Genomic DNA, 143,763 nt, shown 5'->3' on the forward strand with positions numbered 1-143,763 from the left:
TAAGAATGCTTTTAGATATTATTTTTCCTAGATTTGGAGTACCTAGATATATTATGACTGATGGAGGTTCTCATTTCATTCATGGAGGTTTTAGAAGAACTCTTGCTAAGTATGGTATTAATCATAGAATTGCTTCCGCTTATCATCCTCAAACTAGTGGTCAAGTAGAATTATCAAATAGAGAGATTAAATCTATTTTGGGAAAGACCGTTAATAAAACTAGAAAGAATTGGGCTAGTAAATTGAAGGATGCACTATGGGCTTATAGAACTGCTTATAAAAATCCCATGGGAATGTCACCTTATAAAATGGTTTATGGGAAAGCTTGTCATTTACCTTTAGAACTAGAGCACAAAGCTTATTGGGCTGTTAGAGAATTAAATAAAGATCCTAAACTTGCTGGTGATAAGAGGTTGCTGCAATTAAGTTCTCTAGATGAATGGAGAAGTGAAGCTTATGAAAATGCTAAACTCTTTAAAGAGAAAGTTAAAAAATGGCATGATAGGAGGATTATCAAAAGAGAATTTAATATTGGGGATAAAGTCCTATTGTATCGGTCTCGTCTCAGATTCTTTGCAGGGAAATTACTCTCGAAATGGGAAGGACCGTATGTTGTCGAGGAGGTGTATCGTTCAGGAGCAATCAAAATTAGCTCTCTCCAAGGCAATGCTACGCAAGTGGTGAATGGACAAAGACTCAAGCATTATATCTCAGGTGATTCCTATAATGTTGATGTTGATATTATTCAAGTGGAAACACCGGAAGCTTTCATCAAAGGGCAAATTGACAGTCACGTAACTCGACTTTGAATAGGTAACGATGCGGTAATGAAAAGTACGCAATTTACTTTCCGAACAATATATTCGCTGTTTTTGGAAAATATGAAAAATTACGAGTTCGAAAAGGAGTGGAAAGGACGCACGAGGGCGTGGCACCATAGGCCGGCGCGGCCTGACCAGGGCCCGCGCCGCCCTATGGTTTGGCCGCCCCGTCGCCCCTTTCCGACTCTGGTTCGATCTGGTACTTTCCGTTTGTCGTGAAAAAATTTGCTATATAATCCCCCGGACCCCTGGAGGTCCGTATATCGTTTTCTCGACGTGTTTTGTTTCGAGCTGTTTCTGCCAGGATCTGTTTTCAGTTTAGAAGCACCATGGTCTCCAAGAACAAGGGCAAGGAGTTTCCGGATGAAGATGATCGAGATCTTGGGTGGAAAGAGAAAGACAAGGACGTCAAGGAAGAGGATGAAGAAGAGGTGGAGGAAGATTCGCGCGCACACCCGCGCGCTACTATCGCAAGCATCAAGGTGGTGGACAACCCTTTTAGTGCAAACAAGAGCGCAAGAATTCGCACTGGAGGAGGGGTTCCACGTCATTACCTAGCTCCGAAAACATCTCCATCAGGCACTTATCACCCCTTCCACAATCTAATTTTCAATAATCAAATTGAAGGGACTCCCAAGGCAGCATTGCCTAGCCAGTGGGATATAGATCGCTCTAACACTGCAGGAGAGAAGGAGCCTGAGGCTGAAGAGTGGGGAAATAACTCCAAGAGCTGGGACTCGCCGTCAGACAGACTCTTTAACCGCGTCGAGCACAATTCAGAGATGATTCGCAATCTCATATACAGGATTGACGAGCTTCAGGAGCTTATTGAGAAGCTTGTCAGGAATTCATCACCACCATCACCAAAGGAGTAATTCATCATCGGTATTGGCATCCCCTTGGTTTGTTCCAAGCTTGGGGGAGTGCCGCGGTATCACATTATCACTACCTTTTACTTTTATTGTCAAGTAGTGTCATATCATGAGTAGGGAAGTTATCATATAAGATGGGTTGCAGTTGGAAGTATCTCTCTTTAGTTGGTTGTCTATGTATCCCTTGGTGTGAGTTATCGTTATGGAATATTAATGAGAAGTCTTATCATTTACATATTGCACATTTTATTCTAGTTTGCAATTTCTATCATATGATTCACCTTGTTGTTAGTATTGGCATCACTTTGGGAGCATGGAATAAATCTATTTGGTTTTGGCAAACTTAGCATTGGTCAATAGCAACAACACTTTGAGGTTTAAGTAGAAAAGAGAAATACATGTAGATGTTTCATTGTCTTTCTTGTTAGCTCATAGCTTACTATTCTGAAGTTAAGATTGTTTGTGCTTACAAGGAAGATGCATGATTGTTTCTATCATATGTATATTTGTTTGTTTCCCTCGACTCTTATGCTTGCTAATTAACCTTGCTAGCCAAAGACCAGATCGAGAGGGAATACTTCTCGTGCATCCAAACCTTAACCCAAACCTATGTCATTTGTGTCCACCATACCTACCTACTACATGGTATTTTCTGCCATCCCAAGTAAATACTTCATGTGCTACCTTTAAACAATTCAAAACTTAGTATCTCTTATTTGTGTCAATGTTTCATAGCTCATGAGGAAGTATGTGGTGTTTTATCTTTCAATCTTGTTGGGCAACTTCCACCAATGGACTAGTGGCTTCATCCGCTTATCCAATAATTTTGCAAAAAGAGCTGGCAATGGGATTCCCAGTCCCAAATTAATTAAACTAAATAGACACTCCTCCATGGTATGTGATTGATGGACGGCACCCGAAGGATTCGGTTAGCCATGGCTTGTGTAAGCAAAGGTTGGGGGGAGTGTCATCATCATCATAAAGCTAAAATAAAAAGGCACTCCTTCATGGTATGAGATTGTTGGCAGGCACCCGAGGATTCGGTTAGCCATGGTTTGTGAAAGAAAGGTTGGAAGGAGTGCCACACAAAATGAAAATAATATGGGAGCCGCTCTTAGGAGGTTGTCTGGCAAGGGGGTTAGAGTACCCGCTACCAGTCGTTGACAACAACAAACACCTCTTAAAATGTTACTTTTATTCTCTTTATATGATTGCAAAACTGAAAAAGCTCTAGCACATGATTTAATCCCTGCTTCCCTCTGCGAAGGGCCTGTCTTTTACTTTATGTTGAGTCAAGAACCTATTTCCCTCCAACTCAAGCAAGCATTTGAGTAGTTGTGATCAAACCATTATATTGTGATTTGCTTCATCATGTCTCTTATTCTTCCTTGTTTAGTACAAGTTTTATCTGAATGAATATAGCTTTGCACGTTATCAATGATTATGAAGAGACCATTATGATTGAGTATGCAAGTTGTGCCTTATAAACTTTAACATGAGAGCGCTGCTCAATGAGATAAATATAATCTGTTAATTGTTCTCTGACCAAGAACGAAGTTTGCCATCACCAATTATGATTTCTTATGCACCTTTACTTGTGATTACCTTATACTTGTTTCAAGTTGAGTTATGAGAGGTTGTTTACTATAATGTCCTGTGTGAATGGATATGATGCTTCTTGTCCATATTTTATTTATCGACTCTTCACTCCATAAACATGTGGTCCTGTCTATCGAGTTCAGTTTCGCTTGGGGACAAGCGAAGTCTAAGCTTGGGGGGAGTTGATACGTCCAATTTGCATCACTATTTTATATCATAATTTGCTGTTATTCATTGATATATTTCATATTGGGACACAATAATTATGTTATTTCATCTATTTTGCATGTTTCATCATTATTGGAGGATCAAGCACCGGAGCCAGGATTCTGCTGGAAAAAGCACCGTCAGAACGCAATATTTCGGAAGATCAACTGTGGAAGGAAGGTATACCAAAAATCCTATTTTTCAAGATGACGAAGGAAGCCAGAAGGAGGGGCCAGAGGACCTGTGGTGGGCCCACACCCTAGGCGGCGCGGCCCATGCCCTGGCCGCGCCGCCATGTGGTTTGGGGGGCCCACGACCCCTTTCGCCTCCTTTTCTTCGCGAAATCCTTCGTCCCGAAAACCTAAGCCACAGAGGGTACCTCGCGAAGAGTTACAGCCGCCTCTGCGGGGCGGAGAACACCAGAGAGAAAAGAGCTCTCCGGCGGGCAGGAATCCGCCGGGGAAATTCCCTCCGGGAGGGGAAATCGACGCCATCGTCACCGTCATCGAGCTGGACATCATCGCCATCACCATCATCATCATCTCCACCATCATCACCGCCGTCATCACCGCTGGACACCGTCACCGCCGTAGCAATTTGGGTTTGATCTTGATTGTTTGATAGGGAAACTCTCCCGGTATCGATCTCTACTTGTTGTTGATGCTATTGAGTGAAACCGTTGAACCAAGTTTATGTTCAGATTGTTATTCATCATCATATCACCTCTGATCATGTTCCATATGATGTCTCGTGAGTAGTTCGTTTAGTTCTTGAGGACATGGGTGAAGTCTAAATGTTAGTAGTGAACTATGGATGAGTAATATTCAATGGTGTGATATTTAAGTTGTGGTGTTATTCTTCTAGTGGTGTCATGTGAACGTCGACTACATGACACTTCACCATTTATGGGCCTAGGGGAATGCATCTTGTATTCGTTTGCTAATTGCGGGGTTGCCGGAGTGACAGAAACCTAAACCCCCGTTGGTATATCGATGCAGGAGGGATCGCAGGATCTCAGAGTTTAAGGCTGTGGTTAGATTTATTCTTAATTACTTTCTTGTAGTTGCGGATGCTTGCAAGGGGTATAATCACAAGTATGTATTAGTCCTAGGAAGGGCGGTACATTAGCATAGGTTCACCCACACAACACTTATCATAACAATGAAGATTATTTAGCCGTATGTAGCGAAAGCACTAGACTAAAATCCCGTGTGTCCTCGAGAACGTTTGGTCATTATAAGTAAACAAACCGGCTTGTCCTTTGTGCTAAAAAGGATTGGGCCACTCGCTGCAATTGTTACTCTCGCACTTTACTTACTCGTACTTTATTCAACTGTTACATCAAAACCCCCTGAATACTTGTCTGTGAGCATTTACAGTGAATCATTCATCGAAACTGCTTGTCAACACCTTCTGCTCCTCGTTGGGATCGACATTCTTACTTATCGAAGATACTACGATACACCCCCTATACTTGTGGGTCATCACCCAGCAGGCAGAGCCGCAGCAGCCGCGGGCGGAGCCGACCCCGGCAAGGATGACGTAGAACCAGGAGTCGGCACCGACCCCCCAGGCGGCGCGGACGGCCGCGACGGACCGGCCATCTCCGCAACGGCGGAAGCACCGACAACCACCTGCAGGAAAGAACGTCTTTGCAGCACACTTGTCGAGGAAGCTTGGGGGAACGGCAGCACGGCGACGGGCGGATAGGGCGGAGCACGATCGCAGACGGCGGTAGAACCAGGGGAAGGAAGGATCGAGGCAGGGCGATCGGTCCGTGATCGCATGCGTGCCATGTACGCACGCTGCATAGCCGACACGGCCCGCCCCAATCCGGCCCAACGCCCAACCGGCCCAGCACCAGAGGCCGACAATCCCGCCTCGCCCTCCGCCAACATTCGAACTGGCGACGAAGGAAGGGCCGAGCTCGCCGCTGCGGCCACCGGCGCCACCCGATCCGCCGACCGAAGACCTACCCCCACCGCCCCTGCCGACTGCCCGGTTTCCCCGAAGGGAAGAAGTCAGCGAGCACGGCCGGCGGCGTGATCCGCCTGGGAGGGAGCGGTCCCTTCCATGCCTTCATCTTCACCGCTTGCTTAGGTATACGAAATCCCGGCGGAACTGACGTCGTCCTACCACCCGCCGCCGTCAAAGGGCACTTGGTAGGTGATGACGATCTCGCTCGCTGCCCAACGGCGCCGACGGTCCGCTTCTTCTCCCAAGTTGGCGTGCATGCTTCGGCTACTTCCTCAGGATACGGGCCTAACAGTGTCATGTTTATGGGTTGGAATTTCTCAAAGAAAAAAGTATATAGTCTGCCCATATTCCAATGGGCTGGATCCACTCGCAAGGAAAAGTTTCCAATGGGCTATTATTGCCGTATGGACCTAGCTGTAGTTGGTGACCGAGTCTTGGGCCCAGTTCTTTTCAGCTTAGGCTTGTGCAGAAACGGCTTAAGCTTAGCTGTTTCAGATAAACTGTGGTGAAAATAAGTCTCAGAGAAACTGTAGTCCAGTTCTTTTTGGCTTCTGTCTGAGCTTACTTTTTCGGTTATTCGTTGAAAAGTCTATAATAGATCTGAACTTATTTGGACAGTTTTAGATGAAAAAAAGTTCACGGAACATATTACATATTTAAAAAATCTCACTGTTTTTCAAGCATAAATTTACCATATTCAACTTTTTTTGAACATATACATGGCACATATCACCGTCTTACAATCAAGGTGCCCTAAATCAAGAGTCCAAAATAGATTACTCGCGCATGTAAATTCTACTTTGCAAGAAGAATAGGGAGTATAGGAAAGGTCATCTTACTTCGTGCCGAGATCAGTCCACTAATTACGAGCATGTATACAAGTTAGCAACATGGGTGATCGGAGAAAAGAAAAGGAGGGGAAATAGCATCATGCGCGATGGGGAAGCTCCTGGCAACACGGGCTAGCTACTGCCGGGAGGCGCTAGCTCCTGGGCGAGGCGGGCGACCTGCTGCACAACCTGGAGACCCCGTGGCTGCTGGGCGCGAGGCTGGCGACCTGCGGCGAGGCAACCGAGCTCCATGTCGAGGCGGTGAGATTGGCAAGCATCTGGGCATGGCGCAGAAATGGAGGTCGGGGATTGTCCATCCGTTGGAGAGCCGATCTGGAGGCGCGTCCGGCGAACGGCACAGCCGGGGAGTGGCGGCTGTGACTGCGCCTGTATGAACCCTAGCTGCTCCTCCGTTGGGTGAATGAAAGGTCGAATCGTTCCAGCAAAGGGAGATATGAGATGGTGGGAGGGCAATTTGTCTGTAATACCGTTCTGTCTGAGGGGTATTTCGGGAAAGACGGATTTTGCATAAAAGGAGAAGCTCGGCAACATTGGCCTCATCCTCGACATTACCGTCTCGTGAACCTTGCCTCATGTGCTTCCAACGCAGCCCTACTAAGAAGTTAGCATCGAATACATCACGGTCAACTAGCGACATCACATGAGACCCCCTCCCTTCCCCAACCGTATACGCGCACAAGACATCGACCGCGCTGCGCGTTTGCCGATTTTCCCTCCTCACATGAGCACGTGATACTTCTTCACTCCCGTAAATCTGCGCCTTCGGCCATGTCGCTGCGACGACGAGATGTCAACACCCCTTGACCCACTCCCATTTGTGTTTCTGTCATTGGCCCTAACGCTCTGAGATTTATCATGGGCGCCAACCATGGCTAGGTGAGAAGCTATGGAGGGAGAGGATGTTCACCTTTTACTTGCATGCATGCATCATCTATGACGAACTTATTTAACTGATTTTCCGTCCAATCTATATTAGTTGTCGCTAATTCGTTGGCCCGTATCGTGAGGAAGTAGCCCAAACAAGCACGGAGCCGCCCCCGGCATCCATGGCGATTTCGTAAGAGAAAAAACAACAGATCAAAAAGAAAAAAAGATACTTTTTTCGATCCATATTATTTGTCGATGGCGTGCATGCTTCGGCTACTTCCTCAGGATACGGGCCTAACAGTGCCATGTTTATGGGTTGGAATTTCTCAAAGAAAAAAGTATATAGTCTGCCCATATTCCAATGGGCTGGATCCACTCGCAAGGAAAAGTTTCCAATGGGCTATTATTGCCGTATGGACCTAGCTGTAGTTGGTGACCGAGTCTTGGTCGTGATCCGAGGGCGACAGGCTCGTACGCAGGGACAAAGCATATGTGAATTCGAGAGGAGAAGCATGTAGAGAAAGTTGCGGCAGCAGTTGATCGAATCATTTGGCCGGCGTAGTATCGCCGTGTCGGTACGCGAAAACAACGTACATCACCTGGTACTCCATTTTTCAACTGCGGATCGCATGATGCAAATCCAGCTGCTGCTCCTTCAGCAATCAGGCTGCGCCGGAACGACGCGACGACGCGTACGAGCACCATATGCCCACTATTAACAGTAACGCAGCTACACTGCCTTTTTGCTTCGAGTTTCGAGGGTTTTCCGCAAAACGCGCAGCACCGTCCACGCCAACTCCAGCGTATATTCCTGCTGTGCCACGAGACGTCGCCGTTGCCGTCAACACCGTGGGGCGACGCGGGCGAGACCACCACGGTTTAGCAGGAACAAATACTTTGGCCGACGCGCATTTCGTCAACTTCGGCACATCCCACAGCATCTTACCCAGGCACCTCATACCGGAAAGTACAAGCGATGCACCGCCATCTATAAATAGCCGCGAACACCTCTGCCCATTTTCTCAAACCAATCGACATAGCACACTAAAACAAAGCTACTAGCAAGATCAGCTACAGCTACTTCCAAGATGAGCGTGGAGATCCTGGACGGGAGGACGGTGCAGAGCTTCGTGGAGGACGAGGGCGCCTTCAACGCCTCCGTCGACGGCCGTTTCGCCGCCCTCGACGCCAACCACGACGGCCTGCTCTCTTACACCGAGATGGCCGGGGAGCTCATGAGCCTCCGGGTCCTCGAGAAGCACTTCGGTATCGACGAGACCGGCGTGATAAGCCCGGACGAGCTCGCCACGCTCTACCGCGGGCTGTTTGCGCGCTTCGACCGCGACGGAGATGGTGCCGTGGACAGGGAGGAGTTCCGGGCGGAGATGAAGGAGGTGATGCTGGCCGTGGCCAGCGGGCTCGGGTTCCTGCCCGTGCAGATGGTCGTCGAGGAAGGGAGCTTCCTCAAGGTGGCCGTCGACAGGGAGCTGGCCAGAGCGGCTTGACGGAATTTTGTTTGTGCTTACGAGTATACTACTTTGCAGAGTCTGCACTAGGCTCAATGCTTTCTTTAATTTAATTCTTCCTGACAAGACAAAAGAGATGAGTAATGCTGAATGACATATCAGCTATGTAAGCGTGATTCTGTATTCGCAGAGGCCGTTATGATTTTCATTCTATGAAATACTACCAGCTTGACATTCAGAATTGAAAGTAGTACGAAAGCCAGGAACCGTACCCTCTACCAAGGCCTACTTTATATGGGGGTTTGGAGGCAGAGCTACATGCAGCTATTTATTTTGAACCCTCAATTTGTATTTTAAAATTTCAAACAAATCACGAAACAAAATTCTAGAGATAGTCAATGATGTATGTTACAGTTGTGTAAAAATCTCAATGCAAACTAATTTGTATTCTAAGTTACACAGAATTCACAAAATATGACAAATTTTATAGTCTTGAAATATGCACTATTCACTATCAAATTTGGCAGAATTTGTTATTTTTGTGTAGCCTAAAATAAGAAGTAGTTTGTATTGAGATTTTACACCATAGTAGTATACATCATTAGCTATCCGTAGAATTTTGATTAAGACTTTTTGAATCTTCGAAACATTAATTCTAACTGTTTGAAAATAAAAGGCTATGTATAGCTCGGCCTCCGTTTGAACTTTCACAGCGCAAGTACTAGGTAGTAGTTCTTATACGGGTAGCACATAGTTGATAGTTTAACAACCCCTCATCTACATCCTTAATACATAAAGTTTAGTGAACCCGTCTTCAACTTGATCTTTGGTGAAAATGAAATGACATCAAAGAGATTTTTGGCAACTTGTTCTCGCACAAAATGATAGTAAATCTCTAATACTTTGTGCTAGCATGGAAAATAGAATTTATAGAAAAATATGTAGCACCAAGATTATCACACTAAAAACATGAACATTATCGAAGAGACAGTTCTCGAATTAATGCTTCAACCAAATCAACTCACCTGGGGCATTGACCAATGCGTTGTATTGTGCCTCATTACTAGAGCAAGCAGATACCTTAGTATACGTTTAATTGTTGTCCAATAAGTAGTGGTAGGTGCATGTAGATTGACATAATTTTTTCACTGAGAAAGACAGATTAGACCATGTTAGGGTCAAATACTATAATGCATCTGCAATATTTCTATAGTTTGTACTATCCTCTGGACCAAGAGCAGTTCCATCTATCAATGATAAATTATTTTGTAGTGCGCACAAAGGAGTGATACAAGTAGTGCAATGCATGTATCATGCCAACCTTATATAGAAAATCTACAACATATTTCTCTTGTGCAAAATAAGTCCAGTAGAACATTCCGTTACCTCAATACCCAAAAAATTGCAGGTCACCAATATCCTTGAGTAGTGCAAAGTAAGTGCTCAGATTATGAAAAAAAACGATGTTTCTTTATTTGAAGAACTAGCCACACTGATATTATCAACATATATCATAATAAAAATACTGATACCTGACTTGTTGTAGATAAGTAATCATGTATCAGCCTTGAACGTTATGAAACATAGCTCTTGCAATTTTAACTCGGCCGAGAATGCCATGGAGATTTATCTAGTACGCAAATGTGATGCGGAAAAGCTAGGATCTTTAAACCTATGAGGTTGCTTCATATAAATCTTTTCTTCCAGAACGTCATGGTGGAACGCGTTCTTGACGTCTAGATGTCTTTGGCTCAACCCTTGAAACACAGAAATAGCAAGAATAAGTCTAACAGTAGCTAATTTGACAACATGACCAAAAGTATCTTCATAATCAACGACATACCGCCGCTAGACCCCCTTGGCAACAAGGTGTGATTTACAGTTTTACACCTTTCAATTGTACAATATGCATGTTTCTTGATGCGTAAACTCATTTGTAGTTAATCAAATTTGTGTTGAAACTGGAGGGCACTAGGTGTCATGTTTTATTTTCCGTTAGTGCTTCATACTCTTCATCCATTGCTTTCTTCCAATGCTCATTTTCAAGTGCCTCGGCCAGACTACTAGGTTCTCCTGTAGAGGTAAACATGATATAACGAAAAGTACCATCAGTATATTGCTTCGGATTTTGTAGAGCTTTCTGAATACATGCTCCCGGTTCAGGTGGTTCTGGCACACGAGAGGGCACAAGGTTGTTTCCCATGGTAGATCCAGCTGATCGACAAGTTGTATGGATTGGAGGAAGTATCATTTTTTTCTTTTGACCCGTTGTTCTTTCTCTTTTGAAATCACCATTGAAGTCATATGCCCTGATTAGGCGGTTATGACGTGCCACACATCCTAGGTGTTGGTGTTATGCCGGCCCGGTTTTCTTATTTTGTTTTTTTCTTTAATTTTCTTTTCTAGTTTTTTCGGGAAACTACCATTTTTTAGTCTGATCATTTTCTAAATTTTATTTTTTTTCAAAATTAAACATTTGTAAATTTTAACAAATCTGAAAATTATTAAACATTTTTAAATTAAATCAATTTACAAAATTGATTTTTTAATTTTAAACATTATTAATATCAACATTTTTCAAATTTGGACTATTTGAATTTAAGCATTTTGAAATTTAATATTTTTTGAATCTGAAAATAAAAAGAAAATGAAAAAATAAAAATAAAGAAAATAGAAAATGAAAATGAAAAAAGAAAGATGGGCTAGGCCCACCACTCGTGTGTGGACTGAGTGGGGTAGGGGGTGGTGGTGGTACGGCGCTTTGCAGCCGCCGACTAGTGCTGCAGAAAGGATTTGCCCATGGACGCTCCCTGCCATTCCATGCTTGCTTTTTTATACGGGCTCTGTGCCCCGTATCTAGGTAGAAATTATAGGTTGCCCATAATCCGCGGCAATTCCTATACACCGACTAGGTCGCTGAAACTGCGTGCACACCCACCGCCGCGTGGTATGGGCCGGCCTGGTCGGCCTAGTTTTCCGTTTATTTGGCTTTTGTTTTTGTTTGTTTTTCCTTTTTTTATGTTTCATTTTTTGGTTTATTTTTATTTTTATTTTATTTTTTTATTTCCCTTTTTCCTTTTTGTTCAAAGTTGAAAAGTTAAAATCTAAAAATTGTTCAATTTTGAAAAATGTTCAAATATGAAAATCGTTCAAATTTGAAATTTGTTCGTATTAAAAAAGGTTCAATTTTAAAAATTGTTCGAGTTAAAAAATTGTTCATATATGAAAAAATTTAAAATTGGGAAATGTTCATGCGGAAAAAATAATATTTTTGGATTTTTTTTCAATTTTTTGAAAAAATATAAATTTAAAATATGTTCAAATTCGAAACTATTCACATTTTTAAAAAGTATTGTTATTCTTTCAGATTTTTTTTAAAAATTTTGAAAACGCAAAAAAGAGAACAAAAACAGCAGACAAAACACAAAAACCAAAAAAAGAATGAAAATAAAGAAAGATAAGATACCGGCTCTTGTTGGGCCGCGGCCCAACTAAGCGACGCGGGGGAGCGGCGCCCAGTTGATCCACCGACCAGTTCTGCATAGAGGAGCTCCCCGGATCCAGTCCCAAGAAAAAGTTTTCAATGGGCTATTGTCGTGGACCTGAAGCTTTAGTTGGCGACCATATGTCCCGTTGATCTTGATCCGACGGCAACAGGCAAGGACGGATCACTGGCAATTAGGGATGGCAATGGGGCCCCGTTCCCCGCAAACCCGTGGGGAATTCATCTAATAGGGGACGAGTATGGGCAACTTTTATCCCCGGAAGTCAAAATGGGGATTGGGATTAAAAGGTCTCCCCATCCCCGCTCCCCGCTACCCCCCGTTATAAATTTATATACATGTAAATTGATATATTTTATATGAAAAATATTATAATATTGTGTGTGATGTAGTATATTTTAATATTATTAAACATGTGACACTAATATGTTGTCATTTTATCTCGTACATATTACAAAGTTGTTTATTTCTATGTGCAAAATATGCAAGATCATACAATTACGAGAAGATCATTTCAATTTTGCTTCTTAACGGGGAACCCGGTCCACGCCCCAAACCCAGTGGGGATGGGGATGGGAAAAAAGTATCCCTGATTACTAAATGGGGATGGGGATGAGATGGCACTCTCCGGTGGGGAGCATGCCATCCCTACTGGCAATGTAGGAGAAGCTTCTCGAAAAGCTTGAAAGTTGTGGCCACAGTTGATCGAATCGTGAGCACTCGAAATTTTAGGACCATTTTTCAACTGTGGAATCCAGCTGCTGCTCCAACAAGCAAACTTGCAAAACCGTATGAGAAAAGACAAACAGGGGCCTTCAGCAACAGTCAAGGTAGCAAGACGGCACTTTGCGTCGAGTTTCCAGGATCCAGAATGACCGTTCACACGCCATCGCATCGTATATTCCCCGCGTAAAAATTCCGCGGCACTAGATGCCGCCGCTTCCGTCAACACCGTGGTGCGGCGCGGGCCGAGACCACCACAGTTTAAGCTGCAGCCTGGAGGAACCCAACACGTCCTTAGCTTACATTTCAAGCACATCCCACAGCATCTTACCCAAGCAATTAAAACCGGAAAACCCCAACTGACGCAACACTATAAATATAGCCGCAAGCAATTCTTGCCATTTCCTCAAACCAATCGACATAGCACACTAAGAAAGCTGCACAGATCAGGCACAGTTTTTTCCAAGATGAGCGTGGAGATCCTGGACGGGAGGACGGTGCAGAGTTTCGTGGAGGACGAGGGCGCCTTCAACGCCTCCGTGGACGGCCGGTTCGCCGCCCTCGATACCAACCACGACGGCCTCCTCTCGTACCCGGAGATGGCCTCGGAGCTTATGAGCCTCCGGGTCCTGGACAAGCACTTCGGCGTCGACGAGGCCGGCGTCCTAGGGCCCGACGAGCTCACGGGGCTCTACCGCGGCATGTTCGCGCGCTTCGACCGAGACGGCGACGGTGCCGTGGACAAGGAGGAGTTCCGTGCGGAGATGAAGGAGGTCATGCTCGCCGTGGCCAGCGGGCTCGGGTTTCTGCCTGTGCAGATGGTCGTCGAGGAAGGGAGCTTCCTCAAGGTGGCCGTGGACAGGGAGCTGGCGAAAGCTGCTTGACGGAATTTTGTTTGTACTTGTACGAGTATACGTTGCAGAGTCTGCACTAGGCGTAATGCTTTATTTCTTCTTCTTCCAGACAAGAGATGCGTAATGCTGAATGACATTTCAGCCATGTAAGGATGATTCTGTATTCGCACTTTCGCAGAACCGTTACGATTTTCATTCTATGAAATACAGTAGTTGCCTACCTGCTTGACATTCAGAATTGACATTCCCCATTCAGAATTGAAAGTGGCATCAGAGAAACCCTGCATATGGGCCTATGCACAGAAGGCAGCATATGGTCCGGCCCCAGTTGCCTGCCATGAATCAGTCACCATCAAGAAAAGTTCCTGATGTTTCTAAAAAAAAGAGTTCCTGATTTTCCGTTTGAGAACGCAATCTATTTATTCCGTTTAAGAATAAGATATAATCCATATTTTTAGTTAAAAGAAGCAAATCAAGATTTTTCTCTTAAACATGTTGAGCAATATCGATGATTAATTTGAACGAGCGGTTAACGTCGTATACGTGGGGGAGACGTTAATTACCTTATGATGCAGTTACGATCATGCAAAGGGTTTGGGAAACGCTGCCGAACCCCCGGGGGATCAGCTCTCCGTTCCTCCGTCTTCTCCATCCAACACGTGTCCCGCAGGCCCACCTTATCTTCTCCCTCACCGCACCTTATCTTCCCATCTCCATCGCTCTCCCACGCGAGCTGCTCCTGCTCCTGGCCGCGCCCAGCGACCTGCTCGCGCTCCTGGCTGCCGGCGGTCATCCTCCTCTGCTCCGGCACCTTCATCCCTCACGCCTGCTTCGTTCTCCTCCGCGGCGGCGGCCGCGCGCCTGCGGCAGCTCTTCACGCACTGGTGCTGCGAGGACATGGGCGGCGGTCAGGCCGGCCACGTTGCTACAAGCGGCGGCGGCAACTGCTACGCCCGGCAGGTGGCGCTGCTACAAGCGGCGGAGTCCTCTGCTACATCCGGCCGGCGGCGATGCTACCGACGGTGGCGGCGGAGCTGCAAGTAGGGCGATGGGTCCTGCCGGCCGGCGGCGCTGCTATAAGCGGCGGCGTCATCTGCTACGTCTGGCCAGCGACGATGCTACAGAAGACGGCGGCGGCGCAGCAAGTGGCGGTGGCGTCTGATTCGCCCCGCTGGCGGCGCTGCAACGTCCGACCGGCGGTTCTGCTGCAAACCGCGGCGGCGGCTGCTACGCTCGACCGCCACGCCGCTACCAAAGCCGGCGGCAAGACTCGCTACGTCCGGCCGGCGCGTCGCTGTATGGCGCGCGCACGCTACCATAGGCAGCGGCTCACGCAGCGGCGGCGACGCCTGCGACGTCCAGCCAGCGATGCTGCTACAAGCGGTGGTGGCGTCTGCTACGTTCATCTGGCGACGGTGCTACCAGCGACACCGGTGAGGTTTCTGACCGGAGCCGGCCGATAGGGGCGTTGCTGCCTTGGACGGCCGGAATTTCTGCTAAAACCTGGTGTCGCTGCTGCCGGCAGCAGGCGTGTTGCTGCTAGCCATGGTAGGGGTGCTGACGGCGGCGGTTGGCCGCGCTGGTCGACGGGACGGTGGTGCTACCGGCGAGCGCTGCTGCCTACGAGGACGGCGGTGCTGCGGGTGAGAACGGCGGTGCTGCCGATGAAGACGGCGGAGCTGTCGGTGCGGGTGAGGACGCGTTGATCGATCCCATCGCGGTTGCCTTTTTTTCGTTTTTCCTGTGTGAGCGTTGACCCGGACGATCCGTTGATGGTGTCCATCGTGTGGCTGGCGACCCGGGGGATTAGTGATTAGATCCCCCGGGGGACGCTCAGCGCCTCCCAAAGGGTTTTCGTAGCGCCTGCGTTTTCCTCCTCTCCGTTGCCCTATATAAGGACACACCCTCGATTTCTTAACTCTGCATTCCCATCACGACCACCGTCGGGCTAAGCGAACCCTACCTCGAGCGAGAGCTAGCGGACGTGCGGTTGGTCGTTCCGGCAAGATGCAGATCTTCGTGAAGACCCTGACGGGGAAGACCATCACCCTCGAGGTCGAGAGCAGCGACACCATTGATAACGTCAAAGCTAAGATCCAAGACAAGGAAGGTAGGATCTATATGTGAACTGCTCGTATATATATGATCGTAGCTGCTAACTGCTCCTTAATTTTGCTGAGCCTGCACGATGTATGTTGTGTGTAGGAATCCCGCCGGACCAGCAGCGTCTGATCTTCGCCGGGAAGCAGCTGGAGGACGGCCGCACGCTGGCCGACTACAACATCCAGAAGGAGTCGACGCTCCACCTGGTGCTCCGCCTCCGTGGTGGCACCCGCGGCGGCCGTCCAAAGGGCATCCCGCCCAACCTCTTGCAGCTCGCTCTCAAGTTCAACGAGAGTAAGATGGTCTGCCGCAAGTATGTGTACAATTATCTATCGACCCATCCACACCCGTCAGATCGTCTCAGATTTCCTTCGATTGATCGGTTGATTTTGTATCTCTGTTCACCGTTGCTTTTCTCGCTGCAGGTGCTACGCGCGCCTGCCCCCCAGGGCTACCAACTGCCGCAAGAAGAAGTGCGGCCACACCAACGAGGTGATCATATATAGCTTTTGTTTTTCGATTAGCGGCTGAGAACAGGATTTAAGATGTTAAGATCCAGTTTGAGCGTGTCTTGCTGATAGATGGTTTGATCTCATGTGTTTTCAGCTGAGGCCCAAGAAGAAGTTTGTTTGAGTGAGCAAGCCTTAGGTCGTCCAATTGGAAAGCTCGGCATGGATCACTTGAATAAGTAGTCTTAGCATCCTGTCCGTCTCAGAGTTATAAGTTGAGTCTTAGTACTACTTCTGTCCACAGAAAGATGTTGAAAGTTTATCTGAATTCAGAGATCTCTACACCTTTTAGTTACACCTTTTAGTGTATAGATACATCTAAATTTGGACAAACCTTCAACATCCTTTTTTGAATGGAGGGAACCAAATTTCTTTACGGTGTCAATATATGATTAGTGAACACATGTTTTTATCCTTAGCTATCGAAGTGGTCTGTACCCGCTCTATTTCTTTTTTGATGTTCTCTGCCTAGAGATACCTTTTATATATGTATGTCTGCTGTTCCTTCTGTTGGATGGGCAAAGTGTTTAGATTTCAAGTGTGCCGATCTGCTCTTCTTTTCTTATCTGTTCAGCCAACTATTACTGTTCTCTGCTGCCGCCTGCCTGTTTTTAGGTCCCCAATGTCACAAACTCATGATTATCTTAGAAAAGACCAATTGGGATGAGATCACTGGTTTGATATACAGCTAAGATTTATGTAAATTTTGCACTTTGATACTCAGTCCGCAACAATGCTCAAGTATCATGCCGCAATTTTCCAGAAGATAGAAACTGATCTATAGCCATCAATTTGGAGGAACCATTTACGTCTTAAATTAAGTGTTTTGGATGACAGTTCATGTCAATTTTGGACTTTAATACTCAGTCCGCAACAATGCTCAAGGATCATGCCGCAATTTTCCAGAAGATAGAAATTGATCTATAGCCATCAATTTGGAGGAACGATTTATGTCTTAAATTAAGTGTTTTCGATGACAGTTCCATGTCAATTTCCTCTTCGCATTTCTCCGAACCACTCCCCCCCCCCCCCCCCCACCCCACCCCCACCCACACACACATTTCTCTTTTGCATTTTTTTAGGGAAACCGCGAGCTTTAGTTTATTGATCATAAAACAAAGTTCTTATAATCAATAATGCTGACACACTCGTTGCTGAACTGACAAACAATATGCACCTGATTACTACTATGGTTGATCTTCCTCAACTACAACATAGGATTTATACGCAGCAAATCTTTGATCTCCAGGTAGATGCTCCAGGAGGATTTGATAGAGTTTGGGAATTGATTGATAATCTGTTTCACAATGCCTGGCAGAGATTTTTTTCCGAAATGGGAGCATCGCCCCAGCCTCTGCATCCAAAGGATGCACACAGCTTTTTTTTATTACTATAATATTTGCAAAGCCTTGCAAGGGAGATACAAAGTCAACTCGAAGCCACCTTTCCAGCGACAACTCGCTATGCCTACAAGAGCGATGAAGGGGTTGACCATGAACAGGGCCATTACCCTGACAATACACCAACGCACTTCATCTAAAACTGAATGCCTTCCCGAGCCGCCCATTGGCGGGTGAGAAGCACAACCAGTGAAACGGACCCTGAGCGCACACCAGTACACACGCCACAGAAATCTCTACCGCCGTACGTGCCCGTCTTCGATACCCTGCCTCCACACCACCGAGAATCATCGACGTCAACATGGTAGATGAAAACTACTCCACCAAGATCCACCTTCATCCAGCAGCTGCTCCAAAAATGATGCCTCAAGAGGTAGAACGACGCAGGAAGCGCCGTCATCATCTGATCCGGGAGACCCGGATCTAGGGTTTCCCCCAGAGCAACACGAGTGAGAAGACATAGACTGCAACGGCGATGCCTTCAAGAAGGATACGACGCGTGACGTCGTCATCGTCCGTCGTGACTAGGATCGGAGCACGATTTTCACCGGCAGCCGTGCATCTCCAACTCGCTGCTAGGACTAGATGTGAGATCAGGAGATCGCCACAACCAGCCCCAATCTGGTCGACCACTTCCGGCGAAGGAAGGGACCACCACCTCCAAGCCCTGGATTGTCACCCCGGGCATCCTCGTGGTCTAGAGCCAAAGCCAAATCCTCCTCCACAAATCGCCACCGCCGGCCGAGTAGAGCAAGAGGCCGATCGTCTCATGCCGATCCACTGAACGACCGCGATCAGACGGAGGAGAACCCACCGCCGGCGAGATCCAGATCAAGCCGCCGCCGCCATGGACCTCCCGTCGCTTGAGGAGAAGCCGCCGCCACCGTGCCGCCGGGTTTTGCCTGGGCGTCGTCCTCGGCGACGGCGGAGGGGAGAGGAAGGCGGGGGGAGAGGGGAGAGGGCGGCTGGGGGCGCCCCGGTGCGGGCGCGGCGGCGCCGCACGAAGACAGGAGAGATGATGCAGCCCTTCCAATAATGCTTTAGCCTAGGCTTTTTCGGGGCTGTATGCGCTATATTTCCAAGCCAATCAAATTACCTTGCCCTTTTCATCTCTGACTATAACACCATAGCCAGCTTTTTTGATCTGAGCACCCCGGCCCGCATTTACACTCAGCCTTCAGACAACCTATAGGCGGTGGTACCCGTTTTGATACCTCATCAGCTTGGGGGCAATGGCTTTGGCTTGGGAACGGTAAGATTTTCCCCTTTGAATCTTACACCTTTGTGTTTGCTAATGCATAGGAGGCAACGTAACTCTTCTGCAGATAAGGAACCAAAGCTGTTATGGACCAGTTAACATCACCATGTCATTTCTGTGGTGCGACATCACCATGCACTTTTTTCTGCATTTCTCTGTTCCTCTCCATTTCCATTTTGCATATTTTTCCCTTAACCTACGGGAAAACTGATAGTGCTGTGGAGCACTTTTTTGTTTGTTTGACTTGATTACACCCCCAAAAGAATTTTAAAATGCCATTATATAACCTATTGCGGAATTGGACAGATTTTTTATCTATAAATTCAATACTAACACACAATTAAATCATTACTACTCCCACCGATCCATAATCAGTGCCATGGTTTAATTTATTTTTAATTAAATTTGAAATAAAACAAAGATACTACCTCCATCCCAAGGCTTAAGGCCTATATTTTTTTCAGAAAGCCAAACGAAGAAAAGTTTGACTAAACTTTTAGAAAAATTTATGAACAAATATGATATTTTGTAGGTACCATATGAAAATATATTTTATTATCTATCTAATGATATTGATTTTATACTTTTCATGTTAATGATTTTTGATTGATAAAAACTTAGTCAAACTTAACATAGTTTGACTTTCTGAAAAAAATATAGGCCTTAACCCTTGGGATGGAGGTAGTACTTATTATGGATATGAGAGAGTAGTAAAAAACAATATTTTTTGTTTGGCAATTATTTAACTACATGTTAATTTTGCGTCTTGAACTAAAAAATGCCCTTAATTTCATTTATTATATCTTGGATTAATATTGAGGATCTACAAGGAAGGCACACGAAATGGTCAATATTTGGCATTCACATAAATATAAAAAGTAAGTAAACATTTCTGAAATTTGTGGAGAAGGAATTTGAAAGTTGAATTGGTTTAACAACAGATACAATTGGCATTATTTAGGTTGTGACTTCACCAAAGTTATATGGCTGCACGCAGGCGCCGACTTGGTACCATGCTCTTCGTTGAAGGCACCAGGCGGAGCACGATACTTACCACCGGCTCCTCCTCCATCTTGACTATCACTGCAGTCATCAAGCAGGCTGGAAAAAATTATAGTATTGTTACATATGCATTTTCTAGTATACTGAGTCAATGCTAACATATCCCCATCCATGTATGGAGTTAGTTGATGTGTGGACTCTAATTTTTAAATCTCATAATCTGAGATATAATTCAAAAACAACTTCAACATGTTAAGATGTCTGCACGAATACTCAGATCTTTTCGTTATTCATACACAGCATCATGCCATAGGATATGTTGGAGTATCTTAGTTCCGCACCTAACCGTATCATCTGGTCCTAATAAATTACCAAAATGATGATCCACAAATTGTAATTCAACAACAGTTTGTTTTTTCAAATCCATTCAGCATTTAGTTTATTGATATAGCATGCCTCCATTATTATTCTGCAACAATACTTTGTTATATTACTTCTAAACAAATTTTGACTATTTCTAAAGCATCTATATTATTAGAAAAGCCTACCAAAATATATTTTCATCGCCTCTCATGGGATTGTAGATATTTTCGAATTCGGTGTGTATTAAATATCTTGGGAGGTTTCTAGTACAAGAATGTACTCGAGTTGTTGTTTATAACACATTTATAGTGTTCTAAGGTAACCTGTTTTGTTTGTCAGTAGCTTTTTTGTTAGTCAAGATCATATAGCTTAAGTCTCCACGAATCCGGATGAGCAATGTGAAGCACATCATGTGTGATATGGAAGCCTTGGTGGCTGAAGTGGGGAAGAGGGCCAAGAAGTGGCACGAAAACTGCCATCGATGAATCCCAGTAGGAGGTGACTACGAAATATGGTCGAACCCTTAGCCCTCCGATAGAGGTAGTTGTTAGGGTCGATGCGGATGATGATGGGAGGGGCGTAGTTGAATGACGCCAAGGATAATGACGATGAAAACTCGGTGGTGAAGTTGACCATGGAGTTCGTCATCTTCGAAGTTGTGCTGACCTTGGAGTCGGAAGATGCCTCGCTGATGGCCTAGGAAGTCTCCATCCATGGGATAGAGTATTAGCAAGATTGGATCTAGTAGATGAAAACCCATGGCTTTGATAGCATGAAAACCTATGAGGATTGGTATGGTATATGGATCATGCATCACAATGATGTCGTCCCTCACGAAGCATTTTCTAGGGTTCTCAAGTGGCTACTAGGAGGCGTCATGTTTTCCCCTCGGCTCACCGACGCCACTGCAGGTTCCTTTCCCTCCATGGGTTGCTATAGCGGAAGGAGGGTGGGGGTACCTCCGATATTTGTGTCCGATCATGTAGGGTCTTCGAGTTGTTCTTCTCCGGTGAAGGGATATCGACATCGATGAGTATAAAGGTCCTTAAGGCCGCCCCATATTGATGTCCTTCCTCGGGGGCATCAGTGAGTTGGAGGTTGGTATCGATCATTGGTAATTAGGTATGAAGTAATTAGCGTTTGCATATGGCAGCGACATCATGTGTAGGGGACCGTGTTACAGCGTATTGGTGTCCTCTAATTCTATCGCTGCATGATGAAACTCAGCTAGGTACGACTTCATCGGCGAACTTGCATGTTTTGTGTCCGCCGTCTCTATCTACCGGAGTTGGGGATAAACTCCTAACCCACTTTGGTACTATTTTCTCGGGGACGATATTCCCTGAAGATCGTGGTTGCTGGCATCTTTGGGTACATCGATGACTTCACTACCATTGAATGTGCAAGCATCTAAGTTTTTTTCAAGATTTCTCCGATGCGAGCTTTAACAAACCGGAAGCCCAGAGGTGGCAACGAGCTTGAGGGATGCAAAATGAAAATTGTGCTGAACTTTTCGAGGACTTGTGTGTAGTTTGTTGTTCTTGGAAGGATGTTCTTGTAAGGCTTAATTCAGATAATATACCGCCTTAGGCCTTTTCCAGAAAAAAATGATTAGGGGAACTAGAAGTGTACACCGCAAGACTAAGGTTTTCTAACCTTCTAGTATACGCAACGACCTAAATCAAAGGGACTAGATTCAAAAAAAATCATAGGGATTAGAAATGAGGTGGACATGGCTGTCCCTCTTGTTTCCTTGTGGGGACGAACAAGTGGCGCCTGGTCGATGTTGAGGATGAGAAGCCCCAGGGACACTCAGCGCGCCCTTTTTTTCTGAACAGGGGAGGGGTCTAGAAGGCCCCATCAATTCATTCAGAAGAACAAACGGGGCGGGTACATTTTACAAATAGGACCTTTACCATCTCTCGCACTGAGAAACCTAAAATTTGAAGAAAGGGCGTGAAGAAAAGTAGAAATGACCCTAGAACAAAAGATCAAACACGATCAAGTCCTTGGGTGCCGCCGCCACCTCCCACCTGTGATCTCAAGACGTGCCCGTCGAAATCCGATGCCAAAGCGCTCGATATCATACTTCCGGCGATGCACCATAGAAGCCGGCCGCTCATCCTCCTTCGGGGAAAAACCACTTAGTGGTGGAGGGGCGTCGAGCTCCAACGAAGGATGCAAAGAAATACCTCTATCCTAGAGGTAGTGTAGGAGCCGCCATGTCGGCCAAGGATCAAAGCATCGAAGGAGCCCTGGAAGAGCAGCTCCATAGCACCTCGAAGGCACTCGTCGATGCAGAGCTTGAGGAATAGCCGCTCCCCTACCGCTTCCCTCCTCGCCACCATGGTAGGCCAGGGGAAGTTTCAGCCGAGCTCTCCACCTCGAGTAGCACTGACGAAGAGGACGGGATATGCCTCCCAGATCCAAAACCAGCGCACCTCGCCTCGTCTCCCCCTTGCCACCAATGCCGGCCAAGAGAGAAGCAGCAGGGCACCTTGCTGCTTCGATTTGGCCCTCCTCCTCGCCACCACGGCCGGCTAGGAGAGCTTCTTCATCACAGCAGCATCGGGGAGAAACAGAACATGAGGCCGCCAAGTTATTGAGGAAGATGTTGTCGTCCTCACCATGGCCTCTCTCCACCCATAGGAGCAGAGTCAGGGCAAATAGGAACCCTACAACGGCTAGGATCCAGCGACGGAGATCCTAGCCACCGTCTTCACTACGGGGCAGACGCCCAAACACTGGCATGAAGCCAAAAATGAAGGAGAAAACCTACAGATCTACTCCTAAACTACACTGGCGCCAAACCTAGACCAACTCCGGCCGGCTATTCCGACGGAGCGGCCATCGGCGACCCGGTCAAAGGTGGAAGAAACCCCAGGCTACTGTAGAGAGGTGGGGGGAATGAGAGCGTCCACCATCCTTTTGCAGCGTGCCCTATTAATTAAGCGTGAAAAGAGAAATACTCACTCCATCTACAAAATAATGTCTTAACATTATCAAAATATGCATGTATTTAGACCCATTTCTGTGTGTAGATATATATTTAAATTTTGATAATGTTGAGACATCCTTTTATGAACAGAGCAAGTAATAAGATTCACTAACGCACAAGGTGTCGAAGGCTGCCAGTTGTCGGCACCTTAGGTTCTCGACACAGACAGTTTGACCGTCGGCAACTAATGGCCGTTAGGCGTAGCCGATTGTGCCAACGGTAAAGCCTTCGGCATAGGATTTTATTATATTTTTTCAAAAAAAATCAATTTCATTTTCAAATTTTCAAAAACAAATTCAATTTTTTGAATTGTTTGACTCGTTAATCTCTCACAATGGACATTTTTAACTCTGAGTACACTTAATCTAAGGTCACATTGCACTCGTGCTCAAACCTCCGGTCAGCCAACCATCGTCACACTAAGTACGGTTAATCTTAGGTCGCATTTTACTCCTTGTCAAACTTCCCGGTGAGTCACCTATCCTCACACTGCTCTAGCCCCAACACGTTTAACGTCTATGTTGCTTCCAGAAAAGCTTTCGTGAAAGAAATGACACATTGTTGATAATAGTACCATATCAACCATATTAACCCCTATGCATTGATGTGGTAGTTGAAATGTATAAGTAGGTTGCCTAGTTGTTCCATTAGTTGGACTTTTGGTTGTGCTGGCTAGTGCATGAAGCTTAACATGGTATCAGAGCTTAGGTTTAGCTTCAGAAAATACGGACATGGTACCTCTTTATCTTTTTGAATTCCAAACAATTAATTATGTAAAGAAAAATGAATAAATAATATTAATCTAAAATTCAAATAATAATAAAATTGTTTTTATTTTCCTATTTAATATGGAATAATTAATATCTTTAAACCCGTAGATCGCAATTTCACAAATATTATTTATAAATCGATCAGAAAAATGAGAGGAATCCAAATATGACTTCCATATCATATTCTGAACCTAAAAATAATTTTTCCAAAAAATCATGAGTGTTAGATCATGTACCTCTAGTTCAAATCTGACCGACTTCCTACCGATTTGGTAGAAAATTGTTATTTTCACGAGGGGTGGACGGAAATGTTTAAGCTATGTGGTTGGGAAATTGTGCATTTCAGGTGGTCTAGTTTTTTTGAAAAATGGGGTATCATTGTGAAACTTTCATTTGGTGGTTGCTTCACAAAACACCCCGTTTTTGGACTCGGAAAATGGAAAATAGTTTTTTTTGTGCGATGAAAAGGAAAGCTTCCTTCTGCAACATTGTTCGCCATCCCAATATACACATGTGTTCACAATATGCGCACATTTTCACAAACTCTGTCACGATTCTAGCCATAACATTGATCGTTCAGCCTGAAAGTCATGAAATCTGAAACATGATATCTAATTTTTGAGAAGGTTTGTTTGAGATAATTGCAACATTCCAATTTTGATATTTTTCTAAGTAACAATGTCACGTAATATGACAGCACACGAAGGTTTTCATTGTTTTCATCGTTATTGAATTTTTATGCCCGTTTCAAACTATGGTCAAAATGGCGGGCATGAAGATTCGTAGCTCGGGGCTGAGCCTTTAAACTTGAAGTGGATCTCTCATGAAATAGCATATTGTGAACATAAAATGATTTTTTCGAAAAATCATGAGCATTAGATCATGTACCCGTAGTTCAAATCTGATCGACTTCCTACCAATTCGGCAGGAATTTATATTTTTCACGAGGGGTGTACGGAAATGTTGAAGATATGCTGTTGGGAAATTGCGCATGTACGATGGTCTAGTATTTTTGAAAAATGGGGTGATACCATTGTGAAACTTTCACTTGGTGGCTGCTTCAAAAAACACACCGTTTTTGGGACTCGAAAAATATAAAATAGCCTTTTGATGCGACGAAAAGGAAACTTTCCTCCTGCAACATTGTTCGTCATCCCAAGATGCACATGTGTGCATAATATAGGCACATTATGGCAAACTATACCTCAATTCTAGCCATAACATTGGTCATTCAAGCCTGAAAGCCACAAAACCTCAGACATGATAGTTCATTTCTAAGAAGGGTTTTTTGATATGTTTGCAATATTTCAAGTTTGAAATTTTCCAAGATAGTACTTTTCTGAAAATTTTGACAAACTATTTGTACTTTTTTAATTATAATGATTTAGTTATGATTTTGTAAGATTAATGTGGTGAAATAAAAAATAGTTATGCGGCCTGAAATAAAAAAGAAAGTTGTGCCGAAAACAAAGCCGTTGGCACATGCCTGACGTTGTTACCTTGTCATCACAATGGAGAGGCTGTGCCGACGGCTGCCGTCGGCACAGGGCTTTATGTGCTGATGGATTTCCTGTGTCGATGGCTTGCCTACCTACTGGTCTGGACGAAACGCGCCGTGTGCTGATGGCTCGGACATTTTGCCGTTGGCACAGAGGATGGCCGTCGACACCTTGTGCGTTTACCGTAGTGATTGGTGAGTTGAGAAAGAGCTGAGGGCATCTCCAACGGGGCGCAAACGGACGCTGAGCGACCATTTGCGTCCACCCGGCCCGAAAATGCGTCTGGTACCACCTCCAGCGGGGAGAGAAGAGTGACCGGGCCGTCCGCGGTGACGCAAACGTGGCCCAAACATGCGTCAGGTTTGCGCCTCCACGGACGCAGCGGTCGTTCGCCCAACCCTCGCATGGTCCTGCCTGGCAGGGGCACAGCTGCTTCGTCTTCCGCGGCATTACTTACGGGCGGCGCGCTACAACCTTTTCAGGGCCGCGTTAATGACGCGCCTCGTCTTCCGCGAGCGGGCTGTTGTGGGTATACTTCATGGGTGTACTATCGACAGTGCCTAGATCCGGCAAGCCCGGGTGGCCCACAGACGGTGATGTGGCATGTGGCCCATCGGGCGGCCCAGTTGCTGTTGATCATGAGGGATGAAGTCCAGCCACGGATCGGGAAGCCGGATCCTAACCGACCTTCGGAGGAGGCCGAATCCGTGAAGGCCCATGAGGAACCCGGATCCAGTACGACGTAGATGGAAGGCGGATCATTGACGTACACGGCAAGACATTGTACCGTAGTTAGGCAACCTATAATCCGGCTAGGACTCTCCATGTAAACCCTAGATCCGTGCGCCTTTATAAGCCGGATCCCGGGAGCCCTAGAGGCACAACCACAACTCATTGTAACAACGCGGAAGCGCACAGATAATTCCAGACAAGCAGCAGTAGGCCTTGCCATCGTGCAGGTGATCCGAAGCTGGGTAAATCGCGTACCACCGTCCCGAGGACTCTCCGCCCAATGGCCCCTACTTCTTCTCCCCTCCATGAGGATCCCTCCTCTGGAGTACCGTCGAATAGGAAACGGTAGTTGGCGCCCACCGTGGGGCCAGCGGTGTCTGGAGGCCGGAACCGGGAGGGTTCCGCCATGGGAAGCTACGATGAATCCATCGCTGTGGGGCGCGTCCTTTACGCCGGGAACTTTCCGATCGTCCCCCAAGACTAATTCTGGATTCCGGCTAGGACCAACCCGTCAAGCTCTCCATCGTCCCGATTGGCAGCATACACATCTTCATCGGCGAAACTGTCTATTCCGACGGGAACGCGCTGGTAAGTAACGCTGACGCGACCGCCGCTTAGCAGGACGCAGTCGCGAAGATCTGATCTGAGACGCAGGAACTTCCTAGGGAAGATTCCGCTTTAGATCTGGAAAAATCAAAACCCACCTAATTCGCCCCTGAGCAGGAAATAAAGGTGGAAGACCAATGCAGGCTTAGGCTGGGCGGATTCAGCTGGGCAGCGTCGCAGTGGCAAGACGTTGAAGGCGAGATGGCTTCCGAGCCTCTTAAAGGGACGTTGCCGGTGCCCATTTCCCCGACCACACCATTGCTAGATCCAATACAATCCACCCCACTGACGCCATGGGGAAGAAATGCTGGCCATTCCGCAAGACCAAGAACGACCACGAGGCTAGCGGCTCGCGGTCCGGCAAGAAGCCACGGATCAGGCGGTACGTCCGCATCGACTTCGCGCGCCGCCTTTCAGAGGAAAACCGGTTGGTGTCATGGCCGAACGCAAACCTTCCTGGAGGAGGCTGGTACCTCAACTCCAGGCGCGTGCCGGTACCCCCAGTGCCGCGCGAGGGCCGAGAGCGCCGGGACGAGGTGCACCGCCGCCGAGCGATCTTGCCGCTGGATCTCCAAGAAGATCCGGCGTTCGCGCTCAACTCCTACAACTGGATCTCGTTCGGAACGTGGGAGTTCGACGCGCGCCGCCGTGCTGGCTACCTTGGAGACGTCGAGTACTTCGACCGCGAGATCGCCGCGGAAGAAGAGGAGAACAACCAGGAGGACGCGGACGATGACGTGGACGAGGACGAGCAGGTGGAGCGCAGAGTACGACCACGACGACGGCGGGCCGGCGTGGGATCCGGAGACCCAGCCGCCGAACATTACCGAGGAGGAGGCCATTGCCATGGCATTGGCCAACAACGAGCGCGACGAGCTCAGCGAGCTCGCTTTGTGGGACGGGCTCGCAATCCAGCTCCGCGAGTCCGCGCTGCTGCAGGGTAGGCCGGCGACTCCTCCAGTCACGCCGACGCGTTTGAGCGACCGCGTTCCGGCTGCTGCTACGGCCTGGGATCCCTGGCCACCTTCACCATAGCCTCTTGCGCAGGCGATGGCCTAGCCGCGGTTGCCGCAGCCTGCCCTACCTCCTCCACCACCCGGCGTACCAGCTTCCATGGCCGACGACGGAGTTCATCGACCTCATCAGCGACGACGACCAGTAGGCAGTACCTAGGTTTACCACGCCTTTATGGCCTTTTATGTTTTTTATTAATGTAAACTATGATTTTATGAATGAGAAAAAAAATGCGTCGTTCCGCTAGAGCCACCCCACCGCAGACGAACTCGCGGATGATTTCAACCATTTCAACCGACGCAAACTAACGCGACGCGTCCGTTTAGACGTCTGAAATGTGTGCGCACATCTTCGTTTGGACTTGCCAAACTCTACGAAGGACCACGTCCTGCATGGACCTCTTGAGAGGAGCAACTCGCACATATGGTCCGGCCCGACGTGGTCACCCGTTAACTGATCCCAATCTTCCATTTTCCATAAAGCTATCACAGTTTAGAAAAGCTCCTAATTTCACGTTTAAGACTGTAATCCAAGCATTCCATTTACAAAAAAAGATAACCCAAAATTTTCATTTTCACAATGTTAAGCAATAAGCCCGGTGATCTGGAGTTGCTGTTAGCGTCGAATGCGCGGGAATGGCGCTAATTACGATATACTGTTACGATACGCGTGACAGATTCGATGCGATGCGATGCTGCATGCAGAGGGTTTTCTAGCGCCTGCGTTTTCCTCTCCGCTCCATATATAAGGGCACGGCGCACCAGTGCCATTCCCATCACGATCACCACCACGAACGCGAACCCTAAGCTGATAGCGAGAGCGGACGCGCTGTTTGTCGTTCCGGCAAGATGCAGATCTTCGTGAAAACCCTGACGGGGAAGACCATCACCCTCGAGGTCGAGAGCAGCGACACCATCGACAACGTCAAGGCTAAGATCCAAGACAAGGAAGGTACGTATATACATATGTGTCTATCAGATCGATTTGCCGGACGATCGCCGTTTCCATTTTGATGAACCCTCGCGCTGAATTTTTATCGTGGTATAGGGATCCCGCCGGACCAGCAGCGGCTGATCTTCGCCGGGAAGCAGCTGGAGGAAGGCCGCACGCTTGCCGACTACAACATCCAGAAGGAGTCGACGCTCCACCTGGTGCTCCGCCTCCGAGGCGGCAGCCGCGGCGGCCGGCCCACCACCGTACCGCCCAACCTCCTGGCTCTCGCCCTCAAGCACAACGAGAAGAGGATGATCTGCCGCAAGTACGTGTATAACGAGAAGAGGATGATCTGCCCCCAGATCGTCCTCAGATTTCCATCTACTACTGTGCTACGCATCTATGCATACCGAAGATTCGTTTTGTTTCTTCTCTGACTTTCTTCTAACCGCTCATCAGGTGCTATGCGCGTCTTCCCCTCAGGGCTACCAACTGCCGCAAGAAGAAGTGCGGCCACACCAACGAGGTTCTTTTTTTTCTCTCTTTCAAAGTTTCGATTAGCTATTAGTCGGGAACATAATCTGAAATCCTGTCATTAAGGGTTACTGATGCTTTGATCTGATGGATTGTTTTACAGCTGAGGATGAAGAAGAAGTTCATCTGAGCCAACAGTTTCTTCTTCCGCAATTCGTTGGGACCCAAAAGTAATAGAGGTCGTCATGGGTCAGTTGAATAAATCGTTTTAGCGTTCTCGCGTCCGTACACGAGTGTTTAGTTTGTCTTTGTCTCGAGAGTCTTAAGTGTTCCTGTACGCATGAATTGCACTATAATATGGCAGTGAACATCCGTCTCCATGTTTTGATTCCCTTGCCTGTTTATATTTTTGTTCCTTTCCGTTTTATCTTCTTTAGAGAAGAACAGATCTGACAGCTATAACCAAATCTATGAAATAAAATTCTCCGGATCAAATGAAAGGTACCGCAAGATCAAAGAGAGAACCGCAACAAATCACTTATTGTTATAGAAGAGGTACAAAATTGCCCTGCTTTATAGGAAATCAACGATTAGATAAGTAGCTTATTTATGTTTAAAAAGTACTCCGTTGCTTATTTTTCAAGAAAAACAAAAAACTGGTGCTACCAGTTTACGTATCAGGAACAGAAATCAATGAAATAAATTTCTCCGGATCAAACAAAAGTTACCGCAGATGTCGCAAGATCAAAGAGAGAACCGCAACAAATCACTTATTGTTAGAGAAGAGGCACGAAATTTCCCTGATTCTTAGGAAATTAACGATTAGATAAGTAGCTTATTTATGTTTTAAAAAAGTACTCCGTAGCTTATTTGTCAAGAAGAAAGAAAAACTTGGGCTATCAGTTTACGTATCAGGAACAATACCCAGAAACAAAAGCTAACCAACTCCACTCACAAAGAAGTTAGTGCATTCTGCTTTAAGCTTCATCTTCTTGACCACTACCTTCCAGGTCTCGCTATGTTTCTCCCGCAGCAAAGCCATCCATGGCACAAGATTTGATTTTTTTATGATAACGTTACTCAGCATGATAACGTTACTCAGCAGAGATTAACAGATCTTGTTGTTGAACACCTAGTCATTTCTGATGTTCCAAATGGTCTAGGACATAGGGAAAACTTCAAACGAAAGCCGAGCTACACGTAGCCCTTTATTTTCAAACACTCATAATTTAAACTAGACCATGAATGCGCGCGTTGCCGCGCCCGCCCATATTTATAGAAATGATAGCTATAGCTATGGTGTACAAACATATGAAAAGTTCACCCTTTTCTGAAAAAATTGGAAATTAAATTATTTTTGTTTGGGTACAGTCAGGTACCTCTATATTGCAGACGGGGCCTCAATCGTGTGGGCTGCCAACATACATACTTTTATACAGGGCATATAAATGTTTTATTGTGGTTGAATTCCATCAGATTATTGTTTAGTATGATTTCATCGCGTTCGCCGAAGGTGGTTACTGGAAAGATACTGACACGTTATGCCATTCGGTTACCACTGGTTATATTCTTCAATTAAAAACAATCAATTCAGTCTCAAAGTCGAAAGTATATAGTGCATTGGTTGGCTTTTCATAAAGAACATAGGGCACATATTTTAAGGAGGAAAACGATGTATATTGAAGATATGGACAAAGCTGAATCTTTACATAACAGAACATCATTATTTGGCACATACCCTTGGCAAAATATTAAAGAAACTGACTAAACACGAACAACCACTTCTAACCAGTCCAATTTCGCCCTTCAGTTGGATGCATGTCTTTAACAAAGTTGCATCATACCAAATTTAATTTTCCTTTCTTTTAAAGAGGAACATTAGATGCAAAATACATTAAAAAAATGAGCACACAAATGCAATCTTGTAAATCATGCTGGCTCGAGAATTGAATCGGCCGAACCAAAATATTACACCAACTGAAAATCAATTTGTATGACATTTGAAGAAAGTTCAAAACAATGGACATGCAGTCTAGGATATAATTAGTAGTGTACAACTCTTGAAGAACCAACAACTAAATAAAATCAAGTGGATCTAGAAATTGACTATGTTGGAAAACATTGTCTTCGAGCAGCCAACTTAAAGTTCATTCTTAGCTCAGGAACACATGACATTTAATTTTGTATGTATACTCAATATGCTGAAATTTAAACCTGAAATTTGAAAAATCATCATCACCTACAGGCTATACTCAAGTGAGTTCCACATGGTTCTGCCTGGCTAATTTAGTTGATCATACTTTTATGTATAAAAATGGTAGGAACATACACAAAAAAATATCTAGTATTTTTACATCTTTGTGGTGGAGGCTCAAAATGATGCTTATTTAGTTAGTAAGTATAATATATTCACGTTAACTTGGTACTACTAATCGCTGATCAGCTCATCTCACCAAGCAAAACACAAAATGGTAAGTAGCTGACCAAGGCTGGTGTAATGCTTTGTTGGTAGATATCTTACCAAGGTTACTATTAGGTTGAGCAAAAAATATGCTAATATGAGGGTCAGAAAACTGACTTACCTATATTAGTCAAGCTGTACTAATTTCAACTTTTATCACCAGAACCACGCCATAAAAATGCCTGCAGTAACCTGCAATGAATAGGAATTAGCTACCAACTGTAACAGTAAGAAAGGAGGATAATAAGTTGATAAGGTGCGCAAAAGATGGGACAAAAATAGTTGCATCGAGCATACAAATTGAAAAATGATATTAAGTTGTGACATAAAAAAGGATGTTATTATAAACAGTAAAATCTAAACAAATAATTACCAAGGAGATAGTGATGGGGCATGTTTCTTATTTCGAATGATTAATTACGGACATTGAGAGCATGACGCTGTCAGCTGAACCTGATAAGCTGATATGGAGATGGACCACGGGCGGCAACTACAGCCCTAAGTCGGCTTACCTCGCATCCTTCCAGGGATCAGTTGCCTGTAGCACTTGGAAGCCTATATAGAAGACATGGGCGCCACCGCGAGTCAAGGTTTTCCATTGTCTTGGACCGCTGCTGGACGGCTGATCGCCTCGCACGCCACGGACCGCAGCACCACCTACGATGCCCACTCTGCGACCAAGAAACACAGACCATGTGTCACCTGATCCTGCACTGCCCATTCTCCCGGCAAGTGTGACACAGGTACTGCCATGGCTGCGCTTGATCTACACTCCACCATCCAATGAAGCTTCGCTGCTTGATTGGTGGATCAGCGCCAGACAGAGGACTCCCAACACAAATGCACAAAGGCTTTAGCTTCTTCAGCATTGCTCACGCCAGACATATGGAAGCACATAAACAACTGCATTTTCAACAATATAAGACCATCTGTGAACACTCTAGTTAGCAAAATCAAGGATGAAGCTGTGCTTTGGGCCAAGGCAGGTGCATTAGGACTTGGTGTGGTGCTACCAGCGACCTGGGATGTCCATTGATTCTTTTTTTTTTTTTTTGCAGTTGTTTTACCTCCTAGGAGGCTTGTAACAAAGACCCTACCTTCAATGGAATGAAACACAAAGGGTCCTTAGCGTTTCCTCGAAAAATTACTGACATTGCCAAAAAATAAGTTGTTTCTTTTAATAGGGAAAATCGGACAGTACTACTGAGGAATCACGAGACAACCAGTTAGTCTATGAGTCCAAAGCATACCACATAAAGCTCAAACACAAGAGAGTATTTTGTTCTCAAGTGCAAGGATGTGAGTCTTTAGGGAGTCAAGTTCATCTATTATATGTCTGCTTGTCTTCGAAGCTATATGAATGAACAATAATATAGATACTTGCTTTGGTTGTAGTTCAAAGATATTCATGCTTGAACCAATAATCAAGATGAACGAAGTAGAAATATGAAAACACAAATGTAAGATTATCCCCTCAATTATAAAATTTCGCCCGATATAAAACATAGATAAAGAATAATGAGGTAAGCCCCTAATTAACATTTGAACAGTGGGCTAAGCCCCTAAGTAACACAGAGTTGTAACATGCAATCATGTAAGACTATAAACATGAGTAATTAGGCACTTTAACAGTTTCAAACATTTCTTGCTTATCAATTAGATTGTTAGCTTTGAAACACATCTCTTCCAGTCCCACAACAAATGCTTGCTCGTCATAAGAAAATAAGTTTAGAACAAAATAAGTTCAAAACTATTTGAGAAAATCTTCAAAAATAGAAACATTTGTTAAGAAAAATGAACAATTTGAATTATAATTCAACAACACAGGTTGTGGGATATATTTATAAGTCATAACTAATACACTCAGATAACTACTTTACTTTTTAAATTTATCTATTGATCATGAGAAAATGCATAAAATGGTCAAGTAAAACATTACAGCGCAACCTTGATTCATCTAGAGGCTAGCACCTCCTACTGTTGCACATAATTCAACTCTAAGAGGATGGTCACCTTATCGAAGAATTCAACTTGATCCTGCACTGGTCGCAAGAATACAAGTTATTTATTTGATAAACCTATCAATGTGACTTCATGTCAATATCAAGGGCAAAACTAAAACTGAAGCAGCCCAAAGCCAAGCGTAAACCATCATCTCAGTTATATACACAAGAATATGAACCATCATCATAGAAATAGCAATAGATAACGTCTTGTTATTATGCAAATAACTAATATCCACCATCCATGTATTTTATATGAAAAATAGCAATACAATTGACTTCATGAACGGGATCAGCTGTGCAAGATCCAAATAAGTTTACTGAACCTGCTGACATACCAAACGAGTAAAATATAAGCTAACCTCTTTCTGACATCGAACTCATCTGTGGCATTACATCAACTGGTTTCTTATCCTGGCATTGTGTAGCAGAGAAATTTTCATATGCAACTGAAATAGGGGTCAATTTACACATTTTGTCCAAGAGAAACGCAAACAAAGTTTGTCAATCTGAAACTTAAGGTTGGCTGAGAGATGGAATGTCGGTGTCATGCTTGTAAGATTCTGTATTTCTGAAATAAATGCATTAGTTTACGGTAAGAAAAAGCGTAGTAATTAAAATGACAAGTGGAGAACAAACAAATAAATCTGACTGGTGTGACATGCTAGGCTGGTATCTGAACCGGACCTGTTTTATTTTGCAAGATCAAAGAGATAAAATGTATGCTGGGGAAGACAAAAACCAAGGATCGGCTAAAGAAAAGTTAACCTGAAAAATTCGAATTTTAATGAACAAGCAGCAAATTGATACTACATATTACGCTTAAATCACTACAAGCAGGATGCATAAGACAATTGCATGTAATAAAAAGGTAACAGATGCTAGCGACCATGTATGTAAAACTGCAAATGTTTCCATGCTGCTCATCCCTTGAGTGAAAATATGTATTTTATCTCTTTGTTTTCAGTCAACTGAATTTCAATTGCAATGCTGCACAAATATTATCTCGGTATGAGTCAGAAGCAAGAAAAGATCAGCTGATACCAACTTAAAAATAGAAACCTAATGGGTCCAGCGCACCTTTGGTATGGAGCAACAACAGCACAAGACATCTCCTCTTTCATCACTGCTAATTAATCAGTTGTGACTACAACTTTACAAAACCAATTTATTGTCCAAACCAAGCAGAGCGCACAAGGATTAAACGACAAGCTATTTTAGAACTATGTATAGTATAAACTAATACATATGCCCTCGACTGACCAAATTAACCTGTCAATTTTTTTCCTCTAAGAATTTATTATGGAGATGATGACACACACCACAATGACCAATTACAGAAGGCAAAACCCTGACATGCAAAGTCAATAAATCTGGCAATAAAAATACTGAATGACATGTTAATAGACAAATTATTTTCAGTCCATTCTTTCCACTCCCTGAGTAATATCACGTCCATCAACAATACCAAGAACAAATCATTAGACATACCGATGCCAGATTTCGTGCAGAAGAGCGCCCAATTCCAGCTGCCACAATTAACCCCCTCCGACTTAAACCCAAAATATCAAGTAGTGATTCCCGTAGCATGTGGACGAACCATAGGAGGAAATAGGAATAGGCGAGGGCACTTACCATGAGGCGGCCGGTGGAGGAAAGGCTCTGCTCGATGGAGAGTTGGGGAGGGAGAGCTTTAGGTCGCGGACGAGGACGATAAGTACATGAGCGGAGTCGCGCCCGCTCATCTTCGTCTCCACCAGGTCCCCCGCGCGACTGGACATGGCGGCGAGGGCGCAAGCGCAACCCAAACGCCTCGGGGTCGGGGGCGACCAGGCGAGGGTCGGGAAGACAAGAGGCCCTCAAGCTGCCGGCCCGTTCGTCGTCCGTCGGCCCGCTTCACGACAAGACACCGAGGTCCATTTCTACAGTAGCAGCCCTCCACATTGGGCCAACCAGGATTTGTGCTGCGGTGCGGTGAAAGTGAGCGCATCAACTCTCGTTGAGACGGCCGTTGATCTGAACCATTGGCGACCGAATCGGACGGGTTAGGAGCTCCAAGCGCTGAGAAGGCTCCTAGGTAGTTACATTTTACTGTTACTCAATTTATAATTTTTTTAAATCCGAATCAAAATTATAGAGATAGCCAATGATGTATACTACAATGGTGCAAAATCTCAATACAAACTACTTTATATTCTAGGCCACACAAAAAAGAAAAATTCTGATGAATTTTATAGTGAATAGTACACATTTCAACTGCTGCTATGGTTTCGTGGATGTCCCTGTGGCAACCGCTGCTTCGCCGAAGCGGAAGCGGCAGAGCCCGCCCGGTGCGGTGACAATGCCCACCACTTCTACCTCCGCGCCGTCGACCAAGCCGCAAAACTGGGACCGGACATAATCGACGGGAGGGCGGCCACTGAAGCTGAAGCGCAAGGCATCCGCCTCTTGCGACTCCTCTACCTCCCCAACAGTGACGGTCCCCTCCTTGACTCCGGCGGATTCCACCGCTACTTCTACGTAAGCAATGTCTTCTTTCTCGGATCTGCGTTGTGTGAATATTCCATAGATCGCTTGTGTTTCATTCTTGTAGTGAGGGCGATGCTCCGGAATCGTTCGTGAACATGCTAGAGCCGAGCACTGCATACATCACTATTTCCCCACTACACGCTTTTCGACGAAGGGTATGAACCCAAAGCGAGAGAGGAGATAGAGGAGGTGGAGGAGTAGGTGTTTGAGGAGATCGTTGTCGCCGTCATCAAAGCCGGGGCATCGAAGCGCTCTGCAAATTACACGGAGAAGGAGGACATTGCTCTTCCCAACGCGTGGGGGAGTATTTCTCTAGACGCGGTCACTGACACTGATAAACCCGGGAAGAAATATTTTCAGTCAATTTTGGACAAGTTTCACCAGTTGAGGCCGAAGACAACTGATGGAGCAAGCTGCATGATGCGATCTCTTCAAGGCCGGTACGATACAATCAAGAAATATTGCTCTCGTTGTGCTGCCTGCTTGGAACAAGTGAAGAATAGTGAAAAGTGGAAGTTGAGGGACCAAGAGGCTCCTCCTTCACGCAATGGGGCTCCAATCACTTTGGACGATGATAGTGATGATGCACCGGGAGGAGGGAGAAACAAAGGAAGGGCCGATGGAAGAAGACAAGTGAAGAGGAGAGGCACCAAGCAAGAGAAGTTGACCTCCAAGATTGAGGAGATGATGAACGTGAAGCAAAAATGCACAAGAGCAATTGCAAACTCGGAAGGAGTTGGATGAGAAGAAACAACTTGACAAGATTAGGAAGTGAAAGTAATAAGAGAAGATGAGAAGAGGAAGGCCGAGTTTGAAGACAAAAGGAGCGGCCTTGAGGAGGAAAAAGAGGAGAACCTAGTGATGATAATGGATCCAACTACTATGGATGTTCTCACCAAAGAATGGTGGGAGATCACGAGGACCGAGATCTTGGAAGCAAAGAATGCAAAAAAGAGAGGCTACTGCTGCATCGTTTGGTGCTGATGGCGGCAATGGTCCTCCTTCGATTTGATTCATCATGATTAACCAAAATTTCGTGCATCGTATGCTACCTCGTCGGGACTATGCTTTTTTGTTTCAAACATTGTTTTGATTTCGAACTATGTGGGTTTTAATTTTGGATACTGTGATGCCAAGGGCTTAACACCAATTCACCGTGTAGGGCTGCAAAAGCACACCTTAAAGTTCGCATTCAAACCTAGGGACACCCCACTCTGTCTTTGAGCATCTAAAGATAGTACTAACAAACACCACAATTTCATAGAGACATCCAACACAAATTATAACTCATGATAAGTATTTCTATAATCTTTAGCCTAAGAGCCACACACGGTGGGACAATGTGTCTCTGGAGATCACATTAATAAAACCACTTGAGTAGCATAATAGATGAAGAGTAACATTTACTTATTCAACTATATTACAAAGCTCATGATCACATAAAGATCACACCATCGGAGAGAGAGAGATAAATCACATAGCTACTGGTAAAGCCCTCAGTCTCGAGGGAGAACTACTTCCTCCTCATCATGGGAGTCAGCAAGGGCACACACCATGCCTAGGCGCGGCCAGGGGGCCCGCACCAAGGGGTGGTGTGCCCGCCTCCCGGTTCTTCACCGTCTCCCCTTTGGACTCCGTCTTCGTGACAGAAAAATAGGAACTTCGGCTTTTGTTTCGTTCAATTCTGAGAATATTTTCATAACAACTTTTCTGAAATACAAAAATAGCAGAAAACAGGAACTGACACTGTAACATCTTGTTAATAGGTTAGTTCCAAAAAATGTATAAAAATACCACGAAGTGTAAACACAACATATAGCAATTGGTGCAAAACAAGCATGAAGCATCAAACATTATAGATACGTTTGCAATGTATCAGCCACCAATGACTGATATTTCTAGTCATTTATCTGCATCTCCTCATGGTAGTTCTATAAACATTCTTGCATTTTATTTGTCATAGTGCTCATTCATTTTTTACATGAATAGGTGCCAAGGAAATGTCAACAACCATAGTGCCTCTTATGGACGTTTCTTCCCTCACACAACCTTTCGTGGATGCCACCGAGTTAGCACAAAAGAAGACCGTCCCGGCGTCGAATGCCTCCACTATTATTGAACCTGAACACCAGGAGATCTTGCAGGGGCTGATTTCAAATCTCCCATGTTCGTCTTGAGTCACCTCTGCACGAGAGAAGTTGAAAATACTCCTTTTTATCTCCACTGAAATGCAGGAAGCTAGAGGAGGAATTGCCGGTGCATCCTCAAGATAGTCTGAAGCCATGACTAGCGCAGAGAGGAAGGTTACAACCCTTGACGATGACTTAAAAGAAAAGTCAGATGTGGCATCATCTGTGATAGAGAAACAACTTGAGCGTCACAAACTTAATGAAGCTAATATGGCATTACCCGCAGGTGAAAAGGATCTTGCACGATTGAACTTGAAGTATTCAGCTAAGCAGTCTGAAGTCAAGAAACTTCGTGATAGTCTATATGAGATTAACTCCAAAACTGCTGAAGAGCTAGAAGTCCCCGAGAAGAAAACTTCAGCACTAGAAACTGGGGCTGATTAGATTTTTGAGGCTTTGAACAACTGGCGTGCAACACCAAATTAGAAAATTGTATCTTGTTTTAATGAACTACATATGGGCTCCTCCATTAGACATAAACGTGAACAAGCTTTTAAATATGCAGCATTGGATACTTCACATGCAAGATATGCCAACATCGAGTTGTAATCCTCCAAATTTATTTGCATGAGCCGCTATTCAGTTTTTCTTCTTGCTCTTAAAATTTGGAAGTTTGTTGTGCGCTGCATTTGTCGAGCCATTATGTCATTTATTATATTTTCATCTTAACTGGGATAATAATATAAGCCATTTATTTTACGCCTTGAGCTATCAAAACATGGCACATGTAATTCAGTGGACCTGTTTTATGCTTACCAAGGTGAATTATTCGTGCGTGTCTTATTTAATTTAGCATATATTTTCATTCGAGCGATGTCAAGACTCACTAGTTTTTCTTTCTATCCCATTATATCCCACGATCAAATATTTCATTAAAATTTGAATTTGGGCAAATATTGTTACACCCAACTAACATTTATCTCTTGACTGAATTTATTCCACAATCGATTTCTTTTAAAAATATAGGGGCCACACACCGAGGACAAGAACTTAGTTTCATACTTGAATGCTCTATCAATAACTTATGACTTGAACAATTTTCCTTCGATTTATTAAATGGCAAGAAATAATTTTATTATATGATTTAGATTCGTACTTCCTCCGTCCTGATTTTGATTTAGTCTACATTCTAGAAAATAAAGCAAATTAGTGTTTCATTTATTAGTACTACTTAGATATGTAAAACAACCAATCGAAACTATGTTGATAATAACAACGTCCGAGTAAAACCATTTCGATTTTAGTGTTATTGTTTTTTGAAGTGTTTGTTGTAAGCTAGAATGCAGATTATTTCAAAATAAATTTTGAAGATAGGATGTAGACTATTTTAGAACGGAGAGAGTGTGTATTTACCACAGAAGCACGTCAAGATATATATGTGAATCTACAAATCTGCGCCACTTTTTTTTACTTTTTTTACTCTGTAAAACTTATTTTGGAACGGAGGGAATAGAATTTGCTCTAGAACCAAAACGTGAAACGACCATGGCAAAACCGGACGGACCAGAGACTTTTCTTCAGATTTTGCCAATGGAAAACTACACGGCAAATGACAGATTAAAACAAATTAAATATTAGAACAACTTGCCGCTTCAAAAGCAATCCATGCCCGTAGCATACCACAGGCTATAAAATACCACAGGTGGTTCTCTCAACGGACGCTAGTTATAGCAGTTGGCAATATAGCACTGAAATGCCCAAAAACCGCAGGCTGCTTCTGACCGGCCAATGGCAGTTAGGAGTTGGCAACATTGACTGAAAAATCCATAGCATTAGCGCACACATGAAGAGAAAAAAAAAACCTGCGAATTAGCCTATATAAGCAGCACGCGCCAGCTTCGGACTTCTTCAGAACCAACCAAAAAAGAACCCTGCTGCATCCACACCCTCAGAATTAACAACATGAGTGTAGAAATCCTTGATGGCAAGACCATCCAAAGCTTTGTCGAGGACGAAGGTGCCTTCAACTCATCCGTGGATGGCCGGTTTGCGGCCCTCGACACCAACCATGATGGCCTGCTCTCTTACACCGAGATGGCACAGGAGCTCATGAGCCTCAGAGTTCTTGAGAAGCACTTTGGTGTTGATGAGTCTGCCATGAGCCATGATGAGCTTGTGGAGCTTTACCGTGGGCTCTTCGCAAAGTTCGACCGGGACGGCAATGGCACGGTGGACCTGGAGGAGTTCCGTGCTGAGATGAAAGAGGTGATGCTTGCTGTGGCCAATGGGCTCGGTTTCCTGCCAGTGCAGATGGTGGTCGAGGAAGGCAGCTTCCTGAAGGTGGCTGTGGACCGGGAGTTGGCCAAAGCAGCTTGAGAAACTGTCTGCAACAACTTCTGAAAAGTGGCATGTCTACAATTTTAAATTTTGCATTACTAATCTTGTTGTTTACTGAAATACCTACACGACTGCTAATTATTCGTACTTAATAAGTGATGAAGCTGAAGAAGCTACGATGTGAGTTGAATTCACAAAATCATCACAAGCAGGTTATAATATAAAGAGAAATGTTGCCAGTCTATACTTATGAATGCCTACATGAGGAATATCAAACTACCAGCTCTAGAATTTCCGTGTTTTTTCAGTTACCCAAAACCGTATTATGTTATGACAACCAAAAAATAGACAGAATATATTTCAAATGAACTTCAGAAGTTCAGAACAGTCACAAATTTAAGCAAGCAGGTACATCTGAATTCAAGGAAGTACATTTCAATTCAACAGGTTAATAGAATTTTGTTACAAACAAATGAACTGAAGAAAATATGTATGCGCGGTGTAGAACTGGCAGCAGCCAGCTAGTTTACCTTACCAGCACCAGAACTAATAACACTGTCAGACTCAGAACAGCTCATCAACTGATACTCTCTGTCATCCATCTTATGCTTGATCTGGTACGGAAACCTTATGTGCGTAATTTGCACAAGACTTCGTGTGTAGAGACTAGAGAGTAGACCTGCAGAATGTAAGCCATCCGACAAAGAACAACTCATGCTGCTTTCTGAAAAAAGTTTAACAGCCTTTCACAATGTCCTATTGCTAGTAAATCAAGCTTGATGGGCAATTTGGCACCTGTATACGTAGGTACAACAAACGCCGACAGTAACCCAGATCCAAGCTCTGTATAACTAACTGAAACCTTGAAGAACTTTCACATAATACCACATAAACCCAAGCCCCATATTCTGAAAATACTGCCCGTGTGGCATTGTCCAAAATGCAAATACCATCAGACTGTCAGCTCAATCGTTTCTCCTGGAGCTCACCTTCGATAGCATCATCACTAGTGTCCAACGGAGATTGTTTGATCTCCAGTGACCTCATGAAGTTAAAGTAGGCATACTTGATGTCAAACTGCATATCATACCAGTAGTTGACGGCAATGGTGAGCCCGTTAGGCCCGGGGCTCTGGCTGACATGGTGAAACCACATGCTCGGCAAGTAGAGCATCTCGCCGGCGCGGACGGTGCAGTGTATCGGTCTTGGCCCCTTGAAGTAGAGCGGGAAGGACGAGGCCTGCGCTGCCATCTCCTCCGGCGACGCCGGGTATGGGTCCACGCTGCTCCACGGCACGATCCTCTCGGGTTCTTCCATCTCCAGCTTAAGCCTCGGCACCTCCTCTGTTTCCTGCCCGGCGACGTAGCACGCGGCGGGGTAATCGCGGATGTAGAGGCGGTGGTGCTCGGTGGGGGGCAGAAGGAGGAAATGCTTCTCGCCGGAGAGGACGACGTAGATGTTGTCGTAGTGATCCTTGTGGAAGGAGGTGACGGAGCAGGAGTTGCCGATCCAGAGGTTGACGGCCTCGGGGAGGCAGCCGAGCGCCTCGCTGGCCCAGGGCACATGCGCGTCCACGTCGCCGGCCACCGCCGCGTACTCCCCGCGCAGGCAGTCGTCCTGCTGCTGCGCGTACGCCACCACACCGGCGGCCGGGTCGGAGCCCCTGATGAGCCGCACGGCCGAGGGGAAGTCGACCCGGCGGACGTGCGCGGACGCGAAGCACCTGGCGCCGGGGCGGCGCGGGTGCGGGTGCGGGGCGAGGGCGTCGGCGCGGCCGCTGGGGGTGAGGTGGACGGAGACGTCGGTGGAGTGAAGCGCGTCGGGGAGGTAGGACTCGGTGGGCCAGAGGGAGGCGGCCGGCCAGTGGCGGGTGGCGGCGGCGGAGACGATGAGCGGGCGGCCCGGCGAGACGTGGTCGCGGAGGAAGGCGAGCGGCGTCGGGGGCAGGTCGGCGCGCGGCACGTCCTCGGCGTGGAGGCCCAGAAGCTCGCGCGACTCCGCCCACAGCTCCCGCACCGAGCGCTCCATCTCGGGTTTGGCGCCGCTGGTTTCGCAAATTCTGGCGGCGGCGTTGGCGGCGGTGGCGGCGGCAGGGCGGCGCCTCGCGCGTCAAACGGTCCAAGGGCTAGACAGGCAAGCTGGCCCACTGGGTATTCGGGCCAGACCTATTGACTGGGCCATTGTTTCAGTTCTAGTTCTTTGTGGGCTGTTGTAATTATGTGTGCGCAAGCTGCAAGGCCTACATCAACATGGACGTGCATGAACTTACTTTACACCATCAAATAGAAAACGGTCACTAAAAAAACTCTGTCTCCAGCTTTGCTCAACAACAACAACACAAAAAGCTCAACAATAACAAAGAAAATGCTCTCTCTAGCTAACAACAGTACAATTTATGAAAATTTAATTTTTTACACAAGAATAGTATGTTTAAAATGGACGAAAATATACTACTTATAGTAAATATCAAGGGAGAAAAGCGTTGAATGTGTAATTAACTTGCTTTATCCGAATGGTGGCACCGCTGATACTAGCTCTCCGTGTCACGTAGAAGCCACTAGACAGCCAACTTGATTACCACTTTTATAGCAGTTTACCACGTTCAAAATTTGTGGAAGTGTCATCAAGATGTTATATACAATGCAAGCCCTATTATCATCGACCGGCCGCTAACGAATCGATGCGCCTAGGCACGTGGACAAGCTCGACTCGTCGGGGCGAACACAAGGGTGTCAGTCGTTGGACCTATACCCACAGGTGGGCACGGCCTTCTAGCCAGGCTCTGCGGTGGGTACATATGTATGGGCAGCCCCGCATCAGGGACTAGGGGCGGTCGATTCTTTTTACGAAATTCCTCGCCGTCGGCAAGATTCCAGTGCCACGAGAATCACCACAGTTGTGAGGGTGATGGGGGTTCCATTTTCCCGATAACCACAGCGGCTGATGACCGGCATCGTGGGTTCCGATAGCAACGAACGGGAGAAAAGGTGGACGCTTCTTTAAGGATCGGGCACCGCAAATGAGTAAAAGTAAGATAGTTTGCCTCCCTTTTAGGTATGACACTTATGATTTTACTCCTCTAATGAATTTAATGGATCGGCTAGCTGCACTTAGCCACCCCTTAAACGATTTTTAATGTTTCGACTAGAGATGCTCTCACATGATGTACAAAATATTATACATTTTGTTAAAGAAATTCAAAAGCCACATTCTTAAAACTCAAAGTACATCTACATACACATCTCTAGTAATGTGTGTACCCATTTTTTCCACCATATCTTCTCATATGTTTTTTCTAGAATATGATGTCTTATATTTCATAGAACAAAGTTTTTCTAGAATACGAAGTCTTATATTTCATATAAAAAAAATCCGACGGGTAATACAATACCATAAAGTCTACAGCTCCACGCATCCAACTCGATGCATCGTCAAGCGTCTTACAACACACCCTCTACAAACGTCCTGATGAAAATGGCTAGCCTTGCCCAACATCCTACTAAGAGTGGTGAAGAGATGGAGCATGGAGCTTCTAGATCACGTCGCAGACCAAGACACCAACGTAGCACAACTAAGACTCCAAGGCAACCCGGACACCGTACGGCCCCTCTTCAGCCTAGAGGAGTTAACGAGTAGATATGATCATCCTTTGGACTTGGGGAAGACGCCGACCAGGTTGTATCCACCAGATCATACATTACGCCACGGAGACCCATGCCATGACCAGCAGCCAACACCGGTAGCGCATCACATTGCCCCAGACTCCAAATGTCACATCGGCCTCTCCCTAGGTAGCCTAGATAATGACTTCAATAAGAGAACGATGATGTGACGCCATCGATCATTTCCTTGTCCGGTGGACGGGGCGTAGGGTTTCCCTGGCACCGGAGGAGAGGAGGGCACATTTGGGACCAATACCATGCCCTTAGAACGGAAGCGACGCCCGTGGGCGTCCCCGTGGGTGGCGACTTGGGTGGTCGTTTACCAATTTTTTAGATTGCTCAAAATCAAAAAGGAAATAGGAGTTTTGCAGGGTTTAGATTTTGATGAAAAAAAATAAAAATAAAAATTCATTTAATTTTATTTGAATTCAAGATTTATTATTACTTATTCATTGTTGTTTAGTCAAATAATTGCTTGTAATTCAAAACTAAAGGCATGTGACATAATGGCTCAAGGGATAATAGGATTGATACGGTACTATTATCAACAAAGTAAAACTCCTCCGCCAAAAGCTCATCCGGGAGGAATGAAGAAGTTAAGCGTACTGCACTAGGAGCAGTCTGAGGATGGGTGACCAACCGAGAAGCGTCGGGGAGCAGTCTGAGGATGGGTGACCGGCCGGAAAATGTAGTTTGTTATCTTGCTCTCTTATAACTATTTGTTTTGCGAAAAATGTAGTTTGTTTAACTGCAATGAGAACTCTTAAGTCTTAACAACGATATGTTTACGATTGCTCTCTAAGTACGTCCAATATTTATTTCTGTAAACACAATCGACCTTATCCAAGATTAGGTTAATAGGGTAGTGAGTATTATGAGGCAGAATCAACGGTGAAGAGGGAGCTGCAAGGGCAGAAAACCAACGAGACCTTGTGCAGTGGTTAGAGTTATGTAGTGGAGCACAAGAGACAATGAGAGTGGGAGCGGCGACAACATTAGCCATTGTAGTCTATAGGAACACATTGGATCACGAATTCACCGGAGTTCAAGAAGATAAATGTATGTCCTAGCAAGGCAAGGCAAAGCAAAACCGTATTCGCCAACCATTTTTTTCCCCCAAAAAGTTGTATCATTCAACAAATATAACGTAGAATTGTATCAAGTTGCTCCATAGCAGTGCACAAGCCCATGGTACATAGTTAAAATTGCAACATAGTTTTTATCCCATGACAACACTGATCATGCTCTAAATTTCTAAAATGTACCAACTCAAATATTTTATCTCCATTCTACGCCAGGTAGAGATATCAAATAAAGTTAATCTAGACTACAATACTATATTTTCTTTCAATATATTTTTAACTTGAATAAATTTTATCTTCAACAAATGATCTAAAATCAAAACATAGTTTCAAAAGTATACATACAAGAACCGAAAGCTAATTCTCAACATTCTACGCTTAATAAAAAAATGTAATGAACAGTCAAAGCTATCCAAAATGTATGGAATTAAATGGTACATTTGATAAGTTGGGAATTTAAAATATTATAGATTATAAAATACTTACAACTTGAGAGCAGAAATGGCACATTTTTAATATGAAAGTAGGCAACATTTTTATTTTATGATAGCTTAAAGTTATCTATTGCTAATTAATCATGAACTGAAACCCAAAACTGCATTTTTTTCTTTATAGGTAGCTCACCGAACGTGCCGCTCGGTAACCCAAAACTGCATTTACTGCACCCTTTTACACATACTCCGTGAATTTACTCGCTATTAATCATAATGATAGTAGTATTATATTATTTTTAAGGCATCATAATGAAAAGAATAATTCAAAGAAAAAACTTCAACATATTATTTTTGGATTAACTGATTATCCTTGAGTTTTTAGCTGTGGTCATATGATTCATATGCTTGGCACATATTACATTGGGATATACTCACATAGTTTTGTTTGGTTCGTAAGCATATCATTTTTCTTCTTCTTAGTAAACTAAGTAAATTTTGTTCCCCAAGTATGCAATACGTTTAGTTTGTTCGAGAATTTGGCCCTTTTATCATCCATCCATAACCATACATTATCCCTTTGTTCAAAAAAAAGAAATTTGTAATTTTTTTCTTTACAAGTATTATTAAAGCATCTGCATTATTAGGAAATCTATGTCAAAACTATATTTTCGGTGCCTCCATCTTGAATATGTTTGATAGGATTTCCACATGTGATGCTAAATATTCTAGTGTTTCATTGTCTATTAAATATCTCAAGAGTTTTCTAGTACAACTATATTTGCTAGGTCAAGTGGTTAGAGTGTGTGCGGGTAATATGTGTTGCTTTACTGAGCCGAAAATTCTAATTAATTGCTAGGAAGTTACTACGACATGAGTTCCTGAGATAGGAATAGGGGCCATTGTCGAGCAATTTCTTGACCGGTTGTTTGTTAATCGTCAATGAAGCTATACACTACTCCCTCCCTCCCAAATTAGTTCCACATATTTGTGTAGATATGCACGTATCTAGATATGTTTTATTATATGTATACATGCCAATCTAGATAAATATGTGATATCTAATTCGGGACATAGGGAGTACTAACTTATTGATGTTAACTTTACGGATGAAATTGGTTTGAAGAATGTCCACTTTTACTTCCAATATACTTAACAAAGATTGAAAGGTCTGCCATTGACAATTTGTACAAGATATATGTGCGATTTCACCTCGCATTAAACAACGATATAATCATATTAAATTTGTGGTGTACTTGGAATCCATACGATCCTCGAGTGCTAGAAATTTTGAAAATGTGCCAACTCTAACAGTATGTTCCCACTGCGCACCATTTGGATGCCAGGTCCCATACCTTGCAAACATCTATTGGGTGGGTGTATAATGAGCGTTTGGCGAGGAAATAAGGGAGTGCGAAGAAGAGAAGAGCCCCAATAGCGTGCTAGACGCTAAGGCAATGCCCCAGCCTGTTGTGGTTTGTGAAATAAATCATGATACTAGTACTTTGCTTGGTGAAAAGAATATCATTTGGTATCGCGCTATGTTACGTTTACCGCAAGTAGGTGGTGGTATTATCATTATATTGACTGACATCATCCGTTTAGACATTAAAAAATCTCAGTCAAATCACAGACGAAAGCAAAATACTACAAAAACCAACAGCAAGACGTTGGTTATAACACGAAACCTATCATTCAAGCAACATTGCACAAATTCCGGCTTGTCGACGTCTAAATTATCCGCGGGCGTTCGTTTGCGTCGTCAGGCGGACGCTAAAATGACCGCGTGGACCGAAATGTCCGTTTGCGTCGGGGGCTACTTCCAGCGGTCCGACGTATTTTGCACATGCAAGTGTTTTTTGTGCTACGTCTTTTTATTTTTGTTGAATGAGCAAGTTCCAATCGAATAGATTATAGCCTAAACAATTCACTGGATACTTCAATCGAATAGGTTCAAACATATTTAACCTACAAAGAAGAATAAATTTTAAAACATATAAACTAAAACTATTTTTTGGCCTTCTTGTTAGAAGGTCCTGCCTCGTCGTCCAAATTACTGCGTCTCTTGCTTGTCACCTCCTCATCGGAAGAGGAACTGGAGGACGACGTGCCCGTCGAGGAGTTGAAACTGGAAGAAATGTCGTCTTCGTCATCGTCGTCGGTGAACGGACGACGACGACGACGCGCCGCCCGCGCCAGCGCCCTTGCCCGGGCCCTGGACTTCTTCCTTGCCGCCGCCTTGTCGTCCGCCGCCTCCTACGCCTCCAACCGGGCGAACTTGGTGTCGGAGTCCTTCTCCTCCTCCTACCCATCCTCCTCGTCCTCGGCGTCGTTGCCAGCGCCACCTCCGTCCTCCTCCTCCTCACTCGGCGTGGAGGCAGGGTCGTTGGGTGTGGAGCCCGGATCGCTTGGCGTCGCAGGGGATTCCTACCAATGCAGAAATCCGGGCGACTTTCCCTCGCTCTCCGAGTCCGGCGGCAGCGTGTAGTCGCTCATGGCGTGTCGGTGTTGGAGACGAAGAAGAAGAGGAAGAAGAAGGAGGCGATTCAACTTCAATTACCGTAGACGCAGGGGTTATAATCTGCGGGGATTAACGGCGGCGCGTATAATGAAGAGGCCGGCGGTTGCTCTTCCGTGGCGATTCGGCGCTCCATTGCGGCGGTTGATGGTTGATCATCGCGGTTGCCACACCGGCGGTTGACATTCGCGCGCTTGATGTGAATTCGAGGCCGATCGAACCTGGGACACTGCCATGAGGCCCGTGGGGAAGCGAGCGGACTCGGCGCGACCACGCAGCGTCCACGGAGACGCAAACCTGACGCATATTTGTGTCGCGTTTGCGTCTCCACGGACGCCCCGGACACGATGCGCCGCCCCGCTGGAGGTGGTGCCAGACGCATTTCCAGTCCGCGTGGACACAAAGGGTCGCTCAGCGTCCGTTTGCGTCGCGCGAGTGGAGTTGCTCTGAAACGGGGATCAGTCCATAATAAATTGCAGGTGGTCGCAGGATGATCTGGACACCGCCGGCATCGCATCACACGTCATTCACAGGTGGAAGTGGAAGTGCGTGCACATCACATCGCTGCCTGTTCCATCAGAGGTACGTACTGTGACTGTGAGCCGGGGCCCTCTCCACCGCCCCTAGCTGTGGCTCCACGTCACCGTCGCTTCAAGGTCATGGGCTCCAATCATGGCGGCCAGCAATCCCGTGGCTTCAAATGTGGCGCCAGCAATCCTGTGTTCGTGACATTTCCTTGTCAGTTTTACTAGGGAAGTATAGCAAGGATCACATCCGTCCACCGGTGATGGCAGCCACACATGGCACGGCCGCCGAAAGTGAGCTGCCACGGCGGCGAATATGCAGGCGGGGCCCGGCGTGACTGCCGGCCATGTCGACACCATACTATTTCTCTCAGAGTGATTTGGCACCAATCACACCAGCGGACCATCCTACCGGGCACTGAGAATTGCATGTTGGATGTTGGGCCTGGACTCTCTCCCCCCGATCGAAAGCAGCCTCATCACGACCGCTTTACACGTCACCTCCGAATGGCCGGCTCAAAGCGACGAAAACGACGCACGCGAGAGTAGTCCCACGAAGAGAAATCTGCCCAACTCGATCATGATCGGTTGATCGCCCTACAGGTGCCGAGACAGCAAGATCAGCTGATCTGGGAAGGAGAACCATCACAGAACGAGGAAAGATTACCTGCAGAGACGGTGAACATTTATTTTCTTGATACTCGATCGGTTGAGCTCATCTACCCGGCCATAACACCTTCCGGCAAAGCGCGGTGAGGAAATTCAATGAGGTGGCGAGGCGCCGTCAGTGCCAAATTGCCAATAATGTAGCGCTGATCGAGTGTAATCTCGCTGTCTCGCTGATGAAATCCCTCCGCCTTTTGCCTCATTCTGCAGGACCAGGGGTGATCTACCCCTGCGGTGCAGCGGTGATCACTTCGCTTGCGATGCATATATCTATGAAAGCTTTTTGGTAAAGGTGGCCGCCGGCCAAAGCAAGAGGCTAGCTAGACGAGACGAGCAACAAAGGTGACAGAGGCCTCCTCCTCTGCTAGCTGTTATAATTGCTGCGGGTGAACTCTGAAGCACCACACATGCGAGCTATGGCACTAGAACAGGGACGGGATTGTAGCCCTGATTGCTCGGGAGATTTGGAGATGTTTTCGCAAGAATATTTGAGGCCATCTTGACCTATACGAAAACTTGACGGATTTGCTCTAGATCTGTTGTAGTTACAAATTTAATCCACACTGTTGCAACAATGTGTTGTAATGTGCAGCGTGGTACACAAATACGTGAAAAAATAAAAACAAAAAATTGGACAGTACTAAGATGTGTTTCGACAGTTTATTTTGGTTACTGTAAAATCTTATTTTGCCGGTTGCGCTTCAGATATACACGGTTGAAATATACAACTTGCCTTTTTTTTGTTATGCACGAACAATCTTTTTTAATAAACACTTTTATGTTTTAACCTGTATTTCATTTTTTCAATTTTTTTTTGGTCGATTGGAGTACGTGGTGCAATTTCAAGTCGCTAATTTGGTGTATCGGTACATCTAAATTTAGATAAATATATGACATTTTTTATGGAGCAGATTAAGTACAAAATTTTAGTCGATTGAGTCCTTCGGGGGCATTCCATAAAACAAAATTCAGTTGACTCGACTGGGAGCCGTCATGCTCAAAACTTCAATCGTTAGAACATTTCTATACTAACTACATATGCAAGAATGTATAGTAATTATTTTTCAAAAAAGAGAAAATCGCGCGCACACCTTCAACAACCATAAACACTAATCAGAACGGTTTTGCTCTGTTTAGGTAGTGCTCAATCAAATCCTACATCATCCAATTGCATTGTGATTCATGCATATGTGTTTCTAGTTGGATCCCAACTGAGTTTTCCTCAATTGCAAGAAAAATACTCTAAACAATTAGATTTGGTTCATAATTCATGTTAGTAATGAGTTGCAACATGAGTCGTACCTGATAGCCACACTCTAGTCAGAACCACATCATACTCCTAGAGTACCCCAAAAAACACAAATATCACATAGCTGGAAAATAAAGTCTAGCTAGCTAGCAAGTAGCGTAGGACGGGTGGCCACCCCTGAGGTCGAGAGCTAACCAACATTATTCCAAGATCAAATCACCGCTACCCAGGCGCGCACATTCGTCGGCTCCAATTGCATTGTCCTCGCCCTAAACACGACAGCCGCCTCTGTTCACGCAACCGTAATCTCGTACAGAAACAAACACTAATCAATATATACGTTTTGATCCAGCTCACAAGATCGAATATCTCTCTCGCAATATGAGCGACGATTCGATGGCAATGACGGGGCAGAACGTGCAGTAACGATGAGAGTTTGTGTACCCGCCTCAAAGCTAGCCCTGCACGAGCTGAGCCCTCGTCTTACAACTCAAAAGCTAGCTTAGCTCCACTTGCCCCTGCGACGAGATCGATCAGATTTGCCCAGCGCTCACTTGGCACTTTCACGGCACGACGATCGATCCATCCATCTGTGGATGCATAGTGTGATCTACTGAATATGTGGCACGATCCCTGTCGGCCTCGCAACATGTCCAGCGAGATAAACTACACGCCGGCCGTGCATCGAAGTACTGTTGCTGCGCACCACCCTGATATGTTTCTTGGACCCTCTCCATGTGTCATGACTCATGGACGAGCGCCTTTAATTTGGTTTCTTGACGAACGTACGCTTGCACGTCGTCAGGACATGTTTATTTGCACATCCAGCTCGCAAGATTCCTGATGATCATGAGGTGGACTGGAGTTCAATAGTTTCTCGATGGATCTCGACATATCGTTTCATTTTTCTTTCGTGTGCGATTTGCGTTTGTGTTCTCCCCGTTTTGGCCTCCGAGGCCAGTATATATAGCCCCTCGACCCCGACTCATTGCTCCACACAGACAGGCACTCACACTCCGATCAGTCATCGCAGTGGCAGCGCACTAGCTTCAGCTAGCCACTCTCCTCCACTTGGGAATTTGCTTGCATCAACGACAGCAATGGCCACCGCTGATGTACGTAGCTTCCTCGTCTATTCTTTTCCACATAATCAGTATGCTCGGGTCGATGCATGATCAGTTCATGTTTTCCATCGATCTGTGTACGGATCGCCATGTCCGGGGGTGCTAACATGTGTGTGCGTCGTGCAAACGTGCAGGTCCAGAACCCGACTGCTGCGCTGACCGAGGAGGCGCCTGCTGTGGAGACACCGGCACCGGCCGTCGCCGCCGAGGAGGTCGCGAAGACCGAGGAGGTCCCCGCGCCGGTGGAGGCCGCAGCTGAGGTGCCTGCACCCGTCGAGACCAAGGAGGCTGAGCCAGCAGCTGTTGAGGCGGAGGAGACCAAGGAGCCAGAGCCAGCAGCCGCGGCCGAGCCTGAGGTCGAGGCGCCCAAGGAGGAACCAGAGGTAGAGGCACCAGCCGCAGTCGAGGCAGAGACCAAGGAAGCCGAGCCCGAGGCAGTGGCGGAGCCGGCGGTCGCCGAGCCAGAGGCCGCCGCTCCCGCCGTCGCTGAAGAAGCACCGGCGGCGCCCGCACCGGAGGAGGCGCCCGTGGCCGTAGCGGAGGCTGAGCCAGCCGTTGCGGCGGTGACCAGCGAGTGAGCTCGCGACCGCGCGCGGAGGAGCTGGCTCAGCGTCTCATGCCAGCCGTGCCACGGTGGCAGTCGATCGCGTGTGCTCCTACGTGGCACGGCGTGATGCTTAGTCAGCCAACTGAGTGGAGTGCTACTTTTTACTAGGTGTCGGGTGGTGTGAGCGGTGTCGCGTGACGTGGGCTAAATAAGTGTGGTCGAGTGTGGATTCCAGTGTCGGCGGCACTGCACTTCGCCGTGTGTCTGTTTCGCGTATGAATGCTGGATATCGAGTTTGTGTGTTGGCTGTGTGATATACTAGCACTAGCAGTGTTATGTCATGGATGATGTTGAGCTAATAACCCATCAGTGAGTAACAAAACCATTACCATTAAGTAGCTTACCAGGATTAGCCTTTTAGTTTGTGTTGGTATACAAATTACAGAGCAATTCGTTGTTAATTTTACTAGAGAAGTCCAACAAGGATCACATCCGTCGACTGGTGATGGCAGCCATACATGGTACGGCCATCGAAAGTGAGTTGTGACGGGAGATCACGGAAGTGGATATGCAGGCGGGGACAGGGGTGACTGCCTCACTGCCACAGCCGGCCATGTCAACACTACTATTTTTTTCAGAGTGATTTGGCACCAATCATACCAGCTGACCTTTCGCAACAAAAAAAAAATACCATCTGACCATCCTACTGGGTACCGGGGATGGTGAATTGGTGATACTGGTGCATGTTTGATGTTGGGTGTGAACTCTCTCTCCGAAAGCAGCTCCATCATCATCACTTTACATGTCATCTCCCGTACGAGTTGTAATGTAATTAGACTTGTAATTAACGAAAGATTACGTGTTCGAGTCGAACACTTGTAACCTGGCCCAATATGTAAAGACATTGAGAGTGGTTAGAATAGACTAGCCGCAACCTGCAGGTTAGAACAGTGGCACTGGAACGGCATGACGTTTGTAGATCGGCAGGCTTGTCATCGATACTACTATGATAATACTTGGAGAGCAGCGTTGTCAGTTAAGCATATCCTGCGAATGTAGGCGTTGATCACTGAACTGTGTTACCAAATCTCGTTGTCATGCTACGGTTGCTTATCCTCGTATGATTGATTTGACACCTTCAACAATAACCAGAGTTAGGTTGTCACAAATTTGATTTAGAGGATGGTGCTCAAATTTGATAGGTCAGGTTGAAGTTATGACGGTGGACGCGCTGCGGAAAATATGAAGCAATGTCATATCATTGCAATAGCTTTTTTCGTTGGAACCAGAAGAGAACCCGCTCTAGGTGATGTACATTAGCGGTCGAGCGTGGTGGCCCGTACCACTGTGCGGAGGCAAGTAGCTCGGGTGTCCGTGCGAAGGCAAGTTCTGTGGCGGGTAGGCGTGCAACAAGGACTTAGGTGGTAGGATTTATGCCGTAGCGCTGCTGAAGGTTGCCCAAGGCGTTGGGTCTAGACGCATGTGCAACACCAAGGATGCAATAGCAAGCTAGAGAAAATCGTCACCTAAAGTGTTCTCCTCTAGTGCACCTCGACAGTTGGCATTACACACAAGTGTAATATTGATTAATATTATAGTGGATTACTCATAGAATTTATTCACAAAAGTGTGACGTATTGTTCATCTCAACACAACTCTTGAGTTAAGGGTTTTTGATTAAGCAAGATAGGTTTTCTTGCAATCAAAGGATTATTCCTTTGATTGATTTGGTAGAGCTAAGTCAAAAGGTTATGACAAAAACATAGAATTGACTTGTGTTATGGATCACTAAGGCATGTCCCGAGTTTAGAATAGAGTATAGATTGTGTACGTATCTTCTTTCTTTTAAATAGTGGTCTTGCTCCACAAAAGATTTAGAAGATTGAATGTTTGTACCATTGTGCAAAGAAGATTTAGAGTAGTCTCCTATTCACAACTAAGTACATGTTTATGTACTATAGTTGTTTTATTCCCCTACTTTTGGATAGATGATTAATCCAATGGAACTTGGAAAATATTTAAAGGTTAATCCCATGACTTGGATAAGATTGGGTTGATCCAATTTGAGATTCACTAGATAGATTTTTCTACTTTTTCGTATTCTTCAATTTAAGACCTATGGTCATAGGATGGTATTCCTAGATCACTACAACTTGTGGAGTATCACGTCAGTAATCATGTCCTGCTTGTCAACTATCTATCTTCTACTAGCATCGACGGCTTATTCTAGAATCCAATTTGTCTCTGATAATTAACTTGGTGGTATGGATCATGGCTTAGGCTTCATAAAGGGATCACTAATGTTAAGGGATTCAGTTCAACTTGGTTTGAAATGTCTTCTCAAGTAATAGGCTTATCTCTATCTAGATAATAAGTTGTCAACAAGGTTTATTTTTACTAGGTTATAATTGAAGACATAAATCTGTTTAGGTCAAGTTGGTTTTGGATTTCTGGTGGAATAGGTTTAGGTATAAAGTTTATGGTAAAAAATCTGTTATAAAAATATACTTGGTTAAGGTAAATTAGGATAATGCATGACTTTAATGGTTTACTTGATACTTGATAATTTGTCCAGCATAAGTGATGATAGATACTAAGATGTTTAGATAAGATAAGATGGGATGAGATAAAATAAGTTAAGAATACAAATGATCTGATATTCGGTTGATTGATCATGTGCTAGAAAATTATTTAGCACATGTGTTAATTGATGGTTAGATAAGATAAGGTAAGCATCAAGTTTATTTGTCCCTTAAGAATGTGTTGTGTGTTTATTCACTTTTATTTACTAGTCTTACTTATATCCTCATAAAATAGAATTCTTCCAAAGGGTATTTTAAAGTTTTAACACTCAGCTTGATGAACTAGCTAGTCCTACGTCATCAGTTTGGGTGAAACTTCAATCAAAAAGTTTTAAATTTCCTTAGATTTTGCATACATTAATAAAATGCACATATCTATATTCTACCCATTCCGAGTCTCTCAAACTACGGGGTGTTATAGGCAGCTTCAAGTTGACGAAGACATATTCACCAAGATGGAGTTTGTTAAGATATGTGTCGAATATATGTACAAGTTATGCTACAGTTGAACTTATAATTACGGAAGTTTACGTGTTGGAGTCAAACACTTGTAACATGGCCTAATATATAAAGTCATCGGTAGTAGCTAAAATAAACTAGACGCAACATTTACGTTAGACACAAGATTAAGCTTTCGGGACGGTCCGGCGCCCATGGTAGTGGCGATGAGTGTGCCAATGGTATGTGTGGTGTGTTTTTACACATCTATGAATTTATCATCAAAAATACTCCCTCCATCTACAAATAGATATTTCACTTTTGTCTTTTTTTTTGATAAAGGATGCTCTATTACTTTGAGAAAGCAATTACATCCAGCCTCTGCACAACCAGGGTGCACACAGCCGTTTTATGAGTCTTAATTGGTCCATAAAAAGTCTAACTTAAAAAAAAAAACTAGGCGAAATACATATCGGAACGATGAAAGCATATAACGCCTAAGGTGTGGGTGGGGCTTCAATCCGTAGACTATGCTGCCACCCATGTAGGGAAAAAGTATCCCTCGCCGTAGTCTCCAACCGTGTACAGACCTCCGTAAATAGGTCTCGATTCTCCATGCGCTGAAGAGGTAACCACGAACGGAGAATACCTGTACATCTGTAGATGACCTGCAACAAAGAGCAATTTTTATCATTAAAAATCTTGTCATTTCTACTTAGCCAAAGCGCCCAGATAACTGCCAGCGCCCCCACCCTAAGAAGCAACTTAAACCTTGGCTCTATACCATGAAGCCAATTGCCAAAGACATTGGCCACACTAGTCGGAGGGTACAAGGTAGACGCTACTTGGATGACAGACCAAATAGACCTCGCAAACTGGCATTGGAAGAAGAGATGCTTGATTGTTTCATCATGTTGACAAAAAACGCATCGCTTACTTCCCGGCCAATTCCGCTTAACAAGATTGTCTTTGGTGAGTATAACCCCTCGACGAAGATACCATCCGAATATTTTTATTTTTAATGGTATCTTCATCTTCCAAAGTTTCTTATTATTATCCACCGGTATATCAGAATGGAGTATAGCATTGTACAAATATTTGACCGAGAACGAGCCATCTACGTGTAAATTCCACCTAAATTCATCCGGTTCAGATGATAAATTAATATCCTCCAGCCTTTGAATTAAGGTGTTCCACGCTAATAGCCTCTGTCCTAGCAAAACTCGTCTGAACATCACGTTCGGAGAAAAGGTAGCCATTACTGTAGCAATGGTATCCCCTTTACGATGAACGATACTATACAACGCAGGATACTGTTCACATAGGGGTGCATTGTCTAACCAAGCATCTTCCCAGAAACGTATCTGAGCTTCATTCTTAATAGAGAAAGTTCCATGGCGGAAAAAGACATTTTTCGTCGCCATTAGATCAGCCCAGAAGTGTGAATCCCCGGGTTTCCAAACCACTTGGGATAACGTCTTGGAGCCGATATATTTTCTCCGAAGAATAGTTTGCCAAATCCCATCCTCGGTAAGGAGCTTAAAAAGCCATTTACCCAGCAGCGCCGAATTCTTGACCTCTAAGTCATGAACTCCAAGGCCGCCTTGATCTTTGGGACTACAAACTATACTCCATTTAACCAGTCGATATTTTCTTTTCTCGCTGTCCCCTTGCCAAAAGAATCTGGATCGATAATAATCGAGTTTATGCAGAATTCCTTTTGGTAATAGGAAGAATGATAACATATACAGTATCATATTTGCTAGTACCGAATTAATGAGTATCAGTCTTCCTCCCAGGGACAGCAATTTACCTTTCCAACTGCTAAGGCGTTTCTGTAGTCTTTCTTCCACTATTTTCCATTCGGCAATTGTAAGTCTCCAATAATGAATCGGAATACCTAAATAGCGAATAGGAAACTGGCCTTGCCCACAACCAAACAGCTCCGTATAGAGGGATGTATCATCTTGGGCATCACCGAAGCAGAATAATTCACTTTTATGGAAATTTATTTTCAATCCCGACAACTGCTCAAATGCCACCAAAATTAATTTCAGGTTTTGAGCTTTACCGAGATCATGATCCATAAATAGAATTGTATCGTCGGCATATTGAAGGATAGATAAACCACCATCAACCAGATGTGGAATCACTCCTTCAATCTGACCATCAGACTTGGCTCGTTCTATAAGTATCGCCAGCATATCCGCCACAATGTTGAATAACATGGGTGATACCGGATCCCCTTGGCGTAACCCTTTTCGTGTTTGGAAATAATGGCCGGTGTCATCATTAACCCGAATTGCCACACTACCTCCAAACACAAAATCATTTATTAGAGCGCGCCATTCAGGAGAAAAACCTTTCATCCTGAGTGTCTGTTGAAGGAAAGACCACTTGACCTTGTCGTAAGCCTTTTCAAAATCTAATTTTAAAATAACCCCATTTAATTTCTTAGAATGCATCTCATGTACCGTCTCATGTAAAACCGCCACTCCATCAAGGATATTTCGCCCTTGCATGAAAGCGGTTTGCGATGGTCTGACGACATGATCCGCAACCGTATTTAGTCTAATGGTGGCCACTTTCGTGAAAATCTTGAAACTGACGTTTAAGAGGCAAATAGGTCTATATTGTTGTATCCTTTCTGCCTCATTAACCTTCGGTAACAAAATTACTTCACCAAAATTTAGACGAAATAGTTCTAGTTGTCCTGTGTGGAGATCACTGAACAAATCTAGAAGGTCCGATTTAATAGTGTCCCAGTAGGTTTGCTAAAACTCCGCTGGAAAACCATCTGGACCCGGTGCTTTGTTGCATTCCATCTGGAAAATTGCCTTCTGAACCTCATCCTCAGTGTAAGGTGCGGTTATGAAAGGACACGGATGTCGCCTAGAGGGGGGGTGAATAGGCGATTTAAAACTTTTACGAGATGGGCTTAACAAATGCGGAATAAAACTAGCGTTTACTTTGTCAAGCCCAATGCCTATAAACTATGGTTCACCTATGTGCACCAACAACTTATTCTAAGCAATGGTTCACCTATGTGTACCAACAACTTATGCTAAGCAAGACAAGCAACTTATGTGATAGCACGATATATATATAACTTCAAGCACGATGGCTATCACAAAGTAAAGTGCATAAGTAAAGAGCTCGGGTATAGGAATAACCGAAGTGACGCGGAGACAACGATGTAGCCCGAAGTTCACACTCTTGTGAGTGCTACTCTCCGTTGGAGCGGTGTGGAGGACAAGTCACTCCAAATGCACGAGGGCCACCGTATTCTCCTCGAGAATTCCCACCAAAAGGGATGTCCTCGATCCACTATGGGACCTTAGGAAGGTCACCGAACCCACACAAAGCTTGGGGCTATCTCCACAACTTAATTGGAGGCTCCCAACAAATTGCCACAAAGGCCTTGCCCTTGAAGATTCTCCACAACTTAATTGGAGTCCCCAAGAACACCACAAAGATGCCACAAAGGCCTTGCCCTTGAAGATTCTCCACAACTTAATTGGAGTCCCCAAGAACACCACAAAGATGCCACAAAGGCCTTGCCCTTGAAGATTCTCCACAACTTAATTGGAGTCCCCAAGAACACCACTAAGATGCCACAAAGGCCTAGAATCCGTCTAGGGTTCCAAGAACCCAAGAGTAACAACCTTCTTGCTTTCACCTCCACGAATCACCGTGGAGAACTCAAACCGATGCACCAAATGCAATGGCAAGAACACCACAAAGATGCTCAAGTCCTTCTCTCTCAAATTCCAACAAAGCTACAAAAGCTATTGGGGGAATAAGAGAGGAAGAACAAATAAGAGGAGGAACACCAAATTTCTCCAAGATCTAGATCTAGAGGATTCCCCTCACAAAGAGAGGGATTTGATTGGTAGGAATGTAGATCTAGATCTCCTCTTCCTTTTCCCTCAAAAAGATTCAAGAAGCATAGGAGGAGTAGAGGGAAAGGGAAGCTCTCAAGGTCAACAATGGTGGAGAGCACAAAGGGGAAGAGGTAGCTGCCCAAGGAGGAAGAAGGGGCCTTAAATACCCCCTCCCATCGAAATATGACCGTTTGGGTCAGCTCAGGCCGGATTTTCCGGGCCGGATATTTGCAAAATATCCGGGCCCCGAAAAACGGCTAAGGACATGAAAAAACTGCTCTCAGAATGGGGGCCGGACATTTGGCCGGATATTTGCCCGGATTTGTCCAAAAACTGGATTTTTCCGGGGGGCCGGATTATCCGCCCCAAACTTGGGCCGGAATATCCGCCCCCCTGAAAACTGGCAGAAACATCAAACTGAAACGGGCATAACTTTAGCATCCGGACTCCGATTTTGATGATCTTGGGCTTGTTTTAAAGCTAGGAACAAGCTCTACAAGATCATGCAGGAAACCATCATAGTCCAACAAGGGAGGATAGAAACAAATGATGAAAGGTTTGACCTATCTAAAAAAGACATACCGGTAAAACCTCCAATCTTGAAAATGCAACAAGTTGCCCGTGCAAAAACCATTCTTGATGAACTAGAGCTTGTCATGAGAATAAGCACAAGCTCTAAATCATCACATGGATAAGATCCAAATAATAACCAAGAAAGATGATGCAAGGATGCAAAGGTTTGAGCTCTCTCCGAACGATACGATCGAGTTACTCACTCGAGAGCCCTCTTGATAGTACGGCAACTAAACTATAAACCGGTCTCCAACTACACTATGAGACCGGTGAGAAAGAAACCCTATCAAGAGCAAACCTTATACTTGCGCATACCACTTGAGCTTGATGACGACGATCTTGACCTCAACAAGATGGAACGCCTTTCTTGCTTGTGTTTGCTTGACGAAGTCTTGTAGATTGCTCCCCCATAAACCACCATGGGAGAGCTTCTTCTTCGGCGCATCTTCACATAAACATGACCACCATGTGGATTGCTCCCCCATAATCCACCATGGGAGAGCTTCTTCTTCGGCGCATCTTCACATATCCATGATCACCATATGGATGGCAAGACTCAAGCAAAGGATCTCTTCGAGATGGCTCATCTTGAACTTGCACATCATTTCTTCATTCTTCATCATGTTGATGTCTTGAAGTAACTTGAGGGCTCACTTCATCTTCATCTTCAAGACATACTTGACACTTGATATCCTTCATCAATTTCTTCTTATTGCAACCTTGAAGCCAACATATGGTTCAAGAATTGCCTATGGACAACTCCTACAAATATAACTCAATGCAAACATTAGTCCATAGGGATTGTCATTAATTACCAAAACCATACATGGGGGCTCCATGCACTTTCAATCTCCCCCATTTTGGTAATTGATGACAATCTCTTTGAGAGGGTTTATATAAGGAATTTAAGTAACAAATAAGTTGAATCTATAGAGCAAACTCCCCCATAATATATGCATGTGTGAATGATCTTGACTTTCATTGCATATATTGGCATTCAAAGCCTAGTGGAGTTTCCTCTAAATATTCAACTATGCAAAGCAACAAGATGCAATGCAATAAAGGCACATGCTTAAGCACAAAGCAAAGACATAACCAAAGGCGCTCACACCCTCCAAACTTCTCCCCCATTGGCACCAATTGCCGAAATGGGTGAAAAATTTAGAAGGCCAATATAGTGAGAGTTCCTCCATAGCGTGTGCATTTCTCATAATTTGAGTGGAATCAAATGCACATATCCAATTACGAATATTCGGAAGGAATCACACCATAGATAGGATCAAAGATTGCAAAAAGATAACAAAGTCAAGAAGCTTCAACAAATGAAGCAAGCAACCAAATGAACCACAAAGAAGATACCAAAAGAAAGATAGATATTATGATAAGATCAAGAAGATTGCTCTAAATAATATGAGGAAGCTCCCCAAGGTTTGTGCACAAAACAAGACAATTTGCATTGGAGTATAAAGTGCACAAACATGGAATCATCACTCCCATAATATCATTCAAAAACAAAATATACCAAGTGAATCAAACTCTAATGATCACCAAAAGATAGTGCTCTAAATTAAATGAGGAAGCTCCCCAAGGTACATGCATAAATTAAAATGTTGTATTTGAATACAATATGCATAACATGGAATCCTCACTCCCTCATTACCATTTAAAGCACAAACATTTGGAATAGATCATAGATAGAGAAATAAGCTTAACACTTGCAACAAACAAATAGTTGAGCAACAAGTAAGAGGCACCATAATAAAAAGGCTCAACCAAGAGGATATGTGAAAGGCATGATAAAGCATATTATAAGACTATTACAAGGATGAGCAAAAAGCATCATCATAGTCTTCAATGAATTATATTGCTTAGCATGACCAATCAACACTCAATAAATAAATAAGATATCAAAAGGAGATGTATTATCTCTTATGTGTATAAGTTTCTCTAAGTGGGCAATATCACAAAGATATTTATCCACAAAGAAACATGCACACATAAAATAGATACGCAAGAAAAATAGTATGATATCCAAGACGAAGTCATGCAATATACCAATAAGAATTTTTGCTTAATAGCATGGCCAAAGGCTCAATTTTATCTTATTGTACATTCATGAACTTCAACCACAAACAACTAAAATACATCACAAATATCAACAAGGGATAGAAGATAGTTGGGATGCATTTGAGAAAGGCAACAAGTATCACAAACGGGGATACCAAAAGAAGTAACTAAATTTGCACTTTCATCTATATTGCACATGTGAGAGCCTTGAGGAATTGATATGCAACAAAATTGCTAGATAGGCATAGTTGGGATGGATGAATCATGAGCATGATTTAAAATACTTCCCAACAAATGCACTCATCTCAAATTACTCACATTCACAATAAAGAGGTTTCATTAAGACTTTTGCAAGAAGCACAACATTTTCAAATCAAGAGATTCATGCCAAGATGCAACCATAAGGTTGGATACAAGAAAAGTATGCATGAGAAGATACTTGTTACCAAGATAGCATTGGTGTGGATGTAGTAGATATGTGTTCGTTGATCATCCTAGCTTGCCTCATGTTACCATTGAGTCACCACTTCTTTCCAAGAGTGAGACAAGCATTCAATGCATATCCATTGTACCTAACACAAAGGTAAGTACAAAATGGTCCCCAAACTAATTGGGTCCAAAGTAGTTAGACACACTACAACATATAGGACAAACTCCACAATTCTATGTGCATGTAGATATGAAATTGAATTTCATGCACATCTTAGTCAAATTAGGATTTGATGGAGTTTACCCTATATATTGGATCAAAGAAAGTGACACATGCCATAAGATATACATATATTAAATATGCATGCACAATACTTTCAAGAACCAAAGGAAGATACAATTTGGACAAAACACCAAATAAACCAAGAGACAATGGTTGTCCAAATTATATCAAAGAATCAAATCAACACAAGATTGACTCCAAAGACTTATCTCATTATAAGAAGCTAATTAAACCTAAGCACAAAGGAATGAGATAACCAACTCCCAAGAGAGCAAGGTTCCAACAAATAAACCAAACCCTCGACACTTTTTATGATGGCACAAAGTACCAAAAAGAAAATTTATGACTCCCAAAACCAAATTTTTGATAAAGATCAAGAGATGTTAAGCATTCTAACAAATATAGGAGAGCTCCCCCAAGATTAGTGCATTATCTAGGATGTTGCATATGAATACTAAATGCACAAAACTAGGATCATCACGCTACCTAAATCTACTAAAATGCTAAGAAAGTTTGAATAGACAAATTAGATCCATAAGATGCAAGGAAGACACATGGGAGTCAAAGCACAACACATTCATGGCAATAAATAAGACAATTTAAACACAAGAGCCAATGTAAATATGATCAATAAATTTCTACCCAATAATAGATTGCCAATTGTCCTAGGACAAGAGGTATTAGGAAATATTTTCCGGTGGTAGTTTGTAAGTATATGTAAGATCATTTTTACACCAAATAAAGCATATGGTAAAAGATAAGAGTTAACCATCATGCAAAGAGAGTTTCTTGATAGCTTCAATTAGTCATACCAACATGCAAAGCAATTAATAGTATTCATACAAACATGCAAAGCAATTAATAGTATTCATACCAACATGCAAAACAATTAATAGCATTCATACCAACATGCAAAACAATTAATAGTATGACTTGAAGCATATGGTTTTCCAAAAATGTATTGAGGGACACATTGTGAAAAACCATGCTAAGGACCACTTTCACAAATAAGATCCACAAAGATATTAGCAATGAAGCCATTTAAGCAAATTGGAACTTGTTTGAGAAAACATGTCACACATGAGAGATAATTTACAATATCAATTCTATGTGACACAACCTCAAATGTTCACATTTCCTAGGCTTGTAATATGCACAAAGCTTATTACTCCCCCATAATATGATAAGGAATTTATTTTCACAAGAGGCAAATAAGATCCAACTAGAGATATTAATGAACATTAGAATTTGAATTTCTCATGAAGATGACATACCACATAGAGACTAGATAATCTTGCAATATCAATTCTAAGTGATATTCCTCATGTACACACATTGTTAGGATTGTGAAATTCCTAAAGGCATATCACTCTCCCAAAATGTTATAGTCCATTAATCTCTCATAAGAGCCATATAAGATACAACAAGATGCAAAGAGGCTCCAACACAAGCGCAAATACATGGTGTGCAACCTAACATACATAGACTTGATTTCTCAAGAAAAACAAGTAGGATGCACAACATATACAAACACATGTTAGGAACAAAACTAACACATGCAAAGGGGCGAGTAACTTTCAATATAAATGAGTTGAGCACATGTTACCGCAAGAAGGAACATTGGGTATATGATTGAAGTAAGATAACCAAAAGACTTGGCTTGAGATAATATAAATGATGAAGATCCCTTAATTCTTCATGATGTAGCCAAGTCTCCAATGCCCTCCAACAAGCACCTATTGATCAAATTTTGGATTGTTGGTCCCCAACTAAGTTGGGTCCTAAGAGGTTAGTCACAATAGGCTTGGCAACCCAAATGGTTCTTTTCTTGACACCACTTTGAGCACCAACATATTTGGCAAACACATTGCCACCCTCATCCTTACGAAGAGAATAAACATCATCAATGGTGATAGAGTTGGATGAGGTACCAATAGTGCACAAGGAGGAGATGTGGCCCTTCTCACGGCATATGTAGCAAGTTCTTTTCTTCTCCTTCTTCTCACTAGATTTCTCCACAATGGGAGCATTGGCTTGTATCTTCTTGAGAAGTGGCATTTCTTCAACTTGAGGTTGAATATGAGTTTGAGCTTGAGGCCGCTTCCCTTTTTGATTCTTCTTCAAAGGACAAGATCTAACATGATGCCCTTCAATTTTGCACTTGAAGTAAACAATCTTCGCCGGGTCTTTGACTTGTAATTGGCCCTTCTTAGTCTTGTTGTTCTTGGACTTGTTCTTGTTGTTGGAGTTGAATCCAAGTCCACTCTTGTCATTGGGGGATTGTTGCACACTTAACATCTTGTCAAGTTTGCATTTCCCTTCATGACTCTTTACCAAGTCGGTCTTCAAAGAAGTGACTTGGGCCTTGAGCTCTTTGATTTCCTCTACATGGTTAGTAACAACACAAGTACTACAGGAAGTAGAACCTTCATTGTTAGAGCAACAAAGCAAGGAAAATAATTCACCACAAGATTTAGCATTACTATGAGTGGATGAATTACTAGGACTAGCACATGGCAATATAGCTTTTTGGGTAGTAGTGATAGTATCCACATGAGGCTCACAAGGTGTTGCCTTTGATATGATAGCCTCATGAGCTAACTTTAGCCTATCATGGGAGGCTAGAAGATCCTCATGGGAGCTAGAAAGCTTTCCATGATTTTCTTCCAATTTCCCATAATTGCTAGTTAGCAATTCAAGTTGAGCCCTTAGCTCAACATTCTCCTTCAAGATAGATGCTTCACAAGAAGTAGAGTTAGTAGAACAAGCATCATCACAAGACATATTAAGAAGAGAGGGTAACAAAGCATGCTTTTTTTAAATAGGAAGCTTGAAGTTGCTCATGAGACTTGGTGAGGATAGAGTGTTCGCTCTCCAAGACCTTGTGGGCCTTGTCTAGATCATCTAGATCCTTAACAAGTTTATCATGACCAACACCAACTTTGGGATTTTCCTTTTTAAGCATTTTTACTTGAGCTTTAGCATGGTCTCTTTCCTTAGTGAGTTTAGAAACTATTTCATTTTGAGACACTTCAAGGGTTTCAAGTTGCTCTTCAAGAGAGGCTATGGTCTCTTGTTCTTCTTCAAGGTCATTCTTTAGGGATGCTACATCATTGGCATACTCTCGTTCAAGAGCACCCTTTTTATCAATGGTGTTCTCATGCATCCAAATAAGTTTTTGGCTCTCAATAGCGGTAGTCAAGATTTCAAAGAAGTGAGTGCTAGCAATTTTATCTTTGCAAATAACCTTGAATACGCTCTTACCCTTATCGCGTAGAGAGACAACCCAATCTTCTTCTTCATATTCATCCTCATCCTTATCACCACGAGACATATTAGGTTCCATGGTAGGAGGTACCGTGGAACCCTTGGCCATGAGGCATATATGAGGACCGTGAGATAAAGATGAGGAGTTACTTGAGGCTCCTTTCAAGATCTTGTCTTGACCAATAGAATCTTTGGTTTCCTCTACATTGTTAGACACACAACAACTAGAGGAAATAGAATCATTTTTATCATGGCCACAAGACAATGCAAGCATATCATCATTAGATTTTTTCAAGCAACTTACACATGATATGCAAGGACTATCAACACAAGCATGTAAATCATTTCTAGTGCTAGATGTGTTTAAGTCCAAAGATGAAGCACTGCAATGAGATAGAGATGAAGAATCATCAATAGTAAGCTCAATATCAATATTGCAATTTTCATCACCACTCACCATATCATTACCTTGTGTCTTACCACACTTTGGTGAAGTGGATGAAGATGAGAACTCATCACGGCCGGAAGTGGAAGCAAAACAATCATCCTCAATGATATTGGACATATCATATTTATCTTGAAGCTTTGTCCATAATTCATGAGCGCTCCCAAAAGGCATGATTGAAGAAGTAACTACATTGCTCACAACAATGGAAAACACATGAGAAGCAAGAGCATCGAGGCAAGAGTTTTTCTCCTCCTCAAGAGATAAATTTTGAGGATCCTTAGGAGAAGAAAAACCCATGTCAAGAAATCGCTCCATGTCCGGAGACATACGCCGCAAAATATTAAGCACATAAATTTTCCATAGATCATAATTTGTGCCATCAAATATAACCAAGTTATTGTGCGCTAATCCCCTAACCGACATCTTTACTCTCAAGGTGGTGAAGCCTAAGAATGAGAGACCTTGCTCTGATACCAATTGAAAGGACACGGATGTCGCCTAGAGGGGGGGGTGAATAGGCGATTTAAAACTTTTACGAGATGGGCTTAACAAATGCGGAATAAAACTAGCGTTTACTTTATCAAGCCCAAAGCCTATAAACTATGGTTCACCTATGTGCACCAACAACTTATTCTAAGCAATGGTTCACCTATGTGTACCAACAACTTATGCTAAGCAAGACAAGCAACTTATGTGATAGCACGATATATATATAACTTCAAGCACGATGGCTATCACAAAGTAAAGTGCATAAGTAAAGAGCTCGGGTATAGGAATAACCGAAGTGACGCGGAGACAACGATGTAGCCCGAAGTTCACACTCTTGTGAGTGCTACTCTCCGTTGGAGCGGTGTGGAGGACAAGTCACTCCAAATGCACGAGGGCCACCGTATTCTCCTCGAGAATTCCCACCAAAAGGGATGTCCTCGATCCACTATGGGACCTTAGGAAGGTCACCGAATCCGCACAAAGCTTGGGGCTATCTCCACAACTTAATTGGAGGCTCCCAACAAATTGCCACAAAGGCCTTGCCCTTGAAGATTCTCCACAACTTAATTGGAGTCCCCAAGAACACCACAAAGATGCCACAAAGGCCTTGCCCTTGAAGATTCTCCACAACTTAATTGGAGTCCCCAAGAACACCACAAAGATGCCACAAAGGCCTTGCCCTTGAAGATTCTCCACAACTTAATTGGAGTCCCCAAGAACACCACTAAGATGCCACAAAGGCCTAGAATCCGTCTAGGGTTCCAAGAACCCAAGAGTAACAACCTTCTTACTTTCACCTCCACGAATCACCGTGGAGAACTCAAACCGATGCACCAAATGCAATGGCAAGAACACCACAAAGATGCTCAAGTCCTTCTCTCTCAAATTCCAACAAAGCTACAAAAGCTATTGGGGGAATAAGAGAGGAAGAACAAATAAGAGGAGGAACACCAAATTTCTCCAAGATCTAGATCTAGAGGATTCCCCTCACAAAGAGAGGGATTTGATTGGTAGGAATGTAGATCTAGATCTCCTCTTCCTTTTCCCTCAAAAAGATTCAAGAAGCATAGGAGGAGTAGAGGGAAAGGGAAGCTCTCAAGGTCAACAATGGTGGAGAGCACAAAGGGGAAGAGGTAGCTGCCCAAGGAGGAAGAAGGGGGGCTTAAATACCCCCTCCCATCGAAATATGACCGTTTGGGTCAGCTCAGGCCGGATTTTCCGGGCCGGATATTTGCAAAATATCCGGGCCCCGAAAAACGGCTAAGGACATGAAAAAACTGCTCTCAGAATGGGGGCCGGACATTTGGCCGGATATTTGCCCGGATTTGTCCAAAAACCGGATTTTTCCGGGGGGCCATATTATCCGCCCCAAACTTGGGCCGGAATATCCGCCCCCCTGAAAACTGGCACAAACATCAAACTGAAACGGGCATAACTTTACCATCCGGACTCCGATTTTGATGATCTTGGGCTTGTTTTAAAGCTAGGAACAAGCTCTACAAGATCATGCAGGAAACCATCATAGTCCAACAAGGGAGGATAGAAACAAATGATGAAAGGTTTGACCTATCTAAAAAAGACATACCGGTAAAACCTCCAATCTTGAAAATGCAACAAGTTGCCCGTGCAAAAACCATTCTTGATGAACTAGAGCTTGTCATGAGAATAAGCACAAGCTCTAAATCATCACATGGATAAGATCCAAATAATAACCAAGAAAGATGATGCAAGGATGCAAAGGTTTGAGCTCTCTCCGAACGATACGATCGAGTTACTCACTCGAGAGCCCTCTTGATAGTACGGCAACTAAACTATAAACCGGTCTCCAACTACACTATGAGACCGGTGAGAAAGAAACCCTATCAAGAGCAAACCTTATACTTGCGCATACCACTTGAGCTTGATGACGACGATCTTGACCTCAACAAGATGGAACGCCTTTCTTGCTTGTGTTTGCTTGACGAAGTCTTGTAGATTGCTCCCCCATAAACCACCATGGGAGAGCTTCTTCTTCGGCGCATCTTCACATAAACATGACCACCATGTGGATTGCTCCCCCATAATCCACCATGGGAGAGCTTCTTCTTCGGCGCATCTTCACATATCCATGATCACCATATGGATGGCAAGACTCAAGCAAAGGATCTCTTCGAGATGGCTCATCTTGAACTTGCACATCATTTCTTCATTCTTCATCATGTTGATGTCTTGAAGTAACTTGAGGGCTCACTTCATCTTCATCTTCAAGACATACTTGACACTTGATATCCTTCATCAATTTCTTCTTATTGCAACCTTGAAGCCAACATATGGTTCAAGAATTGCCTATGGACAACTCCTACAAATATAACTCAATGCAAACATTAGTCCATAGGGATTGTCATTAATTACCAAAACCACACATGGGGGCTCCATGCACTTTCAGGTTAGTAAGCCATTTTCCTCAACAGAAACTTGGGGTATGTCGTCTGTTAAGTCCTCGTTTAGAGAAAAAAGGCTTTCATCCGGAGGACCAAACAGACCTTTATAATAATTAGTAATGTAAGATTTGAGTTGCTCATGGCCTTCAATCAGTCCTTCATCCTGATGCAGAGAATGAATACGTTTTTTCCGATGTCTCCCATTGGCAATACCATGGAAATATCGCGTATTCGAGTCTCCTTCGAAAATGAATTGGGCTTTTGACCGTTGATACCATTTGAGCTCTTCTTCGCGGAGGAGACTCGCCATCTGCGCATTAGATTGGTTCTTAATTTCAATCTCATGCGTAGTCAGCGGTCTTACCTCCGCAAAAGCCTCTAGCTCATCAATCACTTTTGATAAGCGAGCCTTTTCTTTTTTAAGGATACCAGCTGTATGGGCCGCCCAACCAGAGAGATGTTTGCGCATTGCACGCATCTTATTATTCCATCTCAATATTGGAGTGCTGCCACTAACCGGTCTCTCCCAAACCGTCTTAACCATCTCATGGAACCCTTCTCTGTGTAACCAGCCAAGTTCAAACTTAAAAGGCCGTTTACACATAGGACGGGGATTCCCAGTGGTTAGAAGGATCGGTGCATGGTCAGACAATTTTTCAATACGTTCTAGTGCACGGACAGACACCATAGGGTATTTATCTTCCCACTCAATGTCCATCAACACGCGGTCTAGCTTCTCGTATGTGGGATCAGGCAAGCTGTTGGCCCAAGTAAATTGTCGACCGGACATAAACACCTCTCTTAAGTCAAGGCTGTCAATGACAGCATTGAACAAAAAAGGCCAATGTCCATCAAAAAGACCTTTACTTTTCTCATGAGGAAATCTTAGTAAATTAAAATCCCCTCCGATTAAAATTGGATGAGGATTATCTTTAGTAAGATTTACCAACTCACACAAAAAGTCAGCCTTAAAAGCATCTTGGGCGGCGCCATACACAGCGACCAGACTCCAAATGAATCCATCCGCTTTATTCTGGATATCGAGCTTAATGTGATACTCTCCATCAGAACTAGCTAGAACGGTCATTGTGTCTATTCGGACGCCAAGTAATATACCCCCAGACCTACCACGAGGCGGGCGAGAAAACCACTGAAAGTTAATCCCGCCTGATAAACGATCGAGAAAACTCTGTGAGAAATTCCGCCTACCCGTCTCGGATATAGCAATGAAGTCTAAATCATAATCTCTACAACCAGTAGCAATGTGGGAATGTTTAGCCAAGTCACCAAGACCTCTGCTATTCCGAAACATGCCATTCATTGAGAAACTATTTTAGATTTCGAATTCTTGCCATATCTACGAAACTTTTTCCCATCCGACGACCTAGAACCCCGAGTGGACGCACTTAGATCATAAACTGAACTAAGCTCCGAGTGCTCTAAGTCGACTTCTGAGACAGCACCAATAATAGACGAGAGAAGCTGACCATCTAAGATGTCATCATCTTCTTCATCGTCTATAGAGGAAGTTTCAAGCCTAGTGGAGTCATTCGGAACAACCGTTAAACGGTCAAGCTCCGTCTGTCTCAACACATTAGCCGAAACCGAGATCTCATCAGGCCTATTACCCATCGAGATCCCAAGACTACTCAAATTTGAAGAAATGCGAGAATCAGAAAACGAAGTGAAAGACTTGGAAGATTGTTTAATACCAGTCGTGTCGAGGTTCTTCTCCGCCTTACGTCGCATAGCTCGCTGCATGACGTCCTCATCCGTCACCCCCGAACCATCCTCCGCGAGCGCGTATCTCCCACTCCGCCTCACCGTCGGTTGAGCGACAGGAGGAGGAGCAGCGAGAGGAGGCTGCTGTGCGGCGGGGGCCGGCGTAGGAGAAGACGAACGCAGTGAAGAACCCCTCGAAGACTCCGAGGCATGAGATACAGGAGTAGGAGGCGACGTAGCCCCCTGTATCGGCGATGACCTCAGCACACCCGGGTCATCACTCCCCTCCGCCCGTGGAGGCGGCGTGAGTACCTGAGGCGGACCAACCGCCCGAACCGGCTGAGCAACGCCGGTCTGCTGCACCTCCTGGAGGACCGACCCGGTCGTGCACTCCTCCCGACCCTCTCCGGACTGGGATGGAGAAGGGTCCGTCGGTGTCAGCTGCAGCGTCGCGGAACCCCTGGCGGGTCGCAACCTCGCGTCCGTGGGCCGCTGCACAGAGCCGCCGCCTGGCCCCTGCCTCTCGGCCGCACCGGGAGCGGACAACTGCGGAGGCGTGGGCGACGCAGCGGGCCGATTCGGAGGCGCCAGCGTGGCAGGCTGCTGCGGTTGCGCGGTTAAGACAATTATTTTTATCCATAAAGTTAAGACAATTATTAAGACAATTCTTAATAATTTCACTTTTGTCTAGATACGGATAAATCTAGATTCATTTTAGTTAGAGATACATTCTTATCTACATAAAGTTAAGACAATTATTTTTATCCATGCATATGGGACTATTTGCCGTGCAAATTGTTGCACGGCAAAGTGTTGTTTTCCCGTAGTGAGTACTATGCCATGTTACCAAGGTGTTGTGTTGTGATTGCTCGTCTTGATCCAACGCCTTGGTCGATAATACCTCCAAATGGCCGGCTTAAAGCGACGAAAACGACTGACACGAGAATTTCACGACAAGAAAGCTTCCCAACTTCGGCGTCAATATCATCTTGGGGAAATCATTTACAGAATGAGGAAATATTACCTGCTGAAACGGTGAACATTTACTTTTATCGATACCCGATCAGTTGAGCTCAGCTACCCCCTGTGCATATACGTTTCTCTCTCGATCACACCTTTCGGCCGCGGTGCACGAAATTCAATGAGGTGGCGAGGCGCCGTCAATGCCAAATTGCCAATAATGTAGCGCTACTTCGAAACGATCGAGTAATCTCGCTGTCATGCTGATGAAATCCCATTTCCTTTTATGCTATTCTACAGGACCAAGGTGATCCATGGACAACTCACTGCGTCAGGTACCCAGATTGCCGGCACAAAAAAGTGCCGGCAAAGGCACCAAAAGTGCCGGTAAAGATTTTTCAAGGCACAAAAAAAAGTGCTGCGTTTATTCCAGTCGAGGTAGGTCTTTGCCGGCATTTTTAAAAAAGTGCCACTAATTGTATTTTAAGGCATTTCCAAAAATGCCGCTAGTTAGTATTGCCGGCACTTTTGAAAGATGCCATGAAATCTTTTTGATGGCACTTTCCAAAAATGCCATAGAATCTTTTTGCCGGCACTTTCAAAAAATGTCACGAAATCTTTTTACTGGCACTTTTAAAAATGCCATTGAATCTTTTTGGTGGCACTTTTCAAGATGCCATAAAAAAAATTGACTACACTTTTCAATGATGCCTTATATTACATTTGAAGGCTGTTTTCAACAATGCCTTTGATTATGTTTACATGCACTATTCAAAACAAAGCAATAATCATAGTACTTGCACAAATATATGCAGTTATCATATTGCCTGGTATTTTAATCAAACACAGTAACCTGATCATGCATTAAAATTGTAGCCAGGCATCTAAATTATAGGATATGGAACCAACATTTGCAAGTAGCATCTAAATTACAAAATCATTACATGATCTTTAACCAGCAGCTCGTCCCCAACCTCGCCGGCGAGGTCTCCTCTCCCAGCAGAGCATCTCGCCATGATCTCCGGCAAGCACCACCACGGCAACCTCTGGTCTCTCCAACGGCATTCTTCGACCTCAACTGCATTTCACCTGAAGAAGAGAAGGATCAGAATCATCAAGCATGCACATATCCTACTTGTAATCTGGACTACAGACAGTTGTGGAAGGCATGCCCCTCCCTATTCTCAGATGACCACTAACCATAATAAATCAACAATGACCACGAATCTGAAAAAAAATCATGAACTTAACTATCTCCTGGGAGCTCGTACTGCTGGAAAAAAAGTGTTCTCTGGCTGAGAGCTGATTTTCACATTAGTCTCATGAAGTCAGGTACACAAAGAATTGCAATAGAAGTTAGTGGCAACATAAGATCTTGTTGCTCCAACCAACCTCAGGACAGTGCCCATGGTGATCATGTAGGAATCCCATGTGACTAAAGCACACAAAATAGAGCACCTTCATCCAGACTTTCATCAGATCGTGGAAGCAAAGCATTAATTACCTCTTGGTAGAGAATAGAAGGCATTGAGGATGAGATGAATTCACTCACGGGTGTTACCTGACATCTATGGCACACATATATGCATATGAGAAGTCAGTGCCTTGGCTCGGTAAGGTAAATTCAGTTCTTGGTATATAAACTTATAAAACTACATTTAAACAAATAATATCTATAGTGAACAAATCTTTGAATGTGTAACCACTTCCAAAAAGCGCAATCAAAGCAAAAGGCATTGTCTGATACAGGATATGCTAAATCAGACAGCAACATCAATTTATCTCAAGTATGATTTTGAGCTAAAAACATATAGGCACATGCAATTTTCTTTGTCAGCAATAACCTTTTTTTTACTAATAGCTATCCTGGCAATCGGAGATTTAGATCACGTACTACTTCCTAGCACAAGTACTTCCTATTACGTGTAAACTGATCCCCTTGTCCATTTCTTTCCAGCGAGTAAATGGATCTGATATGTATGATTTGGTCCTTAGCAACGAATGGAGTTTCTTTTCCACAAAAGTGGTTTGTCGTCTCAAGAGAGAAACATTAAATCATGAGTGAACATCAGAAGTATTAAGAAGAACATAATTCTGGACCTTTTATTGCATTCCTATTCCAGTGGCAGCTTACATCAATCATCTATCACAGATTCGAGGTAAATATACAAGTATCCTTGTGACCAAAATTTATCATAGGAAGAAGCAACAATAACATGGTTTGCACCATTAGTTTTCATAAGCAATGAAAGTGTGGAATGAACAATTCTGTTGTAATGGTTCTAAGGATCTCTGCTGTGCTCGATATCTATGCAGGATGTACATAATAAAATATATACAAAATGCTATGAGTTGGTAAAAAAGGTATCAAGGGTGATGACTAATTTGCACACCAAATTACCTACATTGCTTGTAATAGATCTAGTCGTAGATGAAGAGAACTCCATGGGCACCATGGCCTTAATGTATTTTGTCATTTTACTCCATGAAAATAACAGTCCCACTAACAATCTGGGAGCATAAACATGGTCACTTTACAACATTCATGGTGCGGGAATGGAAATAGAATTATAGGATACACTGTTTTGCAAGATCATAAATATAAAGGGAAACAATGTGCTATATAAAATTATCTAGTTTAAATCTCAGTGACCACTTCAAATTTTCTAGCCATAACAATCTTGATATCTAACAGAACATGTTAACTTTTTCTTCAGGGTAATAAACAACTTATGGACAATGGGTTACCCAGCTGAATTCATTTATATGTAGGTACTAACTTGCCTTTTACTAATTGGAATGTCTTATAGACAATCAAATGTAATCACCACAGACTCCCTTATGGAGGTGTCCTGATGTGAATGGGACAAACAATGTCTGAATCTAAGCTCTTTAAAATGTAGATGGTAGGAACGAAAGAAGGGATATACCTCTGAAGATTTTTCAGAGTCATGCTCAACAGCCGGTCAGCAATTCACGACAGGGCCTCTCTCAGCAGCTCTCAAGGCTTTTTCTCATATATAAACATCACCTCATCCTGTAAAGTTTGTAGAAATTAGCTTACTGAATATTTCTGCCTTGTGAGAAATGACACTGCAAATCAAGCAATAGTCCAAGTGGAGTCCATCAGCATTATATTCAGTAACCTATAGACTCATGGATGGACCAACTTACAGCGAATGTTGTCTTTGGTGGCGATCACTCAGTCTCATTTGTCATGATACCATCGTAATTCAAGAAATGTAGATTCAGTGTTCTGTAGTGCTTGTGTCACATCAGGAACTGTCCAAAGATAGATGGCAGACGCACAAATTGAAGGATCTGCCCCGTGACATCCTCTCGTCAAGGCAAATAGATCAATATTTCTGGGACGCAAAAGCAATACTTTTACCCTTGTGTCCGAACTCCAAACATGCCCTTCTAAAAAGGAAATTCAGAAGAAAAGCCTAACTGGTTACCTAAATAATTTAACAGAGCCATATCACAAACACATAGGCAATATCACCGGCATAGGCAATATCACAAACACATACTGGACACCAATTATCCAGATACCACAATTGAAGTCAGTTCCACACACTTGGCTGTAGAAGGTAGATTAAACATAGCTGGTCCATGGGGAGAAGGCCACGCACCTCAATTCCTCAAACATCATGGCTCGTCGAAGATGTGGCCGCGCGGGCGCCTACCCCGGTGATCAGCGTCCATCGAGTGGGCCCCATCGAGCAGTTTCTCCCGAGGGGCCAAGGTATTGCTGCCACCATGGCCGAAGCTGCGAAGGGGCCGATCCGCGAGGTGGCGGAGGACCGCGACAAGGGGGCTCCCTTCTCCCGGTTTCCACCCGTGGCCGCCCCAACCACACGCGGCCGGAAGACGACGGAGAGGTGGCGCAGAGGATGGGGGCGGCGATCATTATGCGGCCAGCTGAGGACCCGCGGTGGTGGTGGGCGGGCGGGCGGGTACGCCGCCTTCCTTCCCTCGCGGTCGGCGGGCGGAGGACCAGCGATGGCGGCGGGCTGACACGCCGCTTCCCTTCAATCTCGCGGTCGGTGGTGGCAGACGGGGTTGAGGGGGCCGGCGGGACCCCGTGGGGACTGGGGATGGACGAGGCCGCCGCCGCCAGGAGAGATAGAGCTGCGCACGCGGAACAGCTCTAATGGAATGGGTGGTTGTGTACAAGTTGGGACTGCGGATTTTTTTTCACATGGACTGCAGATTAATTAATATAATCTAAATGGGCTTATGTGCAAAACAGTCGGGTGCGCATCAGCTTTCCCCGGCACTTTCGCATCAAACTTTTAGCGGCACTTCTCCAGATCGCCAGCGCACTATTATCGGCACCAATTATAACTGCCGTTGACCATCAAAATTTAGTGGACGCGACTAGCGGGCGGCCGCATGCCCAATTGTCAAACCGAGCGGCCGGCCCAAAAAGGAAAGTACCTGTCTGTTTGGCTGAAAAAGGAAAGCCACCTGGTCCACCACCTGCGTGCCGGTTGGCTCCTTCTGGCACGCACCAGATCCCGAAAAAACAGGGCGGGAGATCCTCCCTCCAATCCCCGCCCAAACCTAGCTCCCCCAGATCCCAGATCCCAGATCTGTCGTAAATCCTACCAGCTCTTCGTCAACCTGGAGCTCCCAGCTCCGTTCAGGCCGTTCGTCTGCCTCCAGCTCCCCATCTCCCTTCGTATCCTTCCAAGCTTCCTTCGTCAAGCTTCCCCAAATCCCTTCGTCAACCTCCCAGCTCTCCATGTCTACGAACCAAGAACCAGGCATCTCCAGAACAGGAAGATTTCCAGTGGGATCTTCAGATCAGGTAACACAACCGAACGAAAACCTTCAGAAATTGCCTATAGATCCTCCTATTCCTCTCCTGATAGCCTAATTTTTTCATCAAAGAGAAGCTATGGGACATACCTGCTAGTGTCTGTGAACTTTGTTGCCTACACATGAGTAGGATTTGCTCCTGCATCTAGATTGAAGTTTCCCATGTAGATTGGAAAACAACCAGGCAACTTTTGTTCTTGTTAGCCCTGCATACTATGTGCCCATGTAGCAATAGGCAAAAAACCTGGGCAAAATATGCAACTGGTACCAATTTGAATCAAGTACTATGAGGAAGCTGGTAATAATTCTAGGATGAACAAGCAAAAAGAAGCAACTTTTGTTACCCATGCATGCAAATTCCTTGCCTGTTACAAGCAACAAGTAATGTTTCACTGGCAACTTGTAAAAAAAAGATGAAAATATTAGAGTAAGTAACTTTTTAGCCTATGCATGCAACTTTCATGCATTAGAGAACCAACAAAAAAATGTTCCCCAAAGCAACAAAGTAATGTAGAATGACACAAAGTAGAAGCAGGCAACTTTGTAAAACCATGCAGGCAAATTCAATGCTTAATAGAAGCAACAAGTAAATGTTTCCAGGCAACAAGTAATTTGCAGGTCTGCACTACGTCACATAGTAGAAAGTAGAAGTAAGGATCCATCAACCCAGAAAAAATGGAACACATATTCAACAGTGGTCTTGACATCTATAAGAACTCCATGCTATGTACAAATCTACATATCTGCAAACTAGAGTGTACTCTGTTCTATGTAAAGTAGCAATCGATGTTGAGGAAGTGATGATGTTGTCCTTTGCAATTCCTGTTGCACTTTATATCTTCTTTGTCAACGATGCCTATGTGTTTATAGAACAAGGTGTTAGTTCCAAGTCAAAAATGTAGTTATAAGAAGTAAATATTGCAGATGTAATACATAAGTAGTAAGGCATGAACATAAAAATTAGTATTATGTTGATAGCAACAAAAAAGTACTCACTGTCATCATCATCATCTTCCCTACAAATCCCACCTGTTTTTTGCTACATGGTTTGTGCATGTTAGTTGCTTTGTTTGTGGTTGTTAGTTGCTTTGTTTGTGGTTGTTAGTTGCTTCCCTGCCCATGTTAGTTGCATGTTTTCGATGACTATTTGCCTAAGATTTTGTGTTTGTTGTATTTGCTAATGGTCATTTGTTCTAGGTCCCTGGTACTCATGGAGTGGATTTCCTTGATCTAAATGAGGTTCCTTTTGATATCAATGAGGAACCTGGTATCTTACCTCCCAATTATTTTACACAACTGTTGGATGAGGCAATTGACGAGTCACCACAGCCACCTGTGAACACTCATGCCCCGGTTGTTAATGTAGAACCTGCTGCAACACATACATACACAGGTCCTCTTGTTGCTACTACAGACACTACTACAATAGCACAAGATGGAAATGATGATGAGGCTTCGTCCCAGCCAAATGACCCTCATGTTGGCATGCGCTATGATACGTTGGAGGGTGCTAAGGAGCACTACAATGCACATGCTGCAAGGAAAGGTTTCTCTGTGAAAGTAAATAGTAGCAGGAGGTCTACAATCACCGGAGAGAAACAGAAACAGCAGTTCACTTGCAACAAATTCAGGAGACCAAGGAAAGATGATGGTGGGGCTGAGTTGCAAGTTGATGTTGGGCCAATTCTGATTACGTGTCCGAAGATGAGGCTGATATTGAAAATGCGAGCTTGCTTCCGTTGTGGCTGATCTTGCTGCTCAAGGGCGAAAGAAAAGGCGCCCAAGAAGCGTAAAAGAGAAAATATTGTGCACACGTTTTGCAAGGCCCAGATGGTTGTGAAGTTAATTGATGGAAGATGGGAGGTTATCCACTTTGTGCCTGAGCATAACCATCCGCTTATCCACAAACCATCTCTCACAAAATATCTCAGGTCACACCAAGGCATGCCAAAGGAGGAAAAAGAATTTGTGAAGAATCTTCACAATACAAATTTGACAGCTGGTAAGTTTTTCAGTTTTGATACTGCTAATATTTGTATGTTGCATGTGTAAAGATAAATTCAGCTGGTAAGAATCATTTGGAAAAAGTAAAAAAAGAATGATACAGTAGCATTTTGTAAAAAAGTTGCATGAAAATGATAACTAGTTGCTTGTAATGGTTAATAAGTTGCTGCGAATGGCCATGAAGTTGCCTGTTTTATTAATTTACTTGCAGACAGTTGATTTGGTACTAGCCTAGATAGGTTTTATGATTTCATGGATTGTTTAGGTAGTTGCCTGGTTTATTTGTCCAATTCCAGGATATGTTGTGCAAGTTGTCATTGGAGAAAATGCGTGTAGAAAATAGTTTGGAAAGTAATGCTCGAAAATGTGAGGGAAATAGTTGTGGACTATAATACAACCAACTAACCATTTCCTACTTTTTTTCAAATAACAGGTAAAATGATGGAAATCATGTCAGAATTTTATGGTTCAGAGTTGCTTGTGCCATACACAACCAAAACAATCACCAACTACTGTGCAACTCTGACTAGAGAAGAAACAAAAGATGGGGATCTGGCTAAAGTTGTGAGCTACTTTGTAGAGCTTAAAGAAGAAAAGGATCCAGACTTTTATTTCCGGTTAAAATTGGACGAGGAAGACAGGGTAGAAAACATTTTCTGGGTTGATGGAGCTGCCCGGAAGGCATATGCAGAGGCTTACCATGACTGTGTCTCCTTTGATGCAACTTACTTGACAAATAAGTACAGTATGCCTTTTGCACCATTCATTGGGATAAATAAACATGGGCAGTCCATCATGCTGGGTTGTGGATTTGTTAAGCAAGAATTGGCAACAAGCTATGATTGGTTGTTTGAGAGTTTCCTTATTGCCATGAATGGTCTTGCCCCGGACAATATTATCACAGACCAAGATGGTGCTATGGCGGTGTCGATTGGCAGATTGTTCCCATCTTCTGTTCACCGTAATTGTCGCTGGCACATAATGCAGAACGCACAGTTGAAATGTGGCCCTACACTGGGCAGGAACCCTGGTTTAGCTGAAGATTTCAATGATTGCATCGATTTCAGCTTTTCACCAGAGGAGTTTGAGGCAAAATGGGCTCTGTTTGTAGGCAAGTGGCCAGTTGTTGGTGGTGCAAATTCTTACTTTACGACTCTCTATGCTAATCGTGCTAAGTGGGTACCATGCTACTTCAAGCACAGATTCTTCCCATTCCTGCAGTCCACGCAACGAAGTGAGGGCTTTAATGCCATTCTCAAACGCTATACGAACCCAAAAAAGTCTATACTACACTTTGTACAACAGTATGAGAAGTTGCAGACTCATGTACTTGTGAAAGAAGGGGGTAATGATTACAGGACGGATTGTTTGGAACTTCGTCCATGGTCACCATTCCCTGTTGAGGAACATGCTTTCAAAGTTTACTGCAGAGACATATATTTGAGGTTCCGGAACGAGTTTGAGCTGATTGGGAGGTACAATGTGTTACCATTTGGTTGCAACTTTTACAAGCTTGAGCCAAACAGGGGATGGTGCGCAAAATATGGTACTAGGACCTACCTGGTAACCGCTAATAAGGAAGAAGGGACGTATTACTGTGAGTGCTCCAAGATGGACAGGGATGGTATACTTTGTTGCCACATCTTAAAGATCTTCACCCACCTTGGCGTTGATGAGATACCAGATAGGTATATCCTAAAAAGGTGGACTCAAGGTGCTTTGAGTGGTTATGTGCCAGCAGCAGTTGCTGAACAGCCAGATGTTATGCCTCCAGAATCACAAGTGCAATTGCGGCACGCGAACCTTAATATGGGATTCACAAAACTTGCCCGTATTGCTAGTAGAACAGACGCAGCTACTGCCATTGTTAACAAACATTTGAGAGCTGCAGCAACAGAGATATCTCACTTGAACAAGTCGCTCAAGAAGAAGAAGCCTGTCTCAGCAGTCCCGTCCACTAGTGCACCTGATCAGCCTACGAAACCTAGGGACCCGGCAAAAACAACGACTAAAGGGAGGACTAAGGAGCACCGTACAGTTTCAGCTCTTGAGTTGCATCCAAAGAAAAAAGTTCAGTGTCAAACTTGTGGTTCGTTCGAGCACAATTCTGCAACTTGCAAGCTTAGGTTTCTGTAGTACTGCAGAAACACAAGTCCTTTGTAGTTCTCCGCGAGCTTTATTTTTTTTTCTCTTTTAGTTGTCTACATTAGTTGTGACTTATTGAAAAATCAAAGAAAAGTCTTTGCATCCCTTATTGTAGTCTAGTGTGCAACTCTGAAAATATGACACAAATTTCCTTGCTGTTATGTGTTGTGGCAACTTTTAGGTTAAAACGAAGCAAAATGCAGTACTAGTGCAAGCAAATTGTGATGACAATGAAGCAACTATGAGAACATTGATATCAGACATGTACTGGCGAGTATGAAAAACTGAATTAGGAGATTAATTATAACATGTAAGTAGAAAAAATGATGCACTGATAACATTTATTAAAAAGTAGAAACCAAAAAAAAAGGAATTGATGTCTGCATACTTGTTCTTCAAATGTTTAGAATTTGCCTCCAGTTTCCTTTGTTATCTTCTGAAGTAACCCAACTGTAAGGCCAAAGAACTTTCTTATCTTTGGGATATCCTCGGCTTTATATTCTGGTGGCAATCTCCCTCCCCAGCCGTCCGCATTCATGAGCGTGCAAACCCCACAATCATGGCTGCAACACCATAAGACGCGACAGAAAAAGAAAGAACAAGTAAATAAAAAGGCAGTGAGTAAAAGACCATGGAATGTTAAACACAAAGTGGAAAAAGAAAGCATAAAAACATAGTTTATAAAACAAGTGGTATTGCTTACTTATTGGTTTGCTTTGGCACTGCTATTTCAAGGCAAAATTCAAGGCAAATACAGTAGCTATTTTCATGCAAAATTCATAATCGATATATGAAATGAATAGCAACTTTGTAACCAATATAGGCAACTACAGCTCCTATTCATGCAACTTCACAACTAATATAGGCAACAAGAACATATATGAAATCTGAAAAAATCTTGTTGGCTCACAAAACAGAATTGAATTACCTGAAAAATCTTATTGGCTCACAAAAACATCATAAAAATAGAAAAAGCAAAAAACTTCATGTGAGGCAACTTGAAAAACTGTATTTCTAAGCAACTAAATATGGATTGAAGGCAACAAAATCATTGATAAAAAACCAGAAAAAGAGCTCTTGGTGGATTATGCAATACATAGTTGGGAGGCAATTTATGACTTGAACAAGGCAACTAACAGCAGTACATGTGCAAAAAGTATGTACCAAAAAGCAACTGCATAGATTAAATACAGTGGAACCATGAATTAACACACAGGCTGGTCAAAACTCAAAAACTAACAACTAAAAATGTTTCAATGTAAACAATAATTTCCCTCATATATGCTATTCTCTGTATTGTGTTCATCATAAGAAAAAAAATACACTTACCACCAAAAGAAAAGAACAAGTAAATAAAAAGGCAGTGAGTAAAATACCATGGAATGTTAAACACAAAGTGGAAAAAGAAAGCATAAAAACATAGTTTATAAAACAAGTGGTATTGCTTACTTATTGGTTTGCTTTGGCACTGCTATTTCTTGCAAGATGGTGTAGTCTATTTTTCTCACGACGAAACCCACCAACCCAGTCACCGACATGTGGGACCCACGACGAGAAGCAACGGTTGCTAGCCACGTCACCCCACGTGCACCACCCGGACAAACCCACACCTGAAAAGATCAGGTGGCCACGAGCCCGCCCGCTCGGCGCCTCGTTTTGGCACGCGCACGCCAACGAGATTTCAGGAAATTTAGTGGCACTGTACCAAATCGCCGGTAATTACTGGACCATTAGCGGCACTAGTTTATAAACTGCCGTGCAAAACAATTATTACCGGCAGTTGGCTAAAACGCCGGAACCAAAATGCCGCGAATCATGGGACGTGGGGTAGTGACTACTCCAGCGGTGCAGTGGTTATCGCCTTGCACATATCAGCACTAGCTTTTCGGTAAAGGTGCCGCCGGCCAACGCAAGAGGCTAGCTAGACGAGCCCCAAAGTTGACAGAGGCCTCCTCCATTTGCTGTCATAATGGCTGCCGATGAACTCTGAAGCATGACACATGCTAGCTACTGCTAGAAGAGGGACATGATTCCAGCCGCGATTGCTAGGGAGATTTGGATGTTTATTCACAATTAATAAACTTTGATCCATTCGGCACCATCTCGTTGTAATGTCCAACGTGGTACCTAAATTTGGAAAATAACTTTTTGACACTACAAAGATAGTTTGATAACTTACTTTTGTTTCTATAAACATTATTTGGTTACCGTATGCACTGGTTGCTAAGTCCAAACCTTTTTTTTTTGTTACTAAAATTGTGTTTTTGGTATGTCTAATTTTCAGTCCACTAAGAACTTACCTATTCAGATGATGATCTTATCAAATCTCAGCTGCAATTCATCAGAAATCATAAAACAAGTCTAACGAGTCGGATTATTTTTCTTAGAAGTAGTCGAAGCTAGTTTGATGGTGGTGGGGGCAGATCTGTTGAAATATTGGACCCATACACATTGGCCCATACTAGATTTCAGATTTTCCTATAAATCTCAAACCCGCATAGTGGCAGCCTTGTGAGTTTGAGCTCATGTTGGTGGCAGCTCACTATGGAGTGGCAAGAGGTGGGAAGTTTAGTCCCACATGGAAAATTGAGAGGAAGTTAGACCACCTTATAAGGTGGGTTGTTCCACCACTAGTAAGTGAGTAAGAATAGGAGTGGTTCATGCGCTCCTCCTCCTCCACGCTCGTCTCGACTCGACTCGACACGACGCGCGCTGCGCTCGTGGTGAGTGGATTGAGCCGAGACGAGCTACACCTCCACCGCCACCTCTTCCAGATCGGTACGTGCGACATATGTTGATCCACCTCCACCGCCGCCTCTTTCAGATCGGTACGTGCGACATATCTCGATCTGTTTAGCGATGGATGTTTTACCGTTTGTGCTGCTGCTACTCAGGTTGATTAATGCATCTAGCATGTTCGAGTTTCACATGTTAGTAGTTGTTGTTATCATGTTTTATATTCTACAATTAATCATGAAAATTGTGCCTAATTGGCCAACAAGATCTCCCAGGGGCTTACAATCCAACTTAGTGAATAGCGATGACAATCCTAATTAGGACCTTAATCAGAACCACATCGATATATCCTACCTAACAGAACACATATATCAGATAAACTGCTGAAAAATAAAGCTAGCCTGTCTAACTACCATAGGCCTGGTGGCCACTTCGAGATCGAGATCTAACCAACATTCCAAAAATCGAATCACTGCTATTCAGGTACGCACATTTGTGTGTTCCAGTTGCAGTGTCTTGACGCTAGCCCGACAGAAGCCCCTGTTCACGCAACTATAATCTCGTACAGAAACAAACACTAATCAATACGTTTTGATCCAGCTCACAGAATTACAGCCAGATGAATTAGTAGCCTCGTTTAATCGGCTAGAGCTCGATGATTCGATGGCAATGACAGGGCAGAACGTGCAAGCAAGAACGATGAGATGCACAACTCAGAGCTAGACCCTGCACGCGCTGCCGCTGATCCCCAATCTTGCAACGCAAAAGCTCCCCCACTTGCCACCGCGACCAGCTCGATCAGACTTTGCCAGCTCTCGCTTGGCACTTTCATGGCATGCACGCCGATCGATCCATTGATCCATGGATGCACAGTATGATCTACTGAATGTGTGGCATGATCCCTGTCGGCCTCGCGATATGCTGAGCGAGATAAACTACACGGCGGCCGTGCATCGACGTACTGTTGCTGCGCACCACCCTGATATGTCTAGTGGTCATGACTCATGACTCACGGACATACACCTTTGGGCTGCGTGACGAACGTACGCTTGCACGTCGTCAGGACATGTTTATTTGCACATCCAGCTCGCAAAGATTCCTGATGATGATGATCTTGAGGTGGACTGGACTGGAGTTGAACAGTCTCTCGATCGATCGACACAATCGTTTCGTTTTTCTTTTCTTTCGTGTGCAATTTGCGTTTTTGTTCTCCCCGTTTTGGCCTTCAACACTTTCACAGGCCACTATATATAGCCCCTCCACCCCGACCCATTGCTCCACACAGACACACACACTCCGATCAGTCATCAGTCTCATCACAGTAGCAGCGCACTAGCTTCAGCTAGCCACTCTCCTCCACTTGGTACATCTCCTTGCATCAACGACAGCTAGCAATGGCCACCGCTGATGTACGTAGCTCGCTCCCGTCTATTCTCTTTCATATGCTCCGATTGATTCGACCGTTCGATCGATCAGGTTTATGTTTTGATCTGCATATGTGATCGAACGAACGGGTCATGTTGATCATGATCGAGCTCGACCGATCTGAGAGCTAACATGTGTGTGCGTCGTGCAAACGTGCAGGTCCAGAACCCGACAGCCGCGCTGACCGAGGAGGCGCCCGCAGTGGAGACGCCGCCGCCGGCCGTCGCCGCCGAGGAGGTCGCGAAGACGGAGGAGGATCCCGCGCCGGTGGAGACCGCAGCCGAGGTGCCTGCACCCGTCGAGGCCAAGGAGGCGGAGCCGGCAACTGCTGAGGCGGAGGAGACCAAGGAGCCAGAACCAGCAGCCGAGACCGAGGCGCCCAAGGAACCAGAGGTAGAGGCACCAGCCCCAGTCGAGGCAGAGACCAAGGAGGCCGAGCCCGAGGCAGTGGCGGAGCCGGCGGTCGCCGAGGAGGTGGCTCCTGCCGAGCCAGAGGCCGCCGCTCCCGTCGTCGCTGAAGAAGCACCGGCGGCACCGGCACTGGCACCGGAGGAGGCACCCGCGGCAGCGGCGGAGGCCGAGCCGGCCAGCGAGTGAGGCCGCGCGTGAGAGTTGGCTCAGCGTCGCGTGCCTGCCATGCCACGGTGGCAGTCGTGTACTCCTACGTGGCACGGCGTGATGCTTAGTCAGCCAGCAGACTGGACTGGAGTGGAGTGCTACTACTTTTTACTAGGTGTCGGGTGGTGTGCGCGGTGTCGCGTGACGTGGGCTAAAATAAAGTGTGGTCGAGTGTGGATGCCCAGTGTCACCGGCACTGCATCTTTGTCGTATGTCAGTTCGAGTGATATCGAGCTTCTGTGTTTTTTTTTTTTTTTTTTTTTTTTTTGAACAGGGTACGGTCCCGAAGGACCGAGAGCTTTACTGACATTCAGCGGTGGATTTACATTTTACAAGAAGGGCCACAAGACAAGAGGAAAATACAACTAGACCCTTACAATTTGCACAAAGGACCTTGGAGAGAAAAGCTAAAAAGCAATCAGGTCCTGATCCAATTCCACCGCAGCAGAGCTCGATGCAGTCAATCTCAACGACGCCGGGGACGAAACCACTTGGGACGAGGAGACAGGAGCACACTGCATCCGAGCCAAGGGGCCTCCGAAGTGGCATAGCAGCCAGGAGGTTGATGAAGACCTTCACACGCCGACCGGTGATCGCCGTAGCCGACGCAAGAGGCTGGAGGGGTCGCCAACCGACCATGAAAGACAGCGGCGCAGAAGACGTCGCCGTGATGCACCTCCAAAGAGAAGCAGCGTAGCTCCCCCGCGGCATAATTAGCCACCAGCAGCCAGAGGCGTCAAGGCTTCCTCCCCCCTCGCCACCATGACGAGCGAAGGAGCGCACAATCGACCAACGACCGCCGCCGACGAACCTGCCAAAAAGGACCTTATTAACGGAGATGCCGGCAAGGACCACCTTCCCCGTCATCAGCTCCGACCGATGGAGCTCAACAGGAAGGCAGAGGTCGCCGAGATGCGCCAGATCTGGCCCAGAAGACCTGGGGCTCTACTCCAAACCAGCACAAGGCCAAAAACTAGCAACACGGGAAGACAATCTACTCCTACTATGTACAGGGCTCCGGCGCCGTTCCTCTGCCAACTCCGGCCGGCCGCGCCGCCGGGGAGGGCTCGGGATTGGCCCGGTCACTCAGAGGCGACTCTCAAGAAGCTGACGGTGGACGAGAGGAAGAAAGGGGAAAAGCAGCTTCTGTGTTAGCTGTGTGATATAGCTGTGTTAAGTCATGGATCATGTCGAGCTAATTACCCATCAGTGAGCTAACTACGCAAGCTTGAGGAGCTTGGTCGACCCCTCTCCCCCGCTACAGTAGAGAGAGGAGATTTTCTGAAACCCTCGAGAAGCTCCACCGTCCTCGCCGTCAGATCGGCGATTCCTCGCCCTCCGGCGGCCGCTCGGGCAGCGGGAGGACGGGGGATCTTCGATCTGTGGCTTGTGAATAGCGTAGGTCCTTTTCGTAGGCCAGTCGGCGGCGCGGTGAAGGTGGGCGTGCGGTCGACAAGGTGATGTCCGGCGGATCTCATCCTCTTCGGCGGCGGCGCACTCCGGTGCTCTGCGGTGGAGATCCCGCCATTCCGGAGCTCCAGGGTCTTCGGATCTGACGAGCTCCTCAAGCCCTCCCCGGCGACGGCGTGGCGGCGGAGCCGGGACTTGTTCAATAAGGAGAAGGAGAAGATGTGGAGACTCGCGATGAAGATGAAGAGCTGCGGTGTAAGCTCCCAGGAGCTGGCGACCGGCGACTTCCCGGCCGCGGAGGGCCTATACCTGGACCAAGCCATTGAGAGGTACGGCGGCGGCGGCGCGCCACCAGCGGCATCAAGCTTGACATCGTCATCGGGATCTAGTGTAGCTGGATGTAATTTTTCAGTTCTGCTGGACCTTTCTGTAAGAACGGGTTTTTAATATATTCTCCTTTTCCCTCGCAAAAAAAAAAAAAAAAAACTACGCAAGCTTGGTTGGATAAGCTATCTGAACTGTTCTGCATTATTCGGTGTATCCAGGTCGTTCTGCTGCAAAAACTCCAGTCGCTTAACTGTGACGCATTCTTGCCTCAGAACGAACCGCCCACATTTGCGTTCTTTGTGTTGCAAGATTGAGCCATTTGTCCGGTATCGTTCTGCCGCAAAAGTTCAGTCGCTGGCTCTCTTTTTAACTACGAACAGGTGATTCTGAATTAGCAGAGGACGCCAGGACGGCATGGTCGACAGAGCCAAATCTCCTGATGTCTTTTCACGTTTATTCACTGTCGACACATCTCTGCAATGTGCTACCTCAAGAGTAGGTATGACCAAAGACCAAGGCTACTGCTTCAGATCCCATTGCTGTAACTTTTTCAGGACTGACAGACTTCAAGCCAACGGCAGGCGGTAATAAGCATCCATATATCTACTGCCTAGATTCACTCCCAAGCACAAGATATCTGAAAATTTTGTGGAAACCCGCATTGAATCACCAACCAGTTTTCACCAGTTTTGCAACAAAGAAAATGGGTGAAATGAAAATGAGTTGCCATATTTGCCTACAGCAACAATGTAAAATAGCGCCAAGCATCAACAAAAATCAAACTCCAACAGATTCCAAGCGACGGATTAATCATTTCCATTACCTCTATGTCGCGGCTTCGTCAGTAGCATCTGCTGTTGGGATACTACATGGCCACAATTTGGTGGCCATTTCACTCCTTAAGGAGAAGAAATAGAAGATAGAAAGAAAAAAACATGGCCAGTTAACAAGACAGGGAAGCAAAATGAACTTGCTCTTTTCTGACTCCACCTGCGTTAGGTTAAACGACCGAAAACACTAACTTTTCTCCATACTACATACAAATCAAACCATTGCAGCCTATTTTTAACCTCTAGCAGCAGATTTAATGAGATACGATTGTCACTAACTCGGATATGTATGTACAGAATATACCAGTTTGGACTCCACAACCAAGCATCTACTACCATGTACCAAAGCTGCAGCTCACATGCTCTTGTGTGATCTTCTGCAGCTGGCTTTGCATCACTTTCAGCGATGGATAAGGAGGGAGGCAGAGGCGGTAGAAGCATGTATGCGATGACGGGAGATGGTCGGCTGACTCCAGTTGCTTATATATGTACAGTTTTGAGCCCAGCCCACCAAAACCATCTGAGGGCAGATATTTCACTGAAGTCCAAAAGAAGAGGAGCCGCCTCTGCTGCTCAATGGACATGCTCTCCACAGCCTGCAGTGTGAACAAATAATCAGTTTGGTTATCCAAGCATACACAAAGCTGATTAGACATACATGATACATAAAAATGTTATGCTATAAGAGACATAAGCAAATTACAACTAAAATTCTTGGTACAAGCACACAAACTGTCGGCGCATTGCCTATTGAACTTGGACAATTTAAAACAATGGTTGATAACTGCAACACACCAGCTCCGCTGATAGAAGCTCTAAGGGGGACGATTGCGCAAACTTGTGGTTGTAATCATCTTGTTACGCAAAGGAAGAACATGGATTGTCATATCGAGTAAAAAGAGTTTGACAATTTTTGTCGAGTTTGTTAGTAGTCAGTCACACAACTTCATAAGCTGAAAGACTGTGCAAGCACGTTCGGTTGCCACTTTAAGGTACAGTCACATGGTTGAAAGTATTGCCAGGACAGCATACAATGTTTGGCAATGCATCAGCGACAATACTCACAAATTTCACAATTAGGATATAAGAAAATAATATATAGGGATATATAGACACATAAAGTATACTGGGTGTTACAAAGTGAATAGATGTTGTTAATTATAGATGGTATGATTGTAATATCTCTTGCACATGTACTGTATATATATACCTCACTCATTAATCTATGATCATGATAACAGTGTTTCCTCCTAAATCTACATGGAATCAAAGTAACATGTGGTATGTTGCCCATGAGAAACTGAGAAAATGGGATGAGCAGATGAATAAAGCATATCATGGCATGTCATAACACAGATAAAAAATCATGACTGAATGCATTTATACAATTATATAAGGCATACCTTCCAGAACCAGTTAACTTGACGATCTTTTTCTTTGTAGCCATTATATTGAGTATGTGATCTCCAATCTTTCAGATTTATATTGGTGTTGCTTCCCCCTAGCATTTGGTCAAAGTCTTCTAGATCCAAACACCCAAAAAATACCTTCTGGAGTTTTGGATTAACTAATATGTCACTAAATCCTTTCGCAAAATTGGCTAGTTGATCCGAAATAGAGTCGACAAAGATATTCTTAATAAGAAGATCAATGTAATGCTGTCTGTTGATGATATTAACAGGGATATCCTGCCCTCCTGGGCAAAGCTCAATAGTTCTTCGTGACCCTAAGGTATGAACATCTCTGGAAAATGTGAGAGTTAAATCATCAATATCTGCAGCACCCATCTCTAGAATTCTTTTACAGCTTGCATACGTGACAGGGTCTGCAGCAGCAATATCTTCCAGTGTAATACTTCTTCCAGCAAGATGCAAAAACAATGTGCGATCCAAAACTATCCCTACTTGCACTTTATGCATCAATGCTAACCCAATTAGTCGTCCCGAAAAAATGAAGTATTTCAGGTTCAGTGGATCGACAGCAGATGCTGCAATGCACAGATAAGTACCAAACGTTAGCAGATATCCGATCAACACCGTCATGGTTTGCAGAACATAACTTGTCTCGTTGATATTGGATGCATAAGAACCACAATCAAATAGACAAAAAAATAAGATTGCTGAATTGCTTAAATAGCTTGAATTTAGTATAGTTTCAAGTGATGTTACTGATGTAATCATCACCTAGTGAAAGTTCATTGGCCTTTTGTTGTAGCCTGCTAAGCTGCAAGGGTTGCACGTAATATACATTTTATTGTTCTTCCATAAGAATACCTGATTGTGAAAAACTATTTGGCTTCTACCGGTAGTTTATCCTCCTTTTTCTGGGAAGAAAGATTTTACATGCATGCAACAAATCCAGATAAATAGTGCAGTCTAAAGGGTTTCAGTGGAGTACAGATTATCATAACAGAAAAGGATCTGTGGTGCGGCATAAAGATGAACAGGTGCATACAGGGGGGGCATGTTTATAAAAGAGCTTGATTAAATTAAATGTTTTTATCTAGAAACCCAGGAATTATGACAGAAGAATACTGCAGTACGAAGATTGTTTTAAGCATGGCCGTCAGTGTATTGAACCATTAGCTAATTTCTGAAATGCACAAAGCCCTTACTATCCCCAAATTTTGATTTTGTCTGTCTCAGCCGGTGGATCATTCATCATTCAGTATTTCACAATTAAGCCTTCCAAAACAGGTATTTTTATTAACTAGAGTATCTAACGTTTTTATTCTCCAATTAAGCCGCTTTCCTGGAAGACTATCTAGTTGGACCCTTAGAACTAATATATCTGTGATATACTGATATGGGCACTAATTGGCGCCTATGCATATTAATACTGAAACCTCTGAAGGTAATTAACTATTATTTGGAATTGTGAATGTGAACAAAGTTCCCACTAAAACAGTAAATTAGCAACAAAAAAGGGTATACATAAAGACATAATATCAGCACAAAAATATTTCAAAAACACGTTATAAAGTTCCAGTAATAGTAAGCAAATGTAATAACAACTCTTTGTAGTCTTCCCACCAATTTGTTAAGCAATTGGGCCTAGACAGTTAAGTCAAAAGGGATGCTATTACATGTCTAAGGTAAAACAACTTGGTTGACAATAGGCTAACCAGATATTGACTTTCATATTGGTCTGATCCCAGAAATTACCGCGATGTGAAAGAGAATTATCTGAGTATTCAAATAATGTGCCGTAGTACACCGATATAAAGTTTGTAAATTAATTGACAGGACTTGATAATAGGCTAATCCATGTATTAGAATATTGTCGGCAGGAGTTTCCTCTAGGTGCCACCGTGCATGCAAAAGATGTTGATATAATTAAAAAAAAAACTATTTAGAAACCCAGGGATCATGACAGAAGAATATTGGAATACAAAGCTTGTTTTAAGCATGGCTGTCAATGTATTGATAGCAATGCTTGGGTGGTGATTGTTTGGGGCTATAGTTTTTTCACCATTAGCTCATTTCTGAAAGGAAAAATGCACAAAGCCCTTACTATTTCAGCTTGTCAATCAACCCCCAAATTCTGATTTTTTTTTTTTATTTGAGCCGCTGAATCATTCAGTATTTTGCAATTAAGCCCTCCAAAAACAGGTATTTTTATTAACTAGAGCATCTAATGTTTGTTTTCCCCCAATTAAGCCGCTTTGCTGGAATAATATCTAGTTAGACCGTTAGAACTAGTATATCTGTGATATACTGAAATGGGCACTAATTGACGCATATGCATATTCATACTGAAACTTCAGAAGGCAATTAGCTGTTATTTGGACTCGTGAAATGTTAACAAAGTTGCCACTAAAATTATAAATTAGCAACCAAATAAGGATATATATATGAAGACATAATATCAGCACAAAATATCTTTAAACACGTTATAAAGTTCCAGCAATAGTAAGCAGCCGTAATAACAACTCTTTGTAGTCTTCCTACCAATTTGTTAAGCAATTGGGCCTAGACAGTTAAGTCAAAAGGTGTGCTACTACATGTCTACAAGGTAAAACAACTTGGCTGATAATAGTCTAACCACATATTCACTTTCATATTATCTCAGTATTCAAATAATGTGCCATAGTACTCCTCTGTAAAGTTTGTAAATTTATCGACAGGAGTTGATAATAGGCTAATCCATGTATTAGAATATTCTTGACAGGAGTTTCCTCTAGGTGCCTTCGTGCAAAATTCAACTGGACAGCAGAATGGATCTTCTGCCTTCATCAAAGGACATGGATTTGTTGATTAAGGGGATTTACAGATTTTATCGCAAATTGTGATGTGCTGATAAAAATAAGATCATTTGAGTATCTTTTAATGCCAGAGCGTTTGAGTATCTCTCCATGACATATTAGAAAACAGAACTTGTGAGATATGGATAAGCCAATAATTTCAGTACCCTGGTCCACTGAGATATGCCGCAGTTGTTTATTATACCCTTATATCAAAAAGCCCTGAATCAACCAGAAAACTATGCTAAACAGCTTATGAAATTCAGATTTCCAAGTTTGTTCAGTCAAAGTGTCTTAACAAATTACGAATAGAAGTGGAAAATTAATAATGGCAAGGGTACTTACTTCCATTCAAGTAGAACCTCCTTTGATCATTGGGACAGGGCAAGAAGAGTACTTGCTGCGGGCTGAAGAGAGCTTGAGACACCATGCAGAACCACTCCCTGAGAACGCCGGGGCCAGTAGCCTCCTCATTCTTAAACTCCATAAACAGACCACTCTGCAGCTCAGTGGGTCTCGCCTGCGTAATGTACTCAAACGACTCAATGAGCAGATGCGAGCGATCGATGAGCATCTCATGGAGCTCCCCATAGTCATCCTTGCCCTCAGAGAACAGCATCAAGACCAAGTTCCTCCTCGCCTCGAAGCAGAGCAGGTCCTTGTGCTTGACGAGCCAGTGGAGATGCTCGTTGCGCTTGGAGCAGCGCACGAGCGCGTTGAGGGGCGCCCTGTGCGCGAGCAGCACGAAGCGCAGGTTGTGCGCGACGTCCTCGTAGAGCGCGGAGATGGAATCGAGCTCTGTGAGGATGGCGAGGACGTGTAACCGGCCGGCCCAGAGCGGTTGGGTTTCTATGACGCCCCTGCTGTCGGAGTCAGAGGACAGGGAGGAGAGGTCCATCTCCAGGCGCTTGAGGCACTCGTCGGCCCGCTTGAGGAGGCTCATGGCCATCTCGTGCAGCTCCCACACCCAGCCGCGCTTGCAGTCCCGGCTGTAGAGGTTGCGCGGCAGCGGCCCGTCGGGCGCCGCGAGGAGCGCCTGCTGCCGTAGGACTTTGAGGAAGTTTGACAGCTCGTCGAGGTCTGTCTTGGGGACCTTCATGGATTCTGATGAGAGGCCGTGGAGGACGGCGTCGAGGATTTCTCGGGTGTAGGGGAGCACCTGCTCGATGACCTTGGTGGGGGACTTGGCGGCGGCGCGGCGGGAGAGCGGGGAGGAGAGCATTGAGCCGAGGGTGTACCGGCAGGACTTGTAGAGGGCGTCGGTGGCGCCCGCGGTGAGGGAGAGCAGGCGGCAGAACTCGAGCAGCACCGGCAGCGTCTCGGGCATCATGGAGTGGGGCAGGGGCGGGGCGGGGTCCGGGATGAGGAAGACTTTGATGGCGCGCTCGGCGTAGGAGCGGCCGAAGGAGGAGGCGGAGAGGTAGAGGCGCACGAGGGCGAGGGCCGCGCCGGATTGGAGGAAGATGTCGAAGTAGTCGGCGGCGTGGTGGTCGGTGAGGGTGGTGGTGAGGGGGTCGGCGTTGAGGGGGGCGTTGAGGTCGTGGCGGTTGTCGGTGCTGTCCGGGTCGGAGAAGGCGATGTAGGTGTTGACGAGCTCGTCGAGGTAGTAGGCGGCGGGGGAGGCGGTGGAGGCGGCGGCGGTGGAGGCGATGTGCTGGGCGAGCTGCCAGGCGCGCGGGTGCGGGGTGGAGCGGAGGCGGGCGGCGAGGTGGAGGGTGGAGTCGGGGGGCAGGGCGAGGGAGGCGATGGTGTCCTCTGGGGTGAGCTGGCGGCCGGCGTAGAGCAGGCGCAGGTCCCGGCCGTAGCCGCGGGCGGCGAGGTGGCGGAGGATGGTGGCGACGGTGTCGTCGAAGGAGGCGTGAATCGCGATGGTCTTGGAGTCGGTGGCGCGGACGAAGAAGTGGAGGCTGCGGGGGGAGGCGTGGAAGGGGGAGGAGGAGGAGGAGGAGGCGCCGGCGCCGGAGGATGAGGAGGCGCCGGCGGAGGAGTAGGCGGCGGTCGTCATGAGGGGTTGCTTGGAGGAGGGGGGGAGGGCATGATCGGGGGCGTCGCGGCGGCGCTTGGCGTGGCGGCGGTAGGCGTCGAGGGCGGCGGTGGCGGACATGCTTCAGATCGGGACCATCGGAGGCGGGGGGAATCGAGGGCTGCGGGGAGGAGGGTTTTGGAGCGGAATTTGGGGGCGGGCGGAGGACGACGCGGAGGAAGAAGGGAGGAGAGGGGATGGTGGGGGAGTGTGAAACTGGACAAGCTGACCCCGTCTGTTTTCATCGATTTGGCGTTTTCTCCGTTGCTTTCCCATCCTCCGAGGGCTTTTTCATCTTCCTTTTTTTCCACGGGCTTTTAGGGTTTTTCTCTATTTTTTATGGGCTTTGATAAGTTTGTCTCTAAATTCTATAAATATAGTTTTTATTTTAAAAATAGGAAAAGAATCCATTCATTTTATCAATAAATTTAGTGACCGCCTGTCACGTTGGATTCCACCGTTTTAGCAGCCTTCCACATCCTTCTACGAGACGTAAGTTCAAGGTCGAGACGAAACGCTGCCGTAACTTTATTGTCGTCTCATCAGTACTCCCTCTGTTTCGATGATTAAGAGGCGCACGCTTTTCAAGATTTGTCTTTGACCAAGAATTATACCTGTTTAAATAAATGGAAAATGTCACGTTTATATCATCTATTTTCTCAACACCACAATTCTCACACGCTTTTCTAGGGTTTTTCTTGTTCATCATGTAGCTTCGAATATACGGGCTGGGTCACAACTATGGATGTGTCACCGATCACCAAAAATATATATTTATTTTGATAAAATTTAAACCGATATTAGATCCACTGTTGTTGAGCTTGATTTTTAGTATACATAATTTCCCCATCACTTAATACTCATAGCTACGGCAGGCCTGGCCGTTATTAACCCGCCAGGTCTACAAACCGGAAAAGCACCGTTGAGAGTCTTCTTCGTTTCGGAGCTCTCTTCCGACTCGAATCCAGCAGCGTTGCTGCTTGGAGGAGAGAAGGTTGAGACGCTCATCTTGTATATAGTAGATCTAGTCTTTCTCGCCCTTCCTGTAGGATTAAGGTTTGTAGTTCTGTCCCCAGTGGCGTTTGGCGAGATGCCTTTGGGCTTGTCCCCTCCTGTGCTGCCGCTCAGCGCAGGTTGGCCGTTCTCTGTGCTTCCCGGCGAGCTCCTGAGGTGGGAGGTTGGTGGGGAAGCTGTTGAAGGCGGAGGCCCCTTGAATAAGAGCGATTGCGGCCATCGCTGGTTTTCGCGGTTTGGTGCTCTGTGGCTCCTTCTGGCCGGCCTTGGAGGCGAGGGGAAGGAGGGTATCGGCATCAATTTCTGCAGATCTCGGTGGCTGGAGTACTGGAGCGTGTTGTTGTGTGCTTCGGGCTGCGCATGGCGACGTTTGGTGCGGCTCCTTCTGGTCAACGCGGCGTGGTGCCGCGTGAAGCTGATGGGGAAGCCGTTCACGCTTTCTTCAATAAGCTCGAGCAGGTGCCTTAGCTTGGAGCGGAGTGGTGGAGCCGGTGAAATCCCCCTGGCCGGCCTTGGTGGCGAGGGGAGGGAGAGACCTGCTGTAGCGGTTTCTGCTTCATGGCGACGGCGGCGGAATATCAAGCAGCACCCTGAGGAGTTCTACGCGGCGGCTTTTTCCGTCGTGATCTGCAGCCGCATCGGCGGCCTTTCGAGACGCAGCGACGTCTTTTCAACCTCCAAGGAGGAGGCCTTGCTGGAGATCCTCGCCGGAGTTCAGTACCCTCGCGCCACCAAGTGGTTTGTCCCCGGTGGTGGAGTAGTAGCCGGCGCTGGGAGTCTCGTCGTCGGTGGAGTGGATAAGGGACAGGGTCTCGATTGCTTTTTTTTTTCTTTTTCCCTGAGGTCCTTTGTGTAAACATGCAGGCTGGTTTCGTAGATCAGGTGTTCTACAAGGTCCTGTATGTAAATTTGTACCCACCGTCTGGAATTTAAAAAAAAAAATACTCATAGCTACATCTCCTGTTGTTTCTCATGACCACACCCCTCCGAACTTTTCGCTTACCTCTTTCTTGATTTGTTGGATGTGCTTCCTTGACTTAGGATCGTACAAACGTAGACGTAAAAGCCTATTTGAAACGTATAACCCTCCTGCGCATAAAGCTTTCTTTGAGCCTCGCTTTTCATTAATTAGACATGACATGTTTCTTCTAAGTTATATACAGACAAATTGTTAATGTCAGGTCGTGTCTCTCATGAGCTGTGATTTGGTCGTGAGCTCGTTATTTTCTATCGGAATGATCCATGAAGACAAATTTTTTTATCTCATCTGATAACTATTTGGATATATAAAGTAATCATTATTTTCTAAGAAATGGTGTAAACATATTAGTTTAGAAAAACCATAATTTTTCGTTAAAATGCAAAATCATACCCTTATTTTTTTGTAAAATATTGTAGTTGATAACCCACAAGTGTACGGGGTCAGTTATGATATCTTTTCACATAAGTAATGAGTGTCGAACCCACAAGGAGCTTGAAAGGATGAGATGTCGCCTAGAGGGGGTGAATAGGCGTTTTAAAAACTCTTACGAATTTGGCTTGTAAGAGTGCGGAATTAAACTAACGCTTATTTTACAAACACAAATCCTAAATATGCTAGGCTCACCTAAATGCAATAATAACAACTAGAGCTAAGCAAAGCTAAGCAAGATAGGTACAAGATATATGTACTTCAAACACGATGGCTATCACAAGCAAAGTAAGATCGGGTATAGAAATAATCGAGGCACGCAGAGACGAAGATGTACTCTCGTGTTCCCTTCCTTTGCAAAAAGGTACGTCACATTTGGAGGGGTTGAGGTCCCACGAAGGATTCTCCAACGCCACAAAGGCTCACCCTATTCTCCGAGTCTATCCCACGAAGGAATAGCCCTTTCCTTATGGCTAGCTTTTCCTCCACTCCGGAGATGGCAAGCTCCACAACCACTTCACAACCTCCACGAAGGAGAAGCCCGGGCCCCTTCACAGTCTCCCACGAAGAGGTCATCGGGACACCAACCAAACCAACTAGGAGGTCACCCTCCAAGAGTAACAAGCTCACGATCTCTCACTCGAACTAATCGTGGTGGAGAGCTCAACACTATGCAATGATACAAAGCAAGAACACTAGGGGAAATGCACTTTGGCTCATAGGAGCATTTGCTCTCATTATGTGAATCCATATTTTGAAGTGTCAAAAAATTCTAAACTAAATTTTTACATGTACATCTAAACATTTTATGTTGGTACACAAATTTTCAAAAAAAGAAAAAAAATATTGTGGTCCCTGTAAAAAAGACAAATTTTGATGTTGTAACACGACTACATACAGCATATTTTTTTTGTCTTTTTTGTACACACCACACAAAATGTTGTTTTTCCACGAAAACTTGTGTACGAACATACAATGTCACGATGTATACAAAAAGTTTTATGTCAATTTTTTTTAACATTTTTAAAATTAATTTTTAATTATTTTATATAATGGGAGCATTTGCTCCTATGAGCCAAAACGCCACCTCCGAACACTAGAGGTGTTCAAATCCTTCACACTCAAATCTCACCAAAGCAACAAATGCTACGATGATCTTAGAGAGGAAGAACAATGGAGTAAATCAACAAATGACTCCAAGATCTAGATCCCAAGAGTTCCCCTCACTTAGGGGGAAAATGGATTGGTGGAGGTTGTAGATCTAGATCTCCTCTTTCAGATCCTCCAAGAATATGCAAGAATCATAGGAGGGAAGGGAGAGGAAGCAAGCTCAAGAGGTTCAACAATGGTGGTTAAAAATGTGCTCAAGAACCCTAGAAAATTGTTGGGGAAGAAGCCCCTTTTATAGCCAAACGAAATATGACCGTTTGGGGCAGATCTGGGAGTTTTTCGTGCAGCCTGGCAAACCGGGCCAGGGACCGGGCCGCCTGGTGGGAGAGCCGGTCAGACCGGGCAGGGACCGGGCGATCCTGAGAGCCCCCTGGAAAATGTCCGGTTGACACCGGTGTGGGAGCCGGTCTGTGCTGGACAAGCCGGCGCCACCGGGCCAAACATGAAAACATGGTTTACAAAAACCATGATAACTTTTGCGTCCGGACTCCGATTTCGATGATCTTGGGCTTGTTGGAATCAGAACAACAAGCCCTACAACTTTATGCATAGAAACATCATTGCCCACCCACGGAGTAAAAACCACAATACGAATGTTTTGACATATCTATAAAAGAGACACCGATAAAACCTCCAAGCTCGAGAACGCAATAGAAGATGCATACGAATTCGGTTTTCGATGAACTTGCGATTGTTGTAAAGCTAGCAACAAGCTCAAGAACCTCGCACAGAGAAACACCATGAAGCAACAAGATTTATGGAATACAAATCATGCAAAGGGTTGAGCTCCCTAAGACGATGTGATCAAGTTACCCAACTGAAAGCCCCTCTTGATAGTGCGGCTATATATCCTATAACCCGGTCTCCCAACAACCACCTTGAGACCGGTAAAAAGGAAACCTATCAAGGCCATACCTTTGCCTTGCGCATCCCGCTTGATCTTGATGATAAATCTTACAGCTCCACTCATTCCGGAATGCCTCACTTGATCATTGTTGCTTCGTGAAGGCTCACGAATGCTCCCCCATACACCATGATGGGAAAGCTCCATTGATGCACATATTCACATGTCCATTATCACCAAATGGACGGTAAGCTTCAAGCATATGATCCTCTTGATATGCTCATCTTGAACTTGCCCAACTCAACCTTGATGACGATCACCACTTGACGTCATCCTCTCATGGGCTATATGAGATCTCACTTTTGATGCATGCCCATGGAAAGATACCTAAGCCACATAGACAACACAAGGGAACATATATGATGGGTTAGTTCATAGAGCTGCCAGGCGCGAGGGTGCGGGGTGGAGCGGAGGCGGGCGGCGAGGTGGAGGGTGGAGTCGGGGGGCAGGGCGAGGGAGGCGATGGTGTCCTCTGGTGAGAGCTGGCGGCCCGCGTTGAGGAGGCGCATGTCCCGGCCGTAGCCGCGGCCGGCGAGGTGGCGGAGGATTGTGGCGACGGTGTCGTCCCAGGCGGCGTGAATCGCGATGGTCTTGGAGTCGGTGGCGCGGACGAAGAAGTGGAGGCTGCGGGGGGAGGCGTGGAAGGGGGAAGAGGAGGAGGCGCCCGCGCCGGAGGAGGAGGCGCCGGCGGAGGAGTAGGCGGTCGTCATGAGGGGTTGCTTGGAGGAGGGGGGAGGGCATGATCGGGGGCGCCGCGGCGGCGCTTGGCGTGGCGGTGGTAGGCGTCGAGGGCGGCGGTGGTGGACATGCTTCAGATCGGGACCATCGGAGGCGGGGGGAATCGCGGGCCGCGGGGGAGACGAGAGGGGAGGAGGGTTTTGCAGCGGAATTTGGGGGCGGGCGGAGGAGGACGCGGAGGAAGAAGGGAGGAGAGGGGATGGTGGTGGGGAAGGGGGAGTGTGAAACTGGACAAGCTGACCCCGTCCGTTTTCATCGATTTGGCGTTTTCTTCCTTGCTTTCCCATCCTCCGAGGGCTTTTGCATCATCCTTTTTTCTCCACGGGCTTTCTAGGGTTTTTTCTCTGTTTTTTTCATAGGCTTTGATAAGTTTATGTCTAAATTCTATAAACGTAGTTTTTTATTTAAAAAAATTGCAAAATCACTAATTTATTTATTTTTTCAGAAATTTGGTGGCCGTATATCGCGTTGAATTCCACTGTTTTAGCGGCATTCCACATTCTTCTACGCTGCGTAGGTTCAAGGTGGAGACGAAACAGTACAATAACTTTATTGTCGTCTCATCAGTACTCGCTCTATTTCGATGATTAAGGCGCACGCTTTTCAACATTTGTCTTTGACCAATAGTTAATCTATCTATATAAGAAATATCTGATATATTTTTTATTATTATTTGGAACTTGAATCAAACTATATCAAATATGTATTGTATTATCGTATTTTCGTGTCCAATTCATTTGGTCAAATCTCGTCTTGAAAGGCATGTAAGCCTTATTCATATCAACAAAGGTAGTAATGATCAACTGAAGTTTGACCACAAACTTTGACCACAACCTTCTCTCATATGAGAAATTGGAGTTGAACCAAGACATCATGTGTTGCCAGAAATATTGATCAAGAAAAACTTTCAAAATGGCTGCATAAGTAACATTAATAGTTGTTACCGCCTAATTAAATGGAAAACGACCCTTTTATAGCATCTCTCTTCTCAACACCGCAATCCTCTCAGGCTTTTCGAGGTTTCCTTCCTTTTTATCATGTGGCTTCAAATACATGGGTGCACAACTATGGATGTGTCACCGATCTCCAAAAAAAAAAAAATCTTCTGTTACAGTTTAAATCAATATTAGATCCATTGTTGTTGAGCTTGTTTTTAGTATACATAATTTCCCCATTACTTGATACTCATAGCTACATCTCCTGTTGTTTCCCATGACCACACCCCTCCCAACTTTTTGGATTCCTCTTTTTTGTTTGTTGGATCTGCTTCATTGACTTTGGATTGTACAAACGTAGACGTAAAACCCTATTTGAAATGTATAACCCTCCTGCGCATAAAGCTTTCTTCGAGCCTCGCTTTTCATTGATTAGACGTGACGTGTTTCTTCTGAGCTATATACACACACAAAATAGTTAATGTCAGGTTGCGTCTCTAATGAACTGTGATTTGGTTTGTGAGCTCGTTATTTTCTATCGGAATGATCCATGAAGGCAAAAAAAAATGTGTGTTATGTGTCACGTTTGTTTTTAGTAATAAATCATTCTCATGTGATAACTATTTAAATATATAAAGTAAACATTATTTTCTAACAAATGGTGTAAAATGTCAGTTTAGTGAAACCGTATTTTTTCATTAAAATGCAAAATCATACACTTATTTTGTCGTAAAATATTGTAGTTGAAAGGATTGTATGCCGCACCTAGAGGGAGGGGTGAATAGGTGCTAACCAATTTTTAGTTCTTTTTCAATTTAGGCTTGACACAAAGGTAAATTCTCTAGATATGCAACTATGTGAATTTACCTATATGACAAGGCCTACTACTAAGCAAGATATAGCTACGCAATATATAGGGGAGATAGTAGGATAGAGGTAACCGATAGTGGAGCACGCGGAGACACGGAGTTGATTCCCGTATTCCCTTCCTTTGCAAAAAGGTACGTCTACGTTCGGAGGAGTGTGGTCGCTGCGAAAGCCAGACCAACACCACGAAGGCTTCACTCAGGTCTCCTGTGGGCACCGCCACGAAGGTCTAGCCCACTTCCACTAAGGGATTTCCTCGAGGAGGAAACCGGGTCTTTACAAGGTTCTTGGGGCACACATCCACAACCAAATTGGAGACTCGCAAATCTGTAACAACAACAAGAACAATCAACTACAAACAACTAGGGTTTCTCAAAAGAGGAACACTAGCAAAGGGGCCCTCAAGCATATGAGGGGGAATGCAAATCGCTTCAGTGAAGATGTAGATCGGGGTATTCTCCTTCGAATCTCCAAAGATCAAGAGCTTTGGTTGGGTGGAGAAGGAGATCTTGTGATTGTTGTGTTTCTTGACGTGGCTCTAATGGTGATGAACTTGGCAATGAAGTGAGCATCTTGGGGAGGAGGAAGAAGGGGGTATAAATACCCCCTTCCAAAATCCAGCCGTTGGGGGAAAAACAGGGCCAGATAATCCGGTGTAAGTGAGGGCCGGAAAATCCACCCCCCCCCCCCCCGAATAATCCGGCCTCCGGGAAAAAGTCCGGCCTCAAACGTATCTATAATTTCTTATGTTCCATGCTACTTTTATGATGATACTCACATGTTTTATACACACTTTATGTCATTATTATGCATTTTCCGGCACTAACCTATTGACAAGATGCCGAAGAGCCGATTCTTTGTTTTCTGCTGTTTTTGGTTTCAGAAATCCTACAAAGGAAATATTCTCGGAATTGGACGAAATCAACGCCCAGGGTCTTATTTTTCCACGAAGCTTCCAGAAGACCGGAGGGGATACGAAGTGGGGCCACGAGGGCCCGTACCCATAGGCCGGCGCGGCCAGGGAGGGGCCCGCGCCGCCCTATGGTGTGGGTCCCTCGCGCCGCCTCCAACCCTACCCTTCCGCCTACTTATAGCCTTCGTCGCGAAACCCCCTGTACCGAGAGCCACGATACGAGAAAAGTTCCAGAGATGCAGCCGCTGCCAATCCCATCTCGGGGGATTCAGGAGATCGCCTCCGGCACCCTGCCGGAGAGGGGAATCATCTCCCGGATGACTCTTCATCTCCATGATCGCCTCCGGATTGATGCGTGAGTAGTTCATCCTTGGACTATGGGTCCATAGCAGTAGCTAGATGGTTGTCTTCTCCTCTTGTGCTATCATGTTTAGATCTTGTGAGCTGCCTATCATGATCAAGATCGTCTATTTGTAATGCTACATGTTGTGTTTGTTGGGATCCGATGAATATGGAATACTATGTCAAGTTGATTATTGATCTATCATATATGTGTTGTTTATGATCTTGCTAGTAGAGGCTCTGGCCAAGTTGATACTTGTAACTCCAAGAGGGAGTATTTATGCTCGATAGTGGGTTCATGCCTCCATTGAATCTGGGACAGTGACAGAAAGTTCTAAGGTTATGGATGTGCTGTTGCCACTAGGGATAAAACATCGATGCTTTGTCTAAGGATATTTATGTTGATTACATTACGCACAGTACTTAATGCAATTGTCTGTTGTTTGCAACTTAATACTGCAAGGGGTGCGGATGCTAACCCGAAGGTGGACTTTTTAGGCATAGATGCATGCTGGATAGCGGTCTATGTTCTTTGTCGTAATGCCCTAAGTAAATCTCATAGTAGTCATCATGATATATGTATGAATCTCTATTTGTCAATTGCCCAACTGTAATTTGTTCACCCAACATGCTATTTATCTTATTGGAGAGACACCACTAGTGAACTGTGGACCCCGGTCCATTCTTTTACATCTGAAATACAATCTACTGCAATCTCTGTTCTCTGTTGTTTTCTACAAGCAAACATCATTCTCCACACCATACGTTTAATCCTTTGTTTACAGCAAGCCGGTGAGATTGACAACCTCACTGTTAAGTTGGGGCAAAGTATTTTGATTGTGTTGTGCAGGTTCCACGTTGGCGCCGGAATCCCTGGTGTTGCGCCGCACTACACTCCTTCACCAACAACCTTCACGTGGCCTTCATCTCCTATTGGTTCGATAACCTTGGTTTCTTATTGAGGGAAAACTTGCTGCTGTACGCATCATACCTTCCTCTTGGGGTTCCCAACGGACGTGTGCTTTACTGTCACAAGCAGCTCTTTTTCTGGCGCCGTTGCCGGGGAGATCAAGACACGCTGCAAGGGGAGTCTCTCACATCCAATCTCTTTACTTTGTTTATTGCCTTGCTTTACTTTATTTTATTTTCTGTCTTGTTTGCTTTCTTTTATCAAAAACACACAAAAAATTAGTTACTTGTTTTACTTTAGTTAATTCGGTTTTGCTTTGTTTATTTTTACTATTGCTAAAATGAGTAATCCTGAAGTTGAAGTTCGTTCTTTTAAGCAACAAGGGGGAGAAAGTTTTAAAGATGCTTGGTATAGACTTAGTGATGCTCATCATAGGTGCACTAAGAAACACTCCACTATTATCCTCCTTAGGAACTTTTATGTTGGTATATCTAGCTGGAATAGGTATGTTCTTGATACTCGTTCAGGGGGTAATTTCCTAGGTACTCCTGCTTTAGAAGCTAGTTGCATCATTGAGAGTCTAGTTGGAATACCACCTGTTAATGAAGCTAAAATTGAAATCTCTCTTGAGGATGTCATGAAAAAGTTGGAAGCCATAGAGAAAAATCTTCCAAGTGTTGAGACTAAATTGGGAATATTACTTGATAATACTGATAAACTTGATAAAACCCTTAGTACCACTATGGGAAATTTAGATAATGGAGCATCTAAGGTACCCTCTGCGACAAGTTGTGTTTTTAAGAAAAATTATGATGTTGATGCTTCTTCTCTTGATGTTACTTGATTTGCACTTTCTGCGCCTAGCTGAAAGGCGTTAAAGAAAAGCACTTCTTGGGAGATAACCCATGTTGTTTTTATTTATTTTGCTACTGTTTTGTTGAGTCTTGGAAGTTTTTACTACTGTAGCAACCTCTCCTTATCATGTTGTTGTGCCAAGTAAAGTCTTTGATAGTAAAGTTGATACTAGATTTGGATTCCTGCGCAGAAACAGATTTTTACCTGTCACGAATTTGAGTAGATCTCTCTGTAGGAAACTCGTAAAATGCGGAAACAATTCGTGCGTGATCCTCAGATATGTATGCAACTTTCATTCAATTTGGGCTTTTTCATCTGAGCCTGTTAAGTGCCTCGAAAAAATTCGTCTTTACGGACTGTTCTGTTTTGACAGATTCTGCCTTTTATTTCGCATTGTCGTTTTTACTGTGTTGAGTGGGTTTCTTTGTTCCATTAACTTTCAGTAGCTTTGGGGAATGTCCAGAAGTGTTAAGAATGATTGTTTCCTCTCTGAACATGTGAATTTTTGATTATGCACTAACCCTCTAATGAGTTTGTTTTGAGTTTGGTGTGGAGGAAGTTTTCAAGGGTCAAGAGAGGAGGATGATATAATATGATCAAGAAGAGTGAAAAGTCTAAGCTTGGGGATGCCCCCGTGGTTCATCCCTGCATATTTCAAGAAGACTCAAGCATCTAAGCTTGGGGATGCCCAAGGCATCCCCTTCTTCATCGACAACTTATCAGGTCACCTCTAGTGAAACTATATTTTTATTCCGTCACATCTTATGTGCTTTACTTGGAGCGTCTGTTTGTTTTTGTTTTTGTTTTTGTTTTTGTTTTTGTTTGAATAAAATCGGATCATAGCATTCCTTGTGTTGGAGAAAGACACGCTCCGCTTTTTCATATGAACACTGGTGTTCTTAGCTTTACTTTTAATGTTCATGGCGGAGTTGAAAACCGTTTCGTTGATTGCTATTTGGTTGGAAACAGAAAATGCTTCATGTGGTAAATGGTATATGGTCTTGAATAATTTGATACTTGGCAATTGTTTTGAGCTCTCATAGATCGTGTTTAATCTCTTGCATCATATTGTTTAAACCTATTAGTGGAGAACTACCGTAGAGCTTGTTGAAATTTGGATTGCATGATTGATCTCTCTACAGTCTAGATATTTTCTGGTAAAAGTGTTTGAGCAACAAGGAGACAGTGTAGAGTCTTATAATGCTTGCAATATGTTCTTATGTAAGTTTTGCTGTACCGGTTCATACTTGTGTTGCTTCAAACAACCTTGCTAGCCCAAAGCCTTGTACTGAGAGGAAATGCTTCTCGTGCATCCAAAAACCTTGAGCCAAAACTCATGCCATTTGTGTCCACCATAACTACCTACTATGTGGTATTTCTCTGCCATTCCAAAGTAAATTGCTTGTGTGCTACCTTTAAAAAATTTCATTCCTTGTCTTTGCAATGCATAGCTCATGGGAAAATAGCTTAAAAACTATTGTGGTATTGAATATGTTGCTTATGTATCTTATTTCTTATAAGTTGCTTGTTGAGCGGTAACCATGTTTTTGGGGACGCCATCAACTTTTTACACCTTTGTTGAATATCATGTGAGTTGCTATGCATGTTCGTCTTGTCTGAAGTAAGGGTGATTTATCAGGATTAAATGGTTTGAGTATGTATATTGTTAGAGAAGAACATTGGGCCGCCAACCAAAGCCATGTATCATGGTGGAAGTTTCAGTTTGGACATTAAACCTCAATCTCTTATGAGAATATTATCTGTTGTTGAATGCTTATGCATTAAAAAGAGGATTCCATTATCTATTTTCTATGTTATCCCGGTATGGATGTCCTCAAGTTGAGATCTATCAAAACTGAGAAATCAAAAGCGATCTATCTCCTTGGACCTTTGTACAGGTGGCATAGAGGTACCCCTTTGTGACACTTGGTAGAAACATATGTAATGCAATGATAATCCATGGAAATCCGAGCTAATTAGGACAAGGTGCGAGCACTATTGGTATTCGATGCATGAGGCTTGCAACTTATAGGAGGTTTTATGCATAACACATATGAATTATTACTACCGTTGACAAAATTATTTCCATGTTTTCAAAATAAAAAGCTCTAGCACATGAGTAATCCATGCTTCCCTCTGCGAAGGGCCTTTCTTTTACTTTATGTTGAGTCAGTTTGCCTACTTCTTTCTATCTTAGAAGCAAACACTTGTGGCAACTGTGTGCATTGATTCTTACATGTTTACCTATTGCACTTGTTATATTGCTTTATGTTGACAACTATCCATGAGATATACATGTTACAAGTTGAAAGCAATTGCTGAAACTTAATCATCCTTTGTGTTGCTTCAAAACCTTCTATTAAGAATCTATTGTTTTATGAGTTAAATCTTGTGCAAGACTTATTGATGCTTGTCTTGAAAGTACTATTCATGAAAAGTCTTTGCTATATGATTCAGTTGTTTAGTCATTATCTTTACCATTGCTTTGAATCACTTCATTCACTTCATATGCTTTACAATAGTATTGATCAAGATTATGATAGTAGCATGTCACTTCAGAAATTATCCTTGTTATCGTTTACCTACTCGAGGGAGAGTAGGAACTAAGCTTGGGGATGCTTGATACGTCTCAAACGTATCTATAATTTCTTATGTTCCATGCTAGTTATATGACAATACTCACATGTTTTATATACACTTTACATCATTTTGATGCATTTTCCAGCACTAACCTATTAACAAGATTTCCTGTTTTCTGCTATTTTTGGTTTCAGAAATCCTACACAGGAAATATTCTCGGAATTGGACGAAACAAAAGCCCACAGTCTTATTTTGCACGGAGCCTTCCAGAAGTCCGAAGAGGAGACGAAGAGGGGCGACGAGGCGGCCACACCCTAGGGGGGCGCGGCCCCACCCTTGGGCGCGCCGCCCTATGGGGTGGGCCCCTCGGGCGCCTCCCGACTCTGCCCCTTCGCCTATAAATTCTCTCCGTTGCGAAAACCCTATCACCGAGAGCCACGATACGAGAAAAGTTCCAGAGACGCCGCCGCCGCCAATCCCATCTCGGGGGATTCAGGAGATCGCCTCCGGCACCCTGCCGGAGAGGGGAATCATCACCGGAGGGCTCTACATCACCATGCAGGCCTCCGGATTGATGCGTGAGTAGTTCATCCTTGGACTATGGGTCCATAGCAGTAGCTAGATGGTTGTCTTCTCCTCTTGTGCTATCATGTTTAGATCTTGTGAGCTGCCTATCATGATCAAGATCGTCTATTTGTAATGCTACATGTTGTGTTTGTTGGGATCCGATGAATATGGAATACTATGTCAAGTTGATTATTGATCTATCATATATGTGTTGTTTATGATCTTGCATGCTCTCCGTTGCTAGTAGAGGCTCTGGCCAAGTTGATACTTGTAACTCCAAGAGGGAGTATTTATACTCGATAGTGGGTTCATGCCTCCATTGAATCTGGGACAGTGACAAAAAGTTCTAAGGTTATGGATGTGCTGTTGCTGATACGTCTCAAACGTATCTATAATTTCTTATGTTCCATGCTACTTTTATGATGATACTCACATGTTTTATACACACTTTATGTCATTATTATGCATTTTCCGGCACTAACCTATTGACGAGATGCCGAAGAGCCAGTTGTTGTTTTCTGCTGTTTTTGGTTTCAGAAATCCTACAAATGAAATATTCTCGGAATTGGACGAAATCAACGCCCAGGGTCTTATTTTTCCACGAAGCTTCCAGAAGACCGGAGAGGATACGAAGTGGGGCCACGAGGTGGCCAGACCATAGGCCGGCGCGGCCAGAGGGGGGCCCGTGCCGCCCTATGGTGTGGGCCCCTCGTCAGCCCTCCGACTCTGCCCTTCCGCCTACTTATAGCCTTCGTCGCGAAAACCCTATTACCGAGAGCCACGATACGGAAAACCTTCCAGAGACGCAGCCGCCGCCAATCCCATCTCGGGGGATTCAGGAGATCGCCTCCGGCACCCTGCGGAGAGGGGAATCATCTCCCGGAGGACTCTTCATCGCCATGATCGCCTCCGGATTGATGTGTGAGTAGTTCACCCCTGGACTATGGGTCCATAGCAGTAGCTAGATGGTTGTCTTCTCCTCATTGTGCTATCATGTTAGATCTTGTGAGTTGCCTATCATGAACAAGATCATCTATTTGTAATGCTACATGTTGTGTTTGTTGGGATCCGATGAATATGGAATACTATGTCAAGTTGATTATCAATCTATCATATATGTTGTTTATGTTCTTGCATGCTCTTCGTTGCTAGTAGAGGCTCTGGCCAAGTTGATACTTGTAACTCCAAGAGGGAGTATTTATGCTTGATAGTGGGTTCATGCCTCCATTGAATCTGGGACAGTGACAGAAAGTTCTAAGGTTGTGGATGTGTTGTTGCCACTAGGGATAAAACATCAATGCTTTGTCTAAGGATATTTGTGTTGATTACATTACGCACCATACTTAATGCAATTGTCTGTTGTTTGCAACTTAATACTGGAAGGGGTGCGGATGCTAACCCGAAGGTGGACTTTTTAGGCATAGATGCATGCTGAATAGCGGTCTATGTACTTTGTCGTAATGCCCTGATTAAATCTCATAGTAGTCATCGTGATATGTATGTGCATTGTTATGCCCTCTCTATTTGTCAATTGCCCAACTGTAATTTGTTCACCCAGCATGCTATTTATCTTATGGGAGAGACACCACTAGTGAACTGTGGACCCCGGTCCATTCTTTTACATCTGAAATACAATCTACTGCAATACTTGTTCTTTACTGTTCTTCGCAAACAAACATCATTTTCCACACCATACGGTTAATCCTTTGTTTACAGCAAGCCGGTGAGATTGACAACCTCACTGTTTCATTGGGGCAAAGTACTTTGATTGTGTTGTGCAGGTTCCACGTTGGCGCCGGAATCCCTGGTGTTGCGCCGCACTACACTCCGCCACCAACAACCTTCACGTGTTCCTTGACTCCTACTGGTTCGATAACCTTGGTTTCATACTGAGGGAAAACTTTCTGCTGTACGCATCACACCTTCCTCTTGGGGTTCCAACGAACGTGTGTCATCTGCACGCATCAGTTGCCACTAGGGATAAAACATCGATGCTTTGTCTAAAGATATTTGTGTTGATTACATTACGCACAGTACTTAATGCAATTGTCTGTTGTTTGCAACTTAATACTGGAAGGGGTGCGGATGCTAACCCGAAGGTGAACTTTTTAGGCATAGATGCATGCTGGATAGCGGTCTATGTTCTTTGTCGTAATGCCCTAAGTAAATCTCATAGTACTCATCATGATATATGTATGAATCTCTATTTGTCAATTGCCCAACTGTAATTTGTTCACCCAACATGCTATTTATCTTATTGAAGAGACACCACTAGTGAACTGTGGACCCCGGTCCATTCTTTTACATCTGAAATACAATCTACTGCAATCTATGTTCTCTGTTGTTTTCTACAAGCAAACATCATTCTCCACACCATACGTTTAATCCTTTGTTTACAGCAAGCCGGTGAGATTGACAACATCACTGTTAAGTTGGGGCAAAGTATTTTGATTGTGTTGTGCAGCTTCCACGTTGGCGCCGGAATCCCTGGTGTTGCGCCGCACTACACTCCTTCACCAACAACCTTCACGTGGCCTTCATCTCCTACTGGTTCGATAACCTTGGTTTCTTACTGAGGGAAAACTTGCTGCTGTACGCATCATACCTTCCTCTTGGGGTTCCCAACGGACGTGTGCTTTACCGTCACAAGCACTGATCCTCAATATCAATATCCCTCTCAACATCTCATACCAGTTCTTCTGTCTGATAGCAGCATAAGAGATAATATCCATAGTCTTGTAGTTCTCCCTTGTTTCCTTGTCTTTCCGCCTCAGAGTGGAGGACTTTCTTGGAGCGTTCTGTGCAAACTCATGACTCGACCTATGAGTCCGAGAGCGCCTCCGAGTACCACTACCTGTGATAAACAAAGATGGATAGCATGGAGAAAAAGAATGCTCATAAGTCATGTAATGATACAGTAGTAAACTTTATATGCATACTAGGAGTCGATAATGGTTTAGACAAGGTAGATCAATAGAAACTGCAACAGCAAAAAACTTCCCAGGCCGGATAATCCGGGGTCCCTGGGGGGTGGATAATCCGGCCAGCGCGGGGGCCAGATAATCCGGCCCTGCGAATCTGCATAAAACTTGAGAAAATCCATCTCTAGAACCAGATCGGCCTCATAGCATGCAAATGTAGTACACTACATACGATTTGGAACAACTAGACAACATCCCCATCAAGAAAATAGTTTTACATATAAATCACAACACCTAGGGTTAGGGATTGTGAGCCATACCCTCTTCCATTGGAGGAGCCGCTTGGAGGGGATGAAAGGTAGGAGGGAGGAGCACCCGATCCACCCAAAAACTCCGAGAGGGGGCGGACGGGGCGGCTCCGACGAGGAGGGGCAGCACCGGCGGGTTTGAGAGGAGAGAGAGAGAGGCGCGTGGGGGAACTGGTTCTGGAACCGTTCACCCCGCGGCCTCTCCTCAAATCCCTCGCACCCTGCCCAGGCCAGATATTCCGGCCCTAAGTTAGGGCAGATAATCCGGCCGGGCCGGATTTTCCGGGGTGTCCTTGGGCCGGATTATCCGGTTTTCTGAAAAATTTCAGAACACCGGAAATCCTTCCTATCTTTTGTTGGTTATTTGTATGCCCATATGTGATGCAATAAAATATCACATCACATATAAGATGCAAATTGACCAATAAGATGAGACAACCGAGATCATCCGACCGAAACCACTCAAACTCCAAGTTTTTACCAAAATAAGACATAGGAGCAAGATGGAAATGGCTTATAGATGAGTGTGTGCTTGGTATTAGAATGTTCGAACTGTTAATGGTACATGATCACTCAAGTTTGCAAGATAAGAGCACATAAAGCCAAACTAGAGTGATTTCCCATAAGAACAAGTAGATGTCAAATAAAATCCAATTAAGATCCAAATAACCCCAACTCTTCACAAAGAAGAGTGTGGTGGCCTAGGCCACCATGTAGGAGTGTTATGGTTTGGCACCGCGAAGATATATCTTGGGCCCAAAACCAATACTCGTCATTGAAGCTCACATATCAATGTGTATGATATAAAGAGAATGATTTCTTACTATTGGCATTATGGGGGGAGGGATAGCTCAATAGTTTAAACCGCACTCCCCCTATTTCCATGCCCACATCTAAACCAAATAAAGTTTTTGAGACGAAGGTGTGTTTGCAAGATGGTCAAGCTATACTCATTGAATCAATGATATTTAGCTCATTCCTCAAATAGCAAAACCCTGCTTCATCAAGAGGCTTCGTGAATATATCGGCAAGTTGATCTTTGGTAGGAACATAGCATAGCTCAATATCACCACGGGCAACATGATCCCTAATAAAATGATTCCGAATCTCAATGTGCTTCGTTCTTGAATGTTGCACCGGATTATAAGCAATCTTGATGGCACTTTGATTGTCACATAAAAGAGGCACTTTTTCACAAGTGACACCGTATTCCTTTAAAGTTTGCCTCATCCATAACAATTGAGTGCATCCACTTGCGGCGGCAACATATTCGGCTTCGGCGATGGAGAGAGATATACAATTTTGCTTCTTAGAAGACCAACACACCAAGGACCTACCAAGGAATTGGCAAGCCCCGGAGGTTGATTTCCTATCATCCTTGTCTCCCGCCCATTCCGCATCGGTGTATCCATTGAGAAAGAAACTTGAGCCTTTAGGATACCAAAGACCATATCTTGGGGTATCAACTAAATATCGAAACATTCTTTTGAGAGCCATCATGTGACTCTCCTTAGGAGAAGCTTGATACCTTGCACACACACCAACACTCAACACTATGTCCGGTCTAGATGCACAAAGGTAAAGCAAGGATCCAATCATGGAGCGATATACCTTTTGATCCACCTCTTTACCATTGGGATTAAGTGCAAGATGACATTTAGTAACCATTGGAGTGGCTACTCCCTTCATCTCCGTCATCTTGAACCTCTTGATTGATGAAAGTCCCTTCTCCTAGAGGGGGGGGGGGTGAATAGGTGCTAACCAATTTTTAGTTCTTTTTCAATTTAGACTTGACACAGAGGTAAATTCTCTAGATATGCAACTATGTGAATTTACCTATATGACAAGGCCTACTACTAAGCAATATATAGCTATGCAATATGTAGGGGAGATAATAGGATAGAGGTAACCGAGAGTGGAGCACGCGGAGACACGGAGTTGATTCCCGTAGTTCCCTTCCTTTGCAAGAAGGTACGTCTACGTTCGGAGGAGTGTGGTCGCTATGAAAGCCAGACCAACGCCACGAAGGCTTCACTCAGGTCTCCCGTGAGCACCGCCACGAAGTCCTAGCCCACTTCCACTAAGGGATTTCCTCGAGGCGGAAACCGGGCCTTTACAAGGTTCTTGGGGCACACATCCACAACCAAATTGGAGGCTCCCAAATCTGTAACAACAACAACAAGAACAATATCAACTACAAACAACTAGGGTTTCTCAAAAGAGGAACACTAGCAAAGGGGCCCTCAAGCATATGAGGGGAAAATGCAAATCGCTTCGGTGAAAATATAAATCGGGGTATTCTCCTTCGAATCTCCAAAGATCAAGAGTTTTGGTTGGGTGGAGGAGGAGATCTTGTGATTGTTGTGTTTTCTTGAGGTGTCTCTAATGGTGATGAACTTGGCAATGAAGTGAGCAGCTTGGGGAGGAGGAAGAATGGGGGGTATAAATACCCCCTTCCAAATCCAGCCGTTGGGGGGAAAACAGGGCCGGATAATCCGGTGTAAGTGAGGGCCGGAAAATCCGCCCCCCCCCCCCCCCCCGGAAAATCCGGCCTCCGGGAAATTCCGGGCAATAGTCCGACCCCTGTCGAGAAGGTCACTGCACGACATCGTCGAAAGTCCTTAGCCAAATTTCAGGGGCCGGATATTTTGCAAATATCCGGTCCGGAAAATCCGGCCTGGTGAATATTTTACTGCTTCCTTTTTACTTGTTTTTCCACGCAAAACAACCACATATACTTACATATATATTATCTGCACCATCTCATCAAACATTAGAGTATCACATATATTAACATCAAACATTCAAAACATAAACCGAGAGATGTTCTTTCAATCTCCCCCTTTTTGGTGTTTGATGACAATATACGGATTTGCAATAAAAACACTTGTTGCGGTCAGAAACCCACCGGCGAGCAGCGACGGGCAACACAGGAGAGCCGGGAGCAACTTAGGGCTGCGGCTGGCCCTGGTCCCTCCGAGCGACGGCCCGCAAAGACTCCGGCACGCACGTCCGATGCTGGTGCAAGGGCGTGCCACCTGACCTATACCTGGTCAGGAAGGTGATGGAGATGCCTCGCTTAGTTTCCTGCATGGCATACACGTAAACATTAAATACGAGCCTCGATCGGCTCTCAGGTTGTCCTGTGAATCGGCTCGAAGAGCCGATCCACCCATGATTCGCACAAGGTGTACGAATATATGGTGGTCCTGCTTGATCAAGATAAAGCTAAAACGATCTACGACGATTTAGGGTCTTCACCGCATAATCAGAACATCCTACTCGTGATTGAGCCTCGCGGACGCGCACGGTGATCGTAAGCCGATCCTAGACAAGGCCTAAAAACCAACACGAGGTTGATCCCCGGAACATCCTGTCTAGGGCTAGCAAACTACACCCTACGCGCCGCTGGATCCTTCAACCCTTTGTAAGGCCTAACTATGCAGATATTAAACTAATCCTTGAAGAACAAGGAGCAACCATAACGGATCGGATCTACTAAATAATGATCAAGCGGGGTGCCGCCCCTACACCTAAGATAGGTGTAAGGGCGGCTAGATGTCTAAGGGTTGCACGACGACAGCATATGATACGAAGAACAATGCTAACCCTAACACATCTAAGATAACTACGTTGCTCGCCATCAAAAAGGCTTCAGTACGAGCAACGCATGAACAACGAATAAACTTGTACTGCCTAGATCGCAAGATGCGATCTAGGCAGCATGATGCTTACCCGGAAGAAACCCTCGAGACAAGGGAGTTGGCGATGCGCCTAGATTGGTTTGTGGTGAACGTGATTGTTGTTTATTTCATAAACCCTAGGTACATATTTATAGTCCGTAGACTTTCTAACGTGGGAATAACCCAACCGTGCACGAGCCAAACTCTAACTAACCGACACGTAATCTACTATATTACAGATACACGGGCAAACTAGCCCAAACTTTGCATATAAGGCCGATTCACGTATATTCTTCCATGTATATTCTTTAAGCCCATCTTGATCGCGGCCCACCCCTGACTCGGTCAAATTCTGGTGATAACACATGCCCCCCTGGTTTTGGAATTGATAATTCCAAAATCACTCTGCTTTTCTCTTTGTCGGGTCATGTCGTGGCAGAGCAGAACCGTCGCAGTATTCTTCATCATGATGCCTTGCCTTCTCAACTTCTCTGCAAAATTTGATAGCTTTAGCATCACTTCCTCAGAAACTGCAATGGCATTAAATCTCCACTAGGCTCCTCCTTATTTAACTGTGCCGATTGATTAGCCTTTTCATCCCCTTCCTCTGTTCTAGCTATCGGCACCGAAAAACCCTCTTTCCCTGTAGCAATGTCTTCCTCTTCGAGCGAGCCGGAGTGGAACTTTGATCATGTGCCAGACGGCCCACCCGAAGCACTCGTCGGGTCAGATGGCGACCTGCCTCTGACCGATGGGGAAGATGACCTCAAGTTCCTCATCGAAGGGGAGCTGATGAGCGAAAGCGAAGATGACCTCCACCCCTGGGCGAAACCCACCTCCTCCGACGGGGAGGAGGAAGAAGAAGAAGTAGAGGAAGAAGAGGAAAAGGAGGAGGATGATTCCTCTTCCTCCGCTGGGCATCCACCGGCAAAGCGATTCCGCGCTTGGGCGGACAGCGAGGACGATGATGATGACGAGGAAGAAGAGGAAGAAGAAGAGGATGATTCCTTCTCCTCCGCTGGGTATCCGCCGGCAAAGCGCTTCCGCGCTTGGGCGGACAGCGAGGATGATGATGATGACGAGGAAGAAGAGGCTCCGGCCGAGGGCTGGGGTAGCAGCGACGAGGAACTCTCCGGAAGCAGCGCCGACGGCAGCGATGCCGACGACGAGGCCAGCGAGGACTAGTAGAGTAGGACTAGTAGCCCCTGAGCAATCGGCTCTTCTTTTGTTTTCCCCTTCTTGAGCAATCGGCTCTTCTTTTGTAAAAATCCCTCTTATTATGAAGAAGGACTTCTCAGCTGATTCTGTCCTTTCACCAAATTTACCGATTGCTAAAATAAGTCAACAAATTATGAGCCGATGGCAGCGCACCGGTCCTTGCCATGAAAACACGAGCAGAGCCAACTCTATTGTTTATCCAAATGGTAATCTGTGGCCTGTCCGCAAGGGCAAAACCCGATTCCCCAAAACGTCATTTGAACAGATCCAACCCACGACCATACGAACCTCAGATGTCAATTGCGCAGGTTCGCAACTGCAATGAATCCATGGGCAGCACCATCCAAAGCCCACGCTATGGTTCCCAGCCTGAAGGTGATCCTTAACCGCCCCTTACTGTCCGAACATAGCGCCTTGCTCTATCTTTTCGCAGCAACAGAGACGGTTCTGACTCTGTAAATGATGGCAGCTTCCTTTTCAGCAGCTCTAGTAGTCTTCTACTGCAACAACTCACCGCTTTCGAAGAAGGTTATGATGCAGGGTCAGCCGACGACACTCCAATCGGCTTCTAAAAACAGAGCATCTACCAGGCCAGTTGCCCCCCGAGCCTCAGTCAAGGCGAGAATATCGGTGAGGATGCACAGATCAAACAAAGGGCTTTGAACTCAGGTAATCTGGTAATCTGAGACAGCCACCATGAAGAGTCAGCCAAACTTGCCCCCATTGATCAGCTTTCTTCCGCTGAAAGCCGATGTTGTAGATGAAACACCAACAGCTTAATGAGAAAGAGGCTGCCTTGTATGCCAAAAAAGGCCTTGAAGCTGAACTGAAGACCATCTTGGCGAAAATCCGCGTCTTGAGCACATAGCCGGTAGATCTTGTGTAATTGTACTAGAGTCGATGGCTGTGCATCGGCTTTGTTTCTTTAGCTCTAAAGTCGATGTCCTTGCATCGGCTGTATATCATGAAATTTTTTTTTACTGGCCGATTTTCCTATCGGCCCCCAATATTTTACTGCACATGTATCGCACATGTTCATCTGATTAGGTGCCCCCCGAGCCGGATCTGTCAGGTGACTGCAGATATCGGCTCTGTAGTTAGCCAAGGCACTGTATTTGCACGTCGGCTCCGGTAGGACCAATGTTGATTTTTTCTAGCTCATCAGCCGACGTAAAACCGCTGCCCATTAGATCGACGTTGAACACACGCAGAAAGCGTGGTGAGGATAATTTTGGCCGATTGCTGGAATCGGCCTCCATGAATCGCTCAATGAAGGTTTTGTAATGTTCCTTCATAGATCTTTGGGGCCGATCCCAAGGATCGGCCTCGCCACGTTTGTCCATAGGTTTGTTCTTGCTACACGGTCAGGCCGGTGGATAAGACCAGCCTAACCCCATCCTTCGTCACGTCGATGCGCTCGCAGTCGTCCAGATTGATGCCTGAGAGTGGCTCTTGGCCTGCTGTCTCCCAAGCGTTCATGCCAGCCGTTGAAATCTCGGTTGAGTCATCTGCATGGACGACCTCTACCTCATCTCCATCCCACTGTATTACGCATTGGTGCATCGTGGATGGGATGCAACAGTTGGTGTGGATCCAATCTCTTCCTAGCAGAACAGCATAGGTGCTCTTGCTATCGACAAAGAAGAACGTCGTAGGGATGGTTTTCCTTCCTACTGTCAGATCCACGTTCAGAACACCTTGTGCGTCAGACGCTTGGCCGTTGAAATCGCTCAATGTCATGTTGGTTTTGATCAGATCCGAGCTAGAGCGTCCTAATCGACGTATCATGGAGTATGGCATAATGTTGACTGCCGCTCCGGTGTCCACCAGCATCTTGTTGACAGGCTGCCCATTGATATAACCTCGCAAGTACAGGGCCTTCAGATGTCTATAGCTTCTTTCTCGTGGCTTCTCAAAGATAACCGGCCGTGAGCCGCAGTCAAGTTGTGCCACAGGTGCTTCGTCTAATCCTGGAGCGCTAAACTCCGTCGGGAGGATGAACACCATGTTCATGCCAGCCGATGTTTCATCATCGGCTTTCCTTTGCTTGGGGCGCCACTCCATTTTTTGTGGTCGACCCTCTTCATCCAGGGTTCGTTGAATTTTCGCGGCCAGGTCGGGCCGCGCCTTCCTTAGCGTGTGCAGGTATAACCTTTCGGCTTCCTCCAAGCCACGCAGTCGCTGAACCCTACGCTTTTGGGAACGGCTGAGTCCATCAGGGCACCACCTTGGCCGGTGGTACCTGTCTTCTTCTTCTTCATCCTCGTCTCCCAAATCCTCGAGATCTTCCACCCGAGGGGACTCAGCGCGCTTGTTCCGAGGTGTGAGAGGCCCTAGACGTTTGAACACGGACACGTTAGCTGCATCCTTCCTCTTCTGTCTACATTCTGGGCAGTTGCCGATTGTAGGCAATCGGCTCATTCCTGAATCCCAGCAGTGTCTGAAGAAGGGGCAGTCCCAGTGCCTATCCTCGTCGTCTTGCTCCCTTGACTTTTCCTTGGCGTGGCGCTCATATCTCTCCTCATCGCGATCATGCCGACGACGTCTCCTGGCGTCCCTAGCCAGACGATCTCTTTCATCATCGTCGTTGGGTCATCGGCGTTGGTCATATTGACTCACATACTTGTTGAGGAGGTGATCAGAGAGAGGTTGCTGATATCTCACATTCCTTACTTCTCCCTCTGTGATGTAGCGCTTGCCATCGTGACGGAGCCGATCGCGTGGAGCGGCCTCCTCTGTGTCCTTGCTACGAGAGCAGCTGCCCTCATCTCCGTCCTTGCCAGAGTGGTGTCCAGGTCCTACCATGTTGATGTTGAACGAGAATCCCGGCTGGCACCCTTCAGGGTAAGTGCACTCCACCATGTTAACGGCGGGGAAAGGGTGGGTGTCGACCTTCATGGCGTACTGGTTGAAAATTAGACGTCCTTGTTCTATCGCCATTTGGATCTGCTGACGCCACACCCTGCAGTCGTTGGTGGTATGGGAGAACGAGTTATGCCATTTGCAGTATGGCTTTCCGTTCAGCTCCTGTACCTTGGGGATTTTGAGGCCTTCGGGTAACTTCAACTGCTTCTCCTTGAGTAAGAGGTCGAAGATTTGCTCAGTTTTAGTCACGTCAAAATCAAACCCTCTGGGCGGACCTGGCGGCTTAACCCATTTGCAGGACACGGGGGTTGCCCCCCGAGTCCATTCAACCACTGCTACCTCTTGATCTCCCGCAGAGCCTTCGCCTTCATCTGCCTCAACCAGGACTACCGCACGCTTGAATTTGTCCTGGTACAAGTCCGGGTGGCGCTGTTCGTATAACGACAGTTTCTGAACAATGTGCGCCAGTGAAGGGTAGTCTGCTTGGGAGGCCATATCCTTGATTGGTGATGCAAGGCCCACCACTGCCAACTCGACTGCTTCTTTTTCAGTCACACGAGCCGAATAACATCGGTTCCTAAGATTTCTGAAGCGCTGGACGTATTCTGCCACAGTTTCTCCACGCTTCTGACGTACTTGTGCTAGATCGGCAATGCCGGCCTCGGAAGCCTCTGAGTGATACTGCATGTGGAACTGCTCTTCCAACTGCTTCCACGTCCGGATTGAGTCTGGTGGCAGCGATGTGTACCACCCGAAAGCCGATCCTGTGAGGGACTGTGCGAAGAACCTCACACGTAGCTCATCTGCTGCTGAGATCGTGCCCAGCTGTGCCAAATATCGGCTCACATGCTCGATGGAGCTGGAACCATCTGATCCATTGAACTTGGAGAAATCAGGGAGCCGATATTTGGGTGGTAGCGGGATCAACTCGTACTCGTTGGGGTACGGCTTGGAATAGCCGATTGTCCTCCTTTTCGGCACCATGCCGAACTGGTCTCTCAGTATGGTACTGATTTGATCCGCGGTGCTGGCTGCAGGAGTCGAACTCTGAAGATTCGCCGGAGTGGCATACTTAGCCAGCCATGCTTGCTTTTCCATCTCTCGAGCCAACCGCAGGAGCTGAGCTCTCGGAGGTTTGTTGGAGTGGCATACTTAGCTAGCCACGTCTGCTTCTCAAGATCTGTCGCTGAAGTTCCTCCTGCTTTTCCAGAAGTCCCTGCTGCTGCAGTCTGGTTTGTGAGTGCCCAGTTACTGCAGTCTGGCACATATGTGCACGTGTATCCGTGAGGGATCTCCTTAGGCGCCTCATACAAGAACTGGTAATCACTAGGGTCACCACCGATCTTGTAGACGACGTATGCCGGTGAATTCGGCACTTCTGGTGCTGCCAACGCGAACGGCAGCGGTGGGCGGGACTGGAGTGGCATCTCTCCTTGGTAAGTCCCGAGAGCTGGTCTTGACGGAGAGTACTGGTGCCTCATGATTTCCTGGATCACGCGAAGAGCGACACGCTCCAAAGCGTTCACCAGGCTCTCAGAATGGCGGTGCAGCGAGTGAGCCACCATGTAGTTAATCTCCTGACGCAGGGACCTGGTGCGTTCTTCTGACGGGGCGGACAGGTCTACTCCATCGAGCGCACCTTCAGGCGAGAACCCTTTCCACCTGACGCCATGTGAACGGGTTCTGTGAAAAGAGCCGATGAGGTCGGCTTCGAGGATTGCTTTGACCTCGTCGTACTTCTTCTTGAGCTCCTCGGTCAAATCCTCGTACGTGACTGGGGTGCCGTCCGCCATCTCAGATGTAGATGGCGATGCGGTTGATGTCGAAGATCGTCCCACCGGGCGTTCCAGAATGTGTTGCGGTCAGAAACCCACCGGCGAGCAGCGACGGGCAACACAGGAGAGCCGGGAGCAACTTAGGGCTGCGGCTGGCCCTGGTCCCTCCGAGCGACGGCCCGCAAAGACTCCGGCACGCACGTCCGATGCTGGTGCAAGGGCGTGCCACCTGACCTATACCTGGTCAGGAAGGTGATGGAGATGCCTCGATTAGTTTCCTGCATGGCATACACGTAAACATTAAATACGAGCCTCGATCGGCTCTCAGGTTGTCCTGTGAATCGGCTCGAAGAGCCGATCCACCCATGATTCGCACAAGGTGTACGAATATATGGTGGTCCTGCTTGATCAAGATAAAGCTAAAATGATCTACGATGATTTAGGGTCTTCACCGCATAATCGGAACATCCTACTCGTGATTGAGCCTCGCGGCCGCGCACGGTGATCGTAAGCCGATCCTAGACAAGGCCTAAAAACCAACACGAGGTTGATCCCCGGAACATCCTGTCTAGGGCTAGCAAACTACACCCTACGCGCCGCTGGATCCTTCAACCCTTTGTAAGGCCTAACTATGCAGATATTAAACTAATCCTTGAAGAACAAGGAGCAACCATGACGGATCGGATCTACTAAATAATGATCAAGCGGGGTGCCGCCCCTACACCTAAGATAGGTGTAAGGGCGGCTAGATGTCTAAGGGTTGCACGATGACAGCATATGATACGAAGAACAATGCTAACCCTAACACATCTAAGATAACTACGTTGCTCGCCATCAAAAAGGCTTCAGTACGAGCAACGCATGAACAACGAATAAACTTGTACTGCCTAGATCGCAAGATGCGATCTAGGCAGCATGATGCTTACCCGGAAGAAACCCTCGAGACAAGGGAGTTGGCGATGCGCCTAGATTGGTTTGTGGTGAACGTGATTGTTGTTTATTTCATAAACCCTAGATACATATTTATAGTCCGTAGACTTTCTAACGTGGGAATAACCCAACCGTGCACGAGCCAAACTCTAACTAACCGACACGTAATCTACTATATTACAGATACACGGGCAAACTAGCCCAAACTTTGCATATAAGGCCGATTCACGTATATTCTTCCATGTATATTCTTTAAGCCCATCTTGATCGCGGCCCACCCCTGACTCGGTCAAATTCTGGTGATAACAACACTAGAAGGAGCCAACATGTTGTGAAGCGATAGAGGCACTCCCCCTATATGTGTGCATACAAGTAGTTTGCATTTGAATACAAATGCACAACATATAGGTGCGAGGTGTCTCAACACAAAAGATTTATTGGGGTGTTCTCAAATATTTATTGAAAAGAAATAAATTTATGGCTAGTATTACTTTCAGTAAATAAAAAATTGGAGTAGCATGAATTGTTTCCCGCGGGCGTGGTATGAATTCTACCACGATGATGCTTTCTTCCCCCCCACACAACATTGTTGTTGATGATCATTATAGAGGCTGTATTGGGATTTGGGAGATGAATGTAAAAAATGATCCAAATATTAGTTTGGCTGCAAACATATATTTACACGTGTAATGGCAGATAGCAACCAAGAAGAACGTCATCAAGATGATAACACCGCTCCAACTCGGTGTTCTCTCATCCATTGAATCATAGCGGAAAAAGTGAAACATGTTGTTTTGTAGAGATTGGGTAATGGATGTAAAGCAACACAAAATTATGTAACGCAAGCTTTTGGGTGGTTCAGTATATATATTTTTTCTACGTCCCATTTGGCATCCAATTTTAAAAATTCTCTATTCATTCCAAATCTCGTAAAAAAAAATCGTTAGCTTTTGTTTTCAATTTTTTGGAGGATTTTGAATGCTACGAAATATAAGCAGGTTTTCAGAACGCTGCGAACCCAAGAACCAAAAGGCTCTCGATGGTAAAAAAAAAATAGTTCAGGGCGCAACAGATGATCGGCATCGATTAACTCGGTTTTTCCATGACAGGACCATAATTTTACAGCATTCTACCAGTACATTTTGGACGTGCTTCAGCTATTGGAGGAATCAACCCCCTCCTGCGTCATTTAGCACCTGAGCTACTTTGACATTTTTGTTTTGTACTCTTGCACGGTGAAGTTTCTTCATATTGAGACAAACACCCACTGAACATCTAGAGATGCTGCCTTTCATAAGCTACAACAACTTACTAGTTGTCACCGTGGAAGGCTAAACTGTCTTGTCGGAAAATGGTTAAATAATGGAGGTACGTAGACGCGTGAACATCATCAAATACGAAGTGCTGGAAATTCTCCAAACATACTTGGTTTGGATAGTACGCTCGCCCGGGGCGCTTTGACTAGTCTAGAAAAGCATGCTTAAGAGTTAAGTATTGTATTCTGCTTGTTGCTAAACGAAGTGTATGAAGCATTTTCCTAAAAATAAGTGTATGAACCATTTGGTGGGAAAAAAAAATTGACATGCGTGCTACACACGTAATAAGGTTCTAAAATAGCAACCGCTAAGATTGCAAAAAAAAGTTTTATCGATAATATTACACAAGTGGTTTTGTTTAGGTGGATCTTTTATGTTTCCAGAAACAAAACTTAATGGCCCATAGAATGTGATTAACCATGATTGAAGAGAAGACTAAGCCTCGGCGCTCTTGTTCGCCGACCTGGTCGGCGGCGTGTTTGCACCGCACACCCCTGTGGTGGCTAGCTGGGCCTTGGCCCACTAGGAGGTAATTTTTTGTTTTGTTTCCTTTTTCTTTTTCTGTTGTTTCTAGTCTGTTTTTTTCTATTACATTATTCCATTATTCGATTTTCTTATTTTTTTCAAAAACCTGAACATTTTCAAATAGAAAAATTTAAAAATCCGAATTTGTTCAAAATTGAACATATTTTAGGTTCGATTTTTTAAAAATTTATGCATTTTTTAAAATTGAACATTTTTAAAATTTAATTTTTAAAACCATAAAATTATAATAAAATTAATCATTTCAAGTTTTGAATATTTTTAATTTTTAATTTTTAAACATTTTTAAGTTTTGATTTTTTTCATTTTTAATGTTTTTAAAATTTGAATTTTAAAAAATATGAATATTATCCAAATCAAAACATTTTTATAAAACTGAAACATTTATTAAAAAATATTGAAAATTAAAAAGTAGGAAAGAAACAGAAGAAGAATCGGTAAAAGAATCCGAACAAAAAAAAAACCGAAACAAAAGACGAAAGAAAAATTCTGAAAATGGGCCAGGCCTATCAACTGCGTTGGGTGTGCGGCGGTTAGTGGACGTCGACCTGGTCGGCATATAGGAATTTTTAGGGAGTGAGCAGCCCGTTGCATGTGCAGCCCAGTGTAATATTACTGGCTCGCTGAGCAGGCTTGTAGCCCAGGAAATTTGCCGCCTGCGCTTAATCCCAGTCGTACCTGATTGCTGCTATGGGCTGGCTTACTTTTTTTTTTATCGTTCATGGGCTTTCTTACTCTGGCCTGTGGAAGGCGAACCGCAGAGCCCCTGATCGTCATCTGTGCAACCCGCAAAGCCCCTCGCAGCTCACCGGCCTCTTCCCCTCACAAAAAAAAACTCGCCAACCGCACACGCGGGGTGATGCTATATGCCGACCTGATCGGCGCCGAACACGTCCCGCACACCCCCTGTAGCATGTGGGCATGGCCCATTAACGCAGATTCGTTCCCCAAGCTCGTTTACCTCAAGTTCTGTTTCGCAGTTTCGCTCGTTTGCTAAACAAATTTTGAATATGAACAATTTTTGAAATTTGAACAAATTTCGAATCTAATTTTTATTCAAATTTCAGAATTTTTAAACTTAATTTTTCGAACAATTTTTGAAATTTGAATAATTTTTGAATCTGAACAATTTTCAAAACAATTTTGGAATGTGAACAATTTACGAAATTTGACCAATTTCCGAATCTGATTTTTTTTTAAAAAAATGAACAAATTTTGAAACTAATTTTTTTTGAATTTCAGAATTTTTTAATCTTAATTTTTTGAGCAATTTTCGAAATTTGAACAGTTTTTGAATCTGAACAATTTTCAAAATTTGAACAATTTTCGAATCTGAACAATTTTCAAAATTTGACCAATTTTCGAATCTGAACAATTTTCGAAATTTGACCAATTTTCAAATCTGACAATTTCAAAATTTGATTTTTTTCCAATCTGAACAATTTTCAAAATTTAAAATTCTTACGAATATATAAATATATTTTGAAAGAATAAAAGAAGAAAAACTGGTTAAAAAATGAAAAGCGGGTAGAAAATCCAAACAGAAAAACCGCACAGAATAAGGAAAAACGAGTTGAAGCAAAGCCAACGCAGTAATGGGCCTGGCCCAAATAGAGGTGTGCGGTGTCCGGTCGGCACCGACCAGTGCGGTGTATAGGAATCACCCACACGCGGCCTGATATCGGCACTCCGCCGACAGCTTGTCGCCCTGCCCTGTCTCCCCCCTCACTCCCTGGTGTTGCCGTGCGCATCTGCACCAGTGGGGAATTATTTTCTTGCCCCTGTTTATTTTTCCACTATAATTTGCCCTCAATTACCTTGTACTTCCCCTTTTACCATGAATTACCTGGTGTTGACCGCGCTTGCAACCTAGGCTCCCTGCGGCGAAGACGGACGGGGCTAAGAGCATCTTCAGCCGCGTCTCCAAAATAGCTTTAAAGGTATTTGAGGCGTGTCAGATAAATTTTCATTTCCAGCCGCGCGCCTCAAAGCCTCCTTCCGGCGGGGCCCAATACGGTGTCCGGTTCCCCGAGCCCATCTCCGATCCACAGGGGATACTTCGGGCACGTCAGACACAACGAAAAGTGAGGCGGGGAGTCGCGGGACCGACGCGTCAACGTCACATTCAAGTTTAACCTAACCTTCGCCTACCTCGCGACGGAAGTTATTGGCGCTGCTAGACGGTGCAGTTTCCGCAGAGGCGCAGCGAAGCATCTCGTCGCGCTTAGCTCTCCGTGCCAGCGTTAATGAGCGCCACCGCTCCCCCGTCTCCCTCCGACACATAAAACAGGGCGCTCTCGCATCGTCCCTCACACACAAACCCTACCACCTCTCTCCCCAACCCTAGCCGCCACCATCTCAAGAGTCAACGCGATGGCTGGTAGAGGTAGAGGCCGAGGTCGCGGACGTGGTCGTGACCGTGGCCGTGCTGGTGCACCCAGAGCTGCACGGTCACCCGTTGCCTGCGACGTCGTCGTCATGATCGTCGTATCTGCAGGAAGAGCACCAAGTGATGTTCGAGTTCGTCGTCGTCCTTAATGGCGACCCACTCGGCATCCATAGGCTGCCAGACAAGTTCGCCGAGTTCGTCGCCGGCAACGAGCCAGTCGCGCTGCATCTACGGGAGGCTGGTTGCGACTGCTGCCGGTGGGCGGTGGACGTGCTCTTCGACGGGCGCGGCAAGATGTAGCTCCACACCGGCTGGGAGAAGTTCACGTGCTACCACGACCTCCAAGCCGGCTGCGTGCTCACATTCTCTTACCTAGGCGACGCGGATATGAGCGTGAAGGTGTTCGACGACACGTCGTGCCGCCAGCACTACCACGGCAACGACGAAGAGGATGACGATTGAACACGCCGAGTGTTCTTTCTTCGCAGGGACAATGGGCACGGAGGTTTCTGGATGTTCTTCCTCGAAAGGACCAATAGGGCTATCATTACCAGGTGGATTTTCTAGTTTGGGTGACTGAAAGTGCCTGAGAGTGTTCTTTCTTGGCATCGAATATACGAAATCTGCGATGCCAACACTACTTAGGTTTCCTCATTTTTCAATATTTGAACTATGTATTAGTTTGTGGAAACCATGTTCCAAACTATACCTTAGTTTGTGTAAAACCATGTTCCCAATTATGTATTAGTTTGTGGAATGTTCCTCCTCTCTATTGAAATGAAAAAAAAATTAATGTTAAAAAAAGTTTGGGGCGGCGTTTTGGGGACGCGGCTGGAGAGCGATGTCCCCTAAACGTGGCACGAAGAAAACACGTCCCCCAAACGCTCGATCCGGCGCCGTTTGGGGGCCGCTTTGGGGGACACGGCTGGAGATGCTCTAAGGCCATCTCCAACGGGGCGATCCATCCCGCGTCCGCGCGTCTGGATGGGTTAAACCGGACAAAAACGTGGCCTAGCGCGCGAACGCATCCCAAAAACGGATGGTCGTGGCGTCCGGGACGACCCAAAGCCGGCCCAAATCCGGGCCTCGTTTGCGTGGCCGCGGACACCGAGGGATGGCCTCTCGTGTCCTCCCTTGTCCTCCCGTGGCCCGCTTGTCTACCTCCCAAAACACAGCCCCCTCACACACACATCCCCCTCTCCGCCGCCACCCCACGACCGGCAATTTGCGACCGCGTCCACGCCGGCCATCGACATCCAGACGCCGACAAGCGGTGCAACAACATAGAACGCGGCACGACGCTTTCGCCTGTGCTTTCGGGGCCTCGGTGTAGCGTCGGAGAACACCGCCGCCGACGTTGTGGTCCTCTCGCCGTCGCGAGTCCTCCCGCCGTCATCAGCTTTGCCATTGCCGGTAGAGTGAGCTCTCGTGCACCGTGCTTCCAGGCCGCAAGTCGGCCGGGACGACCATTGCCTGCAAGTCCCTACGGAGGCATTGGATTGCCCCCGCCCGCGAGGTGTTCGATGGATGGGTCAACTAATTTGTCTCATTTCATCTGTAGATCATGGTGGACAACGACGTCGAGTTCTTCTACAAGAACTTCATCGACACGTCCTCAGACGACGAGTCCGAGGACGACTTTCTCACGGAGGCTACGTTGCTCATCCACGAGCACAATGTTGCGCAGATCCCCGTGTACCGGGGGTCCTTGCCAGGGCGCGCGCCGGCCTTGGACCGCAAAAGAGAAAGCAGCGACGAATTGCTCTTCCACAACTACTTCCACTACCACAAGCCATTGTTCACGCTGGCCTTGTTTCGCCGCTGTTTTCGGATGTCCAGACCGTTGTTCAACTGGATAATGGATGGCGTCGAGGTCTACGACGACTACTTCATCGCCAAACAGGATGCAGTTGTCAAGGTAGGCATGTCTTCATATCAGAAATGCATGGCAGCGATTAGGATGCTAGCATATGGTGTTGCCGGTGATTACGTAGATGAGCGAGTCCAGCTGCTTGGAAGCGATACACAGGTTGTGCAGCTTTGATCGCTGTGTTTGGTGAACAATCACTACACCAACCTACTGCAGAGGATACAACCCGTCTATTGTCAATCAAGGCTTCCAGGGGGTTTCCTGGGATGCTTAGCAGCATAGACTGCATGCACTAGGAGTGAAAGAATTTCCCTTTTGGTTGGCAAGGCCGTACAAGGGCCATTATGAGGGGTGCACAGTGATTCTTGAAGCAGTTGCTTCACATAACACATGGATTTGGCACTCATTCTTCGGAATGGCTGGCTCGCACAATGACATTAGTGTGCCGCTGAAAGGACACAGATGCCGCCTAGAGGGGGTGAATAGGCATTTAAAACTTTTACCATTATGGCTTAACAAATGCGGTATAAAACTAGCGTTTAATTTGTCAAGCATAAAACCTATATAACTAGGGTTCACCTATGTGCACCAACAACTTATGCTAAGCAATACAAGCAAATATGAGATAGCAAAATATATAAATTCAAGCACGAAGGCTATAAAAAATTAAAGTGCATAAGTAAATAACTGATGACCCACAAGTATAGGGGGTGTATCGCAGTACTTTCGATAAATAAGAGTGTCGAACCCAACGAGGAGCAGAAGGTGTTGACAAGCAGTTTCGATGAAGGATTCATTGTAAATGCTCACAGACAAGTATTCAGGGGGTTTTGATATAGCAGATAAATAAAGTACGAGTAAGTAAAATGCGAGAGAAATAATTGCAGCGAGTGGCCCAATCCTTTTTAGCACAAAGGACAAGCCGGTTTGTTTACTTATAATGACCAAACGTTTTTGAGGACACACGGGAATTTAGTCTAGTGCTTTCGCTTCATATAGCTGATTAATCTTCATTGTTTTGATAAGTGTTGTGTGGGTGAACCTATGCTAATGCACCACCCTTCCTAGGACTAATACATACTTGTGATTATACCCCTTGCAAGCATCCGCAAATACAAGAAAGTAATTAAGATAAATCTAACCACAGCCTTAAACTCGAGATCCCGCTATCCCTCTGCATCGATATACTAACGGGGGTTTAGGTTTCTGTCACTCCGGCAACCCCGCAATTAGCAACCGAATACAAGATGCACTCCCCTAGGCCCATAAATGGTGAAGTATCATGTAGTCGACGTTCACATGACACCACTAGAAGAATAACACCACAACTTAAATATCATAACATTGAATACTAACCAACATAATTCACTACTAACATTTAGACTTCACCCATGTCCTCAAGAACTAAACGAACTACTCACGAGACATCATATGGAACATGATCAGAGGTGATATGATGGTGAATAACAATCTGAACATAAACCTTGGTTCAATGGTTTCACTCAATAGCATCAATAACAAGTAGAAATCAACACCGGGAGAGTTTCCCCTATCAAACAATCAAGATCAAACCCTAATTGTTACAGCGGTGACGAGGTGCAGCGGTGGAGATGGCGGTGATGATGATGAAGATGATGGTGATGATGATGGAGATGATGTCCAGCTCGATGACGATGACGATGGCGTCGATTTCCCCCTCCGGGAGGGAATTTCCCCGGCGGATTTCAGCCTGCCGGAGAGCTCTTTTCTCTCTGGTGTTTTCCGCCCCGCAGAGGCGGCTGTGACTCTTCGCGACTATCCTCTGGAGCTTAGGTTTTCGGGACGAAGATGTACGCGAAGGAGAGGAGGCCAGAGGGGGCTGTGGGCCCCCTCCTCACAAGGCGGCGCGGCCAGGCCTTGGCCCGCGCCGGCCTATGAGGTGGGCCCATGGCGGCCCTCCTCGGCTCCCCCTTCTGGCTCCCTTCGTCTTCTGGAAAAATAGGATTTTTCGTATAATTTCCGTCAATTGTTGATCTTCCGAAATATTGCATTCTGACGGCGCTTTTTCCAGCAGAATCCTGACTCCGATGCGCGATCCTCCAATAATCATGAAACATGCAAAATAGATGAAATAACATAAGTATCATCTCCAAATATGAAATATATCAATGAATAACAACAAATTATGATATAAAATAGTGATGCAAAATGGACGTATCAACTCCCCCCAAGCTTAGACTTCGCTTGTCCCCGAGCGAAACTGAACTCGGTAAACAAGACCACATGTTTATGGAGTGAAGAGTCGATAAATAAAATACGGACAAGAAGCATCATATTCATTCACACAAGACATTCTAGTGAACAACTTCCTCATATAATTCAACTTGAAACAAGTAGAAGGTAATCACAAATAAAGGTGCATAGGAAATCATAATTGGTGATGGCAAACTTTGTTCTTGGTCAGAGAACAGTTAACAGATTATACTTATCTATTGAGCAGCGCTCTCATATTAAAGCTTATAATAAACTTGCATACTCAATCATAGTAATCTCCTCATAATCATTGATAACTTTCAAAGCTATGTTCATTCAGATAAAACTTGTACTTAAACAAGGAAGAATAAAAGGCATGATTAAGTAGATCACAATATAGATGGTTGGATCACAACAACTCAATTGCTTGCTTAAGATAGAGGGAAATAGGTTTACTGACTCAACATGAAAATAAAAGATAGGCCCTTCGCAGAGGGAAGCAGGGATTAAATCATGTGCTAGAGCTTTTGTTCACACATGAAGGAGCGGCTCCCATGAAGGACGTTATCTCTACCAGCAAGGCAGATCATCCCTCTTCTCTTTTGTTCACACATGTACTTTAGTTTATTTAAGGATGACACTCCCCCCAACCTTTGCTTTCTCAAGCCATGGCTAACCGAATCATCGGGTGCCTTCCAACATTTCACATACCATGGAGGAGTGCCTATTGCAAAATTAAGTTGCTTACTGATGAATCAGGGCAAAACATGTGAAGAGAATTATTAATGAAAGTTGATTAATTGGGGCTGGGAACCCCGTTGCCAGCTCTTTTGCAAAATTATAGGATAAGTGGATGAAGCCACTAGTCCATTAATGGAAGCTGCCTAACAAGACTGAAAGATAAAACACCACATACTTCCTCATGAGCTATAAAACATTGACACAAATAAGAGGTAATAATTTTTGAATTGTTTGAAGGTAGCACATGAAGTATTTACTTGGAATGGCAGGGAAATACCACATAATAGGTAGTTATGGTGGACACTGGTGGCATAGGTTTGGTTTAAAGGGTTTGGATGCACGAGAAGTATTCCCTCTCGGTACAGGTCTTTGGCTAGCAAGGTTAATTAGCAAGCATAAGAGTTGAGGAAAACAAACAAATATACATGTGTTAGAAACAATCATGCATCTTCCTTGTAAGCACAAACAAATTTAACTTCAGAACACTAAGCTTGGAACTAACAAGAAAGATAATAACATATCTACATGTATTTCCTCTTTTCTACTTAAACTCAAAGTGTTGTTGCTATTGACCAATGCTAAGTTTGCCAAAACCAAATAGATTTACTCAATGCTCCCAAAGTGATACCAATACTAACAACAAGATCAATCATACAATAGAGATTGCAAACTAAAATAAGATGTGCAATATTTAAATGATAAAACTTCTCATTAATATTCCATAACGATAACTCACACCAAGGGATACATAGATAACCAACTAAAGAGAGATACTTCCATACCGCAACACATCTTATATGATAACTTCCCTACTCATGATATAACACTACTTGATAGTAAAAAGGTAAAAGATAGTGATGATGTGATACCGTGGCACTCCCCCAAGCTTGGAACAAACCAAGGGGGTGCCAATACCGATGATGAATTACTCCTTCGGTGATGATGAATTCTTCCCATCTTCAGACTTCCAAGGAAGAGGCTCTCCATCAACAAACGACATCTTGGTCTCCGGAATCCTGAAACTAGCAGCATAACTTATGTGTTTAAACCTGTTTTCATACTCACAGTTTTGATTCTGAACATCATAGAGTTGAGCTTGGAGTTTGTTGGTAGTGTCGTGAAGCGAGAAGATATCGTCCCACAACTTCGCAGTCTCCTTCTTGTGTCCATCAATAAGTTCAGACACAATCTTGTGGAAGATGTCCACTTCACGCTCAGCCATCTTCTTGTAGTTGAAGACCTCTTGTTCTAGTTTCTCCATCCTGTCTTCCAAGCTTCCTTCTCCTTCAGGACCCTGGACATCTTTGATCTGCAACTCTCCATCTACGAGCAGCAATTCCTTGGGGTGCATCTTCAGCTCGTTCATGTACGGGTTGACGACGTCCTTAAAGAAGCTGTCCTTCGGAGTTCCCGACGAAGACATGGTGGCTCTAGATCCGAAGCAGATCCTGGCAGAAAACAGCTCGAAACAAAACACGACGAGAAAACGATATACGGACCTCCAGGGGTCCGGGAGATTATATAGCAAAAAAAATCGCGACAGAAGGAAAGTACCAGGTCGAACCAGAGTCGGGGAGGAGCAACGAGGGGCCCTCCTCACAGGGCGGCGCGGCCAGGCTAGGGCCCGCGCCGGCCTGTGGGGGCACGCCCTCGTGCGTCTCCTCCACTCCGTTTTGATCTCGTAATTTTTCATATTTTCCAAAAGTTGCAAAAACATTGTTCAGAAAGTTAAACGCGGACTTTTTCTTACCAGAACTGTTACCTATTCAAAGTTGAACTGCAGGACTGTCAACTTGGCCTTTGATGAAGGCCTCCGGAGTTACCACTTGAATAACATCAACATCTTTATTATAAGAATCACCAGAGATATAATGCTTGAGTCTTTGTCCATTCACCACTTGTGTGGCATTACCTTGCAGAGAGCTAATTTTAATTGCTCCTGATCGATACACCTCATCAATGACATATGGTCCTTCCCATTTTGAGAGTAATTTTCCTGCAAAAAATCTGAGACGAGACCGATACAATAGGACTTTATCTCCAACATTAAATTCTCTTTTGATAATTCTTCTATCATGCCATTTCTTAACTTTCTCTTTAAAGAGTTTAGCATTTTCATAAGCTTCACTTCTCCATTCATCTAGAGAACTCAATTGTAGCAATCTCTTCTTACCTACAAGTTTAGGATCTTTATTTAGTTCTCTTACAGCCCAATAAGCTTTGTGCTCTAGTTCTAAAGGTAAATGACAAGCTTTCCCATAAACCATTTTATACGGTGACATACCCATGGGATTTTTATAAGCAGTTCTATAAGCCCATAATGCTTCCTTCAATTTAATAGCCCAGCTTCTTCCTAGATTTATTAATGTCTTTTGCAAGATAGATTTAATCTCTCTATTTGATAATTCTACTTGCCCACTAGTTTGAGGATGATAAGCGGAAGCGATTCTATGATTAATACCATATTTAGCAAGGGTTTTTCTAAAACCACCATGAATAAAATGAGAACCTCCATCAGTCATAATATATCTAGGTACTCCAAATCTAGGAAAAATAATATCTAAAAGCATTTTTAAAGAAGTCTCACCATCAGCACTTTTCGTGGGTATGGCTTCCACCCATTTAGTAACATAATCAACAGCGACAAGTATATGAGTGTTACCTTCTGAAGAAGGGAAAGGACCCATGAAGTCAAATCCCCAACAATCGAATGGTTCAATAACAAGAGTATAATTCATAGGCATTTCATTGCGTCTGGAGATATTACCAACCCTTTGACATTCATCACAAGATAAAATAAACTTCCTTGCATCTTTGAAGAGAGTTGGCCAATAAAAACCTGATTGTAGAACCTTTTGCGCGGTTCTATCTCCGGCGTGATGTCCTCCATAAACACTACCATGACACTTACTCAATATCTCTTGTTGTTCATATTCGGGAACACATCTTCGCATAATACCATCCATTCCTTTATATAAGTGTGGGTCATCCCAAAAATAATGCCTCAAGTCATAAAAAAAATTCCTCCTTTGCTGAGCTAAAAAGGTTGGAGGCAAGTACTTGGATACAATAAAGTTAGCATAATCAGCATACCAAGGACTATCTCGCGAGCTTACCTTTATTACAGCCAATTGTTCATTTGGAAAACTATCATTAATAGGAACAGGATCATAAGCAATATTATCCAATCTAGACAAATTATCAGCAACATGATTATCAGCACCTTTCCTATCTATAATATGTAAATCAAATTCTTGCAAAAGAAGTACCCATCTAATAAGCCTTGGCTTAGCATCTTTCTTTGCCATAAGGTATCTAATTGCAGCATGATCAGTATGAATTGTAACTTTCGAATCAACAATATAGGATCTAAACTTATCACAAGCAAACACTACAGCTAACAATTCCTTTTCAGTTGTAGCATAATTTCTTTGAGCAGCATCAAGAGTTTTGCTAGCATAATGAATAACATTTAATTTCTTATCTACTCGCTGTCCAAGAACAACGCCTACAACAAAATCACTAGCATCACACATAATTTCAAAAGGTAAATTACAATCAGGAGGTTCAACTACAGGAGCAGTTGTTAAGGCTTTCTTTAGAGTTTCAAAAGCTTCCTTACAATCATCATCAAAAACAAAAGGTACATCCTTTTGAAGAAGATTAGTAAGAGGCTTTGAAATCTTAGAAAAGTCTTTAATAAATCTCCTATAAAACCCAGCATGACCAAGAACACTACGAATACCTTTAACATCCCTAGGATAGGGCATCTTCTCAATTGCTTCAACTTTAGCTCTATCAACTTCAATACCTCTCTCGGAAATTTTATGTCCCAATACAATTCCTTCATTAAACATAAAGTGGCACTTCTCCCAATTAAGAACAAGGTTAGTTTCTTCACATCTCTGCAATACTTTATCAAGGTTTCGCAAGCAATTATCAAAAGAATTCCCATAGACAGAAAAATCATCCATGAATACCTCCACAATACTCTCACAAAAGCCATGAAAAATAGCAAACATGCATCTTTGAAAAGTAGCAGGAGCATTACATAAACCAAAAGGCATACGCCTATAAGCATAAGTTCCATTGGGACAAGTGAAAGTGGTTTTCTCTTGATCTTTAGTTTTAACAGCAATTTGTGAGAACCCAGAATAACCATCAAGAAAGCAAAAATGAGTATTTTTAGACAACCTCTCTAACATTTGATCAATAAAGGGTAAATGGTAATGATCTTTCTTAGTAACTTTATTAACTTTTCGATAATCTATGCACATTCTATACCCTACAACTACTCTTTGAGGGATGAGCTCATCATTATCATTAGGCACAACAGTCATTCCTCCTTTCTTAGGAACACAATGCACAGGACTAACCCATCTACTATCAGCAATAGGATATATAATACCAGCTTCAAGAAGTTTTAATACCTCATTTCTTACCACATCCTTCATCTTAGGAATTAGACGACGCTGATGTTCAACAACAGGCTTTGCATCATCTTCCATATTGATAGCATGTTGGCAAATAGAGGGAGAAATCCCCTTCAAATCATCAAGAGTATAGCCAATAGCTCCTCGGTGTTTCTTCAATATTTCCAATAACCTTTCTTCCTCAATATCTGAAAGCTTAGAACTAATAATAACATGATATATTTTCTTATCATCAATATGAGCATACTTAAGATTATCAGGCAATGGTTTCAAATCAAAAACAGGATCTTCCTTTGGTGGTGGTGTTGTACCTAAATCTTCAACCGGCAAGTCATGTTTAAGAATAGGTTGACGAAGGAAAATTTCATCAAGCTCATTTCTTTCTTCCCTAAAGACTTCACTCTCACTATTCTCCAAATGTTGCTGCAAAGGATTATTAGGAGCAAGAGCAATTGACGCACACTGTTCAACTCTAAAATCATTATTAGGCAATTCGGCTTTATAAGGAGTTTTGGCAAATTTAGAGAAATTAAACTCATAAGATTCACCAGCAAATTTAGTCATAATTTTTTCCTTCTTGCAATCTATAACAGCTCCACAAGTATTTAGAAAAGGTCTACCAAAAATAATAGGACAATACTTACTAGCGGCAGAACCAAGTACCAAAAAGTCAGCAGGATATTTAATCTTACCACATAGAACTTCCACATCTCGAACAATACCAATAGGAGAGATAGTTTCTCTATTAGCTAGCCGAATAACCACATCAATATCTTCAAGTTCACAAGAACCAATTTCATGCATGATCTCCGTATAAAGCTCACAAGGAATGGCACTAATACTTGCACCAATGTCACATAAATCATAATAACAATGATCACCAATTCTAACAGAGAGCATAGGAACACTAGCTTTCCTAGACTTATTAGGATGCGAAACAATATTAGAAGCATCTTCACAGAAAATAATATGACCATCTTCTACATTTTCAGTCACAAGATCTTTAACTATTGCAATAGCAGGTTCAACCTTTATTTGTTCTTCAGGTTCTATAGGTTTCTTTGCACTTTTATTAACCGCACTAGATATAACAGAGTACTCCTTCATTTTAGCAGGGAAAGGAGTTTTTTCAATTTAAGCTTTAGGAAGAATATGATCAACAGTTTAAATTATAGCACATTTATTTATAGATGAATCAATTTTATCTTTATATGGTTCATGATACTTATCAAAATTCTTCCTAGGCAATTCAAAGTGAGAGGCAAAAGCTTTATAAAAGTTTGCAACGACTTGAGAATCAAGACCATAAGTAGCACTCATATTACAAAATTTATCAGTCTCCATAAAAACTTCAATGCATTTATAATCATAGTTTATACCTGACTCTCTATCTTTGTCGTTCTCCCATCCTTCAGTATTCTCCTGGGATCCGATCAAGAAGGTCCCTTTTAAACTCTTCTTTGTTGCGTGTAAATGATCCAGAACAAGAAGTATCCAGCAAAGTCTTATCTAGAAAAGACAATCTTGCATAGAAATTATCAATAATAATATTACCAGGAAGCTCATGAATGGGGCATTTGAGCATTAAAGACTTCAATCTCCCCCAAGCTTGGGCAATACTTTCTCCATCATGAGGCCAGAAATTATATATGCGGTTCCGATCTTTGTGAATTTCACTTGGAGGATAGAATTTGGAATAAAATAAAGGCACAATGTCCTCCCAATTAAGAGAATCCCTATTCTTCAGCAATTTATACCAGCGCGCCGCTTTACCAGACAGCGATATAGAGAATAGTTTCTTCCTAACTTCATCCATAGCAATACCTGCACATTTGAATAACCCGCATAATTCATGTAAAAACAAAGAAATGATCACCAGGATGGACAGTTCCATCCCCTTCATAGCGGTTATCCACAACACGTTCAATAATTTTCATAGGTATTTTGTATGGAACCTCTTTCTCACCTGGCGCCTCATCCACTACCTTTGCAGTAGTAGTAGATTTTCCAAAGAGGAATTCAAGAGAAGACCCCTCCGTAATGAATTATAGCAGCAGACAGAAATAAAAACAACACGTACGAAAGGTTTTCCTTACCAATTCCACTTACCAATAGCGCTTCACTCCCGGCAACGACGCCAGAAAATAGTCTTGATGACCCACAAGTATAGGGGGTGTATCGCAGTACTTTCGATAAATAAGAGTGTCGAACCCAACGAGGAGCGAGAAGGTGTTGACAAGCGGTTTCGATGAAGGATTCACCGTAAATGCTCACGAGACAAGTATTCGGGGGTTTTGATATAGCGAGATAAATAAAGTACGAGTAAGTAAAATGCGAGAGAAATAATTGCAGCGAGTGGCCCAATCTTTTTTAGCACAAAGGACAAGCCGGTTTGTTTACTTATAATGACCAAACGTTCTTGAGGACACACGGGAATTTAGTCTAGTGCTTTCGCTTCATATAGCTGATTAATCTTCATTGTTTTGATAAGTGTTGTGTGGGTGAACCTATGCTAATGCACCGCCCTTCCTAGGACTAATACATACTTGTGATTATACCCCTTGCAAGCATCCACAAATACAAGAAAGTAATTAAGATAAATCTAACCACAGCCTTAAACTCTGAGATCCTGCTATCCCTCCTGCATCGATATACTAACGAGGGTTTAGGTTTCTGTCACTCCGGCAACCCCGCAATTAGCAACCGAATACAAGATGCATTCCCCTAGGCCCATAAATGGTGAAGTATCATGTAGTCGACGTTCACATGACACCACTAGAAGAATAACACCACAACTTAAATATCATAACATTGAATACTAACCAACATAATTCACTACTAACATTTAGACTTCACCCATGTCCTCAAGAACTAAACGAACTACTCACGAGACATCATATGGAACATGATCAGAGGTGATATGATGGTGAATAACAATCTGAACATAAACCTTGGTTCAATGGTTTCACTCAATAGCATCAATAACAAGTAGAAATCAACACCGGGAGAGTTTCCCCTATCAAACAATCAAGATCAAACCCTAATTGTTACAGCGGTGACGAGGTGTGATACGTCTCCGACGTATCGATAATTTCTTATGTTCCATGCCACATTATTGATGTTATCTACATGTTTTATGCACACTTTATGTCATATTCGTGCATTTTCTGGAACTAACCTATTAACAAGATGCCGAAGTGCCGATTGCTGTTTCTGCTGTTGTTGGTTTCAGAAATCCTAGTCAGGAAATATTCTCGGAATTGGACGAAATCAAAGCCCAGGGGCCTATTTTTCCACGAAGCTTCCAGAAGTCCGAAGACGAAACGAAGAGGGGCCACGAGGCAGCCAGAGCATAGGGCGGCGCGGCCCCTGCCCTGGCCGCGCGGCCCTATGGTCTGGGCACCTCGTGCCGCCTCTTGACCTACCCTTCCGCCTACTTAAAGCCTCCGTGACGAAACCCCCAGTACCGAGAGCCACGATACGGAAAACCTTCCAGAGACGCCGCCAACGCCGATCCCATCTCGGGGGATCCAGGAGATCGCCTCCGGCACCCTGCCGGAGAGGGGAATCATCTCCCGGAGGACTCTACGCCACCATAGTCGCCTCCGGTGTGATGTGTGAGTAGTCTACCCCTGGACTATGGGTCCATAGTAGTAGCTAGATGGTTGTCTTCTCCCCATTGTGCTATCATTGTCGGATCTTGTGAGCTGCCTAACATGATCAAGATCATCTATCTGTAATTCTATATGTTGCGTTTGTTGGGATCCAATGAATAGAGAATACTTGTTATGTTGATTATCAAAGTTATATCTACGTGTTGTTTATGATCTTGCATGCTTTCCGTTACTAGTAGATGCTCTGGCCAAGTAGATGCTTGTAACTCCAAGAGGGAGTACTTATGCTCGATAGTGGGTTCATGCCTGCATTGACACAGGGACAGTGTGAGAAAGTTCTAAGGTTGTGTTGTGCTGTTGCCACTAGGGATAAAACATTGATGCTATGTCTAAGGATGTAGTTGTTGATTACATTACGCACCATACTTAATGCAATTGTCTGTTGCTTTGCAACTTAATACTGGAGGGGGTTCGGATGATAACCTGAAGGTGGACTTTTTAGGCATAGATGCAGTTGGATGGCGGTCTATGTACTTTGTCGTAATGCCCAATTAAATCTCACTATACTCATCATGATATGTATGTGCATGGTCATGCCCTCTTTATTTGTCAATTGCCCAACTGTAATTTGTTCACCCAACATGCTGTTTATCTTATGGGAGAGACACCTCTAGTGAACTGTGGACCCCGGTCCAATTCTCTATACTGAAATACAATCTACTGCAATACTTGTTCTACTGTTTTCTGCAAACAATCATCTTCCACACAATACGGTTAATCCTTTGTTACAGCAAGCCGGTGAGATTGACAACCTCACTGTTTCGTTGGGGCAAAGTACTTTGGTTGTGTTGTGCAGGTTCCACGTTGGCGCCGGAATCCCTGGTGTTGCGCCGCACTACATCTCGCCGCCATCAACCTTCAACGTGCTTCTTGGCTCCTCCTGGTTCGATAAACCTTGGTTTCTTTCTGAGGGAAAACTTGCTGCTGTGCGCATCATAACTTCCTCTTGGGGTTCCCAACGAACGTGTGAGTTACACGCCATCAAGCTCTTTTTCTGGCGCCGTTGCCGGGGAGATCAAGACACGCTGCAAGGGGAGTCTCCACTTCTCAATCTCTTTACTTTGTTTTTGTCTTGCTTAGTTTTATTTACTACTTTGTTTGCTGCACTAAATCAAAATACAAAAAAAAATTAGTTGCTAGTTTTACTTTATTTGCTATCTTGTTTGCTATATCTAAAACACAAAAAAAATTAGTTTACTTGCATTTACTTTATCTAGTTTGCTTTATTTACTGTTGCTAAAATGGCCAACGCTGAAAATACTAAGTTGTGTGACTTCACAACCACAAATAATAATGATTTCTTATGCACACCTATTGCTCCACCTGCTACTACAGCAGAATTCTTTGAAATTAAACCTGCTTTACTGAATCTTGTTATGCGAGAGCAATTTTCTGGTGTTAGTTCTGATGATGCTGCTGCCCATCTTAATAATTTTGTTGAACTATGTGAAATGCAAAAATATAAAGATGTAGATGGTGACATTATAAAATTAAAATTGTTCCCTTTCTCATTAAGAGGAAGAGCTAAAGATTGGTTGCTATCTCTGCCTAAGAATAGTATTGACTCATGGACTAAATGCAAGGATGCTTTTATTGGTAGATATTATCCCCCTTCTAAAATTATATCTTTGAGGAGTAGCATAATGAATTTTAAACAATTAGATACTGAACATGTTGCTCAAGCTTGGGAAAGAATGAAATCTCTGGTTAAAAATTGCCCAACCCATGGACTGACTACTTGGATGATCATCCAAACCTTCTATGCAGGACTAAATTTTTCTTCACGGAATTTATTGGATTCAGTTGCTGGAGGTACCTTTATGTCCATCACTCTTGGTGAAGCAACAAAGCTTCTTGATAATATGATGATCAACTACTCTGAATGGCACACGGAAAGAGCTCCACAAGGTAAGAAGGTAAATTCTGTCGAAGAAACCTCTTCCTTGAGTGATAAGATTGATGCTATTATGTCTATGCTTGTGAATGATAGGACTAATATTGATCCTAATAATGTTCCATTAGCTTCATTGGTTGCACAAGAAGAACATGTTGATGTAAACTTCATTAAAAATAATAATTTCAACAACAATGCTTACCGGAACAATTCTAGTAACAACTATAGGCCATATCCTTATAATAATGGCAACGGCTATGGTAATTCTTATGGTAATTCTTACAACAATAATAGGAATTCACCCCCTGAACTTGAAGCCATGCTTAAAGAATTTATTAGTACGCAAACTGCTTTTAACAAATCTGTTGAAGAAAAGCTTGGGAAAATTGATATACTTGCTTCTAAAGTCGATAGTCTTGCTGCTGATGTTGATCTTTTGAAATCAAAAGTTTTGCCTAATGAGAATCATCATAATAAGATTGTTACTACAGCAAATGCCATCCAAGTTAGAATTAATGAGAATATAAGATTAATGGCTGAACTGCGTGCTAGGTGGGATAGAGAAGAAAATGAAAAACTAGCTAAAGTGAAGAATGTAGCTAAAGTTTGGACTATTACCACCACTAGTAATGTTAATGCTACACATGTTGCTGCACCTCCTACTAATACTAATAAAAGAATTGGTGTTAGCAATGTTTCCACTTCTAATGCAAAGCGCGAAAAATCGCACAAATCTGCTAAATCATTAAAGCACGTGATAAAGCTGCTGAAATTTTTTCCAACATTGGGGATGATGATCCCATTGCTTTAGATTATAATGGTTTGAATTTTGATGATTGCCACATCTCTGAAGTTATAAAGTTCTTGCAAAAACTTGCTAAAATTCCTAATGCTAGTGCTATAAATTTGGCCTTTACACATCATATTACAAATGCTCTCATAAAAGCTAGAGAAGAGAAACTAGAGCGCGAAGCCTCTATTCCTAAAAAGCTAGAGGATGGTTGGGAGCCCATCATTAAGATGAAGGTTAAAGATTTTGATTGTAATGCTTTATGTGATCTTGGTGCAAGTATTTCTGTTATGCCTAAGAAAATTTATAATATGCTTGACTTGCCACCACTGAAAAATTATTATTTGGATGTTAATCTTGCTGATCATTCTACAAAGAAACCTTTGGGGAAAGTTGATAATGTTCGCATTACCGTTAACAATAACCTTGTCCCCGTTGATTTTGTTGTCTTGGATATTGAATGCGATGCATCTTGTCCCATTATATTGGGAAGACCTTTTCTTCGAACTGTTGGTGCTATCATTGATATGAAGGAAGGTAATATAAAATATCAATTTCCTCTCAAGAAAGGTATGGAACACTTCCCTAGAAAGAGAATGAAGGTACCTTTTGATTCCATTATGAGAACAAATTATGATGTTGACACTTCGTCTCTTGATAATACTTGATACACACTTTCTGCGCCTAGCTGAAAGGCGTTAAAGAAAAGCGCTTATGGGAGACAACCCATGTTTTTACCTACAGTACTTTGTTTTTATTTTGTGTCTTGGAAGTTGTTTACTACTGTAGCAACCTCTCCTTATCTTAGTTTTGTGTTTTGTTGTGCCAAGTTAAGCCGTTGATAGAAAAGTAAGTACTAGATTTGGATTACTGTGCAGTTCCAGATTTCTTTGCTGTCACGAATCTGGGTCCACCTCCCTGTAGGTAGCTCAGAAAATTAAGCCAATTTACTTGCATGATCCTCAGATATGTACGCAACTTTCATTCAATTTGAGCATTTTCATTTGAGCAAGTCTGGTGCCATTTTAAAATTCGTCAATACGAACTGTTCTATTTTGACAGATTCTGCCTTTTATTTCGCATTGCCTCTTTTGCTATATTGGATGAATTTCTTTGATCCACTAATGTCCAGTAGCATTATGCAATGTCCAGAAGTGTTAAGAATGATTGTGTCACCTCTGAATATGTTAATTTTTATTGTGCACTAACCCTCTAATGAGTTGTTTCGAGTTTGGTGTGGAGGAAGTTTTCAAGGATCAAGAGAGGAGTATGATGCAACATGATCAAGGAGAGTGAAAGCTCTAAGCTTGGGGATGCCCCGGTGGTTCACCCCTGCATATATTAAGAATACTCAAGCGTCTAAGCTTGGGGATGCCCAAGGCATCCCCTTCTTCATCGACAACATTATCAGGTTCCTCCCCTGAAACTATATTTTTATTCCATCACATCTTATGTGCCTTTTCTTGGAGCGTCGGTTTGTTTTTGTTTTTTTGGTTTTATTTGAATAAAATGGATCCTAGCATTCACTTTATGGGAGAGAGACACGCTCCGCTGTAGCATATGGACAAGTATGTCCTTGGTTTCTACTCATAGTATTCATGGCGAAGTTTCTCCTTCGTTAAATTGTTATATGGTTGGAATTGGAAAATGATACATGTAGTAATTGCTATTAATGTCTTGGGTAATGTGATACTTGGCAATTGTTGTGCTCATGTTTAAGCTCTTGCATCATATGCTTTGCACTCATTAATGAAGAAATACATAGAGCATGCTAAAATTTGGTTTGCATATTTGGTTTCTCTAAGGTCTAGATAATTTCTAGTATTGAGTTTGAACAACAAGGAAGACGGTGTAGAGTCTTATAATGTTTTCAATATGTCTTCTATGTGAGTTTTGCTGCACCGGTTCATCCTTGTGTTTGTTTCAAATAAGCCTTGCTAGCCTAAACCTTGTATCGAGAGGGAATACTTCTCATGCATCCAAATACTTGAGCCAACCACTATGCCATTTGTGTCCACCATACCTACCTACTACATGGTATTTTCCGCCATTCCAAAGTAAATTGCTTGAGTGCTACCTTTAAAATTCCATCATTCACCTTTGCAATATATAGCTCATGGGACAAATAGCTTAAAAACTATTGTGGTATTGAATATGTAATT

General features: G+C 44.4%; 10 protein-coding genes and 2 long non-coding RNA genes across 19 annotated transcripts; 8 read left to right on the forward strand and 4 right to left on the reverse strand.

Moving 5' to 3' along the window:
- Positions 1-8,132: 8,132 nt before the first annotated feature.
- Positions 8,133-8,901, forward strand: LOC127302053 (uncharacterized). The gene has a single exon (XM_051332399.1). It carries the CDS (start codon positions 8,283-8,285, stop codon positions 8,697-8,699), a length of 417 nt encoding a protein of 138 aa, XP_051188359.1. The 5' UTR covers positions 8,133-8,282; the 3' UTR covers positions 8,700-8,901.
- A 4,281-nt stretch (positions 8,902-13,182) lies between these two features.
- On the forward strand, positions 13,183-13,978 carry LOC127302054 (uncharacterized). The gene has a single exon (XM_051332400.2). It carries the CDS (start codon positions 13,354-13,356, stop codon positions 13,768-13,770), a length of 417 nt encoding a protein of 138 aa, XP_051188360.1. The 5' UTR covers positions 13,183-13,353; the 3' UTR covers positions 13,771-13,978.
- A 1,697-nt stretch (positions 13,979-15,675) lies between these two features.
- On the forward strand, positions 15,676-16,860 carry LOC127302055 (ubiquitin-ribosomal protein eL40 fusion protein). Its single transcript, XM_051332402.2, has 4 exons — positions 15,676-15,850; positions 15,946-16,156; positions 16,269-16,335; positions 16,450-16,860. The coding sequence occupies exons 1-4, from the start codon at positions 15,748-15,750 to the stop codon at positions 16,474-16,476; spliced, it is 408 nt and encodes a 135-aa protein (XP_051188362.1). The 5' UTR covers positions 15,676-15,747; the 3' UTR covers positions 16,477-16,860.
- Positions 16,861-28,751: 11,891 nt separating this feature from the next.
- On the forward strand, positions 28,752-29,793 carry LOC139831094 (ubiquitin-ribosomal protein eL40 fusion protein-like). Its single transcript, XM_071820318.1, has 4 exons — positions 28,752-28,945; positions 29,042-29,252; positions 29,387-29,453; positions 29,565-29,793. The coding sequence occupies exons 1-4, from the start codon at positions 28,843-28,845 to the stop codon at positions 29,589-29,591; spliced, it is 408 nt and encodes a 135-aa protein (XP_071676419.1). The 5' UTR covers positions 28,752-28,842; the 3' UTR covers positions 29,592-29,793.
- Positions 29,794-31,104: 1,311 nt separating this feature from the next.
- Positions 31,105-35,725, reverse strand: LOC139831095 (uncharacterized). The gene is made up of 4 exons (XR_011745565.1): positions 35,501-35,725; positions 35,357-35,394; positions 32,375-33,899; positions 31,105-32,054 (listed from the first exon to the last, which is right to left on the reverse strand). It is a non-coding gene; the product is annotated as an uncharacterized lncRNA (long non-coding RNA).
- Positions 35,726-40,133: 4,408 nt separating this feature from the next.
- LOC127302056 (lysine-specific demethylase JMJ32) lies at positions 40,134-43,003 on the reverse strand. 3 transcript variants are annotated; one of them, XM_051332404.2, is made up of 2 exons: positions 41,391-43,003; positions 40,134-40,919 (listed from the first exon to the last, which is right to left on the reverse strand). In XM_051332404.2, the coding sequence occupies exon 1, from the start codon at positions 42,886-42,888 to the stop codon at positions 41,821-41,823; it is 1,068 nt and encodes a 355-aa protein (XP_051188364.1). In that variant the 5' UTR covers positions 42,889-43,003; the 3' UTR covers positions 40,134-40,919; positions 41,391-41,820. The 3 variants fall into 3 exon arrangements, with proteins under 3 accessions (XP_051188364.1, XP_051188363.1, XP_051188365.1); XM_051332403.2 differs by having other exon boundaries at positions 40,134-40,935; XM_051332405.2 differs by lacking the exon at positions 40,134-40,919 and having other exon boundaries at positions 41,276-41,539; positions 41,656-43,003.
- LOC127302057 (uncharacterized) lies at positions 40,486-40,899 on the forward strand. The gene has a single exon (XM_051332406.1). The coding sequence runs from the start codon at positions 40,486-40,488 to the stop codon at positions 40,897-40,899; it is 414 nt and encodes a 137-aa protein (XP_051188366.1).
- An 8,948-nt stretch (positions 43,004-51,951) lies between the features above and the next one.
- LOC127302059 (uncharacterized) lies at positions 51,952-86,192 on the forward strand. 3 transcript variants are annotated; one of them, XM_071820319.1, is made up of 3 exons: positions 51,952-52,107; positions 52,251-52,472; positions 85,732-86,192. In XM_071820319.1, exons 1-3 carry the CDS (start codon positions 52,093-52,095, stop codon positions 85,957-85,959), a joined length of 465 nt encoding a protein of 154 aa, XP_071676420.1. In that variant the 5' UTR covers positions 51,952-52,092; the 3' UTR covers positions 85,960-86,192. The 3 variants fall into 3 exon arrangements, with proteins under 3 accessions (XP_071676420.1, XP_051188367.1, XP_051188368.1); XM_051332407.2 differs by lacking the exon at positions 85,732-86,192 and having other exon boundaries at positions 52,251-52,979; XM_051332408.2 differs by lacking the exons at positions 51,952-52,107; positions 52,251-52,472 and adding an exon at positions 85,193-85,346 and having other exon boundaries at positions 85,522-86,192.
- On the reverse strand, positions 72,919-76,566 carry LOC127302061 (uncharacterized). Of its 4 annotated transcripts, none has more exons than XR_007852605.2 (4): positions 75,861-76,566; positions 75,400-75,645; positions 73,477-75,262; positions 72,919-73,314 (listed from the first exon to the last, which is right to left on the reverse strand). It is a non-coding gene; the product is annotated as an uncharacterized lncRNA (long non-coding RNA). The 4 variants fall into 4 exon arrangements; XR_007852603.2 differs by having other exon boundaries at positions 72,919-74,736; positions 75,156-75,262; positions 75,861-76,547; XR_007852606.2 differs by having other exon boundaries at positions 72,919-75,262; positions 75,400-75,590; positions 75,861-76,552.
- On the forward strand, positions 78,831-81,320 carry LOC127304139 (protein FAR1-RELATED SEQUENCE 5-like). Its single transcript, XM_071820641.1, has 2 exons — positions 78,831-79,054; positions 79,490-81,320. The coding sequence occupies exons 1-2, from the start codon at positions 78,883-78,885 to the stop codon at positions 81,190-81,192; spliced, it is 1,875 nt and encodes a 624-aa protein (XP_071676742.1). The 5' UTR covers positions 78,831-78,882; the 3' UTR covers positions 81,193-81,320.
- Positions 86,193-88,673: 2,481 nt separating the features above from the next.
- LOC127302062 (E3 ubiquitin-protein ligase UPL5) lies at positions 88,674-95,039 on the reverse strand. The gene is made up of 3 exons (XM_051332410.2): positions 93,136-95,039; positions 89,951-90,534; positions 88,674-89,143 (listed from the first exon to the last, which is right to left on the reverse strand). Exons 1-3 carry the CDS (start codon positions 94,892-94,894, stop codon positions 88,880-88,882), a joined length of 2,607 nt encoding a protein of 868 aa, XP_051188370.1. The 5' UTR covers positions 94,895-95,039; the 3' UTR covers positions 88,674-88,879.
- A 32,492-nt stretch (positions 95,040-127,531) lies between these two features.
- On the forward strand, positions 127,532-128,011 carry LOC139831754 (uncharacterized). Its single transcript, XM_071821078.1, has one exon. It carries the CDS (start codon positions 127,532-127,534, stop codon positions 128,009-128,011), a length of 480 nt encoding a protein of 159 aa, XP_071677179.1.
- Positions 128,012-143,763: the final 15,752 nt, after the last annotated feature.

The sequence above is a fragment of the Lolium perenne genome, chromosome 5, assembly GCF_019359855.2.
Source record: "Lolium perenne isolate Kyuss_39 chromosome 5, Kyuss_2.0, whole genome shotgun sequence".
Lineage (NCBI taxonomy): Eukaryota > Viridiplantae > Streptophyta > Magnoliopsida > Poales > Poaceae > Lolium > Lolium perenne.

Coding starts and splice junctions, on each gene's coding strand:
- LOC127302057 (XM_051332406.1), top strand. CDS start 40,486: ATGAGTGTAGAAATCCTTGATGGCAAGACCATCCAAAGCTTTGTCGAG.
- LOC127302053 (XM_051332399.1), top strand. CDS start 8,283: ATGAGCGTGGAGATCCTGGACGGGAGGACGGTGCAGAGCTTCGTGGAG.
- LOC127302056 (XM_051332404.2), bottom strand. CDS start 42,888: ATGGAGCGCTCGGTGCGGGAGCTGTGGGCGGAGTCGCGCGAGCTTCTG.
- LOC139831754 (XM_071821078.1), top strand. CDS start 127,532: ATGGTGGACAACGACGTCGAGTTCTTCTACAAGAACTTCATCGACACG.
- LOC127302059 (XM_071820319.1), top strand. Junction 52,473..85,731: donor CAGCCGCGGCCGAGCCTGAG/GTCGAGGCGCCC, acceptor CCAGCAGCCGAG/ACCGAGGCGCCCAAGGAACC.
- LOC127302054 (XM_051332400.2), top strand. CDS start 13,354: ATGAGCGTGGAGATCCTGGACGGGAGGACGGTGCAGAGTTTCGTGGAG.
- LOC127302062 (XM_051332410.2), bottom strand. CDS start 94,894: ATGTCCGCCACCGCCGCCCTCGACGCCTACCGCCGCCACGCCAAGCGC. Junction 90,535..93,135: donor GAGGTTCTACTTGAATGGAA/GTAAGTACCCTT, acceptor TGTGCATTGCAG/CATCTGCTGTCGATCCACTG. Junction 89,144..89,950: donor AAGTTAACTGGTTCTGGAAG/GTATGCCTTATA, acceptor TTCACACTGCAG/GCTGTGGAGAGCATGTCCAT.
- LOC139831094 (XM_071820318.1), top strand. CDS start 28,843: ATGCAGATCTTCGTGAAAACCCTGACGGGGAAGACCATCACCCTCGAG. Junction 28,946..29,041: donor TAAGATCCAAGACAAGGAAG/GTACGTATATAC, acceptor ATCGTGGTATAG/GGATCCCGCCGGACCAGCAG. Junction 29,253..29,386: donor AAGAGGATGATCTGCCGCAA/GTACGTGTATAA, acceptor ACCGCTCATCAG/GTGCTATGCGCGTCTTCCCC.
- LOC127302055 (XM_051332402.2), top strand. CDS start 15,748: ATGCAGATCTTCGTGAAGACCCTGACGGGGAAGACCATCACCCTCGAG. Junction 15,851..15,945: donor TAAGATCCAAGACAAGGAAG/GTAGGATCTATA, acceptor TGTTGTGTGTAG/GAATCCCGCCGGACCAGCAG. Junction 16,336..16,449: donor AGTGCGGCCACACCAACGAG/GTGATCATATAT, acceptor ATGTGTTTTCAG/CTGAGGCCCAAGAAGAAGTT.
- LOC127304139 (XM_071820641.1), top strand. CDS start 78,883: ATGGTTGTGAAGTTAATTGATGGAAGATGGGAGGTTATCCACTTTGTG. Junction 79,055..79,489: donor CAATACAAATTTGACAGCTG/GTAAGTTTTTCA, acceptor TTCAAATAACAG/GTAAAATGATGGAAATCATG.